Source organism: Ranitomeya imitator, chromosome 6 (genome assembly GCF_032444005.1).
Source record: "Ranitomeya imitator isolate aRanImi1 chromosome 6, aRanImi1.pri, whole genome shotgun sequence".
NCBI lineage: Eukaryota > Metazoa > Chordata > Amphibia > Anura > Dendrobatidae > Ranitomeya > Ranitomeya imitator.
Genome location: NC_091287.1, coordinates 349,293,733 through 349,437,911, shown reverse-complemented (window position 1 = coordinate 349,437,911; position 144,179 = coordinate 349,293,733). Strand labels below are relative to the sequence as shown.

Below are 144,179 nucleotides of genomic sequence, written 5' to 3'. Positions count from 1 at the left end.
CGCCGTAAAGGGCTCCCGCGTAATTTTTTTAACCAACAGAGGGAAAGCTGACGGCTGGAGGCTGATGATTAAAGCCTGGGAAGGGGATAATATCCATGGAGCTTCCCAGGCTATTAATATCAGCTTATAACTGTATATTTAGCCTTTACTGGCTATTAAAGTGGGAATTCAAAAAAAGGTGTAGGGTCCCCCTATCTACTATATAATTGTCTAAGGGTCACTTCCGTCTGTCTGTCCTTCTGTATGTCACGGATATTCATTGGTCGCGGCCTCTGTCTGTCATGAAATCCAAGTCGCTGATTGGTCTCGCCAGCTGCCTGTCATGGCTGCAGAGACCAATCAGCGGCCACAGTCCGAATAGTCTCTCCCTACTCCCCTGCAGTCGGCGCCCACTCCATACTCCCCGCAGTCACCGCTCACACAGGGTTAATGCCAGTGGTAACGGACCACGTTATGCCGTGGGTAACTCACTCCGTTACCACCACTATTAACTGTTATGATCTGGTGGCCTAGGAGCAGCATGAGACGGACTCTGGAGAAGGTGGTCCCTGTACTGACCGCAAACCCTGAACCTAGCAGCGCAACTAGAAGTAGCCGTGGGGGGTACCTAACACTCCCTAGACCCCTTGGAACAGCCTCAGAACTAACTACCCCTAAAGACAGAAACAGGAAACCTATCTTGCCTCAGAGAAAATCCCCAAAGGATAGATAGCCCCCCACAAATATTGACGGTGAGAGGAGAGGGAAATAACATACGCAGACATGAAATCAGAATTTAGCATAGGTACTATGCAGAGTACTATGCGGTCAGTAAAAAACACTAGAAAATATCCACCACAGAAAATACAAATTTCCACATCTGACTAAAGACATGGAGGGTATATCTGCATCTCCAGAGACTCAGCTTGGCTGCAAAAAATCCTTCACAGACAAAGCTGGACAAGACAAACATGAAAATGCACAGAACTATAAGGTCCACAGCAGGTGGACAGCAAAAACAAAGCCAGGACTTATCTTTGTAGAAAAGCACAGCAAACTGGAGAGACCAGCAGGGAAGTGAATCCTCCAAAAACAATGGACAACTGGCAGGGACTAAAGAGTCCTGCAAAGCTATATACCCCAGTCAGTCTTGCAATTAGTAGATACACCTGTCCAATCCTGCAGTTCAGGCACAACTGCATTACCCTCTACAACCACCAGAGGGAGCCCAAAAGCTGAATTCACAACAGTACCCCCCTCTTGAGGAGGGGTCACCGAACCCTCACCAGAGCCCCCAGGCCGATCAGGATGAGCCCGATGAAAGGTACGAACCAAATCAGCGGCATGGACATCAGAGGCAGAAACCCAAGAATTATCCTCCTGGCCATAACCCTTCCATTTGACAAGGTACTGAAGCTTCCACCTCGAAAAACGAGAATTCAAAATCTTCTCAACAACATATTCCAACTCCCCATCGACCAACACAGGGGCCGGAGGATCAAGAGAGGGAACAACGGGCTCCACATATTTCCGCAAAAAATATCTATGGAAGGCATTATGAATAGCAGAAGAGGCCGGAAGCGCCAGGCGAAAGGACACCGGATTAATAATCTCAGAAATCCTATAAGGACCAATAAATCGAGGCTTAAACTTAGGGGAAGAAACCTTCATAGGAACATGATGGGAAGATAACCAAACCAGATCCCCAACCCAAAGCCGGGAACCAACACACCGACGACGATTAGCAAAACGTTGAGCCTCCTCCTGAGACAGCACCAAATTGTCCACCACATGAGCCCAAATCTGCTGCAACCTGTCGACCACAGAATCCACACCAGGAAGGTCAGAACGCTCAACCTGCCCAGAAGAAAAACGAGGATGAAAACCAAAATTACAAAAAAAGGCGAAACCAAAGTAGCCGAACTAGCCCGGTTATTAAGGGCAAACTCGGCCAATGGCAAAAAAGCCACCCAATCATCCTGATCAGCAGACACAAAGCATCTCAAATAGGTCTCCAAGGTCTGATTAGTTCGCTCAGTCTGGCCATTTGTCTGAGGATGAAATACAGAAGAAAAAGACAACTCAATGCCCAGCTTGGCACAAAAGGCCCGCCAAAACCTAGAAACAAACTGGGAACCTCTGTCGGACACCTTATTCTTCGGAATACCATGCAAACATACCACATGCTGAAAAAACAACGGAACCAAATCAGAAGAAGAAGGCAATTTAGGCAAAGGCACCAAATGAACCATCTTAGAAAATCGGTCACAGACAACCCAGATAACCGACATTCTTTGGGAAACAGGAAGATCGGAAATAAAATCCATAGAAATATGTCCAGGGCCTCTCGGGGACCGGTAATGGCAAAAGCAACCCACTAGCGCGGGAACAGCAAGGCTTAGCCCGCACATAAATCCCACAGGACTGCACAACAGAACGCACATACCGTGAAAAAGAAGGCCACCAAAAGGACCTACCAACCAAATCTCTGGTACCAAAAATCCCAGGATGGCCAGCCAACACAGAACAATGAACCTCAGAAATCACTTTACTAGTCCATCTATCAGGAACAAACAGTTTCCCCACAGGACAGCGGTCAGGTTTATTAGCCTGAAATTCCTGAAGAACCCGTCGTAAATCAGGGGAGATGGCAGAAAGAATCACCCCTTCCTTCAGAATGCCGACCGGCTCAAGAACCCCAGGGGAATCAGGAAAAAAACTCCTAGAGAGGGCATCCGCCTTAACATTCTTAGTACCAGGAATGTACGAGACCACAAAATCAAAACGGGAGAAAAACAGGGACCATCGAGCCTGTCTAGGATTCAGCCGTTTGGCAGACTCGAGGTAAGTCAGATTCTTATGATCGGTCAGGACCACAATACGGTGCTTGGCCCCCTCAAGCTAATGTCACCACTCCTCAAATGCCCACTTCATAGCCAACAACTCCCGATTGCCGACATCATAATTGCGTTCCGCAGGCGAAAACTTCCGAGAAAAGAAGGCACACGGTTTCATCAAGGAACCATCAGAATTCCTCTGAGACAAAACGGCCCCTGCCCCAATCTCAGACGCGTCAACCTCAACCTGAAACGGAAGAGAAACATCCGGCTGACGCAACACAGGGGCAGAAGTAAATCGGCGTTTAAGCTCCTGAAAGGCAGAAACAGCTGCGGAGGACCAATTCGTCACATCAGCGTCTTTCTTTGTCAAATCGGTCAGAGGTTTAACCACACTGGAGAAGTTGGCAATGAAACGACGATAAAAATTAGCAAAGCCCAAGAATTTCTGAAGGCTCTTCACAGATGTGGGCTGAATCCAATCATGAATGGCTTCAACCTTAACCGGATCCATTTCTATAGATGAGGGAGAAAAAATGAAACCCAAAAAAGAAACCTTCTGCACTCCAAAGAGGCACTTTGACCCCTTCACAAATAAAGCATTATTACGGAGGATCTGAAATACCATCCTGACCTGTTTCACATGAGACTCCCAATCATTGGAAAAAATCAAAATATCATCCAAATATACAACCATGAATTTATCAAGATAACTCCGAAAGATATCATGAATGAAGGATTGGAACACAGATGGGGCATTAGAGAGTCCGAATGGCATCAAAAGGTATGCAAAATGGCCTTCGGGTGTATTAAATGCAGTTTTCCATTCGTCACCCTGCTTAATACGAATAGGATTATATGCCCCTTGAAGGTCAATCTTAGTAAACCAGCTAGCCCCCTTAATCCTAGCAAACAAATCAGTAAGCAAAGGCAAAGGGTACTGAAATTTGACCGTGAGCTTATTCAAGAGGCGATAATCAATACAGGGTCTCAAGGAGCCAGCCTTCTTGGCAACAAAAAGGAACCCTGCTCCCAACGGTGAAGAAGATGGCCGAATATGCCCCTTCTCCAAAGACTCCTTAATATAGCTCCTCATGGCGACATGTTCTGGCACAGACAGGTTGAAAAGTCGGCCCTTAGGGAACTTACAACCTGGAATCAAGTCAATAGCACAATCACAGTCCCTATGCGGTGGAAGGGAACTGGATTTGGGCTCATCGAATACATCCTGGAAGTCTGACAAAAACTCAGGAATTTCAGAAGAGGGGGAAGAGGAAATTGACATCAAAGGAACATGATCATGAACCCCCTGACAACCCCAACTAGTCACAGACATGGATTTCCAATCTAACACCGGATTATGTAGCTGCAACCATGGAAAACCCAGCACAATATCATCATGCAAATTATGCAACACCAGGAAACGACAATCTTCCTGATGGGCTGGCGCCATGCGCATGGTCAGCTGTGTCCAGAACTAAGGTTTATTTTTAGCCAATGGTGCAGCATCAATGCCCCTCAAAGGAATGGGGTTCTGCAAAGGCTGCAAGGGAAAACCACAACGTCTGGCAAATTCTAAGTCCATTAAGTTCAGAGCGGCGCCTGAATCCACAAACGCCATGACAGAAAATGATGTCAACGAGCAGATCAAGGTCACAGATAACAGAAATTTAGGTTGTATAGTACTGATGGTAACAGAACTAGCGATTCTCTTTGTACGCTTAGGGCAATCAGAAATAACATGAGCAGAATCGCCGCAGTAAAAACACAACCTATTCTGACGCCTGAATCTTTGACATTTAGCTCTAGACAAAATCCTATCACACTGCATAGGCTAAGGGCTCTGCTCAGAGGACAACGCCACTGTGTGCACAACTCTGCGCTCGCGCAAGCGCCGATCAATCTGAATGGCCAGAGACATAGAATCACTCAGACCAGCAGGCGTGGGGGGTACCTAACACTCCCTAGACCCCTCGACACAGCCTCAGAACTAACTACCCCTAAAGACAGAAACAGGAAACCTATCTTGCCTCAGAGAAAATCCCCAAAGGATAGATAGCCCCCCACAAATATTGATGGTGAGAGGAGAGGGAAATAACATACGCAGATATGAAATCAGAATTTAGCATAGGAGGCCATATTAGCTAAAAATAAAGAATAGAACAGAGTACTATACGGTCAGTAAAAAACACTAGAAAATATCCACCACAGAAAATACAAATTACCACATCTGACTAAAGACATGGAGGGTATATCTGCATCACCAGAGACTCAGCTTGGCTGCAAAAAATCCTTCACAGACAAAGCTGGACAAGACAAACATGAAAATGCACATAACTATAAGGTCCACAGCAGGTGGACAGCAAAAACAAAGCCAGGACTTATCTTTGTAGAAAAGCACAGCAAACTGGAGAGACCAGCAGGGAAGTGAATCCTCCAAAAACAATGGACAACTGGCAGGGACTAAAGAGTCCTGCAAAGCTATATACCCCAGTCAGTCTTGCAATTAGTAGATACACCTGTCCAATCCTGCAGTCCAGGCACAACTGCATTACCCTCTACAACCACCGGAGGGAGCCCAAAAGCTGAATTCACAACAATTTACCCTGTGTGACCAAGTTTTTACTATTGATTCTGCCTATGCAGCACCAATAGTAAAAATATGTAATGTTAAAAATAATAAAAAAATAAAAAATCATTATATACTCACCTGCCGAGCCTTTCCCGATCCTGGCTACGCTCCGGTGACCGCTGCATGCAAGCGGCAGGTTCTGGAGGTATGGGAGAAGGACCTGCCATGACATCACGGTCATGTGACCGCGACGTCATCACAGGCCCTGCTCGCCTGCACGAGAAGGACCTGCCCTGATGTCACGGTCATGTGACCGCGACGTCATCACAGGCCCTGCGCGAGAACGACCTGCCATGACGTCAAGGTCATGTGACCATGACGTCATCACAGGTCCTACGCGCCTGCGCTAAAAGGACCTGCCATGACATCACGGTCATGTGATCGAACTACAAGTGGCCCTCGGAAGGTGAGTATATGTTTATTTTTTTTAACCTGTGACATACGTGGATGGGCAATATACTACGTAGCTGGGCAATATACTACGTGGCTCTGTGCTGTATACTACGTCGCTGTGCAATATACTATTTGGCCCTGTGCTGTATACTACATAACTGGGCAATATACTATGTAGCTGGGCAATATACTACGTGACTGGGCAATATACTACGTGGCTGGGCAATATACTACATGGCTGGGCAATATACTACGTGGCTGGGCAATATACTACGTGGCTCTGTGCTGTATACTTCATCACTGAGCAATATACTATGTGACTGGGCAATATACTATGTGGCTGGGCAATATACTACATGGCTGTGCAATATACTATGTGGCTGGGCAGTATACTACATCACTGTGCAATATACAATGTGGCACTGTGCTGTATACTACATCACTGGGCCATATACTACGTCACTGGGCAATATACTACGTAACTGGGCAATATACTACGTGGCTGGGCAATATACTACGTGGCTGGGCAATATACTACGTGGCTGGGCAATATACTACGTCATTGGGCAATATACTACGCGGCTGGGCAATCTACTACGTGACTGGACAATATGCTACGTGGCTGGGCAATATACTACATGACTGGGCAATATATTACGTGGCTGGGCAATATACTATGTGGCTCTGTGCTGTATACTACATCACTGGGCAATATACTATCTGACTGGGCAATATATTACGTGGCTGGGCAATATACTACGTGGCTGGGCAATATACTATGTGGCTGGGCAGTATACTACATCACTGTGCAATATACTACGTGGCACTGTGCTGTAGACTACATCACTGGGCCATATACTATGTCACTGGGCAATATACTACGTAACTGGGCAATACACTACATGGCTGGGCAATATACTATGTGGCTGGGCAATATACTACGTGGCTGGGCAATATACTACACGGGCTGTGCAATATACTACATGAGCTGTGCAATATACTATGTGCCTGGGCAATATTCTACATGGCTGGGCAATATACTACGTCACTGGGCAATATACTACGCAACTGGGCAATATACTACATGGCTGGGCAATATACTACGTGGCTGGGCAATATACTATGTGACTGGGCAATATACTACTTCACTGGGCAATATACTATGTAACTGGGCAATATACTACATGACTGGGCAATATACTACGTGGCTCTGTGCTGTATACTACGTCACTGGGCAATATACTACGTGACTGGGCAATATACTATTTGGCTGGGCAATATACTACGTAGCTGGGCAATACACTATGTGGCTGGGCAGTATACTACATCACTGTGCAATATACTACGTGGCACTGTGCTGTATACTACGTCACTGGGCAATATACTACGTAACTGGGCAATACACTACATGGCTGGGCAATATACTACGTGGCTGGGCAATATACTACGTGGCTGGGCAATATACTACACGGGCTGTGCAATATACTACATGGGCTGTGCAATATACTACGTGCCTGGCCAATATTCTACATGGCTGGGCAAAATACTACGTCACTGGGCAATATACTACGTAACTGGGCAATATACTACGTGGCTGGGCAATATACTACATGGCTGGGCAATATACTATGTGACTGGGCAATATAATACGTCACTGGGCAATATACTACGTGGCTGGGCAATCTACTACATGACTGGGCAATATGCTACGTGGCTGGGCAATATACTACATGACTGGGCAATATACTACGTGGCTGGGCAATATACTACGTGGCTGGGCAATATACTACGTGGCTGGGCAATATACTATGTGGCTGGGCAGTATAATACATCACTGTGCAATATACTACGTGGCACTGTGCTGTATACTGCGTCACTGGGCCATATACTACGTCACTGGTCAATATACTACGTAACTGGGCAATACACTACATGGCTGGGCAATATACTACGTGGCTGGGCAATATACTAAGTGACTGGGCAATATACTACGTAACTGGGCAAGCTACTACGTGGCTGGGCAATATACTACGTGGCTGGGCAATATACTACGTGGGCTGTGCAATATACTACGTGGACATGCATATTCTAGAATATCCAATGCATTAGAATCGGGCCACCATCTAGTAATTAATAAACAGCAAAGGCTAGGCAGACAGCTGTGAGATGATGTTAATAGCCAAGGAAGGGACCACGGATACTGGCCCCTAGGCTAAAAACATCAGCTCTCAGCCATCCCAGAAAAGGCACATCGATACGATGCATCAACTCTGGAACTTAGCCTCGCTCTTCCCACTACGATGCACCAAGTCTGGCACTTAGCCTCGCTCTTCCCACTTGCCATGTAGCAGTGGCAAGTGGGGTGATAGCTGGGAGTGGTTGATGTCAACTTTGTATTCTCAAATGATATCAAGCCATGATCTATAAGATGCCCCCAATTAGCAACCCCATAGTCATGTTGTATAAAAACACACACTCCCAGAAAAAAAGTGCTTTAATTGAAAGAATGACACAGACTCCTTTAATAAATCTTTATTAAACCATAAAAACAACATCGCCCATTCCATTGACGCCATTGTCTTCTGCAAAAGAGTTAAAATAAAAAAATAACAATATTATTCACCTTTCCCATGAGAAGATAATAATCCATTTGTCCTGCAATGGGTCTAACTCTGCAACATCTAGATGGCAGGCTACATGATTGCATGATGTGACTACACAGCCTGCATTCAGCAGAGACACTGAGCAGCATCTGCTACTGATGCCCGGTATCTCGCGGTGAACTAAGGACCTGTCTGACATCACCGCGTAAATGAAAATTCTCATGCTTCCGATGTCTTCAGAAAGGTCCTGGGAGTTTACAGCCAATTAACTCACTTCATCTATCTAATGTTAGTGTGAGCGTCTTTAGAAATTTTCCCACTGCACTCGCGCTAGTGTCATGGTACTGGAGAAGTCAGTGGCACACGTGTGGCAACTGTGTACTGCCCGTATGCCGCATCAGTACCACACGGTGGGCATCAGGGAAGGAGCGGTACAGTAAGCGCTGTTCCACGGTGCCGAGTGCTGAAGATGGCTCTCATCATACTTCCCTGCTCTGCTGGTGATTAGCACGAGAAGGAGAGAATGATTAGAGTTGTGTTCAAGTGAGAACAATGATAACAGGTAGCGGCTTTAGGGACTATTACTCCCATCAGCCTACACCTGCTGCCGCTAAGAACAGTGACACTAGAGGCAGCTGACGAGAGTATTCAATAGCCAGCTCCTAGACTATAAATAACGAAATAAATTTAAAAAATTGCGTGTGTTCCCCTGTATTTTTGATAACCAGCCAGGCAAAACTCACAGCTGGGGGCTGCAACGCTCAGCTGTCAGCTTCAGCAACGCTGGTTATCAAGAATAGAGGCATCCCTATGCCTTATTTTTAGTTATTTAAATAAATAATTTAAAAAACCGGAGTGAAGTCCCCAATTTTTGACAACCAGCCTTGCTAAAGCAGACAGCTGGGGGCCATTATTCTCAGGCTGCTATGGGACCATTGATATAGTCCCTCCAGCCTACAAATAACAGCCTGCAGCTGCCCAGAAAAAGCTCATTTATTAGATACAACAATTCTGGCGCTTTGCCCGAATCTTCCCACTTGCCCTGTAGCTGTGGCAAGTGGGGTTCATATTTGTGGGGTTGATGTCACCTTTGTATTGTCAGATTACATTAATCACATGGATTACTAATGGAGATATGTCTATAAGACATCTATCCATTACTAATCCTATACTTGTATGGTAACTAAAGACATAGTCAGATTAAAGACCTTTATTAGAAATAACACTAAACACCCTTTTCTATTTTTATTTAAAAATAACAACCACAGTTTTATTCATCTAATGTCTAATTCCACTGAATCCCTCATCTTCTGTAATAAAACAAAAATGAAAACAAACATATCCCTCACCTGTCGGTCATTCTGTCCTATGCCATAATCCATGTGTAGGGGATTAATAGTTTTCAACCTGGATGGTGCCAAGATGCAACCATCCAGGCTGAGAACCACTGGAATGAGCTTCTGTGAATGCAGCCTCAGTGACTAGCGGTGATGTCATCGAGGTTATCTCCAGTCACTGAGGCTGCGTTCCCAGCTGGGCTGAACTGTGGTGACCTCAGCATGGCGGGAAAAAGTCACTGAGTTTACCGCAGTTCAAGCTCAATGACTTTACTGCAGATCATGGTGAGAAATTCTCAAGGTGATCTGCTGTGGTCATTGAGCTTGAACTGCAGTGATTTTATCACTGACTTTTTCCCACTGTGCCGAGGTCACAGCAGTTCAGGCCGGCTGGGAACACAACCTCAGTGATTGAAGGTAACCTCGATAACATCACCGCTTGGAAGGTATACAAAAATAGAAGAGGATGAGATTATGCACACAGCTAAAACTCCAAGCAACAGTCACAGAACAACTCTCCTTTAAAGTCCTTTACTGCTTACCAAATCCTCCATCAGAGGGTAGTGACTGATGCTGCACAACAGAGAACTTCCAGGAAGCTACAGAAACTCATGCTTGAGCAGTTTAACTCCTGAAAGAAACCAGCACCATTTAAATACAATGTGCATGCGTAGACATTTAACCAGCATGCACTTGCAAGCCTGGACTAACTACCAAACGTCCAGTACCATTGGTGCACACGCTCAGAATGAAGGTAGTCAGCAAAAGCTACATTGCTTCCCTCACAGTAAGCCCACCGGTTAGGACACCACAAGCAGCAAATGTGGAGGTATCGTCGCAAGGCCAAAGCAGTCAGGGAATCACAAGGTTCTTGGTAGGAAACACTGTAGGTAGGCCAGCATCAAGAATACCATCACCAACCCTTTCTCAATCTGCCATGTCGACCACCACCCTCACTAGTTCCACCATATGCAGCTCTCCAGTCCAGCTCACCCTACAAGAGACTCTTGTTAGGAAAAGAAAGTACTCATCCTGTCATTCACGTACACAGGGTTTGAACGCCCACATTGCAAGACTAATCTCATTTGAGATGATGCCCTACCGTTTGGTTGAAAGCAAAGCTTTCAAAACCCTGATGGCCTACGCAGTACCACGCTATGACCTACCCAGTCGACACTTCTTTGAGAGAAAAGCCATCCCAGCCCTCCACCAGCATGTCAAAGACCGCATTATCCATGCACTGAGTCAATCAGTCAGTAGAAAGGTGCACTTCCCAACAGATGCATGGACCAGTAGGCATGGCCAGGGACGGTACGTGTCCATAACGGTGCACTGGGTTAATGTGGTGGATGCAGGGTCCACAGGGGACAGCCAAAGTGGGACAGTTCTGCCTAGCCCACGGTCTAGGAAACAGTTTGCTGTAGGCATTCGCCACCCCTCCTCCTCCAGAAGTGAAAGCTCGTCCACAGAGCGCAGTCGCACGACTACTCCATCCGCAGCTGCCAGTGTTGCACACGAGGTGTCCCACTATGGAACAGCTAGTGGTAAGTGTCAGCAAGCTGTGCTACAAATAAAGTGTTTGGGTGACAACAGACACACCACAGAAGTACTGGCTGAGTACTTGCAGCAAGAAACTCAGTCATGGCTGGGCAGTGTACATCTTGAGGCAGGCAAGGTAGTCAGAGATAATGTAAGGAATTTTATGGCTGCCATAGCCCTTTCAGAACTGAAATACATTCCTTGCCTGGCTCACACCTTGAACCTGGTGGTGTAGTGCTTCCTGAAAAATTATCCGGAGTTACCAGCCCTGGTCCTGAAGGTGCGAAAACTTTGCTCGCACATCCGCCGGTCGCCCATACACTCCAGCCGTATGCAGAACCATCAGCGATCGCTGAATCTTCCCCAGCACTGCCTAATAATTGACGTTGCAACAAGGTGTAACTCCACACTGCACATGCTTCAGAGGCTGTGTGAACAGAGGCGTGCTGTAATTTATTTGTGGGAGGATACACATACAGGGGCAGGCAGTTGGATAGCAGACATGGAGTTGTCTGGTGTGCAGTGGTCGAAGCTCCAAGACCTCTGTCAAGTGTTTTGAGGAATGCACACGGCTGGTAAGTGCAGATGACGCCATCATAAGCATGAGCATCCCACTAATGCGTCTGCTGATGCAAAGTTTGATGCACATCAAGGAGCAGGTGTCTGCAGCCGTGGAGGAGGGAAGCCTTGATGACAGTCATCCATTGTCTGGTCAGGGAACTCTCCTGGACGAGGTGGCGGACAAATAGGAGGAGGAGGAGGATGGGGATCAATATTTATTGGAGGAGGATGCTTCTCAGGGGGCAATAGAAACTGGTGGCGTTGCAAGGTCAGGAACAGGGTTTTTGCGGGCCACAAGTGATGTTGATTTGCAAGAAAGTGCTCCTCAACCCAGCACAAGCAGTGAATTGACATCTGGAACATTGGCCCACATGGCAGAGTATGTCTTGCGTATCCTAAAAAGGGACCCCCGCATTATCAAAATGATGACCTATGACGATTACTGGTTGGCCTGCATCCTGGATCCACGATATAAAGGAAAATTACAAAATATCATGCCACATGAGAACCTTGAGCAAATATTGGCTACCAAACAAACAACTCTTGTAGACCGTTTGCTTCAGGCATTCCCAGCACACAGAGGCGGTGATGCTTCTCACACGAGCTGTAGGGGGCAACATGGCAGAGGTGTTAGAGGTGCACAAATCTGAAGTGGCATTGGACAGAGGGGTTTTATGACCAGGTTGTGGAGTGATTTCGCAATGACCGCAGACACAACAGGTACTGCTGCATCAATTCAAAGTGACAGGAAACAGCATTTGTCCAGTATGGGTACCAACTATTTTTCCTCCCTTATCGATGTTCTCCCTCACAGGTCATTCCCCTTTGATTACTGGGCATCTAATATAGACACCTGGCCTGAATTGGCAGAATATGCATTATAGGAGCTCGCTTGCCGAGGTGCTAGTGTGCTATCAGAAAGAGTCTTCAGTGCTGCTGGTTCAATACTGACTGAAAAAAAGACATGTCTGGCTACCAGAAATGTTGATGATCTAACCTTCATTAAAATAAACCAATCATGAATTTCAAATTATTTTGCCCCACCTTCCCCTGCTGACACATAGCTTGCCTTAAAAATGTCTTGCTTTTGGCCTCCTCTTACTGACTGCTCCAATTCCTCCATTTGCAGTTGCTGAATGTCCACCATAGGCCATTTTTATACCTCCCTCAATGGGCAGACTCCCCCCACACGGCCGTGGTCACCACTTGGCGCAAGCACCTGTGCGAGTGCCATTTGCCTGGACAGGTGGGTGTGCCCACTCTTGGGCGACGGCACTGGCACAGGGTCCCTCATAGTACAATGAAGTGTCTCTGATGGTGGTGGTGCACAACCAACGTCAGACACACCGTCGTAATATGAGGGGCCCTGTGCCCGTACCGCCGCCCATGAGAGAGTGTTCCCCCCAGCTCGAACAGTGCTCTACCAATTGCAAAACTTAACCTGCTCCACCACTGTGTAGTCTGTGCTGTTAAATCCTTCAATGGCACCACCAATACAAATTTGTTGAAATGATAGATGATAGTAAAAATATACAGGGGCCCTGGCCTCCATTTACACCAGTGAATACTTTGCGCCAACTACCACTGTCTACTACTCAGCAGAGGAGCCCACCCCTGTACCTAGCTATGCCACCAGTTTATTTGTGACTGCATTTAGCCTACTTACTTACTTGGGCCTAGTAACTGTGTGAGCCTCTCATAACAGTTGTCCTCCTCCGCTGAACAAAGCTATGCTGCCGGTGTACTCCTGTCACCAATTTTGAACTGCATTTAGCCACCTTTTTTATTTTAGGCCTACTAAGTCTGTGTGAGCCTCTCATAACAGTTGTCCTCCTCCTCTGAAAAAAGCTATGCCGCCTGTGTATTCCTCTTACCAATTTTAAACTGCATTTAGCCTACTTTTTATTTTAGGCCTACTAAGTCTATGTGAGCCTCTCATTACAGTTGTCCTCCTCCGCTGAGCAAAGCTATGCCGCCTGTGTACTCCTCTTACCAATTTTGAACTGCATTTAGCCTACTTACTTACTTGGGCCTAGTAACTGTGTGAGCCTCCCATAACAGTTGTCCTCCTCCGCTGAAAAAAGCTATGCCGCCTGTGTACTCCTCTTAACAATTTTGAACTGCATTTAGCCTATTTTTTTATTTTAGGCCTAGTAACTGTGTCAGCCACTCCTTACAGTTGTCCTCCGCTGAACAAAGCAATGCCGCCAGTTTAGTCCTGTTAGCAATTTTGAAATGCATTTAGCCAACTTACTTTTTGGGGCCTACTAACTGTGTCAGCCTCTCATTACTGTTGTCCTCCACTGAACAAAGCTATGCCGCCTCTTTAGTCCTGTTATCAATTTTGGACTGCATTTAGCCAACTTACTTTTTGGGGCCTACTAACTGTGTCAGCCTCTCATTACTGTTGTCCTCCACTGAACAAAGCTATGCCGCCTCTTTAGTCCTGTTGTCAATTTTGACCTGCATTTAGCCAACTTTTTTAGTTGGGCCTACTAAATGTGTCTGCACCACTCATTACAGTTGTCCTCCACTGAACAAAGCTATGCCGCCTGTTTAGTCCGGTTACCAATTTTGAACTGCATTTAGCCAATTTTTTTTATTTTGGGCCTACTAACTGTGTCTGCGCCACTCAATACAGTTGTCCTCCACTGAACAAAGCTATGCCGCCTGTTTAGTCCTGTTACCAATTTTGAACTGCATTTAGCCTACTTTATTATTTGGGCCTATATCTGTGTTTCCTCCTCATCCTGCCGATTGCCCAGCCACTGTTCATTTTCTGAGATTGGTAAAAAAAACAGGCATGTCCAATTCTGTTACAGCTGATGGCGGGTTCTCTCTCAGCCTAACTGGAGCCGGAAAAGAAACAGAGGTTCTGTGGTCAGACACCTGTGTGTCAATTCTTTGCACAGTAACAGAGGAGGAAGTAGCTGCAGATGTGGTTGTTGGAGCCACTGATAGTTATTGAGGTCCACATTTTATCTCAGTGGGATTGCCAGTGTAACACATGTTGATAGCGCATGTGAAGGTTCATGCATGTAGTAGTCAAATTATTGCACTTTTTCCTTCTACACGTTTTTTTTTTGCAAAATTGGCAGATAAGGTGAGTTGGCTCATCCTTTGCGGTGTCAAAATGACTGAAAAACCCTTGCTAATCCCTATGTGCTGCAGACCAGCGAATGCTGCCTGCCACAGCCACAGTTGTGGTTAAGGATGCAGTACTCATCGTGGTTGCATAACTCCATGTCTGCTCCATAGGGCACAATGTAACCTCCTCGTCTTCCTCCTCCTCCTCAGATGACCTACTCAGCTGCGTGCATTTGTGTTCAAACCAAGTGTGGACTGTACCGTGTGTGATGTTGAGGTGGAGGAGGAAAAGTAGAGGCCACTTGAAGCTGCACTTGCCATCAACAAGGCATACTGTGCGGCTGCCAAAGAAATGGAGTGGTGAAGTCCATCCAGTAATAGAAGTTGTCAGTTGTGCTTGGATAAGGCTTAACGGTGTTGGCTTACTAGTGCTTTCACTAGCATTACTACCTTCCCCACGTACACCTTGAATATCAAGCCTATTCCCCCTTCCAGTACGACCTTCCTTTTACCCAGTCATGCTGCTCAGATAGTGTGGTAGGAGCACAATATTATCAACAGAAAACTAGATATTTTCTTTTGCACCAGCTCTGAACACAGCTGAATTTCAGCGGCACTAAAGGACAATGTGAAATATGGCGTAGTGATCCATGTTAGCAACTGAAAAAAGTTATTTTTTTTACTCTGCAACAGCTCTGCACACAGCTGAATTTCAGTGACACTAAAGAACAAGGTGAAATATGGTGTTAGGAATCAAGTTAGTAGCAGAAGAAAGTATTTTTTTAGCATGAATGACCCCTAAATAACATATAAGATATGCTCCAAACAATTTCAAAGTGAGATCTCCCATACTGTATCATGTTAGTAGCAGAGAAAAGAATTATTTGAGTGGTTGAGTGGGGATGAAGCCTTTATGACAAAGAAGATAGTCTCCAAACAATTTCAAACTGAGATTTCCCTTACTGTATAACGTTAGTAACTGAAGATAGTATTTTTTTTAGTTTAGATGAGGCCTGTGTAACATACAAGATATGCTACAATTTCAAACTGAGATCTCCCCTACCATATCACATTAGCAACAGAAGAAATTTTTTTTAGTGTAGATGAGGCCTGTATAACATAGAAGATATACTACAAACAATTTCAAACTTATATTTAGCCTGCTGTATTACGTTACTAACAGAATAAAGTATTTTTTTTACTGAGGATGAGGCCTGTATTCAATAGAATATATGCTCCAAACAATTTCAAACTCAGATCTAGCCTGCTGTATCACGCTTATTCACAGAAATTTTTTTTTTTTTTACTCTGCATGAACTTTGCACACAGCTGAGTTTCACCACCACAAAATGAGAAGGTGGAAGATGGCGCACTCTATCACATTTGCAAGAGAAAAAAATAGTTTTTTTTTCACTCTGCAACAGCTCTGCAAACAGTTGAAGTTTACCACCATTAAATGATAAAGTGAGATATGGCATGCTAAATCATAGTAGCGACTGAAAAAAATAGTTTTTTTACTCTGCAACAGTTCTGCACACAGATGAAGTTCATTGGTACTAAATGAGAACGTGAGATATGGTGTGCCATATCTTGTTTGTCACAGAAAAAATAGTTTTTTTTACTCTGCAACAGCTCTGCACACAGGTGAATTTTACCACTACTAAATGACAAAGTGAGGTATGGCATACTGAATCACAGTAGCAACTGAAAAAAATTGTTTATTTTTTTTTTTACTCTCCAATAGCTCTGCACACAGATGAAGTTCAGCGAAACTAAATGACAAGTTGACATATGCCTTGCTGAATCACGTTAGCAACTGAAAAAAATAGATTTTGAAAGGTACACTTGTGCATAGAGAACAATAGAAGCAGTGCACAACACACTTCTATGAAATGTACCCTGCTGTCATTGTCTGTAGACGTCACTAATGGCTCAAGAAAAAAAATCTGCTGTAAGTTTGATTTCACAGCACACAGGTCACTAGTTATCTAAACTATCTGACTAGCTAACTAACTGAAATCTCTCAGCAACAAGGAGCAGCATAAGGAGCAGCCTCTGCATTGTTATACTGACAAAAAGGTGCTAAAACAAGATGTCCGCTCTTTACACATAGAGAGACATGTGATTTCAGCACTGGCACAAGCCCTTCTGTCTGGGCATTGTGGATGGTTACTGTGATCTGATTGACTGCCAAAATTTGCATACATTAAAGTTAGAGAAAAATACAAGCATGTTGCTCCTATGAGTTCTCCCCACCCCCTCCCCACATTGTACACGTGCCCCCTGCTCATCATACACCACCACTATCCTAGCCAAAGTGCTGAAAATACTTTAGCGGTAACGCAATTATTTTCCCACACTTTTTACCGAATGGTCCCTATTTTTTATGATTTTAAGAAAAAATACTCCTGTTTCCGATCACAAATACGGATGTACCATATCCGTGCCCAATTTATGCTTAGTGATCATTTTCTAAACATATTCGCTCATCTCTACTATAGACGTATGCCAATAATCTGCTTTAATTCTGGAAAACCTGGGCACATCAAAAGAAACTGTAAGATACCCTTACAATCGAATGTGCATGCGGACACAGAGGTTCTCCCCCCTCCCCCTCCAACTGTGAATTCTGTGCAGCAACAGCTATAGGAAGCTGTCAATTCAGTATGAATGCATCCCCTAGTGAACCCTGACAATCCAGGACCATGTGTGGTACAAGCCATGATTGCTTTTCGTGACATAGATTCCATACCGTACAATGAAGAGGAACTGATTGAAGTACCAGACAGTCTATGGACTAAAGAAAAGTAGACATTGGCAGGCTTCCAGTGGTATCTGCTAGAGTGGAACTGAAGGATGTAGTTAGACCACCACGCCTCCCTCAGTAACCTCTCCAGATCAGAAGCTTCAGGCTGGAACTCCAATCACTATCATGTCTCTATGTAACACTCCCCTTTATTTTGTTAAGAGAAAGACCTCCCCATGCCATCCTTCCTCTTGTAGGATGGTCCATGATTTGAGAGAAGTGAACAAAGCTATGGAGTCAATCACTCTCATCATACCGAACCCCACATTCTTTTGGCACAAATCCCAGCAGACACTCAAGTGTCATTGACCTTGCAAATGCTTTTTTACCATTGCACCCAGATTGTTAATACCTTTTTTATTTTATCTTTCTAGGAAAACAATATGCTTGAACAGTGTTACCACAAGTTGAAAAATATTTACCCACACAATATTCAACAGCACTGTAGTCTGTCCTTCAAAACTATTTCCTCACACAGTCCTCAGTTGTGCTGCTACAGTATGTAGATGATTTGTTGATCTGTGCACCAGTTGTTGAGAGCTGTAGGACTGCTTTCATTAGTCTCCTGCAGTTTCAAGCAAAAAATGGATGTACAGTAAGGCCTATCCAGATGACTGAGGAAGGTCAGGTATTGACCGAAACATTTCTTAATTTTTTTGAATTTCTTCATTTAATAAATAAGTTCTTGAATACACCTATATGAGTGCCAAGTATTTCTACATCGGGGGTTGATAGGATGGCCGGTGATTGGCAAGGCCCGCTAGTCTGCATTTTTAGCGCAGTGAGATTCCCACGCTAAGGCATGTTGATCGTGCATGTGTCGTTCATACATGTAGTTGTCAAATTATTGCAATTCTTGCGTCTGCTAAGTTTTATTTGCAAATTTGAGAGATAACATGTTGGGTCATCATTACCAGTCTCAAAAAAGGCCCAGGCTTGGCAGCAGTTTCTGCCCATGTAAACTGCACATTCGTGACCAGTGTTGGCCACAGCCAGGGGCTGAGGATGCTATGCTTGTTGTGGTTGCATCACTTTGTGTCTGTTTGGGAAAATGCAACGTAACCTCCGCATCTTCTTCCTTCTCAACCTCCTCTGCTGAGCTGCTCAGCTACATTCCTCTGGGTTTATACCAAGTTGGATCTACAACCTCATCATGATCCTCTCTGTTCTCACACTCCTCACCCTCACTCTCCTCTTCTTCCTGACCTGACACCATAGTACAGACTGCATGCGCCTCTGATACCTGAGTCTCATCAGGATCATGTTAACTCTTGGCGGTTGACATCTGGTGACGAGGGTCTGGATTTTGCTCAGACATCTCTTCATCCAGCAAAGTATCCAATATGAAGATGCTTGTTTCCTCTGAATTCCGTGACTCCTTAGAGCAGACCTCTGATGCCCATGGAATAGAATATGTGAACAGCTCCACAGAATTGCCCTTCTGTGGCTTCCCACAGTCATTTGGGTGTTTTGGAAATTTATGACGAGGGGGAAACAATGGTGATTCAGGTGCCACCTCTGAGAATTGTACTGTGTGTGATGTTAAGGAAGAGAAAGAAAAGCAGAGGCCACTTGATGCAGTCCTTGTCATCCACTGTAGCACATGCTCCTTCTGAGACTCATCTACAAGGCGGACCGATGTGGGGCTGCCAAAGAAAGGGAGTGGAATAGTTTGTCCAGTAACAGATGTTGTCAGTGGATAATAGTAATAATAATAATCTTTATACAGCACTAACATATTCCGCAGCACTTTATAGTTTGCACACATTATCGTCGCTGTCCCCGATGGGGCTCACAATTTAAATTCCCTATTAGTATGTCTTTGGAATGTGGGAGAAAACCAGAGAACCTGGAGGAAACCCACGCAAACACAGGAAGAACATACAAACTCCTTGCAGATGTTGTCCTTGGTGGGATTTGAACCAAGGACTCTAGTGCTGCAAGCATGCAGTGCTAACCACTGAGCCATCGTGCTGCCAGGATGAGTCGGTGTTTGTTCAGTTTAACTTTCACTAACATTAACACCTAACTAACATACACGTTGAACACCAAGCCTATTCCCACTTCCAACACGACTTCACTTTTCCCACTATTGTTTTAAGTACAGTAGCCTTCCACTCTTGTAACCTGCTGTTTAACAAACTTACACCCATAGCCGTCAGTCACCTGCCGTTAAATGAACAATTATTATTTATTTTCTTAGTGTGCCTGAACAACACTGTTATACCTAACTATTTGTAAGTGAAAATCTGGCCTTCTTATTTGCCACTGATACACAGTTTTATCACAAAATATTTGAATTAGCTAATTGGCCCTCCAGGCTCCACCCCAATAATAGGCCTAATGAATTTTAAGTGGAAATCTGGCCTTCTGATTTGCCACTGTAACACAGTTTTCTCACAAATGATTTGTATTAGCTAATTGGCCCCCTAGGCTGCACAACAATATTAGGCCTAACAATTTTTAAGTGGAAATCTCACTTTCTGATTTGACACTGAAACACAATTTTATCACAAATCATTTGGAGTAGCTAATTGGGCCTCAGGCTGCACCCCAATATTAGTCTGAACTTATGTTAAGTGGAAATCTGGCCTTCTGGTTTGTCACTGAAACAAAGTTTTATCACAAACTGTTTGGATTAGGTAATTGGGCCTCTGGGCTGCACACCAAAATTAGACTTAATGATTTTTAAGTTAAATCTGGCCTTCTTTTTTGTCAATGAAACACAGGTTTATCACAAATGATTTGAAGTAGCTAATTGGGCCTCATGGCTGCACCCCAATATTATTACCAACTATTTTTAACTGAAAATCTGGCGTTCTGAATTGTCAATGAAACACTGTTTTATCTCAAACTGCTTGTAGTAGCTAATTGGGCCTCATGGCTGTACCCCAATATTAGGTTTAATGATTTTAAGTGGAAATCTGTCATTCTGGTTTGCTACTGAAACACAGTTTTATCGCAAACGTTTTGGATTAGCTAATTGGGCCTCCTCACTGGTCTCCAATATTAGGGCTAATAATTTTTAAGTGGAAATCTGGCCTTCTGATTTACATAGTAACATAGTAACATAGTTATTAAGGTTGAAGGAAGACTTTAAGTCCATCTATTTCAACCCATAGCCTAACCTAACATGCCCTAACATGTTGATCCAGAGGAAGGCAAAAAAAAAGCATGTGGCAAAGAGTAAGCTCCACATTGGGGAAAAAATTCCTTCCCGACTCCACATACGGCAATCATACTAGTTCCCTGGATCAACACCCTATCAAGGAATGTAGTGTATATAACCTGTAACATTATACTTTTCAAGAAAGGTATCCAGTCCCCTCTTAAATTTAATTAATAAATCACTCATTACAACATAATACGGCAGAGAGTTCCATAGTCTCACTGCTCTTACAGTAAAGAATCTGCATCTGTTATTATGCTTAAACCTTCCTTCCTCCAGACATAGAGGATGCCCCTTGTCCCTGTCTCAGGTCTATAATTAAAAAGATCATCAGAAAGGTCTTTCTACTGTCCCTTCATATATTTATACATTAAAATAAGATCACCCCTTAGCCTTCATTTTTCCAAACTAAATAGCCCCAAGTGTAATAATCCATCTTGGTATTGCAGACCTCCCAGTCCTCTAATAACCTTGGTCGCTCTTCTCTGCACCAGCTCTAATTCAGCCATGTCTTCCTTATACACCGGAGACCAGAACTGTGCAAAGTATTCTAAGAGAGGTCGAACTAGTGACTTGTATAGAGGTTAAATTATGTTCTCCTCATGAGCATCTATGCCTCTTTTAATGCATCCCATTATTTTATTTGCCTTTGTAGAAGCTGCCTGACACTGGCCACTAAATGTGAGTTTGTCATCCACCCATACTCCCAGGTCTTTTTCATTGATGGTTTTGCCCAGAGTTTTAGAATTAAGCACATAGTTATACATCTTATTACTTCTACTCAAGTGCATGACCTTATATTTATCCCCATTAAAGCTCATTTGCCATTTATCAGCCCAAGCTTCTAATTTACATAAATCATCCTGTAATATAAATTTATCCTCCTCTTTATTGATTACCCTGCAGAGTTTAGTGTCATCTGCAAATATTGAAATTCTACTCTGCATGCCCCTACAAGACCATTAATAAATATGTTAAAAAGAAGAGGGCCCAATACTGACCCATGTGGTACCCCACTGCTAATCGCGACCCAGTCCGAGTGTGCTCCATTAATAACCACCCTTTGTTTCCTCCCCCTGAGCCAGCTCTTAACCCACTTACACATATTTTCTCTTATCCCCATTATTCTCATTTTATGTATCAACCTTTTGTGTGGCATCGTATCAAAAGCTTTAAAAAAAGTCCACATACACTACGTCCACTGGGTTCCCTTGGTCTAGTTCGGAACTTACCTCTTCATAGAAATTGATGAGATTAGTCTGACAGGAACGGTCCCTAGTAAACCCATGTTGGTATTGGGTCATGAGGTTATTCCTCTTCAGATACTCCAGCATAGCATCCCTTAGAATGCCCTCCAGGATTTTACCCACAGTAGAGGTTAAGCTTACTGGCCTATTATTTCCGAGTTCAGTTTTTGTCCCCTTTTTAAATATTGGCACCGCATTTGCTATACACCAGTCCTGTGGTACAGACCCTGTTATTATGGAGTCTTTAAAGATTAAAAATAATGGTCTATCAATGACTGTACTTAATTCCTGCAGTACTTAGGGGTGTATCCCATCCAGGCCCGGAGATTTGTCAATTTTAGTGATTTTTAGATGCTGCCGTACTTCCTGCTGGGTATATAGGTGGCCCTTTAGGGGAATTTTTGCTATCATTGATCATTTTGTCTGCCTTGGAATTTTCTTGTGTAAATACTGATGAAAAAAAAGTCATTTAGCATATTGGCTTTTTCCTCATCTTCATCCACCATTTCACCCAGACTATTATTAAGGGGTCAACACTATCATTTTTAGTTTCTTACTATTTATGTAGTTAAAGAATATTTTGGGATTATTTTTACTCTCTCTGGCAATGAGTCTTTCTGTCTATTAAATAAATTCTATAAAAAGCAAATCAAGGCAGCAAAGATTATTTGCTGCCTTGATTTGCTTTTTATAGAATTTATTTAATTTTCTGTATTTATTTAATGCCTCATCACTACCTACTTCCTTTAATTCTCTAAATGCTTTCTTTTTGTCACTTATTGTGCCCCTTACAGCTCTATTTAGCCATATTGGTTTCCTCCTATTTCTAGTATATTAATTCCCATATGGTATATTATGTGCACAAGTCCTATCCAGGATGCTAATAAACGTCTCCCATTTTCTTTGTGTATTTTTATGTCTAAGGATATTGTCCAGGTTAATTGCACCAATATCATCTCTCATCCCTTGGGAATTTACCCTCCTGAAGTTTAGTGTCCTTGTAACCCCTCTACTACACATCCTATTAAAGCATACATGAAAACTTATTATTTTGTGATCATGATCACTATTCCCCAAGTGACCACAACCCTTATGCTATGCAGTTTGGCCTGAAAAACATTTTTATTAACTAATTGGGTTTCTTGTCTGCATCACAATATGTGGTCTAATGATTTTTAAGTGGAAATCTGGCTTTCTGATTTATCAATGAAGCACAATTTTATCACAAATGATTTGGAGTAGCTAATTGGGCCTCGTAGCTGCAGCCCAATATTAGGCCTAACGATATTTAAATGAAAATCTGGCCTTCTGATTTGTCAATGACACACAATTTTATCACAAATAATTTGGAGTAACAAATGGGGCCTCCTGAGGCTTCCGCATAGTTTTTGCACAGTCTAGTTCAATGCTGGAAGATCGATTTCAAGTTCACTTGCAGAACTATAAGGAGCAACTTCTCTGACCTCTCAACACCCTTTCCCCTCATCAAATACAACACCCCATCTCCCTCCCTCATCATACAGCACCACCATCCTAGCCAAAGTAATAACAAAAGCATTTGTGGAAATGTGATGATTTACCAAACCGTGGCTGAATTTTGCCATCTTTAAGTTAAAATACATGGGAAAGCGAAGACAAATCTGAATGTGTTACGTTTGTGCCGAATTTGAGATTGGTGAATGTTTCATAAAAAAATAAAGCAGTTAAAGATTGATTCCAATGTAAAATATCAAATGAAAGGATATTTGTGGATGGTTTCCATGCTGCTACATGAACTGAGATGACATGACATTTCAGTCATGTGTTTGAGTTGACGCCCACATTCAAAAAAATAACCTATTTAAATGGTATCCCTACATTATTTGTATACATGTGGTCAATCCTGAGGGAGAATTAATTTTGTACTTTGAAACGCGTCAAATAAACCCCTACCTTGTCACTCATTATACCAGAATATACATCTCAGTTCATCTTACGTTGCAGAAACCATCCACAAATATTTTTTCATTTGATGTCTAACGGTCACTGACTGACCTGTGGATCTACTGCAGCTGATGGTCACATTCCATGCTTTTCCAACAGATACATCAGGTTAGTTTACTCTGAGTAAAACCTTATTTTGTATATCGGATAAGACCCTATTTGTGCTGATTTCTCCTACAGTCGCGTGATCGCCAATATAAAAAAGACTTATTAATTAATCCTATTCATTGACTATTTTGTGTGAAAGGACTATGACTAAAGCCATACAAATTAAAATCTTGAAAATTGCTATTTTTTTTCTAAAATATTGCCAATTTTTGATATATAATATCATAAAAAGCACAACTTTTCTTGACCTAAATTTACCACTAGCAAATTACAATGTATCACAAAAAATAATTTTAGCTCACTGGAATATTTAGAAGTTATTGCCACATAAGGTGACACATCAGATTTGAAATATTTAGTATAGTTGAGAAGGTGTAAACTGGGAAGAGGTTAAAAGTGGGTGAGGTGCACAAAATCATGTAGCTAACATATTTGTTAAGGTAAAGAAATGTTGTAGTCATGTTAAAAAAAAAAAAAAATTCCGACAGTAGTACATACTTATTATTAGTAGTCTTTTGGTGGCTGTCATTTCTACCTATTTGCTGTTTCAGATTTAATGGTTTGATGTTTAAAATGTTCAAGTTATATATTTTTAATTCCCATGATGTCATTCACAAGCAATTGCATTTAAAAAGTACTGTATAAATCGATTTTACCTATTGTACAATGCACTTGTTATTATGCAAGCGGAAAAAGCTTTTCAATGACTGCCCAATGTAGTTAGAGCTTGCTTGAAGCCATATATAACATACAGCATTCAATTCTAAACAAAGATCTTTTCTTCATGGACTCTGCAAACACCTCTTTAGACCTACTTTTTATGGAAATGTTGCTAGAAATAGTATTTTTGGTATATGCACTAAATGAAAACCATAAATCTTCAAGTGAATTTGTCTAAATTTAGTATATGAGACTATTATAACAACATCAAACATTCTGTGAATAGTCAAAGAAAAAGACTATTGTGCAAGTAAGTTCCCATGTCCTTTCACCACTTTTGGTTCAAGTGAGTTCAGTAGTCCCGTTCTCGAATACCTATTTAGATGTGAGGACAAAAACAACCCTTGGTGGTTTAAGAAGTTCAAGTAGTTCACTGTTTGCAAATTGTGACTAATTTTAGAAAATCAAACAATGGCCTATATACAGCCCAAAATAAGTAACTGTGAGTGAAATGTCCCAAATTTAGGGTGAACTTCTGGATGGAATGATTCCCACCTTAATTACTGGACTCTACAGATAAAGAACAATTCTTGTGCTCCTCTACAGTAGATAAAGCTTTCAATAGTGAGAATAATATTACATTTAAAGACCTAGACATTACTAAAGTGGAATTGTGCCTAAAATGTTTGTGTTTCTTCATATACGTAACTGAATTTTTAAAGATTAGAAGTCTTTTCTAATTTTAGTTCTGTCAAACAAAAAGCTGACTAATTATCTCTCCCTTAGTTATGGGTATTTCTTGGAAAGTAGTGTGAATCGTCATATCCTCCGTTGTAGCTCCTACAGAGATTGTCAGCAACAGATCTAAAATATTGATGCCATATACACAATGACTTTGGAGGCGAATTGCTACTTCAAATCATGGGAAAGCTGGATAATGTATTTGAGAGTTGGAAATATTGTGAGCCAATGTTACCAGAAACATCAAATATCGTCTATTTTGTGGAGTCTGTAACAAAGCTGATAAAATGAACATATTAAAATTGTAATTGTATTTGAATATTATACCGGATTGCAATTTGAATTTGTTTTTATTTGTTGTATAATATTTCTACTTGATGGGATGGATGAAGGTTTAGCACAATAGAGAATAATAGAATTCTTCTGGAATAGCTCTGGATTTACATTTTAGGAAAACTTAGAAATAACTTTGTACGAAACAAGTTTCCAGCTATGAATACTTTTGTTACTTAGGCAAGAAGTGCACTTGAACATAAGTATCTTGAACCGGTTCATCTTCTTAATTTGGAAACAGCAAGTTAATTCTTACTATCCCTGATGCAAGCACTGACTAAATTCAAATCCAGACCATGCCCTTCCCCTTAAGCTCTTAACCAATTATATTTGAGGTTACCGATTTTTTTTTTTAAAAACTGTTAATTAAAAAAGATCTGTCATGCCACCCCTTTCCATTTTCACAAACTTTTTGAGACAACTATATATTATCTTGAGTGAGGAAGAAATAAATCTTGAGCCTCTGCCATGAAGACTCTCTCACTAATTTTGTCACCTTGCATTGCTCAGAATTTAGTGCAAAAAATACATTTCCACACACAGCCTGAAACCATTGCCCTTACAAAAGGTAGACCATTACCTTTCTCCTCTCTCCCAGGTCCTATTGATTTGCCTGGTATTGGAAGCCTCTTAAATGTCATTTGGAATGGAGGACTACAAAATCAACATGAAATTATGGTATGTTTATTGCATGACAACTACATAATTAGTATTATTATTATAATTGTTGTATGATAATGTTATCTTACTTGTTAAGCTTTGGAATCCTTTGTTTTGATCTCTTCCTTTTTGTTTCTTGTTTAGTATAAATATCATCAAAAATTTGGAGGAATTTTTAAGATGAATCTTGGATTTTTTAAGTCAGTACAAATTGGTGACCCAGCTCTCCTGGAATCATTTTTACGACATGAAAGCATTCATCCCAAAAGAATGGAGATTAAACCATGGAAAATGTATAGAGAATATAGAGATGAAGCTTATGGTCTACTTACACTGTGAGTGCAAAATTAAGTTACAGTACATTATTTATGAAAAAATATTTATTCTAATTACATAAATACATATTTTAGTTAGTGAACAGCAAATTGTAGGTGATTAAATGCCCTGGTATCATTAAGGTAAAAAAAATGGAATAAGCAACTTTGAAATCCTTGGTAAAACTGCCAAAGTACACATCTCCTTCGCTACCACTATGTGCGGTTTAGTTTTTTGTGGATTGCTTGGTATAACTATGTATGTGTTAACAGATAAGCTTTTTTATAATTAGTTATATTAGCCATTAGAAAAAGACACATTTTACATTTCTTTTCTATCAAAATATTATAATAATGCTTGTGAGCAAAATTTTCTTCTAGTGTCCAAAAAAAAAAAAGTTTTCAGCAAAATATAACAAGCTGGTCTATGGAAGAGTCTCACTGCCTTACTCCCTTCAACTCACAGATCTTTTATTATGTGTGTGCACAGAGAAAGACCAGACAGTCTATGGATAAATGATGAGGAGAAGCCATCAGGGGCCATCAGGGGTTTTGGACTAGTCATTCAAGTTGCACAGTCCCTGGTGGTGTTTTCAAAGTATGTTTTCTCTGAAATGCACCATCATTTCAGAGTAAAACATACGCAACTGAAATAACGCAGCCGGTGCCCGAGTAATGATTGTGGTTTGGGCAGCATGAGTGTCCTGACAGGTCCCCTTTAAGCGTTGTTCCCCCACTCCAGTCTTCTAGAGCCACAAAGAAGTCATGTTTTCAGGATTTCCTTAGTATTTCACAGGAGATGGAATTATCACGTGGGCAATACTAAGGAAATCCTGAAATCATGATCGGCTGGTGCCTCTTGTGGACTGGAGTTTAAGAACATTGCCTTTAAGCATACGTCATTTCATGTAAAGCACTTCTATACAATGTTGTAAATATCATATGAGGGGTTTATAGCTGCTCAGGAAGGAGATTGAGGAAAGCGTACTGTGAAATCTGTTAAAAACATATATGTTTGCGTAATGAGGACTCCAGTTGGGAAAATAGCATTCTCCCTTACTGCAAGAGTGCCTGAAAAGAGTAGAAACTATTGGATTTGGTTCTTGTGAAGGAGATTTACAAGTGCTGCTAATTATATCCTTCAGAATTCCTAGAGGTGAACAGCTTTGGGAGTCATTAGAATACCAAGAAATTGCTGGCAAAAAACTCAAAATGAAAGTCATAAGATGATATAATTCCAAAAAGAAAGACAACCAACCAAAGCAGAGTGGAGTTACTATGCTTCCAGGGAGGGTGAAATCTTTTTAACCCCTTCCCGACCTGTGATGCAGCGTATGCATCATGAAAGTCGGTGCCAATCCGACCTGTGACGCAGCGTATGTGTCATGGCGGGATCACATTCCTGTGGGTCAGGTGAACGGGGTGAACCTAAACTGCACGAACAGGGGGACTTGTACTTGAGCCTGGGGGGTGGCTTTGCCCCTCTGTTGCCACAATCACTTTCGGTGACCTCTTTGTCACCACCCCCAGATCTGATTGGAGCTAGCATCCATGTGACGCTATCTCTCCATTCAGATGCGGAGAGGCAGAATAAAAGATGGATGCCTTGCTGTCCAGCTTCATGACATCCGTGGAAGTTGAACAGCGAGGTGCCTGCTTGCTGCCCTGTCACCTACTTATCGCGATCGCCGCCAACATCATCGCCACCACCAGGTATTCCCCTCTGCTTCCCTCTGCTCTTCCCGCCGTCCATTCCCTTCCCCCTGCCTTGGTGATCACCCCTGATCACCCCCCCTGCTGCTGCCGCCAGCTCCATCTGCTGCTGCATCTCCTCAGTGCCCCACGCCTGACAGCCCCCTCCTGCCCCCAGTGATCACCTCAATCACCCCCTGCCCCCCTCTTCACCCCCTACCCCTTAATCACCCACTGTCCCCGTGACCACCCCTGTTATGATAAGGTAATTCAGCACCACAATGGACATAGAAGTCAGAGCACACACAGTGACCTGACAATAACCCAAAAACATAGAACGAGCTCTGAGACGTGGGAACTCTGCTGACCGCAATCCCTAATCCTCTCCAACCACACTAGAGGCAGCCGTGGATTGCGCCTAACGCTCCCTATGCAACTCGGCACAGCCTGAGAAACTAGCTAGCCTGAAGATAGAAAATAAGCCTACCTTGCCTCAGAGAAATACCCCAAAGGAAAAGGCAGCCCCCACATATAATGACTGTGAGTTAAGATGAAAAGACAAACGTAGGGAAGAAATAGATTTAGCAAAGTGAGGCCCGACTTTCTGAACAGAGCGAGGATAGGAAAGGTAACTTTGCGGTCAACACAAAACCCTACAAAAAACCACGCAAAGGGTGCAAAAAGACCCTCCGTACCGAACTAACGGCACGGAGGTACACCCTCTGCGTCCCAGAGCTTCCAGCAAGCAAGAAAAAACAAACAAGCAAGCTGGACAGAAAAAACAGCAAACAAAATAGCAAAAGCGGAACTTAGCTATGCAGAGCAGCAGGCCACAGGAACGATCCAGGAGGAAACAGGTCCAATACTAGAACATTGACTGGAGGCCAGGATAAAATCACTAGGTGGAGTTAAATAGAGCAGCACCTAACGACTTCACCACATCACCTGAGGAAGGAAACTCAGAAGCCGCAGTACCACTCTCCTCCACCAACGGAAGCTCACAGAGAGAATCAGCCGAAGTACCACTTGTGACCACAGGAGGGAGCTCTGCCACAGAATTCACAACAGTACCCCCCCTTGAGGAGGGGTCACCGAACCCTCACCAGAGCCCCCAGGACGACCAGGATGAGCCATATGAAAGGCACGAACAAGATCGGGAGCATGGACATCAGAGGCAAAGACCCAGGAATTATCTTCCTGAGCATAACCCTTCCACTTAACCAGATACTGGAGTTTCCGTCTTGAAACACGAGAATCCAAAATCTTCTCCACAATATACTCCAACTCCCTCTTTGAGAATACCCGCCGGCTCAGATAAACCCGGAGAGTCAGGCACAAAACTCCTAGACAGAGCATCCGCCTTCACATTTTTAGAGCCCGGAAGGTACGAAATCACAAAGTCAAAACGGGCAAAAAACAGCGACCAATGAGCCTGTCTAGGATTCAACCGCTTGGCAGACTCGAGATAAGTCAAATTCTTATGATCAGTCAAGACCACCACGCGATGCTTAGCTCCTTCAAGCCAATGACGCCACTCCTCGAATGCCCACTTCATGGCCAGCAACTCTCGATTGCCAACATCATAATTTCGCTCAGCAGGCGAAAACTTCCTGGAAAAGAAGGCGCATGGTTTCATCACCGAGCAATCAGAACTTCTCTGCGACAAAACAGCCCCTGCTCCAATCTCAGAAGCATCAACCTCGACCTGGAATGGAAGCGAAATATCTGGTTGACACAACACAGGGGCAGAAGAAAAACGACGCTTCAACTCTTGAAAAGCTTCCACAGCAGCAGAAGACCAATTGACCACATCAGCACCCTTCTTGGTCAAATCGGTCAATGGTTTAGCAATACTAGAAAAATTGCAGATGAAGCGACGATAAAAATTAGCAAAGCCCAGGAACTTTTGCAGACTTTTCAGAGATGTTGGCTGAGTCCAATCATGGATGGCTTGGACCTTAACAGGGTCCATCTCGATAGTAGAAGGGGAAAAGATGAACCCCAAAAATGAAACCTTCTGAACACCAAAGAGACACTTTGATCCCTTCACAAACAAAGAATTAGCACGCAGGACCTGAAACACCGTTCTGACCTGCTTCACATGAGACTCCCAATCATCCGAGAAGATCAAAATGTCATCCAAGTACACAATCAGGAATTTATCCAGGTACTCTCGGAAGATGCCATGCATAAAGGACTGAAACACTGATGGAGCATTGGCAAGTCCGAATGGCATTACTAGATACTCAAAATGGCCCTCGGGCGTATTAAATGCAGTTTTCCATTCATCGCCTCGCTTAATACGCACAAGATTATACGCACCACGAAGATCTATCTTGGTGAACAAACTAGCCCCCTTAATCCGAGCAAACAAATCAGACAACAACGGCAAGGGGTACTGAAATTTAACCGTGATCTTATTTAGAAGGCGGTAATCTATACAAGGTCTCAGCGAACCATCCTTCTTGGCCACAAAAAAGAACCCTGCTCCTAATGGCGACGATGACGGGCGAATATGCCCCTTCTCCAAGGACTCATTCACATAACTCCGCATAGCGGCATGCTCAGGCACAGATAAATTAAACAGTCGACCTTTTGGGAATTTACTACCAGGAATCAGATCGATAGCACAATCACAATCCCTATGCGGAGGTAGGGTATCGGACTTGGGCTTATCAAATACATCCCGGTAATCAGACAAGAACTCCGGAACCTCAGAAGGGGTGGATGACGAAATAGACAGAAATGGGACATCACCATGTACCCCCTGACAACCCCAGCTGGACACAGACATGGATTTCCAATCTAATACTGGATTATGGACTTGTAGCCATGGCAACCCCAACACGACCACATCATGCAGATTATGCAACACCAGAAAGCGAATAACCTCCTGATGTGCAGAAGCCATGCACATGGTCAGCTGGGTCCAGTACTGAGGCTTATTCTTGGCCAAAGGCATAGCATCAATTCCTCTCAATGGAATAGGACACTGCAAGGGCTCCAAGAAAAACCCACAACGCCTAGCATACTCCAAGTCCATCAAATTCAGGGCAGCGCCTGAATCCACAAATGCCATGACAGAATAAGATGACAAAGAACAGATCAAGGTAACGGACAAAAGAAATTTTGACTATACCGTACCAATGGCGGCAGACCTAGCGAACCGCTTAGTGCGCTTTGGACAATCAGAGATAGCATGAGTGGAATCACCACAGTAGAAACACAGCCCATTCAGACGTCTGTGTTCTTGCCGTTCAACTCTGGTCAAAGTCCTATCGCACTGCATAGGCTCAGGTTTATGCTCAGATAATACCGCCAAATGGTGCACAGATTTACGCTCACTCAAGCGTCGACCGATCTGAATGGCCAAAGACATAGACTCATTCAGACCAGCAGGCATAGGAAATCCCACCATGACATCCATAAGGGCTTCAGAGAGACCCTTTCTGAAAATAGCTGCGAGCGCACCTTCATTCCATTGAGTGAGTACGGACCACTTTCTAAATTTCTGACAATATACCTCTATCTCATCCTGACCCTGACACAGAGCCAGCAAATTTTTCTCTGCCTGATCCACTGAATTAGGTTCATCGTACAGCAATCCGAGCGCCAGGAAAAACGCATCAATATTACTTAATGCAGGATCTCCTGATGCAAGAGAAAATGCCCAGTCCTAAGGATCGCCACGTAAAAAAGAAATAATGATCCTAACTTGTTGAACTGGGTCACCAGAGGAGCGAGGTTTCAAAGCCAGAAATAGTTTACAATCATTTTTGAAACTCAGAAATTTAGTTCTATCTCCAAAAAACAAATCAGGAATAGGAATTCTTGGTTCTAACATAGAATTCTGAACCACAAAGTCTTGAATATTTTGTACTCTTGCCGTGAGCTGATCCACACATGAAGACAGACCTTTAATGTCCATCGCTACACCTGTGTCCTGAACCACCCAAATGTCTAGGGGAAAAAAAAGGCAAAACACAGTGCAGAGAGAAAAAAAAAATGGTCTCAGAACTTCTCTTTTCCCTCTATTGAGAATCATTAGTACTTTGGGCCTCCAGTACTGTTATGATAAGGTAATTCAGCACCACAATGGACATAGAAGTCAGAGCACACACAGTGACCTGACAATAACCCAAAAACATAGAACGAGCTCGGAGACGTGGGAACTCTGCTGACCGCAATCCCTAATCCTCTCCAACCACACTAGAGGCAGCCGTGGATTGCGCCTAACGCTCCCCATGCAACTCGGCACAGCCTGAGAAACTAGCTAGCCTGAAGATAGAAAATAAGCCTACCTTCCTCAGAGAAATACCCCAAAGGAAAAGGCAGCCCCCACATATAATGACTGTGAGTTAAGATGAAAAGACAAACGTAGAGAAGAAATAGATTTAGCAAAGTGAGGCCCGACTTTCTGAACAGAGCGAGGATAGGAAAGGTAACTTTGCGGTCAACACAAAACCCTACAAAAAACCACGCAAATGGTGCAAAAAGACCCTCCGTACCGAACTAACGGCACGGAGGTACACCCTCTGCGTCCCAGAGCTTCCAGCAAGCAAGAAAAAACAAACAAGCAAGCTGGACAGAAAAAACAGCAAACAAAATAGCAAAAGCGGAACTTAGCTATGCAGAGCAGCAGGCCACAGGAACGATCCAGGAGGAAACAGGTCCAATACTAGAACATTGACTGGAGGCCAGGATAAAAGCACTAGGTGGAGTTAAATAGAGCAGCACCTAACGACTTCACCACATCACCTGAGGAAGGAAACTCAGAAGCCGCAGTACCACTCTCCTCCACCAACGGAAGCTCACAGAGAGAATCAGCCGAAGTACCACTTGTGACCACAGGAGGGAGCTCTGCCACAGAATTCACAACACACACCCTGATCACCCCCCTGCCCCACTGATCTTCCCCCTGCACCATGGATCTCCCCCTTGCCCACTTATCTCCCCCTACCCCACTGATGTGCCCCCTGCCCGCTGATCTGCCCCCTGCCCCGCTGATCTGCCCCCTGCCTTGGTGATCTCCCCCTGCCCCGGTGATCACCTCCTGCCAAGCTTATCTGTCCCCTGCCTCTGTGATCTCCCCCAGCCCTGGTGACCACCCCCTGCCCCACGGATCAACCCATCCTGCTGATCTCCCCCCTGCCCCACTGATCTCCCCCTTGCCCCATGGCTCTCCCCACTGCTGCACTGAACTCCCCCCTGCCCTGCTGATCTGCCCCCTGCCTTGCTGATCTGCCCTTGCCCCACTGATCTTCCCCTGCCCCTCAGATCACCCCCTGCCCCCCTGTTCACCCTCTGCCCCTTGATCACCCCCTGCCCCTTTGATCACCCACTGTCCCCCTGACCACCCCCTGATCACCCCCCTGCCCCATGGATCTCCGCCTACCCCACTGATATGCCCCCTGCCCGCTGATCTGCCCCTGCCCCGCTGATCTGCCCCCTGCCTTGGTGATCTCCCCCTGCCCCGGTGATCACCTCCTGCCAAGCTGATATGCCCCCTGCCTCTGTGATCTCCCGCTGCCCTGGTGATCACCCTCTGCCCCACAGATCAACCCATCCTGCTGATCTCCCCCCTGCCCCGCTGATCTCCCCCTGCCCCACGGATCTCCCCACTGCTCCGCTGCTCTGCCCCTGCCCCACTGATCTCCCACTGCCCTGCAGACCTCCCCCTCTGCCCCGGTGATTGCCCCTGCCCCACTGATCTCCCCCTGCCCCTCTGATCACCCCCTTCCCCGATGATCACCCCCCTGCCCAAGTGATCACCCCATCCCGCCCCAGTTTTCCCATTAGGGTTAGAGTTGGGCTAAAGTGAGTTGGGCTAAAGTTAGGGTTAGGGTTGGGGCTAAAGTTAGGGTGAGGATTAGGGCTAAAGTTAGGGTTGGGATTAGGGTTAGGGGTGTGTTGGGGTTAGGGTTGAAGTTAGAATTGGGGGGTTTCCACTGTTTAGGCACAACAGGGGCTCTCCAAACACGACATGACGCCCGCGGACCATTGCATTAAAGTCTGCATTCCAAAACGTCATTACTTCCCTTCCGAGCCCCGACGTATGCACGTCATATGGGGTACCAGCGTACTCAGGACAAACTGGACTACAACTTTTGGGGTCCAAGTTCTCCTGTTACCCTAGTGAAAATAAAAATTTTTGGGCTAAAAATCATTTTTGAGGAAAAAAAATGATTTTTTTTCATGGCTCTGTGTTATAAACTTCTGTGGAGCACTTGGGGGGAAAAAATGCTCATCACTAGTGTTGAGCATTCAGATACCGCAAGTATCGGGTATCGGCCGATATTTGCGGTATCGGAATTCCGATACCGAGTTCCGATATTTTTGTAATATCGGGAATTGGTATCTGGATTAAAATTAATGTGAAAAATAAAGAATAAAAATAAAAAATATTAATATACTTACCATCGGACGCGCCCTGGTTGTCACCGCTGCAACCGCCAAGCTTCCGTTCCTAAGAATAAGCGCGTTAAGGACCTTCGATGATGTCGCGGCTTGTGATTGGTCGCTGAGCGGTCATGTGACCGCTAACGCGACCAATCACAAGCTGCGACATCATCGAAGGTCTTTAACGCGCTCATTCTTAAGAATGAGCGAGTTAAAGACCTTCGATGACATGTCGTCCGAGGGTAAGTATATCAATATTTTTTATTTTTATTCTTTATTTTACACATGAATATGGATCCCAGGGCCTGAAGGAGAGTTTCCTCTCCTTCAGACCCTGGGAACCATAGAGGATACCTTCCGATATTTGTGTCCCATTGACTTGTATTGGTATCGGATATCGGTATCGGCGATATCCGATATTTTCGGATATCGGCTGATACCATCCGATACCGATACTTTCAAATATCGGACGGTATCGCTCAACACTACTCATCACACATCCAGATAAGTTCCTTGGTGAGTCTAGTTTCCAAAATGGGGTCACATTTGGGGGGTTTCTACTGTTTAGGCACATCAGGGGCTCTCCAAACACGACATGATGCCCACAGACCATTCCATCTAAGTCTGCATTTCAAAACGTTACTACTTCCCTTCTGAGCCCCGACATGTGCCTAAACAGTGGTTCCCCTCCACATATTGAGTACCATCATACTCAGGACAAACTGGACAACAACTTTTGGTGTCCAATTTCTCCTGTTACCCTTGTGAAAATAAATAAAAAATTGCAGGCTAAAAAAATAATTTTTGAGAAATAAATATGATTTTTTATTTTCACAGCTCTGCGTAATAAACTTCTGTGAATCACTTGGGGGTTCAAAGTGCTCAACACACATCTAGATAAGTTCATTGGGAGGTCTAGTTTCCAAAATGGTGTCACTTGTGGGGGAACTCCAATGTTTAGGCACACAGAGGCTCTCCAAATGCAACATGCTTACGCTTGCGAATACTTTTTTCCTAATGTGTGTGTGCTTTATTAACCATTTACTAGTATTGGATAAATAATGGATAGGCGTCTTATTGACGCCTCTCCATTATTAACCAGGCTTAATGTCACCTACAATAGAAAGGTGGCATTAACCCTTTATTACCTTATATCCCACCGCTACAGGGGAGTGGGAAGAGAGTGGCCAAGTGCCAGAATAGGCGCATCTTACAGATGTGCCTTTTCTGGGGTGACTGGGGGCAGATGTTTTTAGCCAGGAGGGCTCCTATAACCATGGTCCCTCTCTAGGCTATTAATATCTGCCCTCATTCACTGGCTTTACCACTCTGGCGGAGAAAATTGCGCGGGAGCCAACGCCAATTTTTTCCGTGATTTAACCCTTTATTTTAACACCTAGAGCCACCAAATTTTACACAAATACACTTCTTACATTAATAGTCAGGATTATGTAATAAAATAAGGGATATGAAATGGTTTACTGTATGTAAACCATGTCTCGTATCCTGTTGGGTTTGTGAAAGAGATAGAAAAAGCCGTCAATTGAGTTACAGGCTTTTCTGCTATCTAGCGCTTCATTAAATATAAATATATATATATATATATATATATATATATATATATAGGTGTCTCAGTGGCATATATATATATATATATATATATATATATTTATATACCTATTCTATGTGTATATATCTATTCTATCTTTTCTATTCTAATCTGTCAGTGTGATGTTACTGTACACAGTACTGATTTGCCATCTTTTCAAAGGACACCGGTGCATAAAAATCGGACAGCAATACGGATGTTATACGGATGTTTCGATAAAAAATTGCATGACACTCGCATGACAATCGCATGATTTACCTCCATTTTTTCGGTCCGTAAATCAGACCGTTTTTTTTTTCCTCTCAAGTGGAAATGAGCCCTAAGTATATATTTCATTCGAAGTTGAAAAAGGTTACAAAAACTGTATCAACAGGTATCAACCCTGCCCTTTTTATGAAAGAGAGTACATTCTAAAGCCTAAATATTGTACATATTAGTAGCAAAATTGTACTGTTAGATTACATGAGAGAAGTCCATTTAAAATATTATATATATTGCATATATTTCTGTCCACAGTGAAGGTGAAGAGTGGTTGAACATGAGAAGAATCGCGCAAACAAAATTGATGAAAATTAAAGAAATTGCAAGAATGGATGTACAAATAAATGAGGTGATCTGCATTTTGCATACTTGTACAACAAAATATTTTGGAATGTGTGTGTTCTTGCAAAAAGGGAATTTTTATTTGATTTAGGATTAGAGATGGGTGAACACCTGGATGTTTGGGTTTGGCGGGTTTGGCTGCACAGTTACAAAAAGTTCAGGTTCGGGTACAAGAACAGTACCAGGACCCGAACCAGAACCCAGACCCGATTCACTTGAATGGTGGGGCCAGAACATCCAGTGTTTGCTGTGCTGTAATGTGCAAGACAGCATGGTCAAAACCGCTTATGATCAGCAGTGAAATCATCATCGCCAGTCAGAGAGCCGTGGTTTCTGCGCTTTTAAAAGACAGCATAAGGGCTCAGCTGTGATTGGAGGCATAAATTTTACCTCCGGTCTCTGGTGTCAGCTAAGGAGACAACTGCTCCCATCATCTGACACCTGCTGCCACTAATAACAGCGACAGCAGGAGCGGTGGTTCGAAGTATTCATCAGCTGCTACTGTACTGTAAATAAATAAATTTAAAAAAGCCATTGGCTCCCCTGTATTTTTTTAACCAGCCTGGCAAAACTCACAGCTGGGGGCTGCAACCCTCAGTTGTCAACTTCAGCATAGCTGGTTATCAAGAATAGAGGTTATTCTCAGGCTGGTAAGGGGCCATGGATATTGGCCCCCCAGCCTAAAAATAGCAGCACGCAGCTGCCCAGATACGGCACATCTGTTAGATGTCCCAGTTCTGGTGCTTTGCCTGTAGTGGTGGCAAGTGGGGTTAATATTTGTGGGGTTGATGTCACCTTTGTATTGTCAGGAGACATCAAGCTCACGGGTTAGTAATGTAGAGGCATCTGTAAGACACCTATCCATTACAAATCCTATAGTTACCGTATATGGCAAATAAATACACTGCAAGTATAAAGTCCTTTATTTGAAAGAAATACACAGACTCCTTTAATAAACTTAATTAAACCATACTTACGACCTCACCTTATTCCACCGATGCCCTCCATCTTCTGTAATAAACCAAAAATAAAAAAACAGCAATATACCATACCTGTCCGTCATTCTGTCCCATGCCGTAATCCATGACTGGGGGATAAACAGTTTTAAACCTTGACGGTGCCAAGATGTGACCGTCCAGGCTGAGAACTACTGGCGACTGAACTGCTGCGAGCGCAGCCTCAGTGACTAGTGGTGATGTCATTGAAGTTACATCCGGTCACTGAGACTACGTTCCCAGCCGGACTGAGCTGCCATGACCTCGGTGAGATCCCCGCTAACACCGTGAGAAAAACTCTCACGGTGATAGCGGGGAACTCAACGAGGTCACTGAAGTTCAGCCCGGCTGGGAAAGGAGCCTCAGTGACCGGACATAACCTCAATGACATCACCACCGGTCACTGAGGCTGCGCTCGCAGCAGTTCAGTCACCAGTGGTTCTTACCTGGTGATTAGCGAACGTCCTCAGATAAAGTGTTATCCGAGCATGCTTAGGTGTTATCCAAGTATTTTGGACATGCTCGGATAATATATTCGGGTCCCTGCGGCTGCATGTTTTGCAGCTATAGAAAGTAACAACATAGAGATTGCCTGTTTGTTTGGCAAACCCTTCTTAAAGGGACTCGAACATATTATCCGAGTAGGCCCAAGATACTCTAATAAAATCCGAGCATGCTCGGATAACACTTTATCTGAGCACATTTGCCCATCAGCACCTATTATGTTTGCAATGGAATGTTTATTGCATTAAACAAAAATTCAGTCATGTAAATCTGAGACCTTTTTGCAGGTTTTGAAAGATTTTGTCGCCCATGTCAACCGAGTGTGCGACGAACATGGACAAATTGATGACCTGTATTTTGAACTTAATAAACTTACATATGAAAGTAAGTACAAATAGATATGATTGCAGTGAGTTGATTCATTTTCCTAATGTATATTGTGGTAAATGTTGATGTCATCTCCTTACAGCAATATGCTCAGTGCTGTATAATGAAAGATGTGGTCTTCTCCAAGAGGCGTGTACAGACGATGCATTGCTTTTTATACAGTCAGTGAAAAAGGTGCTGTATTTACTAAGTCAAAATAAGTTTTAATTGTAGCATATGTCTGTTTAATGATAGCTGGTAATAGCAATATGAGCATACAGTACATACAGAGGTATTGCACACACTTTTAGTTATACACGTCACGTCTTCTTCAAAGCTATCACAACCCAGCAGTGAGGAAGGAGGCATGTTTATGGGTAGCTATCATCAGAAACTTACCTAATGTTTAAATCAGGTTTTTGTGTTATATATATTTTGTAAACTTTTTTATATTTCTTTTTAAAACAATCACAATCTGTATTTAAAATATAAAAATATAAATCTTACATTGGGGGAAAAAGAACATTATTTGAATGATTTTTTTTTTTTTTAATTTGGTTTCTTTGGTATTTTTTGCCGAAAACTGTGCACTGAAAGAGCTCTGCTGTGTCAATGCAAAGCCTTATCCAGATGTCTGTGCTTCAGGGATGTCTGAATGAGGCTTTACTTCTGCATTTGCAACTCACATCAGAAGAGATAACTTTGTCACTGGTTATTGCACTATGCACATTGAAGTTGAATGTACAGAGCACTGTAGCCAGTGACAGTCATCTGGCCTGATGAGCTTTGCAAACACAACAATAAACTTTGTACTTAGTACTATACATTGCTATGCAGAGTTAATTTACAATCATGCAAATATTTAGATTATTTTCAATATTAATTTTCATTTATTCAAATTGATATTTCTTGCCCATTTAACTTATCACCATAAGTCACTTTACCAACATCTTATCATTTATATTATAAATTATTTTATTGCATTATAGAGATAAGATGAACACTTCTGCAACTTTTACCACTATGTAAATATTGTTTATTGTTATCTCAGATGATGCACTATTTAGGTCCACTCATTGTGACCTCAGCAGATCTTCATAAACAATTTAATACAAAATCTTGGAAAAGTCATACTGAAGCTTGGGACAATATATTTGCAGCAGGTAATTTACTACACATTACAAAAATGTTTAATATTGAACAAATATGCCTTATGATTATTTGACTTCTTTATAAGAAATAAGGATGTTTATACAGTGGCCTATAAAAGTATTCCCCTCTTGGCTTTTTACCTATTTTGTTTATTTAAACCTGTGCTTAAATATCTTTTAAATCCGATTTGTGTGTGATGCATCAGCACTATATAGTCTAAGCTGGTCAAGTGAAATGAGAAAAAATAGGCATAAATTAAATTTATGGGATCAAATAGCTAAAAATTGGCATGAGCATATATATTCACCTGTGCATGGCTGCCATCCCAGGAAAATGGCATGTCAGTCATCTTAGATAATGAACATTTGGACACAGCTAGTGGCTCCCAGTCTCAGATTGGATAATTGAGCTGTCAATCAACACAGTGACAGCACAGCACACCCCTGTACCAGACTGGATTACTAAACTGTCAAAACATCAACAGCTTCAGTATGCCCATGAACTAGAGTGGATGGCTGAGCTACCAATAACTGCATCCCAGATACATTGAGGGTTGGAACTTTGTCATAAAGCTCCTTAAATTTTAGGTGCAATCAATTACCTTCATAAGTCACATGCTTAGTGAAAGGAAGTCCACCTGTGTACAATCTAAGTGTCACATGGTCTTTCAGTATATACAAACTTTTTCTTAACCCCTTCCCGACCCATGACGCCACGTAGGCATCATGAAAGTCGGTGCCAATCCGACCCATGACGCCTATGTGGCGTCATGGAAAGATCGCGTCCCAGCAGATCGGGTGAAAGGGTTAACTCCAATTTCATCCGATCTGCAGGGACAGGGGGAGTGGTACTTTAGCCCAGGGGGCTTCACCCCCCCCCCCCCCCCCGTCGCTATGATCGCTCTGATTGGCTGTTGAAAGTGAAACTGCCGATCAGAGCGATTTGTAATATTTCACCTAAAAAACTGGTGAAATATTACAATCCAGCACTGGCCGATGCTGCAATATCATCGGCCATGGCTGGAAACACTGATGTGCCCCCCACCCCACCGATCGCCCCCCCAAGCCACCGATCTGTGGTCCGCTCCCCTCCGTCCTGTGCTCCACTCCCCCGTCCTCCTGTTCGCTCCCCCCATGCTCCGATTCCACCCCCCGTGCTCCGACGCTCCCCGTGCCCCGATTTCCCACCCCCCGTATACTTACCGGGCCTCCTGGTGTCCGTACGTCTTCTCCCTGGGCGCCGCCATCTTCCAAAATGGCGGGCGCATGCACAGTGCGCCCGCCGAATCTGCCGGCCGGCAGATTCGTTCCAGGTATATTTTGATCACTGTGATATAACGTATCACAGTGATCAAAATAAAAAAAATAGTAAATGACCCCTTCCTTTGTCACTCCCATAGGTAGGGACAATAATAAAATAAAGAAAAAATATATATATTTTTTTCCACTACAGTTAGGGTTAGGGTCAGGGTTAGGGCTAGAGTTAGGGTTAGGGTTAGGGTTATGTGCACACGTATTCTGGTCCTCTGTGGATTTTTCCGCAGCGGTTTTTATAAATCCGCAGTGCAAAACAGCTGCGGATTTATCGTGGATTTACCGCGTTTTTTCTGTGGATTTTACTGCGGTTTTCTATTGGAGCAGTTGTAAAACCGCTGCGGAATCCGCAGAAAGAAGTGAAATGTGCGGAATGTAAACTGCTGCGTTTCCGCACAGTTTTTTCCGCAGCATGTGCACAGTGTTTTTTGTAAACTCATGGGAAACTGCTGCGGACCCGAAGCGGCGGAAACGCTGTGTATCTGCAGCGTTTTCCGCATCGTGTGCACATACCCTTAGAATTAGGCTATGTGCACACGGTGCGGATTTGGCTGCGGATCCGCAGTGGATTTGGCTGCGGATCCGCAGCGGATTGGCCACTGAGGATTCATAGCAGTTTTCCATCAGCTTTACAGTTCCATGTAAACCTATGGAAAACCAAATCCGCTGTGCCCATGGTGCGGAAAATACAGCGAGGGAATGCTGTGTTGTATTTTCCGCAGCATGTCAATTCTTTGTGTGGATTCCACAGCGTTTTACACCTGTTCCTCAATAGGAATCCGCAGGTGAAATCTGCCCAAAAAACACTGGAAATCCACGGTAAATCCACAGGTAAAATGCAGTGCCTTTTACCCGCGGATTTTTCAAAAATGGTGCGGAAAAATCTCACACGAATCCGCAACGTGGGCACATAGCCTTAGGGTTACGGTTGGAATTAGAGTTAGGGTTGGAATTAGGGCTAGGGTTGGAAATAGGGTTAAGATTAGGCTTGTGGTTAGGGTTATGGTTAGGGGTGTGTTAGGGTTAGGGTTGTGGCTAGGGGTGTGTTGGAGTTAGGGTTTGGATTAGGGTTAGGATTATGTTTAGGGTTGGGATTAGGGTTAGGGGTGTGTTGGGGTTAGGGCTGTGGTTAGGGGTTTGTTGGGGTTAGGGTTGTGATTAGGGTTATGGCTAGAGTTGAGATTGGGGTTAGGGGTGTGTTGGGGTTAGTGTTGGAGTTAGAATTGAGGGGTTTCCACTGTTTAGGCACATCAGGGGTCTCCAAACGCAACATGGCACCACCATTGATTCCAACCAATTTTGCGTTCAAAAAGTCAAATGGTGCTCCCTCCCTTCCGAGCCCCGACGTGCGCCAAAACAGTGGTTTACCCCCACATATGGGGTACCAGCATACTCGGGACAAACTGGGCAACAACTATTGGGGTCCAATTTTTCCTGCTACCCTTGTGAAAATAAAAAAATTGCTTGCTAAAACATCATTTTGAGGAAAGAAAAATATTTTTTTTTATTTTCACGGCTCTGCGTTGTAAACTTCTGTGAAGCACTTGGGGGTTCAAAGTGCTCACCACATATCTAGATAAGTTCCTTTGGGGGTCTAGTTTCCAAAATGGGGTCACTTGTGGGGGGTTTCTACTGTTTAGGCACATCAGTGGCTCTGCAAATGCAACATGATGCCCGCAGACCATTTCATCAAAGTCTGCATTTCAAAGCATTACTACTTCCCTTCCGAGCCCCCACGTGTGCCCAATCAATGGTTTACCCCCACATATGGGGTACCAGCATACTCAGTGCACACTGGGCAACAACTATTGTGGTCCAATTTCTCTTGTTACCATTGTGAAAATAAAAAAATTGCTTGCTAAAACATCATTTTGAGGAAAGAAAAATTATTTTTTCATTTTCAGGGCTCTGCGTTGTAAACTTCTGTGAAGCACTTGCGGGTTCAAAGTGCTCACCACATATCAAGATAAGTTCTTTGGGGGGTCTAGTTTTCAAAATGGGGTCACTTGTGGGGGGTTTCTACTGTTTAGGCACATCAGTGGCTCTGCAAATGTAACATGATGCCCGCAGACCATTCCATCAAAGTCTGCATTCCAAAACGTCACTACTTCCCTTCTGAGCCCCGATGTGTGCCCAAACAGTGGTTCCCCCCCACATATGGGATATCAGTGTACTCAGGACAAACTGGACAACAACTTTTGGGGTTCAATTTCTACTGTTACTCTTGCGAAAATAAAAAATTGCGGGCTAAAAAATATTTTTTGAGGAAAGAAAAATGATATTTTATTTTCACAGCTCTGCGTTATAAACTTCTGTGAAGCACTTGGGGGTTTAAAGTGGTCACCGCACATTTAGGTTAGTTTCATGGGAGGTCTAGTTTCCAAAATGGGGTCACATGTGGGGGAGCTCAAATGTTAGGCACACATGGGCTCTACAAACGCGACATGTGTCAGCTAACGATTGGAGCTAATTTTTCATTCAAAAAGTCAAATGGCGCTCCATCCCTTCCAAGCCCGGACGTGTGCCCAAACAGTAGTTTACCCCCACATGTGAGGTATCACTGTACTCAGGAGAAATTGTCCAATAAATTTTAGGATCCATTTTATCCTGTTGCCCATGTGGAAATGAACAAATTGAGGCCAAAATAAATTCTTTGTGAAAAAATATACTTTTTCATTGTTAAGGATCAATTTATGAAGCACCTGGGGCGTCAATGTGCTCACTATGCATCTAGATAAGTTCCTTGGGGGGTCTACTTTCCAAAATGGCGTCACATGTGGGGAAGCTCCAATGTTTAGGCATACAGGGGCTCTCCAAACGCGACATGGTGTCTGCTAACGATTGGAGCTAATTTTTCATTCAAAAGTCAAATGACGCTCCTTCCCTTCCGAGCCTTGCCGTGTGCACAAACAGTGGCTTGTGACCACATATGAGGTATCGGTGTACTCAGGAGAAATTGCCCAACACATTCTATTATCCTGTTGCCCATGTGGAAATGAACAAATTGAGGCTAAAAGAAATGTTTTGTGAAAAAAAAGTACTTTTTCATTATTACGGATCAATTTCTGAAGCACCTGGGGGTTCAAAGTGCTCACTATGCATCTAGATAAGTTCCTTTGGGGTTCTAGTTTCCAAAATGGGGTCACTTGTGGGGGAGCTCCAACGTTTAGGCACACAGGGGCTCTCCAAACGCGACATGGTATCCGCTAAAGATTGGAGCCAATTTTTCATTGTAAAAGTCAAATGGCGTTCCTTCCCTTCCGAGCCCTGTCGTGCGCCCAAACAGTAGTTCCCCCCCACATTTGGGGTATCGGCGTACTCAGGACAAATTGTACAATTACTTTTGGGGTCCAGTTTCTCTTTTTACCCTTGGGAAAATAAAAAAGTTGTTGCTAAAAGATCATTTTTGTGACTAAAAAGTTAAATGTTCATTTTTTCCTTCCATGTTGCTTCTGCTGCTGTGAAGAACCTGAAGGTTTAATAAACTTCTTGAATGTGGTTTTGAGCACCTTGAGGGGTGCAGTTATTTGAATGTTGTCACTTTGGGGTATTTTGAGCCATATAGACCCCTCAAACTGACTTCAAATGTGAGGTGGTCCCTAAAAAAAATGTTTTTGTAAATTTTTTTGTAAAAATGAGAAATCGCTGGTCAAATTTTAACCCTTATAACTTCCTAGCAAAAAAAATGTTGCTTCCAAAATTGTGCTGATGTAAAGTAGACATGTGGGAAATGTTATTTATTAACTACTAGCTGAAGAGCCCGGCGTTGCCTGGGCATAGTAAAAATCTGTGGTTAGTTATAGCACGTCACTTCTCTTATTTTCCAATCACGCCTCTCATTTTCCCCCTCACATCTCTCATTTTCTCCCTCACACCTCTCATTTTCTCCCTCACTCCTCTCATTCCCCCCTAACACTTGTCATTTCGACCTCACATCTGTCATTTTCCGATCACTACACTATTTTCCCTCACTCCTCTCATTTTGCACTCACACCTTTTCATTTTCACCTCACACCTCTCATTTTCACCTCAGTATATACATGTTTGTCATCTCCCTTATATATAGTATACACCTGTATGTCATCTCCTGTATATAGTATATACCTGTATGTCATCTCTCCTGTATATAGTATATACCTGCTGTGTGTCATCTCCCCTGTATATAGCATATACCTGTATGTCATCTCCTCCTATATATAGTATATACCTGTATGTCATCTCCTCCTATATATAGTATATACCTGTATGTCATCTCCTCCTATATATAGTATATACCTGTATGTCATCTCCTTCTATATATAGTATATACCTGTATGTCATCACCTCCTGTATATAGTATATACCTGTGTGTCATCTCCCCTGTATATAGTATATATCTGTGTGTCATCTCCTCCTGTATATAGTATATACCTGTATGTCATCTTCTATATATAGCATATACCTGTATGTCATCTCCTCCTGTATATAGTATATACCTGTAGGTAATCTGCTCCTGTATATAGTATATACCTGTGTGTCATCTCCTCCTGTATTTAGTATATACCTGTATTTCATCTCCTCCTGTATATAGTATGTACCTGTATGTCATCTCCTCCACTATATAGTATATACCTGTGTGTTATCTCTCCTGTATATAGTATATATCTGTGTGTCATCTCCCCTGTATATAGTATATACCTGTGTGATCTCCTGTATTAGACCTCGTTAACTCAGTATTTTTACCTCAGTATTTGTAAGATAAATTGGCAGCTGATAAATCCCCAGCCAACAGGAAGCCCTCCCCCTGGCAGTATATATTAGCTCACACATACACATAATAGACAGGTCATGTGACTGACAGCTGCCATATTTCCTATATGGTACATTTGTTGCTCTTGTAGTTTGTCTGCTTATTAATCAGATTTTTATTTTGAAGGCTAATACCAGACTTGTGTGTGTTTTAGGGCGAGTTTCGTTTGTCAAGTTGTGTGTGTTGAGTTGTGTGTGGCGATATGCATGTAGCGACTTTTGTGTGATGAGTTTTGTGCGGCAACATGCGTGTAGCAACTTTTTGTGTGTCGAGTTGCATGTAACAGGTTAGTGTAGAAAGTTGTGTGCAGCAAGTTTTGCGCATGGCGAGTTTTGCGCGTGGTGAGTTTTATGTCTGGTGCCTTTTGAATATGTGCAAGTTTTGTGTGAGGCAACTTTTGCATGTGTTGCAAATTTTGTGCATGTGGCAATTTTTCCGCGTGTGCAAGTTTTGCGTGTGGCGAGTTTTCCATGAGGTGAGTTTTGCACTTGTGGCGAGTTTTGCGTGAGCCTAGTTTATGCATGTGGCGAGTTTTGCGCGTGGCGAGTTTTGAGCGGAGACTTTTGTGTTTCGACTTTTATGTGGCGAGGTTGGTGTATGTGTGGTGAAATGTGTGCTGAGGGTGGTATATATGTTCAAGCACGTGGTAGTGTGTGGTGCATTTTGTGTGTGTGTTCATATCCCCATGTGTGGTGAGTATCTCATGTCGGGGCCCCACCTTAGCAACTGATCGGTATATACTCTTTTGCGCCATCGCTCTCATTCTTTAAGTCCCCCTTGTTCACATCTGGCAGCTGTCAATTTGCCTCCAACACTTTTCCTTTCACTTTTCCCCATTATGTAGATATGGGAAAAATAGTTTGGTGAATTGGAAAGTGCAGAGTTAAAATTTCACCTCACAACATAGCCTATGACGCACTCAGGGTCCAGACGTGTGACTGTGCAAAATTTTGTGGCTGTAGCTGCGACGCCTCCAACACTTTTCATTTCACTTTTTCCCCATTATGTAGATAGGGGCAAAATTGTTTGGTGAATTGGAAAGCGCGGGGTTAAAATTTCACCTCACAATGTAGCCTATGACGCTCTCAGGGTCCAGACGTGTGACTGTGCAAAATTTTGTTTCTGTATCTGCGACGCCTCCAACACTTTTCCTTTCACTTTTTTCCCCATTATGTAGATAGGGGCAAAATTGTTTGGTGAATTGGAAAGCGCGGGGTTAAAATTTCACCTCACAACGTAGCCTATGATGCTCTCAGGGTCCAGACGTGTGACTGTGCAAAATTTTGTTGCTGTAGCTGCGACGCTTCCAACACTTTTCCTTTCAACTTTTTTCCCCATTATGTAGATAGGGGCAAAATTATTTGGTGAATTGGAACGCGCGGGGTTAAAATTTCACCTCACAATATAGCCTATGACACTCTTGGGGTCCAGATGTGTGACTGTGCAAAATTTTGTGGCTGTAGCTGCGACGGTGCAGATGCCAATCCCGGACATACACACACACATACACACACACACACACACATACACACATTCAGCTTTATATAGTAGATTTTGTGTCACATAACTCTCTGGTTTAAAAGAATAAAAATTCAAAATGTCAAAATTTTTTTCACAAATAAACGCAAAAATTATTGACCTAAATTTACCACTAACATGAAGCCCAATATGTCACGAAAAAACAATCTCAGAACCGTTAGGATCCGTTGAAGCGTTCCCGAGTTATTACCTCATAAAGGGTCACTAGTCAGAATTGCAAAAAACATCCAGGTCATTAAGGTCAAAATAGGCTGGGTCATGAAGGGGTTAAAAGCCACAGATCCCGCAACACCATTAAGCAAGAGGCACCACTAACCAAACAACTCCATGAGGTCCAATGAGATCTCCAAACACCACCATGAAGACCATGGAGATCTCCAAGCAACTCAAGGACAAGGTTGTTGAGAAGTACAAGTAAGGGTTAGGTTATAAAACAATATACCAATCAGTGATGACCTCGTAGCACTATCAAGTCCATTATCATCAAATCGAAAGAACATGGTGCCACAACAAATGGGCCAAGATAAGGATGCCCAAAAGTCTCAGACCGGACAAGGATGGTATTAATTAGAAAGGCAGTACAAAGACCAAAGGTATCCCTGAAGGAGCTACAGAGTTCCCAAGCAGATGCTGGAATATCTGTCCATACGATCACAATAAGCCATACACTTCATAGAGGTGGCTTTTATGGAAGAATAGGCAGAAAAAAGCCTTTGTTACACACAAAAATTGCTGCAAGGTGTTAACTAAAATACAATGGAGAAAAGGGAATGCTATGTAAGGTCATTTTCAAGGAGCCAAGAAATCGACACTTCCACTCTGTGATTCCAGGATTCTTCAATACAATTTATTAAAATACAATGTTAAAGCACTAGAATGAATTAGTTCTTTAGGGTATTGATGCAACAAAATTAAATTGGAGTGATGCTTTTCTTCCATTTCAAGAAATGTACACTATAGTAGTCAAGGCATCCATTCATATCCAAAAACTTGAAGTGGGTTCTACTTTTGATGGAACGGTCCTCATGATACATTTCCAAATCCAAATGTGTTATACTGTCTCTAGCAATACGTGCTTTAAATGACATAACCCGCAAATTATTTTTCAGCATTCACCTTCCAGACAATGACTCAGAGCATACTGCTAAAGCAACAATGGATTGGTTTTAGGGGAAACATGGAAATGTTTTGGAGCGGCCTAGTCAAAGCCCTGACCTTAAGTCGATAGAGAATCTGTGCTCAGACTTGACAATTGCTGTTCACCAGAGGAAACCATCTAACTTGAAAGAGATGAAGCAGTTTTGCCTTGAGGAATGAGCAAAAATCCCATTTGCAAGATGGATGTGGAAAGCTCATAGAGACTTATTCAAAGCAACTTGCAGCTCTAATTACTGCAAAGGAAGGTTCTGCAAAGTACTGACTTTAGGGGGATGAATAGTTATGCATACTGAAGTTTTCAGTTATTTTATTCTATTTGTTTGATTTACAATGGGAAGCAAACCAAATATTCACAGTTATAGGCATGCCCTTTACATGAACTGATGGAAACTCTCAAAAAAAACTAGTGAGATTTTAGATTGAGAGGAGGCAAAACATGAAAATGGCAATGGGTGAATACTTTTGCAAGCCACTGTATATAACTTTGAATGTGAAAACTACTAATAAAAAAGGTTTGATCTGAGTGTCATGTCAGTGTGATCCGATTCTTTGCTTAAGAGAATTGCAACGCAGGTGCGCAGAATATGGATAATTTAATTTCTCCATTTTATTCATTGTCTCTGTGAGCGTTAGTGTTGAGCGATACCTTTCGATATCCGAAAATATTGGTACTTCTGAGCAGCAACTGGCGGTGTTGGAGCCCAGGGTCAATGCTAGAAGCAGAGTGTAGGCCAAGGCCTAATTGGAGCTAATTTAATATCTGTTGTAGTCACAGTGTGGAGGGAGCATGAGAAATTGCTGCACACACAGCAGGGGAGCAGCTGGCGTTACTGAACCCCAATAACAGAGGAGCAACTGTTGACTGTGCAGACGGCAATTCCGAGCAGCAACTGGCGGTGTTGGAGCCCAGGGTCAAAGCTAGAAGCATAGTGTAGGCCGAGGCCTAATTGGAGCTAGTTTAATATCTGTTATAGTGTGAGTGTGGATGGAGCAGGAGAAATTGCCGGATACACAGCAGGGGATTAGCTGACATTACTGAATCCCAATAACACGGCAGCAAGTGTTGACTGCGCAGACAGCATTTCTGAGCAGCAACTGTCGGTGTTGGAGCCCAGGGTCAAAGCTAGAAGCAGAGTGTAGGCCAAGGCCTAATTGGAGCAAGTTTAATATCTGTTGTAGTGTGAGTGTGGATGGAGCAGGAGAAATTGCCGCACACAGAGCTGGGGATCAGCTGACGTTACTGAACCCCAAAACACTGGCGCATGTGTTGTCTGTGCAGTCGGCACTTCTGAGCAGCCACTGGCGGTGTTGGAGCCCGGGGTCAAAGTTAGAAGCAGAGTGTAGGCCGAGGCCTAATTGGAGCTAGTTTAATATCTGTAGTAGCCTTAGTGTGGAGGGAGCAGGAGAAATTGCCGTAAACACAGCAGGGGAGCAGCTGGCGTTACTGAATCCCAATAACAGAGGAGCAACTGTTGACTGTGCAGACGGCACTTCTGAGTAGCAACTGGCGGTTTGGAGCCCAGGGTCAATGCTAGAAGCAGAGTGTAGGCCGAGGCCTAATTAGAGCTAGTTTAATATCTGTTGTAGTCATACTGTGGAGGGAGCAGGAGAAATTGCTGCACACACAGCAGAGGAGCAGCTGGCGTTACTGAACCCCAATAACAGAGGAGCAACTGTTGACTGTGCAGACGGCAATTCCGAGCAGCAACTGGCGGTGTCAGAGCCTAGGGAATCCAGGAGAAGCAGAGTGTAGGCTGAGGCCTACTTGGAGCAAGTTTAATATCTGTTGTAGTGTGAGTGTGGATGGACCAGGAGAAATTACCGGATACACAGCAGGGGATCAGCTGACGTTACTGAAACCCAATAACAGTGGAGCAACTGTTGACTGTGCAGATGGCACTTCTAAACAGCTACTGGTGGTGTTGGAGCCCAGGGAATCCAGGAGAAGCAGAGTGCAGGCCGAAGCCTAATTGGAGCAAGTTTAATTTCTGTTGTAGTGTGAGTGTGTTGTGAATTCCGCTCTTGGGCTCCCTCCAGTGGTTGTAAGTGGCACTTTTGTGAGTTCTGCTCTTGGGCTCCTTCCGGTGGTTTTAAGTGGAATGACTGCTCCTTGGATTTAGCAGTCAGCAGCTGCTTCCACTAATTGTCTATTCTGCTCAGCTATTTAGCCTGGCTCTCCTCTTCAGCTTGTGCCACTTGTCAATGGTTCCTGGTTGGATTCACATCTCTCTTGGTTTTCCCTGATATCCTGACCAGTTCAGCAAAGATAATTCCTTGCTTGCTCTTTTCTGTCCACATGTTGTGGACTGCATTGTTCGGTACATTCTATGTTTTTGTCCAGCTTGTCAGTATGGATTAATTCAGTTAAGCTGGAAGCTCTGGGAAGCAGATTTACCCTCCACACTTTTAGTCAGGTGTGGAGATTTTTGTAAACTCTGTGTGGATTTTTTGTAGTTTTTATACTGACCACACAGTATCCTGTTCTGTCCTATCTATCTAGCTAGTATGGCCTCCTATGCTAAAATCTGATTTTATTTCTGCGTATGTTATTTCCCTCTCCTCTCACCGTCAATATTTGTGGGGGGCTATCTTTCCTTTGGGGATTTTCTCTGAGGCAAGATAGGTTTCCTGTTTCTGTCTTTAGGGGAAGTTAGATCTTAGGCTTTGCCGAGGGGTCTAGGGAGTGTCAGGTACCCCCCACGGCTATTTCTAGTTGCGCTGCTAGGTTCAGGGTTTGCGGTCAGTACAGATGCCACCTCCTTCAGAGCTCGTCCCATGTTGCTCCTAAACAACCAGATCATAACAGTACAAGTGGCCAAAAATGAATTAAATGCATCTCAAAAGAAGGAAAAAGAAATTCTGAGCAATTTTTTTTTTGCACTCTGTTTTGTCTTTTTTTTCCTCTTGACTTCTGGGTGGTTCAGGATTTTGGTGCTGGCATGGATGTTCAGGGTTTGTTTTCTCGTGTGGATCAACTTGCTGCAAGAGTACAGAGTATCCAAGACTATGTTGTCCAGACTCCGGCTTTGGAGCCTAGAATTCCTACTCCTGATTTGTTTTTTGGGGACAGATCCAAGTTTTTGAACTTTAAAAACAACTGCAAATTGTTTTTTGCTTTGAAACCCCGTTCTTCTGGTGATCCCATTCAGCAAGTTAAAATCATCATATCCTTGCTGCGTGGTGACCCTCAGGACTAGGCATTTTCCCTTGAATCAGGGGCTCCGGCATTGCTGAATGTAGACGCATTTTTTCAAGCGCTCGGATTATTGTATGACGAACCTAATTCTGTGGATCATGCAGAAAAAACCCTGTTGGCCCTGTGTCAAGATCAGGAAGCGGCAGAATTATACTGCCAGAAATTTAGAAAATGGTCTGTGCTCACTAAATGGAATGAGGATGCTCTGACTGCAATTTTCAGAAAAGGTCTTTCTGAAGCCCTTAAAGATGTTATGGTGGGCTTCCCTACGCCCGTTGGTTTGAGCGAATCTATGTCTCTAGCCATTCAGATTGATCGGCGTCTGCGCGAGTGCAAAGCTGTGCACCATATGGCAGTGTCCTCTGAGCAGAATCCTGAGCCTATGCAATGTGATAGGATTTTGACTAGAACAGAACGGCAGGAATTCAGACGTCAGAATAGGCTGTGTTTTTACTGTGGTGATTCTGCTCATGTTATTTCTGATTGCCCTAAGCGTACTAAGAGGGTCGCTAGGTCTGTTACCATCAGTACTGTACAGCCTAAATTTCTCTTATCTGTGACCCTGATTTGCTCATTATCGTCCTTTTCTGTCATGGCATTTGTGGATTCAGGCGCTGCCCTGAACTTAATGGACTTAGAATTCGCCAGGCGCTGTGGTTTTTCCTTGCAGCCTTTGCAGAGCCCTATTCCTTTGAGGGGCATTGATGCTACACCATTGGCCAAGGATAAACCTAGTACTGGACGCAAATGACCATGTACATGGCTCCAGCACATCAGGAAGATTGCCGTTTTCTGGTGTTGCATAACTTGCATGATGTTGTTGTACTGAGTATTCCGTGGTTACAGGAACATAATCCGGTGCTGGATTGGAAAACTATGTCTGTGACTAGTTGGGGTTGTCAAGGGGTGCATAGTGACGTTCCTTTGATGTCAATTTCCTCTTCCCCCTCTTCTGAGGTCCCTGAGTTTTTGTTGGATTTCCAGGATGTATTTGATGAGCCCAAGTCCAGTTCCCTTCCACCGCACAAGGACTGTGATTGTGCTATTGACTTGATTCCTGGCTGCAAGTTCCCTAAGGGCCGACTTTTACATAGTAACATAGTAACATAGTTAGTAAGGCCGAAAAAAGACATTTGTCCATCCAGTTCAGCCTATATTCCATCATAATAAATCCCCAGATCTACGTCCTTCTACAGAACCTAATAATTGTATGATACAATATTGTTCTGCTCCAGGAAGACATCCAGGCCTCTCTTGAACCCCTCGACTGAGTTCGCCATCACCACCTCCTCAGGCAAGCAATTCCAGATTCTCACTGCCCTAACAGTAAAGAATCCTCTTCTATGTTGGTGGAAAAACCTTCTCTCCTCCAGACGCAAAGAATGCCCCCTTGTGCCCGTCACCTTCCTTGGTATAAACAGATCCTCAGCGAGATATTTGTATTGTCCCCTTATATACTTATACATGGTTATTACATCGCCCCTCAGTCGTCTTTTTTCTAGACTAAATAATCCTAATTTCGCTAATCTATCTGGGTATTGTAGTTCTCCCATCCCCTTTATTAATTTTGTTGCCCTCCTTTGTACTCTCTCTAGTTCCATTATATCCTTCCTGAGCACCGGTGCCCAAAACTGGACACAGTACTCCATGTGCGGTCTAACTAGGGATTTGTACAGAGGCAGTATAATGCTCTCATCATGTGTATCCAGACCTCTTTTAATGCACCCCATGATCCTGTTTGCCTTGGCAGCTGCTGCCTGGCACTGGCTGCTCCAGGTAAGTTTATCATTAACTAGGATCCCCAAGTCCTTCTCCCTGTCAGATTTACCCAGTGGTTTCCCATTCAGTGTGTAATGGTGATATTGATTCCTTCTTCCCATGTGTATAACCTTACATTTATCATTGTTAAACCTCATCTGCCACCTTTCAGCCCAAGTTTCCAACTTATCCAGATCCATCTGTAGCAGAATACTATCTTCTCTTGTATTAGCTGCTTTACATAGTTTTGTATCATCTGTTTTCAATCTGTCTGTGCCAGAGCATGCCGCCATGCGGAGTTATGTTAAGGAGTCTTTGGAGAAGGGGCATATTCGGCCATCTTCATCACCATTGGGAGCGGGTTTCTTTTTTGTTGCTAAGAAGGATGGCTCCTTGAGACCGTGTATAGATTATCGTCTTCTTAATAAGATCACGGTCAAATTCCAATACCCCTTGCCTTTGCTTTCTGATTTGTTTGCTCGGATTAAGGGGGCTAGTTGGTTTACTAAGATTGACCTTCGAGGGGCATATAATCTTGTTCGTATTAAACAGGGTGACGAATTGAAAACTGCATTTAATACGCCCGAAGGCCATTTTGAATACCTTGTGATGCCATTCGGGCTCCCTAATACTCCATCTGTGTTCCAATCCTTCATGCATGATATTTTCCGCAATTATCTTGATAAATTCATGGTTGTATATTTGGATGATATTTTGATTTTTTCCGATGATTGGGAGTCTCAAGTGAAGCAGGTCAGGATGGTATTCCAGATCCTTCGTGATAATGATTTGTTTGTAAAGGGGTCTAAGTGCCTATTCGGAGTTCAGAAGGTCTCTTTTTTGGGTTTTATTTTTTCCCCCTCGTCTGTTAAGGTCCAAGCCATTCATGACTGGATTCAACCCACATCTGTGAAGAGCCTTCAGAAATGTTTGGGCTTTGCTAATTTCTATCGCCGTTTCATTGCCAACTTTTCCAGTGTGGTTAAGCCCCTTACTGATTTGATGAAGAAAGGCGCTGATGTGACGAATTGGTCCTCTGCGGCTGTTGAGGCATTTCAGGAGCTTAAGTGCCGAATTACTTCTGCCCCTGTGTTGCGTCAGCCGGATGTTTCTCTTCCTTTTCAGGTTGAGGTTGACGCTTCTGAGCTTGGGGCAGGGGCCGTTTTGTCTCAGAGGAATTCTGATGGTTCTTTGATGAAACCGTGTGCTTTTTTTTCCAGAAAGTTTTCGCCTGCGGAGCGCAATTATGACGTCGGCAATCGTGAGTTGTTGGCTATGAAGTGGGCATTTGAGGAATGGCGACTTTGGCTTGAGGGAGCCAAGCACCGCGTTGTGGTCCTGACCGATCATAAGAATCTGTTTTACCTCGAGTCTGCCAACCGGCTGAATACTAGACAGGCTCGATGGTCCCTGTTTTTCTCCCGTTTTGATTTTGTGGTCTCGTATCTTCCGGGATCTAAGAATGTTAAGGAAGGGGTGATTCTTTCTGCCATCTCCCCTGATTTTGTGGCGGGTGCTTCAGGTATTTCAGGCTGATAAACCTGACCGCTGTCCTGTGGTGAAGCTGTTTGTTCCTGATAGATGGACAAATAAGGTAATTTCTGAGGTTCATTGTTCAGTGTTGACCGGTCATCCTGGGATTTTTGGTACCAGAGATTTGGTTGCTAGGTCCTTTTGGTGGCCTTCCTTGTCGCGGGATGTGCGTACTTTTGTGCAGTCCTGTGGGACTTGCGCCCTGGCCAAGCCTTGCTGTTCCCGCGATAGTGGGTTGCTTTTGCCCTTGCCGGTCCCTGAGAGGCCCTGGACGCATATTTCCATGGATTTTATTTTGGATCTTCCTGTTTCCCAGAAGATGTCTGTTATCTGGGTGGTTTGTGACCGGTTCTCTAAAATGGTCCATCTGGTACCTTTACCAAGTTGCCTTCCTCCTCAGATTTGGTTCCATTGTTTTTTCAGCATGTGGTTCGTTTGCATGGCATTCCAGAGAATATTGTGTCTGACAGAGGTTCTCAGTTTGTTTCTAGGTTTTGGCGGGCCTTTTGTGCTAGGATGGGCATTGATTTGTCTTTTTCTTCGGCGTTTCATCCTCAGACTAATGGCCAAACTGAGCGAACTAATCAGACCTTGGAAACCTATTTGAGATGCTTTGTGTCTGCTGATCAGGATGATTGGGTGGCTTTCTTGCCGTTGGCCGAGTTTGCCCTTAATAATAGGGCTAGTTCGGCTACTTTGGTCTCACCTTTCTTTTGTAATTTTGGTTTTCATCCTTGTTTTTCTTCGGGCAGGTTGAGCCTTCTGATTGTCCTGGTGTGGATTCTGTGGTTGACAGGCTGCAGCAGATTTGGACTCATGTGGTGGACAATTTGACGTTGTCTCAGGAAAAGGCTCAACGTTTTGCTAACCGCCATCGGTATGTTGGTCCCCGGCTTTGTGTGGGGGATTTGGTTTGGTTGTCTTCTCGTCATGTTCCTATGAAGGTTTCTTCCCCTAAGTTTAAGCCTCGGTTTATTGGTCCTTATAAGATTTCTGAAATTATCAATCCGGTGTCTTTTCGTTTGGCTCTTCCAGCCTCTTTTGCCATTTATAATGTTTTCCATAGATCTTTGTTACGGAGATATGTGGTACCCGTTGTTCCCTCGGTTGATCCTCCTGCCCCGGTGTTGGTTGAGGGAGAGTTGGAATATGAGGTTGAGAAAATTTTGGATTCTCGTTTTTCGAGGCGGAGGCTTCAGTATCTTGTCAAGTGGAAGGGTTATGGCCAGGAGGACAATTCTTTGGTGGTTACCTCCGATGTCCATCTAGATGGCCATTCTGGTTTGCCCATCACTAGTGGGGGTGCATTTTGTTTCACAGATATGGTGCTAACCTCCACGACCTGGAAGAGATGATCTTGTTGGGGCTTATGTAGGGTTATAATTACATATATATTATTTGTATTATTTAATTCCTACACTGATATACCAGTTGATGATTAATAAGTCCTATCTGCTGTCACTTTACAGTTATGTAATATCTAGTTTTCTGAAAACATATGATCGACACCATAAATGGCAGGCTTTTTTGTAAGACACTTTTTCCATCTCACTTAGGCCTTATGTCTATCCTTGCTCACTATACATATTAGATGTCCTTATATCTAAGATTCTGTTTATTGGGATTGTTGCCAACAATAACAATGATATAGATATGTTTTTCTAGAGATGTCATTATGGATACCAAGTCCCAAAAAATGATCAGAATAATTTCAAACAATAAATTAGCAATGTGTGCTTTGGTATGAATTCAATGAGTTAATCTCCAATGCAAATATGTAATTGATTCTTTCTTACCATCCTATTGCACTAGTAAAAACCTATATTGACAAGCGACTAAACTCCAGCAGTGGCCAGAATGATGATTTGCTAAGTGCAATTTATTCTGAAAAATCACTTACAAAGAAACAACTATCTGGTCTTTTCACCGAACTTCAGATTGGAGGTGTTGAAACTGTAAGTTATAAATAGTAACATGTTAAAACATTATGAAAATTATAGTGCTAAATAGAGATGAGCAGATTGATCTGTATTCAAATATGTTTGAGTCAAATTTCATTAAAGTTATGATTTCACATGAATTCAAATATTTTAAGTAAGCTTCGTGATTTGAAAAAAATTTGCCCAACATCATTTGCTACACTAAATCATCAGAGAGTGGGCTTTCAATTTGCATTGCTGTGTAGGCTTCCACATAATGCCCTGCAACTATGACATCTTACAGATTACCATACTTTGAACAGTGGTGGACAGTACCTGGGCCAACAAAAACCTGTGGTTCCCAGTGGAGCACCGCTTCTACAACAAAGCGACTTTCCATTTCTAAAGTCTCTGGGTAGATCTCTCTCCTATAGAGTGTAAGCTGTTATGTTTAGCAGGGTTTCTTCTCTTTTCCACCTGTAAAGTGTAAGCGCTTATGGTCAGCAAGGTTCTGTCTCTCTCTGTCATGTTGTATGTAAGATCTTATGATCTGCAGCAACCTTTCTCTTTTATGTAGAATACTAGATGGTGGCCCAATTCTAACGCATCGAGTATTCTAGAATATGCATGTCCACATAGTATATTGCACAGCCCATGTAGTATATTGCACAGCCACATAGTATATTGCCCAGCCACGTAGTATATTGCCCAGCCACGTAGTATATTGCCCAGTGACGTAGTATGTTGCCCAGTCACGTACTATATTGCCCAGCCACGTAGTATATTGCACAGCCACGTAGTATATTGCCCAGCCACGAAGTATATTGCACAGCCACGTAGTATATTGCCCAGCCACATAGTATATTGCACAGCCCATGTAGTATATTGCACAGCCACATAGTATATTGCCCAGCCACGTAGTATATTGCCCAGCCACGTAGTATATTGCCCAGCCATGTAGTATATTGCCCAGTCACGTAGTATATTACCCAGCCACTTAGTATATTGCCCAGTCACGTAGTATATTGCCCAGTCACGTAGTATATTGCCCAGCCACGTAGTATGTTGACCAGCCACGTAGTTTTTTGCCCAGCCACGTAGCATATTGCCCAGTGATGTAGTATATTGCCCAGCCACGTAGTATATTGCCCAGTTATGTAGTATATTGCCCAGTGACGTAGTATACAGCACAGAGCCACGTAGTATATTGCCAAGCCACGTAGTATATTGGCCAGTCACGTAGTATATTGCCCAGCCACATAGATCACAGGTTAAAAAATAAAAAATAAACATATACTCACCTTCCAAGGGAGCCCTTGTAGTCATGTCGCCTGTGTGTGGTGCATTCGGCAGCTTCCGGTCCCAGGGTTGGTAGCGCAGGACCCGTGATGACGTCGCGGTCACATGACCGTGACGTTATGGCAGGTCCTTCTCACGCAGGCGCGCAGGACCTGTGATGAGGTCGCAGTCACATGACTGTGACGTCATGGCAGGTCCTTGTCGCATACCATCCTTGCCACTGGAGCCGGCCGCTTGCATGGAGCGGTTACCAGAGCATCGCGAGGAGCGGGAAAGGCGCCGGAAGGTGAGTATATAATGATTTTTTACTTTTTTATTGTTTTTAACAGTAGATCTTTTTACTATTGAGGCTGCATAGGCCTCAGTAGGCCCAATAGGCCCAATAGGCCGTCGCTGATTGGTCGTGGCAATGGTCGTGGGCGTTTTGCCACGAACAATCAGCGACTTGGATTCCATGACAGACAGAGGCCGCGACCAATGAATATCCGTGACAGAAAGAAGGATAGACAGAAGGACAGACAGAAAGACAGATGTACCCCATAGACAATTATATAGTAGATATGCCAATATGATAAGCAGTGTCTTATCTCTCATGTAGAGTGTAAGCTCTTATTGTCAGCAAGGTTCTCTCTCATGCATTTTGTAAGATCTTATGACCACCAGTGTTCTAATTTTCTTTTCTGTAGAGTGTAACCTGTTATGGTCAGCTATGTCCACTCTCTTTCCTGTAGAACATAAGATCTTATAGTCAGCAGGGTCTTCTCTATTTCTCTTTCTCCTCTCTCCTTGTGCATATTTTGAGTAATTACAAGCTTTCCAGTATTGAGATTCTTGCAAATTTATTTGTTGAGGAGCGGATTTTTAAGGAAAATCTGGCGAAGGCAAATTTCAAAACATCCGCCAATGTCCAGTGATAAGTAATGGCTAATAGGAATCAAATACATGTGTTAATTTTACAAAACTAGAAAGTTGCATTGTACTTTGTTGTCACCTTCTCTGCGTTTATAGGATATTTTAGCATTCAATCAAGGTATTAAACATAAATTAAAGAGCAGCGTGTTAAAAAAAAGTGGACTGCCCTCCTTAGTCCTGAGGACCTTTTTGGAAGGATTATGGGATTATGCTCATGTCAGAAGATTTCCCAGTGTGAGCATCAAACCCAAGACTTGATGCAAACACAACCTTACTAACCACATAAAGAGACTTTAAGAAATATGTACTGTGAATACAGTTTGTATGTTTAATTGAAGTGAAAAGAGATGTGAAACTGCGTATTTTGTTTACAGACAGCAAATGCTTTATTGTGGTTGATATTTAATTTATCAAGACATGATGATGTGCAAAAGAAAATTCTCAAGGACATTCAGACAGTTTTATCACCAGGAACATTCCCATCTGCTGATCATTTTCAAAAGATGCCATACTTGAAGTCATGTATTAAGGAATCCATGAGGTTATTATTATTATTATTATTATTATTATTGTTATTATTATTATTATTATTATTATTATTATTATTAACAATATTTAGGCTTGAGAAATACTATGCAATATACAATACTTAGAACCCTGAAGTTTCAGCTTTACAGAGTATAAAAATGTTACAACGTGGACACTGTAATAAAGGTTGTATTAATTGACTAATTTTGAATTATATATACCATATATACTCGAGTATAAGCCGACCCGAGTATAAGCCGACCCCCCTAATTTTGCCACAAAAAACTGGGAAAACTTATTGACTCGAGTATAAGCCTAGGGTGGAAATGCAGCAATTACCGGTGAATTTCAAAAATAAAAATAGATAATTATTTCCCCATAGCTGTGCCATATAGTGCCCTGCACCGTTCATATTGCCTGTTGTGAATTCTGTGGCAGAGTTCACTCCTGTGGTCACAAGTGGTACTTCGGCTGATTCTCTCTGGGATCTTCCGTTTGTGGAGGAAAGTGGTACTGCAGCTTCTGAGTTTCCTCCCTCAGGTGATCTGGTGAGCTCGTTAGCTTCTTCTCTACTTAACTCCACCTGATGCTTTGATCTATGCTTCCTGTCAATGTTCCAGTGTAGGACTTGCTTTTTTCCTGGATCATTCCTGTGGCCTGCTGCTCTGCAAAGCTAAGTTTTGCTTATGTTATTTTGTTGCTATTTTTCAGTCCAGCTTGCTTTATTGGTTTTTCTCGCCTGCTGGAAGCTCTGAGACGCAGAGGGACCACCTCCGTACCGTTAGTCGGTGCGGAGGGTCTTTTTGTCCCCTCTGCGTGGTTATTTATAGGTTTTTGTGCTGACCGCAAAGTTATCTTCCCTATCCTCGTTCTGTTCAGCTAGTCGGGCCTCACTTTGCTAAATCTGTTTCATCTCTATGTTTGTGTTTTCATCTTACTCACAGTCATTATATGTGGGGGCTGCCTTTTCCTTTGGGGAATTTCTCTGAGGCAAGGTAGGCTTATTTTTCTATCTTCAGGACTAGCTAGTTTCTCAGGCTGTGACGAGGCGCCTAGGTTCTGGTCAGGAGCGCTCCACGGCTACTTTTAGTGTGGTTTGATAGGAGTAGGGATTGCGGTCTGCAGAGTTCCCACGTCTCAGAGCTCGTTCTATTATTTTGGGTTATTGTCAGATCACTGTATGTGCTCTGACCTCCATGTCCATTGTGATTCTGAATTGCCTTTCATAACAGTACAGGAAACCGTAAGTGCTAATGATTCTCAATAGAGGGAAAAAAGAAGTTCTGAGACCATTTTTTTTTCTTTGCACTGTGTTTTTTTTTTTTTTTCCCCTAGACATTTGGGTGGTTCAGGACACAGGTGTAGCAATGGACATTAAAGGTCTATCTTCATGTGTGGATCAGCTCACGGCAAGAGTTCAAAATATTCAGGATTTTGTGGTTCAGAATTCTTTGCTAGAACCGAGAATTCCTATTCCAGATTTGTTTTTTGGAGATAGAACTAAATTTCTGAGTTTCAAAAATAATTGTAAACTATTTCTGGCTTTGAAACCTCGCTCTTCTGGTGACCCAATTCAACAGGTTAGGATCGTCATTTCTTTTTTGCGCGGCGACCCTCAGGACTGGGCGTTTTCTCTTGCGCCAGGAGATCCTGCGTTGAGTAATATCGATGAGTTTTTCCTGGCGCTTGGGTTGCTGTACGATGAGCCTAATTCAGTGGATCAGGCAGAAAAAAAATTTGCTGGCTCTTTGTCAGGCTCAGGATGAGATAGAGGTATATTGTCAGAAATTTAGAAAGTGGTCAGTGCTCACTCAATGGAATGAATCTGCGCTGGCAGCAATATTCAGAAAGGGTCTCTCTGAAGCCCTTAAGGATGTCATGGTGGGATTTCCTATACCTGCTGGTTTGAATGAGTCTATGTCTTTGGCCATTCAGATCGGTCGACGCTTGCGTGAGCGTAAATCTGTGCACCATTTGGCGGTATTACATGAGCTTAAACCTGAGCCTATGCAGTGTGATAGGACCTTGACCAGAGTTGAACGGCAAGAACATAGACGTCTGAATGGTCTGTGTTTCTACTGTGGTGATTCCACTCATGCTATCTCTGATTGTCCTAAGCGCACTAAGCGGTTCGCTAGGTCTGCCACCATTGGTACTGTACAGTCAAAATTTCTTCTGTCCGTTACCTTGATCTGCTCTTTGTCATCGTATTCTGTCATGGCATTTGTGGATTCAGGCGCTGCCCTGAATTTGATGGACTTGGAATATGCTAAGCGTTGTGGGTTTTTCTTGGAGCCCTTGCAGTGTCCTATTCCATTGAGAGGAATTGATGCTACGCCTTTGGCCAAGAATAAGCCTCAATACTGGACCCAGCTGACCATGTGCATGGCTCCTGCACATCAGGAGGTTGTTCGCTTTCTGGTGTTGCATAATCTGCATGATGTAGTCGTGTTGGGGTTACCATGGCTACAAGCCCATAATCCAGTATTAGATTGGAAATCCATGTCGGTGTCCAGCTGGGGTTGTCAGGGGGTACATGGTGATGTTCCATTCCTGTCAATTTCGTCATCCACCCCTTCTGAGGTCCCAGAGTTCTTGTCTGATTACCGGGATGTATTTGATGTGCCCAAGTCCAATACCCTACCTCCGCATAGGGATTGTGATTGTGCTATCAATTTGATTCCTTGTAGTAAATTCCCAAAAGGTCGATTGTTTAATTTGTCCGTGCCTGAGCACACCGCTATGCCCAGTTATGTGAAGGAATCCCTGGAGAAGGGGCATATTCGCCCGTCATCATCGCCATTAGGAGCAGGGTTCTTTTTTGTAGCCAAGAAGGATGGTTCGCTGAGACCTTGTATAGATTACCGCCTTCTTAATAAGATCACAGTTAAATTTCAGTACCCCTTGCCATTGTTATCTGATCTGTTTGCTCGGATTAAGGGGGCTAGTTGGTTCACAAAGATAGATCTTCGTGGTGCGTATAATCTGGTGCGAATTAAGCAAGGCGATGAATGGAAAACTGCATTTAATACGCCCGAGGGTCATTTTGAGTATCTCGTGATGCCGTTCGGACTTGCCAATGCTCCATCAGTGTTTCAGTCCTTTATGCATGACATCTTCCGAGAGTACCTGGATAAATTCCTGATTGTGTACTTGGATGACATTTTGATCTTCTCGGATGATTGGGAGTCTCATGTGAAGCAGGTCAGAACGGTTTTTCAGGTCCTGCGTGCTAATTCTTTGTTTGTGAAGGGATCAAAGTGTCTCTTTGGTGTGCAGAAGGTTTCATTTTTGGGGTTCATCTTTTCCCCTTCTACTATCGAGATGGATCCTGTTAAGGTCCAAGCCATCCATGATTGGACTCAGCCGACATCTCTGAAAAGTCTGCAAAAGTTCCTGGGCTTTGCTAATTTTTATCGTCGCTTCATCTGCAATTTTTCTAGTATTGCTAAACCATTGACCGATTTGACCAAGAAGGGTGCTGATGTGGTCAATTAGTCTTCTGCTGCTGTGGAAGCTTTTCAAGAGTTGAAGCGTCGTTTTTCTTCTGCCCCTGTGTTGTGTCAACCAGATGTTTCTCTTCCGTTCCAGGTCAAGGTTGATGCTTCTGAGATTGGAGCAGGGGCTGTTTTGTCACAGAGAGGTTCTGGTTGCTCAGTGATGAAACCATGCGCTTTCTTTTCCAGGAAGTTTTCGCCTGCTGAGCGAAATTATGATGTGGGCAACCGAGAGTTGCTGGCCATGAAGTGGGCATTCGAGGAGTGGCGTCATTGGCTTGAAGGAGCTAAGCATCGCGTGGTGGTATTGACTGATCATAAGAACTTGACTTATCTCGAGTCTGCCAAGCACTTGAATCCTAGACAAGCTCGTTGGTCGTTGTTTTTTGCCCGTTTTGACTTTGTGATTTCGTACCTTACGGGCTCTAAAAATGTGAAGGCGGATGCTCTGTCTAGGAGTTTTGTACCCGACTCTCCGGGTTTGTCTGAGCCGGCGGGTATTGTTGTGAATTCTGTGGCTGAGTTCACTTCTGTGGTCACAAGTGGTATTGCAGTCTCTGGGCTTCCTCCCTCAGGTGTTTTGGTGAGCTCGTTGGCTGCCTTGCTATTTAGCTCCACCTGAGTCTGTCTTCCTTGCTCCTTGTCAATGTTCCAGTGTTGGATCTGAGCTACTGCATCTTTCCTTGGGCCTGCTGCTCTGCTAGATAAGTGCTTCTAGTTTGTTTTCTGTTTTTTCTGTCCAGCTTGCTATTAACTTTTGCTGGAAGCTCTGAGAAGCAAAGGGGTGCACCGCCGTGCTGTTAGTTCGGCACGGTGGGTCTTTTTGCCCCTTTGCGTGGTTTTCGTTTTAGGGTTTTTTGTAGACTGCATAGTTCTCTTTGCTATCCTCGCTCTGTCTAGAATATCGGGCCTCACTTTGCTGAATCTATTTCATTCCTACGTTTGTCTTTTCATCTTGCTAACAGTCATTATATGTGGGGGCTGCCTATTCCTTTGGGGTATTTCTCTGAGGTAAGTCAGGCTTGTATTTCTATCTTCAGGCTAGTCAGCTCCTCAGGCAGTGCCGAGTTGCATAGGTAGTTGATAGGCGCAATCCACTGCTGCTTACAGTTGTGTGAGGATAGATCAGGTACTGCAGTCTACAGAGATTCCACGTCTCAGAGCTCGTCCTATTGTTTTGGGTTATTGCCAGATCTCTGTATGTGCGCTGATTACTGCACGCTGTGTTGCCTGATTGCCAGCCATAACAGTACAAGGAGCCTTTCAATGATTTCCAATAGAGGGAAAAAAGAAATCCTGACATCATTTTTTTTTCTTAGCTCTGTCTTCAGTCTTTTTTTTCCCCTAGACATTAGAGTGCTTCAGGACACAGCTGTGGACATGGATATTCAGGCTCTGTGCTCCTCAATGGATAATCTCGTTGTAAATGTACAAAAGATTCAAGATACTATTGATCAGAAATCGATGCTAGAACCAAGAATTCCGATTCCTGATTTGTTTTTTGGTGACAGAACTAAGTTCCTGAGCTTCAGAAATAATTGTAAGCTATTTTTGGCCTTGAAACCTCATTCTTCTGGTAATCCTATTCAACAGGTTTTGATTATTATTTCTTTTTTGCGCGGCGACCCACAGGACTGGGCGTTTTCTCTTGCACCAGGAGATTCTGCATTGAGTAATGTTGATGCATTTTTCCAGGCGCTGGGATTGCTTTACGATGAGCCTAATTCAGTGGATCAAGCTGAGAAAAATCTGCTGGCTTTATGCCAGGGTCAGGATGATGTAGAAGTATATTGTCAGAAATTTAGAAAATGGTCAGTACTCACTCTGTGGAATGAATCTGCACTAGCGGCTTTGTTCAGAAAGGGTCTCTCTGAAGCTCTTAAGGATGTAATGGTGGGATTTCCTATGCCTGCTGGTTTGAATGAGTCTATGTCCTTGGCCATTCAGATCGGTCGTCGCTTGCGCGAGCGTAAATCTGTGCACCATCTGGCGGTATTGTCTGAGAGTAAGCCTGAGCCTATGCAGTGCGACAGGACTATGACTAAAGTAGAACGGCACGAACACAGACGTCTGAACAGACTGTGTTTCTATTGTGGTGATTCTACTCATGCTATTTCTAATTGTCCTAAACGCACTAGGCGGTTCGATAGCTCTGCCGTTATTGGTACTGTACAGTCCAAATTCCTTTTGTCCATTACCTTAATGTGCTCTTTGTCATCATATTCTGTCATGGCGTTTGTGGATTCAGGCGCTGCCCTGAATCTGATGGATTTGGATTATGCTAAACGTTGTGGATTTTTCTTGGAGCCTTTGCGGTGTCCTATTCCGTTGAGAGGAATTGATGCTACACCTTTGGCCAAGAATAAGCCTCAGTACTGGGCCCAGCTGACCATGTGCATGGCTCCTGCACATCAGGAAGTTATTCGCTTTTTGGTACTGCATAATTTGCATGATGTGGTCGTGTTGGGGTTGCCATGGCTACAAACCCATAATCCAGTATTGGATTGGAACTTTATGTCGGTAACCAGCTGGGGTTGTCAGGGAGTACATGGTGATGTTCCATTTTTGTCTATTTCGTCATCCATTCCTTCTGACATCCCAGAGTTCTTGTCGGACTTTCAGGATGTATTTGAAGAGTCCAAGTCTGATGCCCTACCTCCGCATAGGAATTGTGATTGTGCTATCGATTTGATTCCTGGTAGTAAATTCCCTAAGGGTCGTTTATTTAATTTGTCCGTACCTGAACACACCGCTATGCGCAGTTATGTGAAGGAGTCCCTGGAGAAGGGACATATTCGCCCATCGTCGTCACCATTGGGAGCAGGGTTCTTTTTTGTAGCCAAGAAGGATGGTTCGCTAAGACCGTGTATTGATTACCGCCTTCTTAATAAGATCACTGTTAAGTTTCAGTATCCCTTGCCATTGATTTCTGACTTGTTTGCTCGGATTAAGGGGGCTAGTTGGTTTACTAAGATTGATCTTCGTGGTGCGTATAATCTGGTGAGAATCAGGCAGGGAGATGAATGGAAAACGGCATTTAATACGCCCGAGGGTCATTTTGAGTATCTGGTGATGCCGTTCGGACTTGCCAATGCTCCATCTGTTTTTCAGTCTTTTATGCATGACATTTTCCGTGAGTATCTGGATAAATTCTTGATTGTTTACTTGGATGACATTTTGATCTTCTCAGATGATTGGGAGTCTCATGTGAAGCAAGTCAGAATGGTTTTCCAGGTACTGCGTGCTAATTCCTTGTTCGTGAAGGGATCAAAGTGTCTCTTCGGTGTGCAGAAAGTTTCATTTTTGGGGTTCATCTTTTCCCCTTCTACTATCGAGATGGATCCGGTTAAGGTTCAGGCCATCCAGGATTGGACTCAGCCGACATCTCTAAAAAGTTTGCAGAAATTCCTGGGCTTTGCTAATTTTTATCGTCGCTTCATCTGTAATTTTTCTAGCATTGCCAGACCATTGACCGATTTGACCAAGAAGGGTGCTGATTTGGTTAATTGGTCTTCTGCTGCCGTGGAAGCTTTTCAGGAGTTGAAGCGTCGTTTTTGCTGTGCCCCTGTGTTGTGTCAACCTGATGTTTCTCTTCCGTTCCAGGTCGAGGTTGATGCTTCTGAGATTGGTGCAGGGGCGGTTTTGTCACAGAGAGGTTCTGGTTGCTCAGTGTTCAAACCATGTGCTTTCTTTTCCAGGAAATTTTCTGCTGCTGAGCGTAATTATGATGTGGGCAACCGAGAGTTGCTGGCCATGAAGTGGGCATTCGAGGAGTGGCGTCATTGGCTTGAGGGTGCTAAGCATCGCGTGGTGGTTTTGACTGATCATAAGAACCTTACTTATCTTGAGTCTGCCAAGCGCTTGAATCCTAGACAGGCCCGTTGGTCGTTATTTTTTGCTCGTTTTGATTTTGTGATTTCATACCTTCCGGGCTCTAAAAATGTGAAGGCGGATGCTCTGTCTAGGAGTTTTGTGCCCGACTCTCCGGGGTTATCTGAGCCGGCGAGTATCCTCAAGGAAGGAGTCATTGTGTCTGCCATCTCCCCTGATTTGCGGAGAGTGTTGCAGAAATTTCAGGCTAATAAACCTGATCGTTGTCCGGCCGAGAAACTGTTCGTCCCTGATAGGTGGACTAGTAAAGTTATCTCTGAACTTCATTGTTCGGTGCTGGCCGGTCATCCAGGAATCTTTGGTACCAGGGAGTTGGTTGCTAGATCCTTCTGGTGGCCATCTCTGTCACGGGATGTGCGTGCTTTTGTGCAGTCCTGTGGAATTTGTGCTAGGGCTAAGCCCTGCTGTTCACGTGCCAGTGGGTTGCTTTTGCCCTTGCCGGTCCCGAAGAGGCCTTGGACACATATTTCGATGGATTTCATTTCTGACCTTCCCGTTTCTCAAAAAATGTCTGTCATTTGGGTGGTCTGTGATCGCTTTTCTAAAATGGTCCATCTGGTGCCCTTGGTTAAATTGCCTTCCTCCTCTGATTTGGTGCCTTTGTTCTTCCAGCATGTGGTTCGTTTACATGGCATTCCTGAGAATATTGTTTCTGACAGAGGTTCCCAGTTTGTCTCGAGGTTCTGGCGAGCCTTTTGTGGTAGGATGGGCATTGACCTGTCTTTTTCCTCGGCCTTCCATCCTCAGACTAATGGCCAGACCGAACGAACCAATCAGACCTTGGAAACATATCTGAGATGTTTTGTTTCCGCTGACCAGGATGATTGGGTGTCATTTTTGCCGTTGGCTGAGTTCGCCCTTAATAATCGGGCCAGCTCGGCTACCTTGGTCTCTCCATTTTTCTGCAATTCTGGGTTCCATCCTCGTTTCTCTTCAGGACAGGTTGAGTCTTCGGACTGTCCTGGTGTGGATTATGTGGTGGACAGGTTGCAGCAGATCTGGACTCAGGTAGTGGACAATTTGACCTTGTCCCAGGAGAAGGCTCAGCTTTTCGCTAATCGCAGACGCCGTGTGGGACCCCGACTTCGTGTTGGGGATCTGGTTTGGTTATCTTCTCGTCATATACCTATGAAGGTTTCCTCTCCTAAATTTAAACCTCGTTTTATTGGTCCGTATAGGATTTCTGAGATTCTCAATCCGGTGTCTTTTCGTCTGACCCTCCCAGACTCCTTTTCCATACATAATGTATTCCATAGGTCGTTGTTGAGGAGATACGTGGCACCTATGGTTCCATCTGTGGAGCCTCCTGCCCCTGTTTTGGTGGAGGGGGAATTGGAGTATATTGTGGAGAAGATTTTGGATTCTCGTGTCTCTAGACGGAAACTCCAGTATCTGGTCAAATGGAAGGGTTATGCTCAGGAAGATAATTCCTGGGTTTTTGCCTCTGATGTCCATGCCCCAGATCTTGTTCGTGCCTTTCATGTGGCTCATCCTGGTCGGCCTGGGGGTTCTGGTGAGGGTTCGGTGACCCCTCCTCAAGGGGGGGGGTACTGTTGTGAATTCTGTGGCTGAGTTCACTTCTGTGGTCACAAGTGGTATTGCAGTCTCTGGGCTTCCTCCCTCAGGTGTTTTGGTGAGCTCGTTGGCTGCCTTGCTATTTAGCTCCACCTGAGTCTGTCTTCCTTGCTCCTTGTCAATGTTCCAGTGTTGGATCTGAGCTACTGCATCTTTCCTTGGGCCTGCTGCTCTGCTAGATAAGTGCTTCTAGTTTGTTTTCTGTTTTTTCTGTCCAGCTTGCTATTAACTTTTGCTGGAAGCTCTGAGAAGCAAAGGGGTGCACCGCCGTGCTGTTAGTTCGGCACGGTGGGTCTTTTTGCCCCTTTGCGTGGTTTTCGTTTTAGGGTTTTTTGTAGACTGCATAGTTCTCTTTGCTATCCTCGCTCTGTCTAGAATATCGGGCCTCACTTTGCTGAATCTATTTCATTCCTACGTTTGTCTTTTCATCTTGCTAACAGTCATTATATGTGGGGGCTGCCTATTCCTTTGGGGTATTTCTCTGAGGTAAGTCAGGCTTGTATTTCTATCTTCAGGCTAGTCAGCTCCTCAGGCAGTGCCGAGTTGCATAGGTAGTTGATAGGCGCAATCCACTGCTGCTTACAGTTGTGTGAGGATAGATCAGGTACTGCAGTCTACAGAGATTCCACGTCTCAGAGCTCGTCCTATTGTTTTGGGTTATTGCCAGATCTCTGTATGTGCGCTGATTACTGCACGCTGTGTTGCCTGATTGCCAGCCATAACAGGGTATCCTCAAGGAGGGAGTAATTGTGTCTGCCATCTCCCCTGATTTGCGGCGGGTGCTGCAAAAATTTCAGGCTAATAAACCTGATCGTTGCCCAGCGGAGAAACGTTTGTCCCTGATAGGTGGACGAATAGAGTTATCTCTGAACTTCATTGTTCGGTGTTGGCTGGTCATCCTGGAATCTTTGGTACCAGAGAGTTAGTGGCTAGATCCTTTTGGTGGCCCTCTCTGTCGCGGGATGTGTGTACTTTTGTGCAGTCCTGTGGGATTTGTGCTCGGGCTAAGCCCTGCTGTTCTCGTGCCAGTGGGTTGCTTTTGCCCTTGCCGGTCCCGAAGAGGCCTTGGACACATATCTCTATGGATTTTATTTCTGACCTTCCCGTTTCTCAAAAGATGTCAGTCATTTGGGTGGTCTGTGATCGCTTTTCTAAGATGGTCCATCTGGTACCCTTGTCTAAATTGCCTTCCTCCTCTGATTTGGTGCCTTTGTTCTTCCAGCATGTGGTTCGTTTGCATGGCATTCCAGAGAATATTGTTTCTGACAGAGGTTCCCAGTTTGTTTCGAGGTTTTGGCGAGCCTTTTGTGGTAGGATGGGCATTGACTTGTCTTTTTCCTCGGCTTTCCATCCTCAGACTAATGGCCAGACCGAGCGAACCAATCAGACCTTGGAAACATATCTGAGGTGCTTTGTTTCTGCTGATCAGGATGACTGGGTGTCCTTTTTGCCTTTGGCTGAGTTCGCCCTTAATAATCGGGCTAGCTCGGCTACCTTGGTTTCACCGTTTTTCTGCAATTCTGGGTTCCATCCTCGTTTCTCTTCTGGACAGATTGAGTCTTCGGACTGTCCTGGTGTGGATACTGTGGTGGACAGGTTGCAGCAGATTTGGACTCAGGTAGTGGACAATTTGACCTTGTCCCAGGAGAAGGCTCAACTTTTCGCTAATCGCAGACGCCGTGTGGGTCCCCGACTTCGTGTTGGGGATCTGGTTTGGTTATCTTCTCGTCATATTCCTATGAAGGTTTCCTCTCCTAAGTTTAAACCTCATTTTATTGGTCCGTATGGGATTTCTGAGGTTCTTAATCCTGTGTCTTTTCGTCTGACCCTTCCAGATTCTTTTTCCATACATAACGTATTCCATAGGTCATTGTTGCGGAGATACGTGGCACCTATGGTTCCATCTGTTGAGCCTCCTGCCCCGGTTTTGGTGGAGGGGGAATTGGAGTATATTGTGGAGAAGATTTTGGATTCTCGTGTTTCAAGATGGAAACTCCAGTATCTGGTTAAATGGAAGGGTTATGCTCAGGAAGATAATTCCTGGGTTTTTGCCTCTGATGTCCATGCTCCCGATCTTGTTCGTGCCTTTCATGTGGCTCATCCTGGTCGGCCTGGGGGCTCTGGTGAGGGTTCGGTGACCCCTCCTCAAGGAGGGGGTACTGTTGTGAATTCTGTGGCAGAGTTCACTCCTGTGGTCACAAGTGGTACTTCGGCTGATTCTCTCTGGGATCTTCCGTTTGTGGAGGAAAGTGGTACTGCAGCTTCTGAGTTTCCTCCCTCAGGTGATCTGGTGAGCTCGTTAGCTTCTTCTCTACTTAACTCCACCTGATGCTTTGATCTATGCTTCCTGTCAATGTTCCAGTGTAGGACTTGCTTTTTCTCTGGATCATTCCTGTGGCCTGCTGCTCTGCAAAGCTAAGTTTTGCTTATGTTATTTTGTTGCTATTTTTCAGTCCAGCTTGCTTTATTGGTTTTTCTCGCCTGCTGGAAGCTCTGAGACGCAGAGGGACCACCTCCGTACCGTTAGTCGGTGCGGAGGGTCTTTTTGTCCCCTCTGCGTGGTTATTTATAGGTTTTTGTGCTGACCGCAAAGTTATCTTCCCTATCCTCATTCTGTTCAGCTCACTTTGCTAAATCTGTTTCATCTCTATGTTTGTGTTTTCATCTTACTCACAGTCATTATATGTGGGGGGCTGCCTTTTCCTTTGGGGAATTTCTCTGAGGCAAGGTAGGCTTATTTTTCTATCTTCAGGACTAGCTAGTTTCTCAGGCTGTGACGAGGCGCCTAGGTTCTGGTCAGGAGCGCTCCACGGCTACCTTTAGTGTGGTTTGATAGGAGTAGGGATTGCGGTCTGCAGAGTTCCCACGTCTCAGAGCTCGTTCTATTATTTTGGGTTATTGTCAGATCACTGTATGTGCTCTGACCTCCATGTCCATTGTGATTCTGAATTGCCTTTCATAACAATTGCCCCATATCTGTGCCATATAGTGCTCTGCACCGTTCATATTGCCCCATATCTGTGCCCCATATATGCTCTGCACCGTTCATATTGCCCCATATCTGTGCCCCATATATGCTCTGCACCGTTCATATTGCCCCATATCTGTGCCATATAGTGCTCTGCACCGTTCATATTTCTCCATAGATGCTCCACATAAATCTGTGCCGCTGCTGCTGCTGCTGCAATAAAAAAAAAAAGCCATACTCACCTCTCTTGCTTGCAGCTCCCAGAGTCCGGTCCCACCGTCTCTCCGCACTGATTGATCAGGCAGAGGGCGGCGCGCACACTATATGTGTCATCGCGCCCTCTGACCTGAACAGTCAGAGCACAGAGACGCTGGGAAGATGGAGCGGCGCCCGGCGGCTGGAACGTGGACAGGTGAATATTACATACTTACCTAGTCCCAGCGATCCTGGCGCTCCCCGTCTGTCCCACGGTCTTCTGTGCTGCAGCCTCTTCCTCTATCAGCGGTCACCGGCACCGCTGATTAGAGAAATGAATAGGCGGCTCCACCCCTATGGGAGGTGGAGCCGCCTATTCATTTCTCTAATGAGTGGTCCCACGTGACCGCTGAAGAGGGGAAGAAGCTGCAGCACAGAAGACCGTGGGACGGAAGGGGGAGCGCCAGGATCGCCGGGACTATGTGAGTATGCCTCAGCGCCCTCTCCCCCTCACCCGCCGACCCCACCGCTACCGTGACTCGAGTATAAGCCGAGAGGGGCACTTTCAGCCCAAAAATTTGGGCTGAAAATCTCGGCTTATACTCGAGTATGTACGGTATATATATATAACACATGTGGAATATTATACAAAATGCTAAATATTATAAACTTTAAATATAATGCAGAGGTTACACAAAAAACATCACCAGTAAAACCGGCATATATAATATCAGTCCACACCAATATGTTCAGCCGAGTAAAGTCATCATTTACCAATTAAAGTGATATGATAATTTTTAAATTGGACATAAAGACAATAGTGCTTTAGAAATATGACTCAATTTGTGAAAAATTGCTTTGCCACTTTTTGCTGAGTAGCAAATAGCGTACTATACATATACACCGTATTTTGGACTATAAGGCTATGTGCACACGTTTTGGATTTTGCTGCGGATCCGCAGTGGATTTAACGCTGCGGATCTGCAGCTGTTTTCCATGCATGGTACAGTACCATGTAAGCGTATGGAAAATAAAATCCGCAGTGCACATGCTGCAGAAAAAAAACAGTGCAGAAACGCAGCCATGTTTTTTTCCGCAGCATGCCAATTCTTTGTGCAGATTCCGCAGCGGTTTACACCTGCTCCATAAAAGGAATCCGCAGGTGGAATCCACACAAAAACTGCACAAAAACCACGGAAAATCCGCCGGTAATCCTCAGTGCGGTTTACCTGCTGATTTTGCAAAAACAGTGCGGAAAAATCCGCACACCAATCCGCAACGTGTGCACATAGCCTAAGATGCATCAAACCATAGCTTTTAGAGGAGGAAAATTTAAAAATTAATTGAAGCCAAAAATGTGGTCATGATGCACTGTTATGGGGGAGCAGATGCTGACACTTTTAAAAGGATAATGTCCCCCAATTCTGTACTAATATCCCCCATCCTGGTATATGCATGTGCCTGGGGGAGCAGTGAATATTCTGGATTATTGACCCATGATGTCAAGGTCAATAATCTCACATGATTGGTCAATAAACCACTAAATGTTTTGAACCATTTGGAGTGCTGCCTTCATCTTTTTTGGATACATTGAGGTTTGATTATGCCTGGTAGGCTTTGCACTAGCTAATAATCTTTTGCCTTTGTTAGTGCTGCTCCTATATTTTATTTATAGATTGGGCGATTCTGAATGCAGCGATGCCAAATATGTTAATGTTTGATTTTATTTTTATTGTTTTATTTTGAATGGTGCGAAAGGAGGGTGATTTGAACTTTTATATTTTTTTATTTTTTTTTACGTTTAAAAATTTTTTTTTTTAACTTTTGGCATGACTAGGAGGTCTCCTGGAAACCTGTATGGTTGTCATTGCCGACTTGCTGTGAGTGCCACCTAGTAAGCGGCGCTCATAGCAAATCAGTATACCTGCCATGTAGAGACGATCTGAACATCTCCTCTATGTAGCAGAGCTGATATGGCTATGGCAGCTTTTAGTCTCCTATGGAGACTATTGAAGCATGCCAAAAGTAAAAAAAATGTTTTTAAAAATATAAAAAAAAGTAAAAAAAAAAAAAAAGTTAAATTCATCCCCCTTTCGCCCCATTCAAAATAAAACAATAAAAATAAAATCAAACATTAACATATTTGGTAACGCCACATTCATAATTGCTCAATCAAAAAAAGGAACAACCTGATAGCTAAACGGCATGGTGAGAAAAAAATTATGTTTTTTTGGTCTTCGCAACATTGCATTAAAATGCAATAAGGAGCAATCAAAAAATTGTATCTGCACCAAAATGGTATCATTAAAAACAGCAGCTCGGCACACAAAAAATAAGCCCTCACCCAACCCGAGATCACGGAAAATGGAGACGCTACAGGTATTTTTTTAGCAAAGTTTGGAATTTTGTTCACCACTTAGATAAAAATGAACCTAGACCTGTTTGGTGTCTATGAACTCGTAATGACCGTGGGAATCATAATTGCAGGTCAGTTTTAGCATTTAGCGAACCTAGTAAAAAAGCCAAGCAAAAAACAGGTGTGGGATTGAACTTTTTTTTGCAATTTCCCTTGCACTTGGAATTTTTTTCCCATTGTCTAGCACAGGACATGGTAAAACCAATGGTGTTCTTCAAAAGTGCAGCTCATCCCACAAAAAACAAGCCCTCACATGGCCATAATGACAGAAAAATAAAAAAGTTATGTCTCTGGGAAGAAGAGGAGCGATAAAAGAAAACGCAAAACCGAACAAAGCTTCGGGGGTTAAGGGGTTAACATAGCTATTTGAGAGCTTGCTTATTGTGAGATGAGTTGTAGTTTTGAATAACAATATTTCTTGTTATCATACATTATACTGGAAAATGAAATGGTGAGAAAAAAACAATACAACTATGGAGTTTTGGGTTGTGCTTTTATAGCACTCATTGTATGGTAAGAATAGTGATCCAGAAACATTATAATATAGGTCAGTACGATGACAGCGATACCAAATTTGCAAAAAAAAATTTTTTACGTTGTAAAAAAATCCATAAGTTTGTTCAAATAAATTGTTGGTTTGTGTCACCATTTACCAAGATTCTTAACAGTTTCATTTTTCCATTGACTGCACTATGAGAGCGCTTGTTTTTCTTACATTACAAACTGATGGTTCTATTAATACCAATTTGGGGCACACATAACATTTTGATCACTTTTTGTGCTGTTTTTAAAGAGGATTGATGAACGGAAAGCGATTTAGGTGTTTTGATTTATTTCTCTTATAAATTTTGCAGCATGGGATACTTTATTTTACATTTTAAGAGACTGGACTTACGGAAATGAAGATAACAAATAGGTTCATTTTTTAGTTACTTTAATTTTAAGAGAAATTCACATTTTTGTGATAAAAGCGTGAGATTTGAATCTTTAGGTTTTTCTTTATATTTTTAAGCACTTTTTTTATTTTTTACTTCTCCTTTTAATCCTGTTATGGAAAATGCAACTGCAATCATCTAATGGAGGATTTTGCAGTATACTGTATAGTGAAAATCACAGACTTCCATGAATTTCACAGCAGTTCCAAAGTGGCAGCAAAGGGAAGCCATCGGTGCTCTGCGATCATCTTTTGTGGGGCCGATGATGATGCTCCTTTTAAATGCCGCTTTCATTTTTTGACATTGGACTTCAAATAGTTAACAGCAGTGACCGGTGCTCTGTTCCAGTTCCCTATGCAAGAAAGAGTTTAGTTTAGTAAGCTATCCTTGACGATACGTCGATAGGCATTTGGTCTATGAGCCTCAGAGGAGGGCTGCTAAGCAGATGTGAATGAATTTGCAAAAATTCTAATTGGTCAAATCATGCAGATTTTAAAAGATTTAAAATTATATGGATAATGATATATTCATCTGGCTAAAATGTCCATATAGGTTTAATCTAGATGACCTCTGCTTACCAGATATTTGTGGAATACTAAATGAATATTCTGTAAATCTATAGATATAAATAAATATACGAGTATAGTGGGTTCAATGCTTTTAAGAAAGTTATAATTGTTTCAAAAGTTAGTTATAAATGGGATTGTAATCATAACCATCCTTGTTTTAGAGTCACACCAACAGTGCCTTTTACAAGTCGTACACTGGATGAGGATACAAACCTTGGAGGCTATTTGATTCCACAAGGGGTATGTATCACTTATCTTTACAGGATATTTAGTAGTCCAATGTTTATTGTGGCTTTAAGAGACATCAATCATTTTTTAATCAATTAAAACATTTTTAGTGAAAAAATTGGAGGGAGAGGTGGGCATTATATGCAGTATTTCTTTAACCCCTTTCTGACATTAGACGTACTATCTCGTCGAGGTGGGGTGGGCCCCTATGACCACCGACGGAATAGTACGTCATATGCGATCGGCAGCGCTCACAGGGGGAGCGCCGCCGATCACGGCCGGGTATCAGCTGCCTATCGCAGCTGACATCCGGCACTATGTGCCAGGAGCGGTCACGGACCGCCCCCGGCACATTAACCCCCGGCACACCACGATCAAAGATGAAGCTCCCTGCGGGCTTCCCAGAGCCCCCCGCAGCAACACGATGTGATCGCGTTGCTGCGAGGGTCTCTTACCTCCCTCCCTGCCTGCTCCAGCCCTGGATCCAAGATGGCCGCGGATCCGGGTCCTGCAGGGAGGGAGGTGGCTTCACAGAGCCTGCTCAGAGCAGGCACTGTGAAGCCTGCGGTGCTCTGAGACAGATCGGTGATCTGACAGAGTGCTGTGCAAACTGTCATATCATCGATCTGTGATGTCCCCCCCGGGACAAAATAAAAAAGTTAAAAAAATTTTTTCCAAATGTGTAAAAAAAAATAAAAAAAATATTCCTAAATAATGAAAAAAAAAATATTATTCCCATAAATACATTTCTTCATCTAAATAAAAACAATAAAAGTACACATATTTAGTATCGCCGCGTCCGTAACGACCCCACCTATAAAACTATATCACTAGTTAACCCCTTCAGTAAACACCGTAAGAAAAAAAAAACGAGGCAAAAAACAACGCTTTATTATCATACCGCCGAACAAAAAGTGGAATAACACGCGATCAAAAAAGACAGATATAAATAACCATGGTACCGCTGAAAACAACATCTTGCCCCGCAAAAAACGAGCTGCCATACAGCATTATCAGCAAAAAAATAAAAAAGTTATAGTCCTGAGAGTAAAACGATGCAAAAATATATTTTTTTTCTGTAAAATAGTTTTTATCGTATAAAAGCGACAAAACATAAAAAAATTATATAAATGAGGTGTCGCTGTAATCGTACTGACCCGAAGAAGAAAACTGCTTTATCAATTTTACCAAACGCGGAACGGTATAAACGTCTCCCACAAAAGAAATTCATGAATAGCTGGTTTTTGGTCATTCTTCCTCACAAAAATCGGAATAAAAAGCGAAGAAAACATGTCACGTGCCCGAAAATGTTACCAATAAAAACGTCAACTCATCCCGCAGAAAACAAGACCTCACATGACTCTGTGGACCAAAATATGGAAAAATTATAGCTCTCAAAATGTGGTAACGCAAAAAATATTTTTTGCAATAAAAAGCGTCTTTCAGTGTGTGACGGCTGCCAATCATAAAATTCCGCTATAAAAGTACATCAAACCCCCCTTCATCACCCCCTTAGTTAGGGAAAAATAAAAAAAAGTATTTATTTCCATTTTCCCATTAGGGCTAGGGTTAGGGCTAGGGTTAGGGTTAGGGCTAGGGTTAGGGCTAGGGTTAGGGCTAGGGTTAGGGCTAGGGTTAGGGTTAGGTTAGGGTTAGGGCTAGGGTTAGGGCTAGGGTTAGGGCTAGGGCTAGGGTTAGGGTTAGGGCTAGGGCTAGGGTTAGGGCTAGGGTTAGGTTTAGGGTTAGGGCTAGGGCTAGGGTTAGGGCTAGGGTTAGGGCTAGGGCTAGGGTTAGGGCTAGGGTTAGGGTTGGGGCTACATTTAGGGTTGGGGCTAAAGTTTGGGTTAGGATTTAGATTACATTTACAGTTGGGAATAGGGTTGGGATTAGGGTTAGGGGTGTGTCAGGGTTAGAGGTGTGGTTAGGGTTACCATTGGAATTAGGGTTAGGGATGTGTTTAGATTAGGGTTTCAGTTATAATTGGGGGGTTTCCACTGTTTAGACACATCAGGGGCTCTCCAAACACGACATGGCGTCCGATCTCAATTCCAGCCAATTCTGCGTTGAAAAAGTAAAACAGTGCTCCTTCCCTTCCGAGCTCTCCCGTGTGCCCAAACAGGGGTTTACCCCAACATATGGGGTATCAGCGTACTCAGGACAAATAGGACAACAACTTTTCGGGTCCAATTTCTCCTGTTACCCTTGGGAAAATACAAAACTGGGGGCTAAAAAATAATTTTTGTGGGAAAAAAAAAGATTTTTTATTTTCACGGCTCTGCGTTATAAACTGTAGTGAAACACTTAGGGGTTCAAGGTTCTCACAACACATCTAGATGAGTTCTCTGGGGGGTCTAATTTCCAATATGGGGGGGTTTCTACTGTTCAGGTACATTAGGGGCTCTGCAAACGCAATGTGACGCCTGCAGACTATTCCATCTAAGTCTGCATTCCAAATGGCACTCCTTCCCTTCCGAGCCCTCCCATGCGCCCAAACGGTGGTTCCCCCCACATATGGGGTATCAGCGTACTCAGGACAAATTGGACAACAACTTTTGGGGTCGAATTTCTCCTCTTACCCTCGGGAAAATACAAAACTGGGGGCTAAAAAATAATTTTGGGGGGAAATTTTTTTTTTTTTAATTTTCACGGCTCTGCGTTACAAACTGTAGTGAAACACTTGGGGGTTCAAAGCTCTAACAACACATCTAGATGAGTTTCTTAGGGTGTCCAGTTTCCGAAATGGTGTCACTTGTGGGGGGTTTCTACTGTTTAGGTACATTAGGGGCTCTGCAAACGCAATGTGACACCTGCAGACCATTCCATCTAAGTCTGCATTCCAAATGGCGCTCCTTCCCTTCCGAGCCCTCCCATGCACCCAAACAGTGGTTCCCCCTACATATTGTGTATAATCGCACTCAGAACAAATTGGGCAACAAATTTTGGGGTCCAATTTTCCTGTTACCCTTGGGAAAATACAAAACTGGGGGCTAAAAAAATAATTTTTGTGGGAAAAAATTTTTGTTTTATTTTCACGGCTCTGCATTATAAACTTCTGTGAAGCCCTTGGTGGGTCAAAGCGCTCAAAACACATCTAGATAAGTTCCTTAGGGGGTCTACTTTCCAAAATGGTGTCACTTGTGGGGGGTTTCAATGTTTAGGCACATCAGTGGCTCTCTAAACGCAACATGGCGTCCCATCTCAATTCCTGTAAATTTTGCATTGAAAAGTCAAACGGCGCTGCTTCCCTTCCGAGCTCTCCCATGCGCCCAAACAGTTGTTTACCCCCCACATATGGGGTATCAGCGTACTCAGGACAAATTGTACAACCACTTTTGGGGTCCAATTTCTTCTCTTACCCTTGGGAAAATAAAACATTGGGGGCGAAAATATAATTTTTGTGAAAAAATATGATTTTTTATTTTTACGATTCTGCATTATAAATTTCTGTGAAGCACTTGGTGGGTCAAAGTGCTCACTGTTATGAACTGGTGATTCAGAACCACAATGGACCTAGTGATTAAGAGCACACAAAGTGACCTGATAGTTACTAATAACATAGGACGAGCTCTGAGACGTGGGAACTCTGCTGACCGCAATCCCTAATCCTATCATACCACACTAGAGGTAGCCGTGGAGCGCTCCTGACCAGACCTAGGCGCCTCGGGCACAGCCTGAGAAACTAGCTAGCCCTGAAGATAGAAAAATAAGCCTACCTTGCCTCAGAGAAATTCCCCAATGGAAATGGCAGCCCCCCACATATAATGACTGTGAGTAAAGATGAAAATACAAACACAGAGATGAAATAGATTTTAGCAAAGTGAGGCCCGACTTTCTGAATAGACCGAGGATAGGAAAGATAGCTTTGCGGTCAGCACAAAAACCTACAAACAACCACGCAGAGGACGCAAAAAGACCCTCTGCACCGACTAACGGTACGGAGGTGCTCCCTCTGCGTCTCAGAGCTTCCAGCAAGCAAGAAAAACCAATATAGCAAGCCGGACAGAAAATATAGCAAACAAAAGTAACACAAACAAAACTTAGCTTATGCAGGGCAGACAGGCCACAAGAACGATCCAGGAGAGAGCAAGACCAATACTGGAACATTGACTGGAGGCCAGGAACAAAGAACTAGGTGGAGTTAAATAGAGCAGCACATAACGACTTAACCTCGTCACCAGAGGAAGGAAACTCAGAAGCCGCAGCCCCACTCACATCCACCAGAGGAAGCTCATAGACAGAACCAGTCGAAGTACCACTCATGACCACAGGAGGGAGCTTGACCACAGAATTCACAACAGTACCCCCCCTTGAGGAGGGGTCACCGAACCCTCACCAGTGCCCCCAGGCCGACCAGGATGAGCCAAATGAAAGGCACGAACCAGATCAGCAGCATGAACATCAGAGGCAAAGACCCAGGAATTATCTTCCTGACCATAACCCTTCCACTTAACCAGGTACTGGAGTTTCCGTCTCGAAATACGAGAATCCAAAATCTTCTCCACTATATACTCCAACTCCCCCTCAACCAAAACCGGGGCAGGAGGATCAACGGATGGAATCACAGGTGCCACGTATCTCCGCAACAATGACCTATGGAATACCTTATGGATGGAAAAAGAAGCTGGAAGGGTTAAACGAAAAGACACAGGATTAAGAACCTCAGAAATCCTATACGGACCAATGAAACGAGGCTTAAACTTAGGAGAGGAAACTTTCATAGGAACATAACGAGATGACAACCAAACCAAATCCCCAACACGAAGTTGGGGATCCACACAGCGCCTGCGGTTAGCGAAACGTTGAGCCTTCTCCTGAGACAATGTCAAATTGTCCACTACATGAGTCCAAATCTGCTGCAACCTATCCACCACAGTGTCCACACCAGGACAGTCAGAAGACTCAACCTGCCTTGAAGAGAAACGAGGATGGAAACCAGAATTGCAGAAAAACGGCGAAACCAAAGTAGCCGAGCTGGCCCGATTATTAAGGGCGAAATCAGCCAAAGGCAAAAAGGACACACAATCATCCTGATCAGCAGAAACAAAACATCTCAGATATGTTTCCAAGGTCTGATTGGTTCGTTCAGTCTGGCCATTTGTCTGAGGATGGAAAGTCGAGGAAAAAGACAAATCAATGCCCATCCTAGCACAAAAGGCTCGCCAAAACCTTGAAACAAACTGGGAACCTCTGTCAGAAACGATATTCTCCGGAATGCCATGTAAACGAACCACATGCTGGAAGAACAATGGCACCAAATCAGAGGAGGAAGGCAATTTAGACAAGGGTACCAAATGGACCATCTTAGAGAAGCGATCACAAACCACCCAAATGACCGACATCTTTTGAGAGACGGGGAGATCCGAAATAAAATCCATAGAGATATGTGTCCAGGGCCTCTTCGGGACTGGCAAGGGCAAAAGCAACCCACTGGCACAAGAACAGCAGGGCTTAGCCCGAGCACAAATCCCACAGGACTGCACAAACGAACGCACATCCCGCGACAGAGACGACCACCAAAAGGATCTAGCCACCAATTCTCTGGTACCAAAGATTCCAGGATGACCAGCCAACACCGAACAATGAACCTCAGAGATAACTCTACTCGTCCATTTATCAGGGACAAACAATTTCTCCGCTGGGCAACGGTTAGGTCTATTAGCCTGAAATTTTTGCAGCACCGCCGCAAATCAGGGGAGATGGCAGACAAAATTACCCCCTCTTTGAGAATACCCGCCGGCTCATGCAAACCCGGAGAGTCGGGCACAAAACTCCTAGACAGGGCATCCGCCTTCACATTTTTAGAGCCCGGAAGGTACGAAACCACAAAGTCAAAACGGGAGAAAAACAGCGACGAACGAGCCTGTCTAGGATTCAACCGTTTGGCTGACTCGAGATAAGTCAAGTTCTTGTGATCAGTCAAGACCACCACGCGATGCTTAGCTCCTTCAAGCCAATGACGCCACTCCTCGAATGCCCACTTCATGGCCAGCAACTCTCGATTGCCAACATCATAATTACGCTCAGCAGGCGAAAACTTCCTGGAAAAGAAGGCGCATGGTTTCATCACCGAGCCATCAGAACTTCTTTGCGACAAAACAGCCCCTGCTCCAATCTCAGAAGCATCAACCTCGACCTGGAACGGGAGCGAAACATCTGGTTGGCACAACACAGGGGCAGAAGAAAAACGACGCTTCAACTCTTGAAAAGCTTCCACAGCAGCAGAAGACCAATTGACCACATCAGCACCCTTCTTGGTTAAATCAGTCAACGGTTTAGCAATACTAGAAAAATTATTGATGAAGCGACGATAAAAATTAGCAAAGCCCAGGAACTACTGCAGACTCTTCAGAGATGTCGGCTGAGTCCAATCATAAATGGCCTGGACCTTAACAGGGTCCATCTCGATAGTAGAAGGGGAAAAAATGAAACCCAAAAATGAAACCTTCTGAACACCAAAGAGACACTTTGACCCCTTCACAAACAAAGAATTCGCACGTAGGACCTGGAACACCATTCTGACCTGCTTCACGTGAGACTCCCAATCATCCGAGAAGACCAAAATATCATCCAAGTATACAATCAGGTATTTATCCAGGTACTCTCGGAAGATGTCATGCATAAAGGACTGAAACACTGATGGAGCATTAGAAAGCCCAAATGGCATAACCAGGTACTCAAAATGGCCCTCGGGCGTATTAAATGCTGTTTTCCATTCATCGCCCTGTTTAATATGCACAAGATTATACGCACCACGAAGATCTATCTTGGTGAACCAACTAGCCCCCTTAATCCGAGCAAACAAATCAGACAGCAGCGGCAAGGGGTCCTGAAATTTGACCGTGATTTTATTTAGAAGGCGGTAATCAACACAAGGTCTCAGCGAACCATCCTTCTTGGCCACAAAAAAGAACCCTGCTCCCAATGGTGACGACGATGGGCGAATATGACCCTTCTCCAAGGATTCCTTTACGTAACTCCGCATAGCGGCGTGCTCAGGCACAGACAAATTAAACAGTCGACCTTTAGGAAACTTACTACCAGGAATCAAATCAATAGCACAACCGCAATCCCTATGCGGAGGTAGGGCACTGGACTTGGGCTCATCAAATACATCCCGGTAATCCGACAAGAACTCTGGGACCTCAGAAGGGGTGGATGATGAAATAGACAGAAATTGAACATCACCATGTACCCCCTGACAACCCCAGCTGGACACAGACATTGATTTCCAATCCAATACTGGGTTATGGACTTGTAGCCATGGCAACCCCAACACGACCACATCATGCAGATTATGCAACACCAAAAAGCGGATATCCTCCTGATGTGCAGGAGCCATGCACATGGTCAGCTGGGTCCAATACTGAGGCTTATTCTTGGCCAAAGGCGTAGCATCAATTCCTCTCAATGGAATAGGATACTGCAAGGGCTCCAAGAAAAACCCACAGCGCCTAGCAAACTCCAAGTCCATCAAATTCAGGGCAGCGCCTGAATCCACAAATGCCATGACAGAATAGGATGACAAAGAGCAAATCAAAGTAACGGACAAAAGAAATTTCAACTGTACCGTACCAATGGTGGCAGACCTAGCGAACCGCTTAGTGCGCTTAGGACAATCGGAGATGGCATGAGTGGAATCACCACAGTAAAAACACAGCCCATACTGACGTCTGTGTTCTTGCCGTTCAGCTCTGGTCAAAGTCCTATTGCACTGCATAGGCTCAGATTTATGCTCAGATAATACCGCCAAATGGTGCACAGATTTACGCTCACGCAAGCGTCGACCGATCTGAATGGCCAAAGACATAGACTCATTCAGACCAGCAGGCATAGGAAATCCCACCATGACATCCTTAAGGGCTTCAGAGAGACCCTTTCTAAAAATTGCTGCCAGCGCACATTCATTCCATTGAGTGAGCACAGACCACTTCCTAAACTTCTGACAATATATCTCGACCTCATTCTGACCCTGACACAGAGCCAGCAAATTTTTCTCTGCCTGATCCACTGAATTAGGTTCATTTTAAAGCAATCCGAGCGCCAGAAAAAACGCATCAATATTACATAATGCAGAATCTTCTGGCGCAAGGGAAAATGCCCAGTCTTGAGGGTCGCCACGTAATAAAGAAATAATGATCTTAACTTGTTGAACTGGGTCACCAGAGGAGCGGGGTTTCAAAGCCAGAAACAGTTTACAATTATTTTTAAAACTCAGAAACTTAGCTCTATCTCCAGAAAACAAATCAGGAATAGGAATTCTTGGTTCTAACATAGAATTCTGAACCACAAAGTCTTGAATATTTTGTACTCTTGCAGTGAGATGATCCACACAAGAAGACAGACCTTTAATGTCCATCACTACACCTGTGTCCTGAACCACCCAAATGTCTAGGGGAAAAGAAAGACAAAACACAGTGCAGAGAAAAAAAAATGGTCTCAGAACTTCTCTTTTCCCTCTATTGAGAAGCATTAGTACTTTGGGCCTCCAGTACTGTTATGAACTGGTGATTCAGAACCACAATGGACCTAGTGATTAAGAGCACACAAAGTGACCTGATAGTTACTAATAACATAGGACGAGCTCTGAGACGTGGGAACTCTGCTGACCGCAATCCCTAATCCTATCATACCACACTAGAGGTAGCCGTGGAGCGCTCCTGACCAGACCTAGGCGCCTCGGGCACAGCCTGAGAAACTGGCTAGCCCTGAAGATAGAAAAATAAGCCTACCTTGCCTCAGAGAAATTCCCCAAAGGAAAAGGCAGCCCCCCACATATAATGACTGTGAGTAAAGATGAAAATACAAACACAGAGATTAAATAGATTTTAGCAAAGTGAGGCCCGACTTACTGAATAGACCGAGGATAGGAAAGATAGCTTTGCGGTCAGCACAAAAACCTACAAACAACCACGCAGAGGACGCAAAAAGACCCTCCGCACCGACTAACGGTACGGAGGTGCTCCCTCTGCGTCTCAGAGCTTCCAGCAAGCAAGAAAAAACAATATAGCAAGCTGGACAGAAAATATAGCAAACAAAAGTAACACAAGCAAAACTTAGCTTATGCAGGGCAGACAGGCCACAAGAACGATCCAGGAGAGAGCAAGACCAATACTGGAACATTGACTGGAGGCCAGGAACAAAGAATTAGGTGGAATTAAATAGAGCAGCACCTAACGACTTAACCTCGTCACCTGAGGAAGGAAACTCAGAAGCCGCAGCCCCACTCACATCCACCAGAGGAAGCTCATAGACAGAACCAGCCGAAGTACCACTCATGACCACAGGAGGGAGATTGACCACAGAATTCACAACAGCTCACCACACCTCTAGATAAGTTCCTTAGGGGGTCTACTTTCCAAAATGGTGTCAGTTGCGGGCGGTTTCAATGTTTAGGCACATCAGGGGCTCTCCAAACGCAACATGGTGTCCCATCTCAATTCCAGTCAATTTTGCATTGAAAAGTCAAACGGCGCTCCTTTGCTTCCGAGCTCTGTCATGCGCCCAAACAGTGGTTTACCCCCACATATGGGGTATCGGTGTACTCAGGACAAATTGTACAACAACTTTTGGGGTCCATTTTCTCCTGTTACTCTTGGTAAAATAAAACAAATTGGAGCTGAAGTAATTTTTTTGTGAAAAAAGTTAAATGTTCATTTTTATTTAAACATTCCAAAAATTCCTGTGAAGCACCAGAAGGGTTAATAAACTTCTTGAGTATGGTTTTCAGCACCATAAGGGGTGCAGTTTAGAATGGTGTCACACTTGGGTATTTTCTATCATATAGACCCCTCAAAATGACTTCAAATGAGATGTGGTCCCTGAAAAAAAATGGTGTTGTAAAAATGAGAAATTGCTGGTCAACTTTTAACCCTTATAACTCCCTAAAATAAAAATGTTGGTTCCAAAATTGTGCTGATGTAAAGTAGACATGTGAGAAATGTTACTTACTAAGTATTTTGTGTGACATATCTCTGTCATTTAATTGCATAAAAATTCAAATTTTGAAAATTGCGAAATTTTCATAATTTTCGCCAAATTTCCAATTTTTTCACAAATAAATGCAGGTACTATCAAAGAATTTTTATGACTATCATTAAGTACAATATGTCACGAGAAAACAATGTCAGAAACCCTGGGATCCGTTGAAGCGTTCCAGAGTTATAACCTCATATATATATATATCTCAAATATGCACTCCTCCCATTGACCTTGCAGGTGGCGGTAATCATCTCTACCTGCCCATAAATTGTAGGTTTAGCCCGAAGTGACATGTTTTGTCCATAGTTGTAGGCTGGTGGCCCAAAAGTGGCATGTATGGTAGTGTAGGACCCATCAGAGGGAGATCACCTTGCCGTGGTTGATGGGCACACATGAATTGGCCAATTTATGCGCTAAGAATCTTCATTTCATCTATAGCTGTAGGTTTTATGAAAAAAAAAATTTAACCTTTTTTTTATGAAAAATATTTTTGAGAAGTATAATTCATATTGAATATTTGTCTGTGTTTTCACATGGCCTAGATTCATGTACGTGTGCTGCTGTGTTTTTCTTTATCTATCTATCTATCTATCTATCTATCTATCTATCTATCTATCTATCTATCTATATATATATATGTATGTATATATCTGGATTAAATTTGGGACAAATTTCCTGACATTCTCTGGTCCATGCAAATTCAAACAATTTGGAATTTGAATCACAATGAACAAAAAGAAAGAGTACCTGATGACAAAGACAGCAGCTACAAGAGCGTGGGCTAATTACATCAGGTGCGGCCATGGGGATTTCCCCATAATGCCTTGCAGCTTTTACAGCACATGGTATACCCCTTTCTGACCTCGGACGGGATAGTACGTCCGAGGTCAAATCCCCTGCTTTGATTCAGGGCTCCGCGGTGAGCCCGCATCAAAGCCGGGACATGTCAGCTGTTTTGAACAGCTGACATGTGCCCGCAATAGGTGCGGGCAAAATCGCGATCTGCCCGCACCTATTAACTAGTTAAATGCCGCTGTCAATCGCAGACAGCGGCATTTAACTACCGCATCCGGCCGGGCGGCCGGAAATGACGTCATCGCCGACCCCCGTCACATGATCGGGGGTCGGCGATGCATCTCCATTGTAACCATAGAGGTCCTTGAGACCTCTATGGTTACTGATGACCGGTGGCTGTGAGCGCCACCCTGTGGTCGGCGCTCACAGCACACCTCCATTTCTGCTACATAGCAGCGATCAGCAGATCGCTGCTATGTAGCAGAGCCGATCGCGTTGTGCCTGCTTCTAGCCTCCCATGGAGGCTATTGAAGCATGGCAAAAGTTAAAAAAAAATGTTAAAAAAAATGTGAAAAAAAAAAAAAAAATACAAGTTTAAATCAAATCTACACATATTTGGTATTGCCGCGCTCAGAATCGCCCGATCTATCAATTAAAAAAAAGCATTAACCTGATCGCTAAACGGCGTAGCGAGAAAAAAATTCGAAACGCCAGAATTACGTTTTTTAGGTCGCCGCGACATTGCATTAAAATGCAATAACGGGCGATCAAAAGAACGTATCTGCACCAAAATGCTATCATTAAAAACATCATCTCGGCACGCAAAAAATAAGCCCTCAACGGACCCCAGATCACGAAAAATGGAGACGCTACGAGAATCGGAAAATGGCGCAATTTTTTTTTTTTTTTTTAGCAAAGTTTGGAATTTTTTTTCACCACTTAGATAAAAAATAACCTAGTCATGTTAGGTGTCTATGAACTCGTAGTGACCTGGAGAATCATAATGTCAGGTCAGTTTTAGCATTTAGTGAACCTAGCAAAAAAGCCAAACAAAAAACAAGTGTGGGATTGCACTTTTTTTGCAATTTCACCGCACTTGGAATTTTTTTCCCGTTTTCTAGTACACGACATGCTAAAACCAATGATGTCGTTCAAAAGTACAACTCGTCCCGCAAAAAATAAGCCCTCACATGGCCAAATTCACGGAAAAATAAAAAAGTTATGGCTCTGGGAAGGAGGGGAGTGAAAAACGAACACGGAAAAATGAAAAATCCCATGGTCATGAAGGGGTTAATATTAAGGGAGATATGAGGTGCGTTCTCAGCCCGGGTCCACCATGCAGAGATGGAACCTGCTGCTAAGTAATGGCGGAACAAGATGGCGGATGAACGCTCGTGCACACATGGGTCAGACTTCACCCAGTGTGAATGGAAACGAACTCTGTTGTGTCACAGAGTCACTAAAGGTATGGTGTGCCCTGTTAGCAGTCACAGGGTGCAGCCAGTAGACGCTGGTGGGATCCCTATGATTCACCCCCACTATACTGGTGATTGGACTCACTCTGACCCTCTGTGGCTTTTGAGCCCATGCCTGAGGTCACCTCGAGTTAGATACTGAGTCCAAGCGGGAATTCCCTACCTACACTGACTGGTGGAAAAACGCGGCTGTGCCGCCTAGATATGGTGCTGACAGTTTGCTCCACTCACCCTAATACCCAAACAGCAAACAAAGGGAGGGGGATCATTGAGGAGCTTTCACCAGTGTCATACACACAGCACTCACACACCTAGTCAGGTTTATACTAGAGCATGGCCGAGCTGCCATGCGAGCCTTTGATAGATGTAACCTTCCAAGGACCCTCCTAGTGTCCAATCAGAGCCGCTACAGGACCTGAGCATGTGTCCACTGACCTCCAATGAGAGGTCGTCCCATAGGCATGCTCAGCAGATGAAAAATGGGACTTAGTCCCTGGAACGTCTGCTCGCCGCTGATCAATGCTAGTTACAAAGGCTGAACCTGGGACGACAGCGGTAACCAGACGCACAGTATCAGCTTGAGCCAGACGCTGGGACCGACGTCTCTGCTGAGTAGACTCCACTGCGGCTGGGGAAGAATGGGAGGCTGCAAAGGACATGGTTCGAGATTACTCCTGTGCAGCGGTGGGAACTCGACACCTAACACACAGTCCATAAAGATAATCACAGTCACCATGAATGATGATGCCTGTGCAAGTATCACCAATTTAGGATTTTACAGGCTAGGCATAGGAAGTCAAAGCATATAGCTTGTTACATATAGGAATAGAAAAATGTCTGATCTGACTGTGGCATACTTCTGCAGTGCTGAAGCACATTGAAAATGGGACTGGTGGCCTCAGTTTCCTGAAATAATCCAAATATTCAAGTGGCAGGGTGGTGCTGTCCCATTATAGTCAGTATGGCAGGGAACTGATTGATCTTTGATACACAACACCTTAACAACATAATTTTTTCATATACTGCAATTTGGTATGTGCAATAAACTGTATAGGAATGGTTTTTCCATCTGTGAACCCACATCTAAAGTTTCAAAAGGAAAGGAATAGTGGGCACTAAGGAGAAGGAAGTGAAATCGAAGAGATAGATAGATAGATAGATAGATAGATAGATAGATAGATAGATAGATAGATAGATAGATAGATATTGAAACAGGATTGTGACACAGCACTATGTAATAACTACTCACAATGGGTGCTAGGGCTTCAGGCAAATGTCCAATTTGTTCCATAATATAAGTCATACAGAAGGAAGCACTTTCTGTTCATAGAATCTTTCTCATGCCTTGAGAAAGGTTCTATCAACTAAAACGTTGCCATTTGGGCTTAATAAAGTCATAGACAGACAGACAGACAGACAGACAGATAGATAGATAGATAGATAGATAGATATAGGTTCCCTGTATATTGAGTAAACTTTTCAGTTGATGTTGCTCTATTATACCTAGACTATTGCAATGATTAACTTTCATTCAATGGCGTGGAATGAGGACTACTTTCCTGATGCTCAACTGTACAAACCTGAAAGATGGATGAAACCAAGATCCACAGTAAATCCATTTGCAAGTACACCTTTTGGTATTGGAAAAAGAATGTGCATAGGACGACGGCTGGCAGAATTACAACTTCAGCTGACTCTTTGTTGGGTAACATGATTTTTTATTCTTTTCTTTTTAGTACTACATTATTGTTTTCAAATACAGGACAATTAAAATATAGGAAATATTCAAATATTTTTCTAAGGAAATTATGGTTTTGAAGCAATTACTAATATGTAAATATTACAGTTTGTGAAGACCACTCTTTACAGACTGCTCAGCATTTCTGTTCTCAAAATGGTAGATGATGGAAAGTAATGTGACCAGATCTGTCAATCAGTATTTGAAAGAAAGCTTTCCCAAACGCAGTGGTTTTCAACTGAAGGAGACTGATGGATAGATCTGGTCATTTGAATCTCCATCAGCAGTCATTATGGGAATATCAGAGGAAATTGGTCCCACTGTACACCTGTATTACTTACAGTACATTGGTTTGGAGAAGATGCTTAAAACCTACAAAGAGACGTAAATGTGAAAGCTGAAAAGATGCCCAGAAAAAGCCGGCGCATTTTTTTTGAATGATTGTCAGTGTTTTTGCATGAAAAAATGCTAGTGTATTATGCATTGAAGTTAACAAAATGTCTGGAAAATCTATATATGTAAAAATGAGTGTATGTGTATGTATGTGTGTGTGTGTGTGTGTGTGTGTGTGTATATCGACGATGATGTTATAATGGTTGCCATGGTGATGATTATATCATAAAGGTTGCCATGGCAAAGATAATCTCATAATGGTTGCCATGGCAATGATAATGTGATGTCATAATGGTTGCCATGGCAACAATGATGTCATAAAAGAGTGTAATGGTGATGGCTATGTCATAAGTCATAATGGTTGCCATGGTGACGATGTCATAATGGTTGCCATGGCAAAGATGATGTCATAATGGGTATATGGGCACAGAACTATGGGATGGAGGATGTGTGATGGGTATATGTGCAAGGGACTATGGGATGGAGGATGTGTATGACAGGAATATGGGCATGGGACTATGGGATGGAGGCTATGCATGATGGGAATATGGGCACAGGACTATGGGATGGATGATATGTATGATGGGTGTGTGATGGCTATATGGGCACAGGACTATGGGATGGAGGATATGTGATGGGTATATGGGCACGGGACAATGCTATGGAGGATGTGTATGATGGTATATGAGCAGGAGACTATGGGATGGAGGATATGTATGATGGGTATATGGGCACGGGACTATGGGATGGAGGATAATCATTATAATTTTCTATACCTAACCACATTTAGTTACTATGACCGGGCAACGCTAGGCTCTTCAGCTAGTGATAGTATAAAGATGAAAAATGCTGAAAAAAATGCAAAGTTGTCTTATGATTAAAAATGGACATTTTTAACTACTGGAAAAAGATACAATGTGAGCAAACCCTATGAATACACTGTCATGGTCTTTGTCAAATGCAATTGTTGCTCAACTATTTGAAAATAATGGAAAAAACTAATAAAACTACTAGATTATACAGGGATCTATAAATGTTCTACAATGTGAACAGCAGGTGAAGATTTGTTTTTCCTGGGATTTGGATGTTTTGCCCTGAGCAGTTTGCCCCCAGCAGTTTGCCCCCAGCAGTTTGCCCCTGGGAGCATTTCGCCCCCGAACATTTCGTCCCCAGCATTGTCCCCCAGGATGTTTCACCCCCACACATTTCACCCCCAGCAGTTTGCCCCCAGCAGTTCTCCCCTGGGTACATTTTGCCCCCGCACATTTCGTCCCCAGCAGTTCACCCCCAGCAGTTCGCCCCTGGGTACATTTCACCCCCCGCACATTTCGCCCCCAGCAGTTCGCCCCTGGGTACATTTCGCCCCCGCACATTTCGTCCCCAGCATTTGGCCCCCGGATGTTTCGCCCCCAGCAGTTCACCCCCGGATGTTTGTACCCTTGTGGTTCATAAATTCCTGTTCATCATCAATGTTTCGCCCCCAGGAGTTCACCCCGGGCAGTTCACCCCCAAATGTTTGTACCCTTGTGGTTCTTTAATTCCTGTCTGTCAGCAATGTTTCGCCCCCAAATGATTGTACCCTTGTGGTTCATGAATTCCTGTCCATCAATTTTTTCGCCCCAGTCAGTTTGCCCCCGGATGCTTGTACCCTTGTGATTCATGAATTCCCGTCCAACATCAATGTTTCGTCCCCAGCAGAACGCCCCCGGCAGTTCACCCCCGAATGTTCGTCCCCTTGTGGTTCTTGAATTCCTGTCTGTCATCAATGTTTTGTCCCCGGCAGTTCGCCCCCCAGATGTTTGTACCCTTGTGGTTCATGAATTCCTGTCCATCATCAATTGTTCGCCCCCATCAGTTTGCCCCCGGATGTTTGTACCTGTCACAGATCACACCATGACTGTCACCAATATGTCACGATCGGGGTGACCTTTGGGCAGCTCATGGCTATGACACGTGCAGGGGGGCTTATCTTAGTTATCCCTCCACTGCTCAAATGTGACGAAAACACACACAAGTCTATTGACCTCTTCGTTTACCGCAGGGGCTTATTTTAGTTATCCCACTGCTCCTACAATATAACACGAACTGCAGAGATTTATGTATATCCCACTTTACAGTTCCGTGTGAGAACTTGCAGCTCTCTGGTGCCCCCTTGCCCTCAGGTCAGGTTAGGTACTGCACCTGGGGTAACTAGTCGCCAGAAAGCCTGCCTGCTAGGTACTGGCTATTGGGCACGCTGCAGTAAGGTGATATAACTATTTCCACTCAGGCAGGAACAATAATTATCAACGCCGCCATCGCTACAATGACTCCCAAAAGCACAGTACACGGTATGCTGCCACCAGCTTCGATTAACGGGTCCAAAGCTAACCCAAGACAGTAGCGTAATTCCCTTCCAGAGACTGAGGGTACATTTTAGAGCAGGAGAACAAAACTAGTAATTTAAATATTTTACTCCGAAAGATTAGGCAGTGTTTATAAAAAGGTTACAAGGATGTTACAATAAGAGACAAATGAAAGTATGTACAAAGAAATTAAAAAATAACATGGATTAAAGAAGAAAGATAAAGCTCACATGTATTCAGATCATTTCAGGCAAAACCATGCTGGTAGGCGGAGCCCCAACTGTCCCAGTGCATCAGGAGGTCTGGATAGGAACAGCTCCTCAGGCATAACTGAAGGCTGGGTTAAGTGGAGTCCCTTACACCTGCAGCCTGGTGACATCACTAAAGGGGCTGGTTTCCTGGGACCCTCCCCTCTCCTCAGACATACAGATTTCAACAGCAATTCTTATAATTGTCATATCTTCGCTGGAGAATCTGGCAGAGTCATAACACACACCTCATCCATCTTGTATTAAAATTGGCTTTCCATTGTTACCAAATTCGGGCTAGTTGGGACACATGGTTCCGGAGAAATCCGTACTTTGTACCTGTTGGGATTAGAAGCTAATGCTTACAGTGTTTGGCAGATCTACTGATGGACGTTAGCAATATGTACTTATTATTTTCCTAGCCCAAATCGTTGGCCCAATATCTTACTATATTAGAACAAAGAACCTCCTGTCTTAAGAGAGATATCAGACCAGTTTTAGCTGGTACAATTGTCTATTGCAGCTACAGAGGTCGTAAAAATTCTTTTGGTGGGAGGGAATGAGGGATTTGGGATCCATACACACACACATTTCAGCAAGCAGAAACACAGACAGAAGGGGGGGTCAGAGTCCACGGTGTGCTAACAGGGAAAACTAATAATCATATTACATTTTATACATTATCGTGACTCTCCACACAGGTCGGGACCTCAGCAAAAGGGAGAGAAGTAATTTTTATTTTCTGATGAGCAAACTCTGAACAACATTGCCTGTTTGGGGTTGGTGTGGTTGAACCCGAGCAGGCAATGTTTGATACAAACCCTGAACTTTCCAGATCGGGTTTGCTCATCACTAGATACAGTATGATATGTAATGGATGACAAAAAGAAGCCATTAAGTGTAACACCACTAGTACATGACAGTAAAATGATGGTCACTTGTCTTAGATCAGGGATGTCAAACTCATATTCACCAAGGGCCACACCAATTTAATGGTTGTCCCCAAAGGGCCATTTGTTGCTGAAAGACCAAATGCACACAACTGAGTCCCATCCAGAACATGCATTTCTCTGCACAGAGCAGTGCATGCCCTTGTATAAGGCATGCCACGGTGGATCAGCTATTTGCCAGGCACATCTTCCCTGGATCTCACTGAAATCATAGAGAGCTATGGCTGCAGCTTACACTTGTTATTGTTGTTGGTGCTGAAAGTTGCCGATAAATCTGAGGAATGGATACCTATAGAAAAACGGATCCTGAAGTGAGAATACCACTTTTATCTGCTGCTCCATTCTTTTGTATACTGGCAGAGTGTTCTGTGAGGGCTAATCCAAAAACCCCCATCTGAAGACCTGATAAAGAGGTTCTGTAGAAGCTGGTTAACCACCACTTTAGTTCAGCAAAGCCAATATCTCAGTTCTGCAGAGATGGTTGGTGGGATTAACCCTGTAGTCAGTCAACAATCCCCCTGCTTCCATACACAGCCTGCATTAAAGGGGTATTCTCATGCCGAACAGCAAAATCAAAATAAGGCTGCATGCTTCAGCAATCATGTTGCAGTAAGCATGCTGCCGATCTTCCCCTCCTGGTACTTACCTAGAGGTCTTCTGTTCATCTTTGCCTAATCTTCTCCTGGCTGTGTGGGCTGGCAATGGCCATGCTGGATCCGGAGGCCGCCATGAGTCTTGGTGACAGGAGATGGAAGAAAAAGCTGGTCCTAGGAGCGCAGAAAAAAGGACTCTGAGACCAGGTTGAGTTGAGCCACAATGCGTTTCAACGGCATACACCGTCTTCTTCAGGTGGGTCACCTGAGGAAGACGGTGTATGCCATTGAAACGCGTTGTGGCTCAACTCAACCTGGTGTCAGAGTCCTTTTTTCTGCGCTCCTAGGACCGGCTTTTTCTTCTATAACCAGTTATTATATCCTCAATTGGGGGTGCCCGGCTGGAGCTGCGGGGACTCGGCTGTCTAGCTTCCCCTTTCTGGGACTACTGCCAGCGCTCTACTTACAAACCGCCAACTATTGATCTATATATGCAATTCCCTGGTGACAGGAGAGGCATCATGCCCCCTGGATTGACTGATGAATAGGGCAGCAGTGACGTCATGTCAGTGAGCGGACTGGAGACATTCAGCCTCACTGCTGCGGCATTCATCATGCTTCTTGGATCAGTGATCCAGGGAAGATGAAAAGACAGCCAGAAGCAGGAGAAGACATCACGGGGAACTGCTAGACTGCACTCCATGACCCAAGGAGCTGCAGCTGCGACTGATAAGTATGTCCATTTTTTTTTGTTCTAGGGAGATACTACTCCTTTAAGGCCAGCCAGAAGAGACACTGGGTGAGCTGCAGAAAAGGCAGCCACAGGAATCCCCAGCAATTGGGGTCCTGTATATTTTACCCCCAGGTATGTTCATCCCTTGATGTTTTGATCCCTGCATGTTGACCCCAAAATTTGAGGGTGAAACATCTGGGGTCAAAATGTTAGGTGCAAAACATAAGATGGCGACACATCCAGGGACAAAATGCTGTAGGAGAAACATTCGGGGGTGAACTGCTGGGGGCAAACTGCTGGGGGCGAAACATTGATGACGGATGGGAATTCTTGAACCACAAGGGTACAAACATTTGGTAGTGAACTGCCCGGGGTGAACTGCTGGGGGCGAAACATTGATGACGGACGGGAATTCATGAACCACAAGGGTACAAATATCCAGGGGTGAACTGCCGGGGGCAAACTTCTTGGGGCAAAACATTGATGATAGAAAGGAATTCATGAACCACAAGGGTACAAACGTCTGGGGGCGAACTGCTGGGGGCAAAACATCCAGGGGTCCAGGGGCCAAATGCTGGGGACGAAATGTGCGGGGGTGAAATGTACCCAGTTGCGAACTGCTGGGGTCAAACTGCTGGGGGTGAAATGTGCGGGGGTGAAATGTGCGGGGGCAAAACATCCCGGGGCCAAATGCCTGGGACGAAATGTGCGGGGGCAAAATATACCCAGGGACAAACTGCTGGGGGCGAACTGCTGGGGGCAAACTGCTGGGGGTGAACTGCTGGGGGCGAACTGCTGGGGGTGAAATGTGCAGGGGTGAAACATCCTGGAAGCCAAAGCTGGGGACGAAATGTGCGGGGGCGAAATGTACCCAGGGGCGAACTGCTGGGGGCGAACTGCTGGGGGCGAAACATCCTAGAACCGTTTTTCCTAACCCCTGTGGCCCTGTACCTCCTTTATTCTAAAATTGAAATCAATGTTCTTCACTTGATTTCCAAAAGGCATTCAGTTCTTATTCCTATCTTTTTTGCAAACATTTTTTACACTGACTGGGTGGAAAAAAGAGAGTTACATACTGTATTCTGCATTGTTTCTGTCTATAAGGCAGTAAAAATTGCATTACCTTTCCAAATAGTAGGATCCAAGTGAGGTTTCCCCTTGTGGAGAGTGACATGCCTGGTCTAGCAGACCAGAGGAAGGCTTATAAGCCATGCAATGTTCCACTAAGAAATTAAATATGGAAATTACCTCTTCAAAGAGGAAGAGGTCTAGAACTCTACTGCCACCTATTGGAAGTAGCAAATCTAAAAGTCAATATCGACCCTTTAATGAGCCTCGCTACATGACTTAGAATAAAAGTCAAACAGTAATTGTTACCATGAAAGCTAACTAAAAAAAGCCATGTTCTTTGAACAACATCAAGATAAAACATTTGTTAAATAGTAAGCTTCAATATTTACTGTGTTGTGAAACAAGAAATGACTACAAAGTCTCTAGTTATCTATAGATACCTAAAAAAAATGTATTTCCTTCATTTAAAAGGTTTATTTTTTATCTCAGATTTTACAGAACTTTCATATAAGCACCACTGATATGGAACCAGTGAAGGCCATTGCCTCAGGAACGATGATTCCTACGCGGAAACTGCCTGTGGTTTTTAAGAAACGATATTGACCTGAGGATAACGTGCATTTGTACTTGCTGATTGCTGCTGTTTAAAACATACTAATTCAGCCCTGTGATCAGTGTAAGGCCGGGTGCCCACGATCTGGAACTAACAGCGCTTTGGATGCAGTGCGTGTTCGTTGCGTCCAAAGCACTGTCTTGTCTTCTATTGAACGCAGGTAAATCTACATGTGTTCACTGAACTGTGCGGATTTACTGCATCCAATACAATACATTCTATGTATGGAAAGAAGCATCACATGTCAGTCTCTGCGGATGTTCCGCAGGCGTCCCTGGATGCATAGTAGACATCTGATTTCATGAAATACCATCCACTATGCTGTCACAGCTGGCTGCATAAATAGGCAGAGTCAAACCCGCAGCAGTTCCTGATCGTGGGCACCTACCCTCAATGCTTTGCCTGTCACAGACTGTGTCCGTTTCTTTTACGATGAAAAGATGTCTAGTTTTTTTGATTACTTCTGAATGTTTTATCTTGCTTTTTTCATTGTACTGTATTATAATAATTATTATTAGAGGCTTTTAGCTTGGGAAAAAAGTAAAGTATGATAGAGATGAAAGCAATTATCCTACTGGCTGTGTTAATGCTTTAAAATATACAGAAACAATTTTTCCGGTCTCTAGACAAATTTCTGCAGCAACTTTATATGACTGCAAATTAGCAAATTATGACAGCGTGCAATGCACACACTGTCAAGACTATCCAGTATTGAGAGAAGAATTGGGCAGTCACATGACATAAGGGGTGTTTGCAATTCATGTAATCTTCAATTTTACACCTCTTTGCTCCTACTTTCCACCTCATTCCTTTCATAATAAAACACACAATAATCACACCACACTTAAATTGGATTAATTAGCCACAACAGCCTTTTATTAACATTTATTATAAAACCAATTAAAACAACTTTCCAGAAGGGGTGGTCCTCGAAGCCCCAAATCTATAAAGTGCAGGTTTAATAAGCCAACCTTAGCCCAAGGTCGTGTCTTACCTCTAGCCGCTATGCTCCAGCTCAGAGGCACCTATTAACCAACTTGGCCAATATCTAAAACTGTTCACCACAGGTCCCCTTTAATGCCTTCCAAGGGATTATTTAAACACCTGTACACTTGAAGCCACCCAGGGGGGTCCAGAACCTCTTGGAATCCCCCAGAACAATCCGCCATTAACCAACTCCACCAAGTTCGAGGACCTCCCGCCCATACCAAACTGCCATGACATACATTTTATTTATATTAATAAAAACCCAAGTAACCTAAATTACATTGTTCCCATCTCTATGAAGAACCCAAAGAAATAAAACCGCTTCCATGAAATCTAATAACAAAATAAGGATGGTGGGAGCTTCTTAAAACTGGTAAGGGGTACCTAAAATGGCTACCCCAAGTAAGATGGCTGACCCTTTTATATTACTCCTCCTTTACACCACCTCTGACCCCTCCTCCCCTAAGTCCTGACCCCAGCACCACCTCTGCACATCTTGTTAACCCTGAGCTTCCCAATGCCCATCCAGCTCACTATATTCCCACCTTAACCCCATCATGTCAGCCTCCCTTCATGACCCAGTACGGCCTCTCTTGACCACAACTTGGAGATTTGCATAGTTACAGTCACGTACCAATTAGATTGTCATTCATTTTCTCAAATGAGAAATTGCAACAATGCAAAACAGGTTCTTGTGGTCATGTGACCATTCACTTGTGCTCAAAATACCGGGGGATCATATTGGTTGCACAATGCACACTGTAATGAATCAGAAATATGCAGTCACAAAGAATTACTGCAGAATTATATCTAGAGCATACTTTATGTTATATGATACTGACAAAAAAAGCATAATATTTTGTAGGTGTAAATTATGCTAACATCAATGAGTGTGCCATAGTATGTATATTATGAAAAATAAATAAAAAACAAAATCTGATTTTATGAAATATAAATATTGAGTAATGAATTGCAAATCAATTGGAAAGCTGAACTTGTATTGTTCATGAAATTATAACATTTGTTAGTGGAAGGAGGAGGAGGGGAATGCATATTAGATGTCATGCCGCTGCCACTCCCCGCGCCCTGTCATACTCAGGTGTCCTCGGCATCCTGGCGCATCTCCTCAGCTGCAGCGTCCTCTCCTCAACGCTCACTCCCGGCTTCTGCTGCTCGTCGGGTGCACATGCACGCCAGGATCAGTACTGCGCGTGTGCTTTTCTAACCTTCTTCTGGCACTATCTTCCTGTCCTCTCTATCAACTTGGAGGACTCTCACACAGAAGTTCTGCGCAGCGCTGCTTTATTAGGCCATGTTCACACGTTCCTGATTTCCCTGATGTTTTTTCTGCACTAAAAACCGCAGCTCTTGGCAGAAAACACAGGTGCATTTTTTGGTGCGTTTTTGGTGCGTTTTTTGATGCGGTTTTTAGTGCGGTTTTTTATGCAGTTTTCTCTGCAGAGTCTGTGTGTTTTCTAGGAAGTTTTTTTAGGGTTAAAATGGCTGAAAATACCCTAATCCTACCCCTAACCCTAACCCTACCCCTACCCCTAAAGCTTACCCCTACCCCAACCCCTAACCCTAACCCTAGTTCTAACTGTAGTGGGGGAAAAAAAAAATTCTTTATTTTATTATTGTTACTACCTATGGGGGTGATAAAGGGGGGGGGTCATTTACTTTTTTTATTTTGATCACTGTGAGGTTATCACAGTGATCAAAATGTGCCTGGAACGAATCTGCCGGCCGGCAGATTCGGCGGGCGCACTGCGCATGCGCCCGCCATTTTGGAAGATGGCAGCGCCCAGGGAGAAGACGGACGGACACCGGGAGGCCTGGTATGTATAAGGGGGGGAGATGAGGGCACGGGGGGGCGTCAGAGCACGGGGGGTGGCATCGAAGCATGGGGGGGTGGGATTGGGGCACGGGGGGACAGCCACACTCTGCCCACGCACTTCCTGCTGCAGCGGTTCTGCACCACAAACCGCAGAAAACCCGCAGATATTTTTTTCATCTGCGGGTTTTACTGCGGGTTTGACCCTCACAATAGAGGTCAATGGGTGCAGAACCGCTGCAGTTCCGCACAAAGAAGTGACGTGGTCCTTTTTTACCGCAGCTATTCAGCGCGGCTTTTTTAGTGAATTTCCGCAATGTGGGCACATCGGTTCCTGTTTTCCATAGGGTACATTGTACTGTACCCTGCATGGAAAACAGCTGCGGACCCGCAGCGGCAAGATCGCGGCGGTTCCGCAGTAAAAAACGCATTGTGTGAACATGGCCTTAATCGCCTCCTTCCTCTCCCCTGTGCCTGATAGAACACTTGAAATCACAAATGATTAAGCCCCACGTTCACCTTGTTGTTTTCCTTCTCTCTTTAGATCCAGTCCTGTGTCTCTGCATACCTGCCTGTCTTGTGTCTCAGCATACCCACCAGTCCTGTGTCTCTGCATACCCGCCAGTCATGTGTCTCTGCATACCTGCCAGTCCTGTGTCTCTGCATATCCGCCAGTCCTGTGTCTCTGCATACCCGCCAGTCCCGTGTTTCTGCATACCCGCCTGTCCTGTGTCTCTGCATATCTGCCAGTCCCATGTCCTCTCCGCTCTCGCTAGTTCGGTGTTCCTGCCTAATCCGCCCATCCAGTGTCTCTTGTACTCCCGCTAGTCCGGTTTCTCCGTGGATTGCTTTCTTGTTCATCTTGGTCTCCCAGCTGCTGTGGCGATAGTCGCCCATGGGCCTGCCCCTAACTCTCCCTGTGTAGGGGGCAGTCTATCTTGTCAGCTCGTCCATGGGTGGGTCATCGTCAAGGTCCAGTGGGTCTACTTTCCTTTTTTTCTATAGTATCCTCACATTAGACAATGAGGCATGACCTAATAACATTATCCGTGTCATGTGTTATTGTCAATGTCATTGTGGCATTGGTCAATCCTCGAGTGGTGTTAAAACATCAGATTTTCACTCAAGTCCTAAAAGTTAAAGCCAAAATACTTGATTGTCATTTTTTATTGCGAAAGTGATTCAATATCACATTGTGGCACAATATTTGAGCCTTTGCTTTGAATATCTGCTGTGACCCTCATGTGCAGCAATAACTGCTTCTAAACACGTACAGATTAACCCCTTAGTGACAGAGCCAATTTGGTTCCTAAAGACCAACCCAATTTTTAAAATTCTGACCACTGTCACTTTATGAGGTTAAAGCTCTGGAATGCTTCAATATATCCCACTGATTCTGAGGCTGTTTTTTCATTACATATTGTACTTCATGTTAGTGGTAGTTTAGCAATTTCCTAAATTTTCATTTTTGCACACTTAAATCAGAGAGTGATGCCACACAAAATAGTTAATAAACAACAATTCCCACATGAATACTTTAAATCACCACAATTTTTGAAACATAATTTTTTTCTATTAGGATGTTATAAGGGTTAAAATTTGACCAGCATTTTCTCAATTTTTCCAGGAAAACATACAAAACAATTTTTTTAGGGACCACCTCACATTTGAAGTGAGCTTGGGGGGTCATTATAACAGAAAATACCCAAAAGTGACACCATTTTAAAAATTGCACCCATCAAGGTGCGCAAAACCACATTAACATAGTAACATAGTAACATAGTTAGTAAGGCCGAAAAAAGACATTTGTCCATCCAGTTCAGCCTATATTCCATCATAATAAATCCCCAGATCTACGTCCTTCTACAGAACCTAATAATTGTATGATACAATATTGTTCTGCTCCAGGAAAACATCCAGGCCTCTCTTGAACCCCTCGACTGAGTTCGCCATCACCACCTCCTCAGGCAAGCAATTCCAGATTCTCACTGCCCTAACAGTAAAGAATCCTCTTCTATGTTGGTGGAAAAACCTTCTCTCCTCCAGACGCAAAGAATGCCCCCTTGTGCCTGTCACCTTCATTGGTATAAACAGATCCTCAGCGAGATATTTGTATTGTCCCCTTATATACTTATACATGGTTATTAGATCGCCCCTCAGTCGTCTTTTTTCTAGACTAAATAATCCTAATTTCGCTAATCTATCTGGGTATTGTAGTTCTCCCATCCCCTTTATTAATTTTGTTGCCCTCCTTTGTACTCTCTCTAGTTCCATTATATCCTTCCTGAGCACCGGTGGCCAAAACTGGACACAGTACTCCATGTGCGGTCTAACAAGGGATTTGTACAGAGGCAGTATAATGCTCTCATCATGTGTATCCAGACCTCTTTTAATGCACCCCATGATCCTGTTTGCCTTGGCAGCTGCTGCCTGGCACTGGCTGCTCCAGGTAAGTTTATCATTAACTAGGATCCCCAAGTCCTTCTCCCTGTCAGAGTTACCCAGTGGTTTCCCATTCAGTGTGTAATGGTGATATTGATTCCTTCTTCCCATGTGTATAACCTTACATTTATCATTGTTAAACCTCATCTGCCACCTTTCAGCCCAAGTTTCCAACTTATCCAGATCCATCTGTAGCAGAATACTATCTTCTCTTGTATTAACTGCTTTACATAGTTTTGTATCATCTGCAAATATCGATATTTTACTGTGTAAACCTTCTACCAGATCATTAATGAATATGTTGAAGAGAACAGGTCCCAATACTGACCCCTGCGGTACCCCACTGGTCACAGCGACCCAGTTAGAGACTATACCATTTATAACCACCCTCTGCTTTCTATCACTAAGCCAGTTACTAACCCATTTACACACATTTTTCCCCAGACCAAGCATTCTCATTTTGTGTACCAACCTCTTGTGCGGCACGGTATCAAACGCTTTGGAAAAATCGAGATATACCACGTCCAATGACTCACCGTGGTCCAGCCTATAGCTTACCTCTTCATAAAAACTGATTAGATTGGTTTGACAGGAGCGATTTCTCATAAAGCCATGCTGATATGGAGTTAAACAGTTATTCTCATTGAGATGATCCAGAATAACATCCCTCAGAAACCCTTCAAATATTTTACCAACAATAGAGGTTAGACTTACTGGCCTATAATTTCCAGGTTCACTTTTAGAGCCCTTTTTGAATATTGGCACCACATTTGCTATGCGCCAGTCCTGCGGAACAGACCCCGTCGCTATAGAGTCCCTAAAAACAAGAAATAATGGTTTATCTATTACATTACTTAGTTCTCTTAGTACTGAGATTTATCTATTTTAATCTTATTTAGCCGGTTTCGCACCTCTTCTTGGGTTAGATTGGTGACCCTTAATATAGGGTTTTCATTGCTTCTTGGGATTTCACCTAGCATTTCATTTTCCACCGTGAATACCGTGGAGAAGAAGGTGTTTAATATGTTAGCTTTTTCCTCGTCATCTACAACCATTCTTTCCTCACTATTTTTTAAGGGGCCTACATTTTCAGTTTTTAATCTTTTACTATTGATATAGTTGAAGAACAGTTTGGGATTAGTTTTACTCTCCTTAGCAATGTGCTTCTCTGTTTCCTTTTTGGCAGCTTTAATTAGTTTTTTAGGTAAAGTATTTTTCTCCCTATAGTTTTTTAGAGCTTCAATGGTGCCATCCTGCTTTAGTAGTGCAAATGCTTTCTTTTTACTGTTAATTGCCTGTCTTACTTCTTTGTTTAGCCACATTGTGTTTTTCCTATTTCTAGTCCTTTTATTCCCACAAGGTATAAACCGCTTACACTGCCTATTTAGGATGTTCTTAAACATTTCCCATTTATTATCTGTATTCTTATTTCTGAGGATATTGTCCCAGTCTACCAGATTAAGGGCATCTCTAAGCTGGTCAAACTTTGCCTTCCTAAAGTTCAGTGTTTTTGTGACTCCCTGACAAGTCCCCCTAGTGAAAGACAGGTGAAACTGCACAATATTGTGGTCGCTATTTCCTAGATGCCCAACCACCTGCAGATTTGTTATTCTGTCAGGTCTATTAGATAGTATTAGGTCTAAAAGTGCTGCTCCTCTGGTTGCATTCTGCACCAATTGTGAAAGATAATTTTTCTTGGTTATTAGCAGAAACCTGTTGCCTTTATGGGTTTCACAGGTTTCTGTTTCCCAGTTAATATCCGGGTAGTTAAAGTCCCCCATAACCAGGACCTCATTATGGGTTGCAGCTTCATCTATCTGCTTTAGAAGTAGACTTTCCATGGTTTCTGTTATATTTGGGGGTTTGTAACAGACCCCAATGAGAATTTTGTTACCATTTTTCCCTCCATGAATTTCGACCCATATGAACTCGACATCCTCATTTCCTTCGCTAATATCCTCCCTTAAAGTGGACTTTAGACAAGACTTTACATAGAGACAAACCCCTCCTCCTCTCCGATTTTTACGATCCTTTCTAAACAGACTGTAACCCTGTAAGTTAACTGCCCAGTCATAGCTTTCATCTAACCATGTCTCGGTTATTCCCACTATGTCAAATGTCAAACATTCAAGAAGTTTATTAACCCTTCAGGTGCTTCACGAGAAAAAAGCAATGTGGAAGGAAAAAATGAACATTTTACTTTTTTCACAAAAAATTTACTTTGGAACCATTTTTTTTTCACAAGAACAGCAGGAGAAAATGCACCACAACATTTGTTGTGCAACTTCTCCTGAGTGCGCCGATACCCCATATGTGGGGAAAAGCCACTGTTATGGTGTGTAGGAAGGAGAGCCAGGCTAATGGTCCCTCTTGCATGTCTGGGCCAGAACTGTCGGGGCTGTCACCATTATTTCGGGGGGAAGAGATTTCTGACCGGAGCAGTTCAGGAGATCTGACTGATGGGGGCGGGTCTTATTTAAATAGTGGTGTGCGTGGGAAGACCAGGCTTTTGGCGGCTATCCCTGCCTCCTCACCCGGTTATCAGTGCCATCCCGACTGATAACTCAGGGCCCAGAGAGATTCCCGCACAGTACAGTGTCCAGTATGGACTTCAGAGAATCATTTCGCTCCCCACTGCAGAGGCACCGCTCAGTCCTATCTTGGCGGTGTCTACTGAGTGCCGACCTGTTCCTGTGGCCATGACCGCTGGACTGCATACTATTTCTGCGGCCTTGTCTGCTGAACTGTTAGCTACATTTGCCGTGCCTCGGACCAACACCTCTACAACATCTCGTGCCTGGCCAGTGCATCGCCTTTCTGTGGGACCGGATTGGAGACTTCTCACGCCACCTGTGGTGCCACGGAGGGATCTTCCAGCCTCCTCCTACCAAGGCCCAGAGACTGATAAGTTGAACTGTTGTTACCTTTACAATAATACCTCCTGCTTGGTTTATTATTGTGTTCTATAAAATCCTTGCGAACTCTTGCTCTGCCTCTTGTGTGTTACTGCATCTTATGCACCTGCTGGAATACTACAGTTGCATGGCAGGGCTCAGATGGGAGTTAGCACTATTTGACTTTTGAAATGCAAAATTGACTGGAATCAATGGTGGTGCTATGTCATGTTTAGAGACCACCTGACGTACCAAAACAGTGGAACCCCCAAATTCTAACTCTAACTATAACACCAACACAGCCTAATCCCAACCCTAACCATAACTCTAGCCACAAACTAGATTGTAAGCAGTCAAAGAGAGAGCAGGAGGATAGATTTGAGGACAGTTCAAAATGGACTTGTTGTTCCACTAGTTTTGAGGCATAGGGGAGAAGTGATATGGGGCGATAGCTATACACAAAGGATGGGTCAAGCGAGTACTTTTTGAGGATGTGTGTGATCGAGTTATGTCAGAAGCATGAGGGGAAGACAACAGTTGTTAGTGACAGGTTAAAGTGGTAGGTAAGTTTGGAGATGAAGACTGTTGTAAGGTTTGGAATGAGGTGGGACAGGATTGGGTAAAGTTCACAGATGGTGAGATGTGATTTGGAGAGTAAAGATGAAAGTTCATCTTCCGTGATGGCGAAGTTGTTTTTGGAGGAGGAGAGTTGAGTAGTTATGAGAGGGTTTGTGCGGACTTTACACAAAAGCTTTGCCTTATGTTGTCAATCTTCTTCTTAATGAATGAGGCAAAGTCTTCAGCTGAGATGAGTGGATAGTGAAGAAGAGCTGGGAACGAGAAGAGAATTGAAAGTACTGAATAGCTGTTTAATGTTGTAAGACAGGGAAGATATGAGAGACAAGAAGAAGCTTTGTTTTGCTGCAGTGAAAAATTGCGCTGCTTTTTGACAACTTCTGTTACTAGACAGTCTACTTGACTCCCTTTTTTTGGCAGCCACACAGGGGTATGCCTTATTGATGAGGTCCAGAATGTGCTCCAGTGGATGACAAGCCCTGCATCAAGTGACCTCTCCTCCATCTTAGCATCACACAGCACAGTCCTCATAATTGGTACTCCAATTACTCTTGTTTCCATCCACATCACAACTTTCCAACCGCCAAACTGACTGTGGGGAACCACAGATGAGCAAGTCTTCAGAGTTTTTTGCACATTCCATTCCATTTTCACAACTGTTCTGCTCCAAAGATTCACTGAATCAAGAGGAGCACCGATTAGCAATATTTTTGGCAGATGGATCTGGGGATGGATGAATTTGGGTCCTAGCAGAATCGAGACCCTCATCATTAGATGTTAACCCTTGGGAATGGAGATGATCCTAATGAGATTTGTGAGGCACATGTGGATTGTACTGTGCTAATAGGGCAGGAAGAGGAGAATGGTGATTCTCAGATTGAGGAATGGGAGAACAGAGAGGATGATGATTAAGTTATAGATCCCACTTAATTTGAACCTAGAGGCATGCAGCTGAGTAGCTCATCAGAGGAGGTGGAGGAGGAAGAACTCAAGTAGGTTTCGTTGCAGCTTCCACAAAGACAGCGAGTGATGCAACCATAACAAGCACTGCATCATCAGTCATAACTCTGGCTGTGGCAAGCAGTGGTTGCCGGTTTGAAATTCACAGGGGCGGCAAGGGTTGGCAAGCCTGGCCCTTTTTGGAGACCACAAAGGATGACTCATCTCATGTTATCTGCCAATTAAAAAAAAAGACTAAGTAGAGGCACAAAATCTAGTATTTTGCCTATTGCATGCATGAATCGGAATATGCACGATCAACATGATTCAGTCTAGGAATCTCTTTGCCCTAAAATGCAGATTAGCGGGCCTTCCCAACTACTGGCTGCACCATTATCCACATCTGCTGCTTTCTACTCCAGCAATGTGGCAAGTGTTCTTGCACAGGTCTCCATCCGCAGAACCTTCACCTTTTTACCCACTACAGTTGTGGTAACTGAGAGCCTGTCAGCTGGTTAGGAAGTAGACATGCCTGCTGTTTTTAACGGATCTCAGATGCCCAGCATATCACATCTTTCTCAATACATCATAACATCTGCACCTGCACCTCATAAACAGTACAGCAGTTTGCTGTGTTCACCCTACTTCTGCCTCTGTCAGCACAACTGCCAGCCCTCGCTTTACAAGTCCGCAATTCATATAAAACAGTCATAAGTTACAAAGTTAACAATAATCCTACAACTAAAGCAAAAATAATGACAACCCTGCTCGTAAGAGCTTACAATCTACAATGCGATGGGGGTGACACAAAGTGCAGGTACTTATTTACAACGATGGTCTAGTTATCATGAGGAAATGAGGGTAGATAAAGGCTGCATGAGTTAATCACCAGCCAATAGGTGTGAGATGGACAAGAATACAAAAATAAAAAATAAATAAAAAAGAAGAAATGAAATGAAAAAAGGAAGAAAAAGAAGAGACAAATATATTAAAATAAATAAAAACACCAGCGATCCTACATCCAGAGATGACACAAACTACTACAAGAAAGATGCAAAACTAAGCTGCTCATTAAGTCCATGAGGGACCATAGTATCGAGATTAACTATCCAACGGCACTCCTTTTGCATAAGCACCCTCAAAGCATCACCCCCTCTAATTCCCATATGTACACAATCAATCCCCCAGACTCTCAACTCTTTAGAATTACACTTATGTTTGAGTTTGAAGTGTCTGGGGATTGTCTTTAAAGTCTCCACGTCGTCCACATCACGAGCGGCCTCAATGTCACGCACGTGTTAACGGGTTCTAACCCGTAACTCGCGTGACGTGAGCCCGATGTATATCAAATTACAACTATACGTGGCATAATATACGACAGGTGTAGATGTACATGTGATGTTAGCTCTAATGTCAAAAGTCTTGAGGCCACTCGATGATGTGAAGGACGTGGATCTAATATGGTTTTTACAGGCTAAGCACTTTCCACAAGGGAAGAAACCTTTTCTAACACCACCACCACCAAATAGTGTGGTGGGTTTGGAGACATAGTGGCTTGACACCAAGACATCCCGACTACTGCGGGCCCCCCGACGAAGCTGTGGGCGAAACGCGCGTAGGGGCGCGTGTTGTGAACTATGACTACTGCGGGCCCCCTGACGAAGCTGTGGGCGAAACGCGCGTAGGGGCGCATGTTGTGAACTATGGAAAAGGAAAAGGGTAAGATGGGGATATGGGACTAGTTCACTCCTTGTTTATTGTGGATGTGTTGAACTATAGGATAGTTTCCTTTTACTTGATGTAACGTTCACAATCCATATAGCTGTGAGGGTATTGATTGAGCACTGAGCACTTTACTGTAGCCCTGTGGCAGCATCCTTTTTGTGTTACTAGGTCTTATGACCCCCAATATATCAATTCCCCCCATCCAGTTTTCCTATATCCGTGGTGCAACACTGTTTTTACTGCACCCATTCTCTATACTCAAATGTTTCTGTTTCTAATCTGTTAATATATCTGGATATTTTGTTTGTTGTATATTTTAGTGTTGCTTACGATTGCACCAATAAACATATAATTTTATATGGAACTATATATATTTTTTGAGTCTATATACTTCATGTCCTTTGGTTAACCAGCCAATAGGTGTAGTGCTTATGGGTGTGATTGAGTTTGATGGCGAAATATGTTCAGAGAAGTAGAGAATAGGCTATATATAAAGGACTTTGATTAGGGAACTTGATAGGCCTCACTAAATAGATGTGTTTTTTAGGGTTTTATATAAGAATGTGTAAGTTGTGGTTAGACCTAATTTTATGGGGTAGAAAAGAGAAGAGGTGAGTTATCTTGGTGAGAGATTGAACAGAGCCGGACATAGACCAGATCAGAGGTGTTACCGTCTTTGTGTTTCTCAGAGGTTGAAAATTGTGAGAGACCACGAGAAGTGGGTAGAGCTAGAAACTGGGATGCAGATTGGGAGGTGGGTCTGTTGAAGTCTCCCAGGTTAAGAGTTGTCAATTCTGAGGACATGAAGTGCGTCGGCAAGGCAGAGAAGTGGTCAAGGAAGTGGGTGGGTGAGTCTGGGGGATGGTAAATGACTGCTCCTTTGAGGGAGAGGGGATGGAAGACCTGTATTTATTAAAAAAAAAACAGGATTTGTGGTGGCAGCGAGTTAAGTGGGGTTATCGTGCGGTTGGTAGTGATCGTACAGTGGTATACACACATATTGAAAAGTTCAAAGAGACGAACGGCACCAGGACTCAACATTGCAGTATTGGGAGTGCTGAATTAAATACACCTCTTTAGACCCACAGCGTGCAGTATCCATGCAGTACTGGAGCGTGGTGCTCAGCATCAATAGCCATAACAGCACAGTAAAACTTTGCACAAGAAAGTAGAAAATTGCGGCACTCACCCAGGTTGCGAAGTGAATATCTATAATCTGTCTTTAATCCATGTACAGACTTTGCATAAAAGACAAGCGGAGATGACGAGGGTGCGGGGAGAGTGAGCTGGACAACGTCCGTTTCGCACAATTAGTGCTTCCACAGGTCCATGTGAGCTAAAACCTAAGTCACTTCCTTATGAAGGGAGCAGACTTAACCTGGTGCGATAACAGTGCAAACCTGGTGGCGGACCTAAGCCGGGCAACCTTTCATACTTGCCTTGCATGGCTCACGTCATGGTGGTAAAGCAATTTCTCTGCCAATATCCCAGCCTGGATGCACTGCTGAAAAAAGTACAGCCGCTGTGTGCTCATTTCTGGCATCCATACCACTAGTGGTCATCGACTTACATTGCTACTGAGGTCTTTCAGGCTAACGATTAACCGGTTGATATGCATTGTGCAGACACCATCGAATTACACTCTTCACATGTTGCAGCATCTGTGGCTGCAGCAATGACCCCTGGTAAAGTATGACATTTTGCATAGTCTGGCCCAGCGCAGTATGAACATGTAACAAATCACGCTTGCAGAGTGGGCACAGATGAAGGACCTCTAAACCCTTTGTCACATTTTCGAAATGGCTACTAAGGTGGTTAGCGCTGATGCTGCCATCATCAGTATCAATATTCTAGTCATATACATGCTGCAGCATACTTTGAAAAGTCTGCAGGAGGAGGTGGTGGCCTTAGAAGAAGAGGAAGAAGCAGAGGAGGATGTGGAAGTGATAACAATATCTCTAACGTTTGGACTGTCATGGTGGATGGATTACAGCAATCGAGGGGGCTCTGTTATGATACGGTGGTCTAGGAGCAACATGAAACGAGCTCTGAAGGAAGTGGTAACTGTACTGACCGCAGTCCCTAAGCTCAACACAGCACTAGAAGTAGCCGTGGAATGCTCCTAACTCTCCCTAGGCATCTCGTCACAGCCTAAGAGCTATCTACCCCTAAAGACAGAAGCAGGAAAGCTATCTTGCCTCAGAGAAAATCCCCAAAGGATAGATTAGCCCCCCACAAATAATGACTGTGAGTGGAGAGGGAAAAGACATACACAGAATGAAACCAGGATGAGCACAGGAGGCCAGTCTAGCTTGATAGATAGGACAGGATGGAATACTGTGCGGTCAGTATAAAAGACTACAAAAATCCACGCAGAGTTTACAAAAAATCTCCACACCTGACTAAAGGTGTGGAGGGCAAATCTGCCTCCCAGAGCTTCCAGCAAGACAGAATTAATTCACACTGATAAGCTGGACAAACATAGAATGCACAGAATGGATAAGTCCACAATCTATGGACAGAAAAGGGCAAGCAAAAACTTAGCTTAGCTGTACTGGTCAGGATAACAGGGAACTCCAAAGAGATGTGAATCCAACCAGGAACCATTTACAAGTGGCCCTGGCTGAAGATAGAACCAGACTTAAATAGCCGAGCAGAAGAGACGATAAGTGGAGGCAGCTGATGACAGCTAACTCCAAGGAGCAGCCATACCACTAGAAACCACAAGAGGGAGCCCAAGAGCAGAACTCAAAAAAGTGCCACTTACAACCACCGGAGGGAGCCCAAGAGCGGAATTCACAACAGTACCCCCCCTTGAGGAGGGGTCTCCGAACCCTCACCAGAGCCCCCAGGCCGATCAGGACGAGCCAAGTGAAAAGCACAAACCAAATCGGTGGCATGGACATCAAAGGCAACAACCCAAGAATTATCCTCTTGGCCATAACCCTTCCACTTGACAAGATACTGAAGCCTCCACCTCGAAAAATGAGAATCCAAAATCTTCTCAACCTCATATTCCAACTCTCCCTCAACCAACACCGGGGCAGGAGGGTCAACCGAGGGAACAACGGGCACCACATATCTCCGCAACAAAGATCTATGGAAAACATTATGAATGGCAAAAGAGGCAGGAAGAGCCAAACGAAAAGACACCGGATTAATAATTTCAGAAATTTTATAAGGACCAATAAACCGAGGCTTAAACTTAAGAGAAGAAACCTTCATAGCAACATGACGAGAAGACAACCAAACCAAATCCCCCACACGAAGCCGGGGACCAACACACCGACGGCGGTTGGCAAAGCGTTGAGCCCTTTCCTGAGACAACGTCAAATTGTCCACCACATTAGTCCAAATCTGCTGCAGCCTGTCCACCACAGAATCAACACCAGGACAATCAGAAGGCTCAACCTGCCCAGAAGAAAGACGAGGATGAAAACCAAAATTACAAAAGAAAGGTGAAACCAAAGTAGCCGAACTAGCCCGATTATTAAGGGCAAACTCGGCCAACGGCAAGAAAGACACCCAATCATCCTGATCAGCAGACAAAAAGCATCTCAAATAGGTCTCCAAGGTCTGATTAGTTCGCTCTGTTTGGCCATTAGTCTGAGGATGAAACGCCGAAGAAAAAGGCAAATCAATGCCCATCCAAGCACAAAAGGCCCGCCAAAATCTAGAGACAAACTGAGAACCTCTGTCAGACACAATATTCTCCGGAATGCCATGCAAACGAACTACATGCTGAAAAAATAATGGAACCAGATCTGAGGAGGAAGGCAACTTAGGCAAAGGTACCAGATGGACCATTTTAGAGAACCGGTCACAAACAACCCAGATAACAGACATCTTCTGGGAAACAGGAAGATCCAAAATAAAATCCATGGAAACATACGTCCAGGGCCTCTCAGGGACCGGCAAAGGCAAAAGCAACCCACTAGTGCAGGAACAGCAAGGCTTAGCCCGGGCGCAAGTCCCACAGGACTGCACAAAAGCACGCAAATCCCGCGACAGGGAAGGCCACCAAAAGGACCTAGCAACCAAATCTCTGGTACCAAAAATCCCAGGATGCCCAGCCAGCACTGAACAATGAACCTCAGAAATTACCTTACTTGTCCATCTATCAGGAATAAACAGCTTCCCCACTGGACAGCGGTCAGGCCTATCAGCCTGAAATTCCCGAAGCACACGCCACAAATCAGGGGAGATAGCAGAAAGAATCACCCCCTCCTTACGAATGCAAACCGGCTCAAGGACTCCAGGAGAATCAGGCGAAAAACTCCTAGAGAGGGCATCAGCCTTAACATTCTTAGATCCCGGAAGATACGAGACCACAAAATCAAAATGGGAGAAAAACAGGGACCATCGAGCCTGTCTAGGATTCAGCCGCTTGGCCGACTCGAGGTAAATCAGATTCTTATGATCGGTCAGGACCACAACACGGTGTTTAGCTCCCTCAAGCCAATGTCGCCACTCCTCAAACGCCCACTTCATAGCCAACAACTCCCGATTGCCGACATCATAATTGCGTTCCGCAGGCGAAAACTTTCTGGAAAAAAAGCACACGGTTTCATCAAAGAACCATCAGACTCCCTCTGAGACAAAACGGCCCCTGCCCCAATCTCAGAAGCGTCGACCTCAACCTGAAAAGGAAGAGAAACATCCGGTTGACGCAACACAGGGGCAGAAGTAAATCAGCGTTTAAGCTCCTGAAAGGCCTTAACAGCCTCAGAGGACCAATTCGTCACATCAGCGCCTTTCTTCGTCAAATCAGTAAGGGGCTTAACCACACTGGAAAAGTTGGCAATGAAACGGCGATAGAAATTAGCAAAATCCAAACATTTTTGAAGACCCTTCACAGATGTGGGTTGGATCCAGTCATGAATAGCTTGGACCTTAACAGGATCCATTTCTATAGACGAGGGAGAAAAAATAAAACCCAAAAAAGAGACCTTCTGAACTCCGAATAGGCACTTAGACCCCTTCACAAATAAAGCATTATCACGAAGGATCTGGAACACCATCCTGACCTGCTTCACATGAGACTCCCATTCATCGGAAAAAATCAAAATATCATCCAAATATACGACCATGAATTTATCAAGATAATTGCAGAAAATATCATGCATGAAAGACTGGAACACAGATGGAGCATTAGAGAGCCCAAATGGCATCACAAGGTATTCAAAATGGCCTTCGGGCATATTAAATGCAGTTTTCCATTCGTCACCCTGTTTAATGCGAACAAGATTATATGTACCTCGGAGGTCAATCTTAGTAAACCAACTAGCCCCCTTAATCTGAGCAAACAAATCAGTAAGCAAAGGCAAGGGGTATTGGAATTTGACCGTGATCTTATTAAGAAGACGATAATCTATACAGGGTCTCAAGGAGCAATCCTTCTTAGCAACAAAAAAGAAACCCGCTCCCAATGGTGACGAAGAGGGCCGAATATGCCCCTTCTCCAAAGATTCCTTAACATAGCTCCGCATGGCGGCATGCTCTGGCACAGACAGATTGAAAAGTCGGCCCTTAGGGAACTTACAACCAGGAATCAAGTTAATAGCACAATCACAGTCTCTGTGCGGAGGAAGGGAACTGGACTTGGGCTCATCAAATACATCCTGGAAATCCGACAAAAACTCAGGGACCTCAGAAGAGGGGGAAGAGGAAATTGACATCAAAAGAATGTCACTATGTACTCCTAGACAACCCCAACTAGTCACCGACATAGTTTTCCAATCCAGCACCGGATTATGTTCCTGTAACCATGGAAATCCCAGTACAACAACATCATGCAGGTTATGCAACACCAGAAAACGGCAATCTTCCTGATGTGCAGGAGCCATGTACATAGTCATCTGTGTCCAGTACTGAGGTTTATCCGTGGCCAAGGGTGTAGCATCAATGCCCCTCAAAGGAATAGGGCTCTGCAAAGGCTGCAAGGAAAAATCACAGCGCCTGGCGAATTCTAAGTCCATTAAGTTCAGGGCAGCGCCTGAATCCACAAATGCCATGACAGAAAAGGACGACAATGAGCAAATCAGGGTCACAGATAAGAGAAATTTAGGCTGTATAGTACTAATGGTAACAGACCTAGCGACTCTCTTAGTACGCTTAGGGCAATCAGAGATAACATGAGCCGAATCACCAAGGTAAAAACACAGCCTATTCTGACGTCTGAATTCCTGCCGTTCTATTCTAGTCAAAATCCTATCACATTGCATAGGTTCAGGACTTTGCTCAGAGGATACTGCCATATGGTGCACAGCTTTGCGCTTGCGCAGATGCTGATCAATCTGAATGGCTAGAGACATAGATTCGCTCAAAACGGCAGGCGTAGGAAAGCCCACCATAACATCTTTAAGGGTTTCAGAAAGACCTTTTCTGAAAATAGCAGCCAGAGCCTCTTCATTCCATTTAGTGAGCACAGACCATTTTCTAAATTTCTGGCAGTATAACTCTGCCGCTTCCTGACCTTGACACAAGGCCAACAGGTTTTTTTCCGCATGATCCACAGAATTAGGTTTGTTATACAATAATCCGAGCGCTTGAAAAAATGCATCTACATTCAATAATGCCGGATCCCCTGTTTCAAGAGAAAAAGCCCAGTCTTGAGGGTCACCACGCAGCAAGGATATGATGATTTTTACTTGCTGAATGGGATCACCAGAAGAGCGGGGTTTCAAAGCAAAAAACAATTTGCAGTTATTTTTAAAGCTCAAAAACTTGGATCTGTCCCCAAAAAACAAATCAGGAGTAGGAATTCTGGGCTCTAAAGCCAGAGTCTGGACAACATAATCCTGGATACTCTGTACTCTTGCAGCAAGTTGATCCACACGAGAAAACAAACCCTGAACATCCATGCCAAAGCATATATCCTGAACCACCCAGATATCAAGAGGAAAAGAAAAAAAGACAAACTAGAGCACAGAAAAAAAAATGGTTCAGAACTTTCTTTTCCTTCTTTTGAGATGCATTTAATTCATTTTTGGCCACTTGTACTGTTATGATACGGTGGTCTAGGAGCAACATGAAACGAGCTCTGAAGGAAGTGGTAACTGTACTGACCACAGTCCCTAAGCTCAACACAACACTAGAAGTAGCCGTGGAATGCTCCTAACTCTCCCTAGGCATCTCGTCACAGCCTAAGAGCTATCTACCCCTAAAGACAGAAGCAGGAAAGCTATCTTGCCTCAGAGAAAATCCCCAAAGGATAGATTAGCCCCCCACAAATAATGACTGTGAGTGGAGAGGGAAAAGACATACACAGAATGAAACCAGGATGAGCACAGGAGGCCAGTCTAGCTTGATAGATAGGACAGGATGGAATACTGTGCAGTCAGTATAAAACACTACAAAAATCCACGCAGAGTTTACAAAAAATCTCCACACCTGACTAAAGGTGTGGAGGGCAAATCTGCCTCCCAGAGCTTCCAGCAAGACAGAATTAATTCACACTAATAAGCTGGACAAACATAGAAAGCACAGAATGGATAAGTCCACAATCTATGGACAGAAAAGGGCAAGCAAAAACTTAGCTTAGCTGAACTGGTCAGGATAACAGGGAACTCCAAAGAGATGTGAATCCAACCAGGAACCATTTACAAGTGGCCCTGGCTGAAGATAGAGCCAGACTTAAATAGCCGAGCAGAAGAGACGATAAGTGGAGGCAGCTGATGACAGCTAACTCCAAGGAGCAGCCATACCACTAGAAACCACAAGAGGGAGCCCAAGAGAAGAACTCACAAAAGTGCCACTTACAACCACCGGAGGGAGCCCAAGAGCGGAATTCACAACAGGGCTCAACGTAGCAGACAAATTGTTAGTAAAAGTACAGGAGCAAAGGAACATATGGAGGAGGATGAGGAGAAAGAGTTGATAGCAGTCAGGAGATGAAGAGGATAATGATCCATTCTCTGTTGTCCATGGCTGGTGGGAGAGGACAGAGGAAACAAGCTTAAGTCTTTCCCCACTGCCAACACAACTATGTACATGGACCTCATGTAAGCGGCCGACACATGTTCACCTTCTTGCTGCACTATGTGTCAACATGATTGTTTGCTGTATTGTTAGGATTAGAAATAGTACTGATTACTTGATTACCACTCTGTTAGATCCGCGATACAAGAGTAAATTTTGCTAGATGCTTCACCCCTTCAAAAGGGATGCTCGCACTCTGGAGTATTGAAACACACTTGTAGACAATCTTAAGAGTGATTTTTCACAAGACAGCAGTGAGTCACACAGTGTGCATTGCAGTTATAGAATTCCAGCAATGGTAACATCGAGTTGTAAATGCAAAAACTTTAGAAGCAGCAGTGTTTTTCAAATATCTTTAATAACAATTTTTAAAACATTAATAATGCATTTGTAATATACTAAAATGCAACTTCTGTACGAAAGAAAGACTGGAGAAGAGAGGGGAGTGGAAAGGGAAAACTGGGAGAAAGGAGGGTAAAGGGGAGTACCGTAATAACAAAAAAAAAACAAATCACACAGATAAGCAATAATCTTGCTTTTTGGGCTACTGACCTGGGTAGGCCAGAAAATTGCCCTAAAAAACCATACAACTTTTTTAATTTAAATACTCGTCTTAATTGCTTCGTCAACAGCACCCACATATATTGAATAGATTATTAATTTTGGAATCTGATGTTCCACTTATAGCAGCAGTGTTAGAGGCAGAGGCAGCACAGTGGTTTAGTGGTTAGCATTGAAGCCTTGCAGCACTGGGATCCTGTGTTAAAACCCCACCAAGGAAAACATCTGCAAGGAGTTTTTATGTTCTCGCCATGTTTGTGTGGGTTTCCTTTGGTTACTCTGGATTTCTCCCACACTCCAAAGATAAGCTGATAGGAGATTTACATAGCAACAGTGCCGAAAATGTCTATAAAGCGCTTGATAATTAATGGTGTTATATAAGTGAGTAAAATAATTAAAAAATCCCATTTACTTACCATAAAAGTAATAACTTTAAAAGTACACACATTTCACAACTCCCGCCAAATAGCCCCCAGTTTACATGCATAACTATTATTAAAAAGTAAATACAGGAGAAAAAGTTTAAGATACCGAAAATGTTAGTAGACACATATTCATTCAGAATTAGATGGTAAAGGTTCACCAGAAAAATCTCATTTGCAGAGCAAAGAGCAAGAATTGCAAATCATTTTTGCATGTGTCAGGCACATTGCATTATGACATTTGTGACCTTCATAATTAGAAAGACTTCTGTGTCCACTTTCCATAGTACACATGGTGCATCTCCTTCTATTGGGAGGTGGTAGATTTTTACTATCATCTTCTGGGCGGAATCTTTTGAGCTGAACTTGAAGGCTAAAGCGGATACCGACAGTTTTCATACTTCTCCTGCGTAGCTGTCCAAGCACTGGTTCATTGGCCAATTTTTTGAGATAGGCTCTTCTACAGAGTGGTTCAAGCTGGTTTTCAAGGTAAATCACTTGTGATTTTCTATCACCCAAATTCAACATAGTGAAAAATATGACCATTGGCCAGGGCCTGGAGTTTCTGCTGACGCTGAAAGTTGAGCACATCTGATCAGCTGTATCAACAGCCCCTTTAGTTGCATTATAAAAGATAATTATTTCTGTTTTTTTGTGCTTCAGACCCAGAATCGATCAACATGAAGCGTTGAGACAAGGATGACATTTTTCTTTTCACGCGGTACATAGGAAACCAAAACCTTTCCATTATTGAATGCAAACATACTGCGGTACAGTTTTCTCCCTTTCACATTTACTAACTATGGTGGCAATTCTTTTTTATTTTTTACTACAGTGCCTACATATGAAAGATTCTGCATTTCCAGATTATTAATCAGATCACAATTTGAAAATCAATTGTCAGCTGTTAGACACTATCCTAATAAGGGCTCAGTCATTCTTTTCACAACATCATTGGGTTTGTTACTGACACAGTATGGTCCTTCTGGCTGCTGTCATGCATAAATTTCAAGGTAGTATGTGTAGGTAGGGTTGAGCGACTTTTACTTTTATAGGATCGGGTCAGGTTTCACGAAAACCCGACTTTTTCAAAAGTCGGGTCGAGTGAAATTGGCCGATCCTATAAAAAAGTCGGGGTCGGGGTCGGCCGAAACACGAAACCCAATGCAGTGCATTGGATTTCCAATGGTTCCCATGGTCTGAAGGAGAGGAAACTCTCCTTCAGGCCCTGGGATCCATATTTAAGTGTAAAATAAAGAATTAAAATAAAAAAATATTGCTATACTTACCCTCTGACGCGCCCTGGTACTAACCGGCAGCCTTCCTTCCTTAGAATCAGCGCGTGAATGACCTTAGATGACGTCGCGGCTTGTGATTGGTCGCGCGACCGCCCATGTGACCAATCACAAGCTGCGACGTCACCGAAGGTCCTTCAAGCGCTGATTCTTAGGAAGGAAGGCTGCCAGAAAGAAGCAGGGCGCGTCCGAGGGTGAGTATATTCCTATTACGTATATACTCACCCTCGGACGCGCCCTGCTTCTTTCCGGCAGCCTTCCTTCCTAAGAATCAGCGCTTGAAGGACCTTCGGTGACGTCACGGCTTGTGATTGGTCGCGTGAGCGGTCACATGGGCGGTCGCGCGACCAATCACAAGCCGCGACGTCATCTAAGGTCATTCACGCGCTAATTCTAAGGAAGGAAGGCTGCCGGTTAGTACCAGGGTGCGTCAGGGAGTAAGTATAGCAATATTTTTTATTTTAATTCTTTATTTTACACTTAAATATGGATTCCGATACCGATTTCCGATATTGCAAACATATCGGAACTCGGTATCGGAATTCCGATACCAGATTCAGAAGATCGCCGACCTCATGGCCGACCCCACACAGGGGTCGGGTCGGGTTTCATGAAACCCGACTTTGCCAAAAGTCGGCGACTTCTGAAAATGGCCGACCCGTTTCGCTCAACCCTATGTATAGGTCTTCCTGGCATCAACAAGGGCATACATTTTAATTCCATCTTTACTAGGCTTTGATGGAATGTATTGACAAAATACACATCTGCCACAAAAACCAGGGAGTATTTCATCAATACGCTCTACCCTGGGCAATTTTTGGAAGAGATCCCAAATTGTTTTATGTTGGGTTCGGGTAGTTCTGTCATCAAACCAAATGCAACAAATTAGAATCTTGAATCTTTTTAAACACATAGCAAGGTAAATTTTTTCTATTCCATCACCATTTATACCCCCAAATTCCTCGAAACTTGGGCAATTTGCCCTCTAAGCTCCTGCAAGGTAGAACAATCCAAAAAAGCCTTCAGTTCTATTTCATCTGTGGGCTTGATGATTCTGTTGCAGATGAACTTTATAATGTCTATATATTGATTTGTGCATGTGACAATAGAGTCCAGAATGTCATCTGTGAATAAACTATTCCAGCATTCAGCTGCAGTTTTAGCTTTCCTTGCTGTTCCTTTAACTGCAGGAAGGTGAGTGAGAATGTTTTGAGGTTCCCTAGATTTAGTCTGCATGGGGTGACTTATTGCAACTTTTTTTAATCTCTTCGCATATAATATGTTTCTATATTTTCTTCCTCCTCATGATTCTCACCATCTTGCTCTGTTTTAGAATCAATTTCACATACTTCCACCTCATCATGAGAATCAGTCTCACTTTCTTCTCCTAAATCCTCATGCAGTATGGGGGTCTGCATCATCATCACCATCATCATCATCTAACAGCATCTTCGCTTCATCAACATGAAGGGGTTCTGACAAATCACACATTTTCCTCCCCATTTCAGCAGATAATCTGAAGCAAGAGAATATGTGTTAGGGAACAATGTGCCTGAAAATCACACTTTCATTTGTAAGCGACACCTTACTTATTTCTATGAAATATCCACAAACTTTGCACTATCCATTCATAAAAAAAGCTAAATTAACAATTGTGATGACTAAAACATAAAATACCTACCTTATATAATGTGACGTGTGCAGGAACAATGTGTATGAGAAGCCAGCACAGTTATATCTGCTCTCCTGACTCTCTGCAGTGCAACTGCGATATTAGGTTGCACAAAGCATCAAGAGTCAGGAAGGTATTGGGGGGTTGGTGATTTCATAACAATCTGGTGAGCAGATAAAAACAAAATTAAAAGAGCAGCGCTTGTCAGATCAGTTGCTCCTGATGGAGAGTTAATGACGCTATAAAAGTGAGTTACATAAATAAATAAATAAAATAAATTTGTGCCACTTTTCCTGGTGCCTATTGGATTCCAAGTTGGGTCTGCTTGATGTGTCTTGCCTGAATTTGGCAGGACTCTCAGACCACCAGGCCTATAAATGACACTAATACACCTATTCCTGATCAATGTTTAACCCCTTTACCCCCAAGGGTGGTTTGCACGTTATGGACCGGGCCAATTTTTACAATTCTGACCACTGTCCTTTATGAGGTTATAACTCTGGAACGCTTCAACGGATCCCGGTGATTCTGACATTGTTTTCTCGTGACATATTGTACTTCATGATAATGGTAAAATTTCTTTGATATTACCTGCGTTTATTTGTGAAAAAACGGAAATATGGCGAAAATTTTTAAAATTTCGCAATTTTCCAACTTTGAATTTTTATGCAATTAAATCACAGAGATATGTCACACAAAATACTTAATAAGTAACATTTCCCACATGTCTACTTTACATCAGCACAATTTTGGAACCAAAATTTTTTTCTGTTAGGGAGTTATATGGGTTAAAAGTTGACCAGCAATTTCTCATTTTTACAACAAAATTTAGAAAACCATTTTTTTAGGGACCACCTCACATTTGAAGTCATTTTGAGGGGTCTATATGGCAGAAAATACCCAAAAGTGACACCATTCTAAAAACTGCACCCCTCAAGGTGCGCAAAACCATATTAAAGAAGTTGATTAACCCTTCAGGTGTTTCACAGCAGCAGAAGCAACATGGAAGGAAAAAATTAACATTTTACTTTTTAGTCACAAAAATGATCTTTCAGCAATAATTCTTTTAATTTCCCAAGGGTAAAAAGATTAAATGGACCTCAGAAGTTGTTGTCCAATTTGTCCTGAGTACGCTGATACCCCACATGTGAGGGGGAACCACTTTTTGGGCGCACGGCAGGGCTCAGAAGGAAAGGAGCGCCGTTTGACATTTTCAATCTAAAATCGGCTGGAATTGAGATCGGACGCCATGTCGCGTTTGGCGAGCCCCTGATGTGCCTAAACAGTGGAAAACCACCACAAATGACCCCATTTTGGAAACTGGACCCCCTAAGGAACTTATCTAGATGTGTCGTGAGCACTTTTATCCCCCAAGTGCTTCACGAAAGTTTATAATGCCCGGGCGTGAAAATAAAAAATCCTATTTTTTCCACAAACATGATCGTTTAGTCCCCAATTTTTTATTTTCTCAAGGGTAAAAGGAGAAATTGGACCCCAAAAGTTGTTGTCCACTTTGTCCTGAGTACGCTGATACCCCATATGTAGGGGGGAACCACTGTTTGGGCGCATGGCAGGGCTCAGAAGGAAAGGAGAGCCGTTTGACATTTTCAAGCTAAAATTGGCTGGAATTGAGATCGGACGCCATGTCGCGTTTGGCAAGCCCCTGATGTGCCTAAACAGTGGAAAACCCCCACAAGTGACCCCATTTTGGAAACTAGACCCTTTAAGGAACTTATCTAGATGTGTCGTGAGCACTTTTATCCCCCAAGTGCTTCACGAAAGTCTATAATGCCCGGGCGTGAAAATAAAAAATCCTATTTTTTCCACAAACATGATCGTTCAGTCCCCAATTTTTTATTTTCTCAAGGGTAAAAGGAGAAATTGGACCACAAAAGTTGTTGTCCACTTTGTCCTGAGTACGCTTATACCCCATATGTAGGGGGGAACCACTGTTTGGGCGCATGGCAGGGCTCAGAAGGAAAGGAGCGCCGTTTGGCATTTTCAAGCTAAAATTGGCTGGAATTGAGATCAGACGCCATGTTGCGTTTGGCAAGCCCCTGATGTGCCTAAACAGTGGAAAACCCCCACAAGTGACCCCATTTTGGAAACTAGACCCCCTAAGGAACTTATCTAGTTGTGTCGTGAGCACTTTTATCCCCCAAGTGCTTCACGGAAGTTTATAATGCCCGGGCGTGAAAATAAAAAATCCTATTTTTTCCACAAACATGATCGTTTAGTCCCCAATTTTTTATTTTCTCAAGGGTAAAAGGAGAAATTGGACCCCAAAAGTTGTTGTCCAATTTGTCCTGAGTACGCTGATACTCCATATGTAGGGGGGAACCACTGTTTGGGCGCATGGCAGGGCTCAGAAGGAAAGGAGCGCCGTTTGACATTTTCAAGCTAAAATTGGCTGGAATTGAGATCGGACACCATGTCGCGTTTGGCAAGCCCCTTATGTGCCTAAACAGTGGAAAACCCCCACAAGTGACCCCATTTTGGAAACTAGACCCTTTAAGGAACTTATCTAGATGTGTCGTGAGCACTTTTATCCCCCAAGTGCTTCACGAAAGTTTATAATGCCCAGGCGTGAAAATAAAAAATCCTATTTTTTCCACAAACATGATCGTTTAGTCCCCAATTTTTTATTTTCTCAAGGGTAAAAGAAGAAATTGGACCCCAAAAGTTGTTGTCCAATTTGTCCTGAGTACGCTGATACCCCATATGTAGGGGGGAACCACTGTTTGGGCGCATGGCAGGGCTCAGAAGGAAAGGAGAGCCGTTTGACATTTTCAAGCTAAAATTGGCTGGAATTGAGATCGGACGCCATGTCGCGTTTGGCAAGCCCCTGATGTGCCTAAACAGTGGAAAACCCCCACAAGTGGCCCCATTTTGGAAACTAGACCCTTTAAGGAACTTATCTAGATGTGTTGTGAGCACTTTTGTCCCCCAAGTGCTTCACGAAAGTTTATAATGCCCGGGCGTGAAAAAAAAAAACCCTATTTTTTCCCACAAAAATGATCATTTAGTCCCCAATTTTTAATTTTCCCAAGTGTAACAGGAGAAATTGGACCCCAAAAGTTGTTGTCCAATTTGTCCTGAGTACGCTGATACCCCACATGTGGGAGAAAACTACTGTTTGGGTACACTTCGGGGCTCGGAAGGGAAGTAGTGACGTTTTGAAAAGCAGACTTTGATGGAATGGTACGCGGACATCATGTTCTGTTTGCAGAGCCCCTGATGTGCCTGAACAGTAGAAATCCCCTACAAGTGACCCCATTTTGGAAACTAGACCTAATTTGGAACTTATCTAGGTGTGTGGTGACAATTTTGAACCACCAAGTGTTTCACTTAAATTTATAATGCCCGGGCGTGAAAATGAAATATCCTATTTTTTCCTACAAAAATGATCATTTAGTCCCCAATTTTTAATTTTCCCAAGTGTAACAGGAGAAATTGGACGCCAAAAGTTGTTGTCCAATTTGTCCTGAATACGGTGATACCCCACATGTGGGAAAAAATACTGTTTGGGCACACGTCGGGGCTCGGAAGGGATGTGGTGACGTTTTGGAAAGCAGACTTTGATGGAATGGTCTGCAGGCGTCATGTTCCGTTTGCAGAGCCCCTGATGTGCCCAAACAGTAAAAAAAACCCACAAGTGACATTTTGTAAACTAGACCCCCAATGAACTTACATAGATGTGCCCCCTTTTTGGAACTAATCTACTGTAAAGTAAATTAGTAGTGCATGGAGGTGTGGTACACTCTGAAGCAATCCTTCATACACAGGCCAGGTTTTTCGGGGCAGGTGTCGCATTGATAAATGGTGTCCTTGCGTATTCCCCTTTTGTAACACACTCGGCACCTTTTTTGCGACTTACCTCTTTTTGCAGTTTGCGGGACCTCCCCCGGGAAATGCTGACCTGGTACGACACGAGCACCTTCAGTTCCGAAAGTACTGGGGCCAGCTCCTTCCCTCGTGCCAAATAACAGGGCCTTAACCACTACCTCCTGGAACTGAAGGTACGACGTATCGCTGTGGCGTGCACATCGTGACAGCAGGAAAGCGTTGAGCATTGCCATTTGTACGATGTGCACGGACAGCTTTTTGTACCACACCTTGGCCTTCCTCAAAGCACTGTATGGTTGGAGGAGTTGATCGGAGAGATCAACGCCCCCCATGTTTTTGTTGTACCCCAGTACACAGTCCGGTTTGCAGACCTGTGTAGAGGTACCCCGTACAGTGCTGAGGGCACTGCCATCACCGTGTATGGTGGTCAAGAGAAGGACATCCCTCTTGTCCTTGTACTTGACCATCAGCAGGTGGTCGCTACATTGGGCTCTGCTCTCACCTTTTCTGAGCATCTGCCCAAGTAGCGTCTTTGGGAGGCCTCTCTGATTTTTGCGGACAGTACCGCAGGCTGCGGTACCTCGCGCAGAGAGGGATTTGTAGAGTGGGATGCTGGAATAAAAGTTATCAGTGTAGAGGTGATAACCTTTATCCAGCAGTGGGTGCACCAAATCCCACACTATTTTCCCACTCACTCCCAGGACAGGGGGACACTCAGGCGGTTCAATCCTGCTGTCCTTCCCCTCGTAGACTCTAAAGCTGTGGGTGTACCCTGAGGTACTCTCACACAGCTTGTAGAGTTTGATTCCGTACCTGGCCCTCTTGCTGGGCAGGTATTGACGGAATCCGAGCCGCCCCTTAAAATGAACCAAGGACTCATCCACGCAGATGTCCCTTTTGGGCACGTACACTTCACCGAACTTTTTGTTGAAGTGTTCGATGACAGGCCGAACTTTGAACAGACGGTCAAAGTTGGGGTCATCTCGTGCGGGACACTGTGCATTATCGGAATAATGCAGGAACTTGTGGATGGCCTCAAAACGCGTTCGGACCATGACCATTCGGAACACTGGAGTGTTGAATAAAATATCAACACTCCAATATTGCCGAACTTCTGGCTTCTTCAGGAGCCCCATATGGAGCATCAGGCCCCAAAACTGCATCATCTCAACTGCGTCTACAGGAGACCAGTTGGAATATGATGAACCAGTGTTTTGCTCCAAAAATTGACGAGCGTACAAATTGGTTTGCTCCACCATGAGGTTAACAAAATCCTCAGAGAAAAAGACTTTGAAAAAGTCTATTTCTGTGAGGCTGGTGGTGTCAAACCTGATTCCTGATTCTGCCACAAAATCAGGAATCAGTGGCTCGTAATTTTCGGGGGGCGAGGTCCATACGGGGTCCGAAGAGGGGCGCGCTGGTTCATCTTCAGGAGTGGGCCCTGCCTCATCTTCATCTTCATGAATGATGGGCACTTCTTCTGTCCTGCGGCGTCTGCGTGGCGGTTCCGCAGGGCCGGAGGAGGAAGATGAGGAGGGGGAAGAGGATGAGGAAGAGGATGAGGAAGAATCAGAAAAATAAAGAAAAGTGGGATCCTCTCCCTCGCTATCAGTGTCGGAGGCAAGGAAAGCATATGCCTCCTCCGCTGAATAGCGCTGTTGGGACGAACGGGACATTTTTTTGTCAGTATGGTGCTTTTGTGTACTTTATTGGTAACTGTGTACGTGTGGGGGGATAGTGTTTGGTGCAAACTATTCTAAAAAGAAAAAGCTAAAGGAAAAAAAAAGCAAAGGGGAGAAAAAAATACCTGTGAAAGGAAAAGTCTAAAACAGCAGGCCCTAGCTCTGATAAGTGAACCGCGTCACTTATCAAATTTCGGCGCCTGCTGGGTGTACGAACGGGGATGTGGAAAAAACGCCAGGCACGAGAGCTCTGATAAGTGACACGGTTCACTTATCAGAGTTCGGCGGCTGCTGGGTGTGCGAACGGGGATGTGAAAAGGGAAGGCACAGATTAGACGCGGCGGCAGGGGGAGCGCAAGGGGATGGGGGAAAAAAAAAAGAAAAGGCACGGATTAGACGCAGCGGCTGGGGGAGCGCACGGAGATGGGAAAAAAAAGAAAAGAAAAGGGAAGGCACAAATTAAACGCGGCGGCTGGGGGAGCGCAAGGGGATGGGGGAAGAAAAAAAAAGGAAAGGCACGGATTAGACGCAGCGGCTGGGGGAGCGCACAGAGATGGGGGAAAAAAAAAAAAAAAGAAAAGGGAAGGCACAGATTACACGCGGCGGCTGGGGGAGCGCATGGGGATGGGGGAAAAAAAAAAAGAAAAGGCACGGATTAGACGCAGCGGCTGGGGGAGCGCACGGAGATGGGAAAAAAAAAAGAAAAGAAAAGGGAAGGCACAAATTAAACGCGGCGGCTGGGGGAGCGCAAGGGGATGGGGGAAAAAAAAAAAAAAGGAAAGACACGGATTAGACGCAGCGGCTGGGGGAGCGCACGGAGATGGGAAAAAAAAAAGAAAAGAAAAGGGAAGGCACAAATTAAACGCGGCGGCTGGGGGAGCGCAAGGGGATGGGGAAAAAAAAAAAAAGGAAAGGCACGGATTAGACGCAGCGGCTGGGGGAGCGCACAGAGATGGGGAAAAAAAAAAAAAGAAAAGGGAGGGCACAGATTACACGCGGCGGCTGGGGGAGCGCAAGGGGATGGGGGAAAAAAAAAAAGAAGAGGCACGGATTAGACGCAGCGGCTGGGGGAGCGCACGGAGATGGGAAAAAAAAAGAAAAGAAAAGGGAAGGCAGAAATTAAACGCGGCGGCTGGGGGAGCGCAAGGGGATGGGGAAAAAAAAAAAAGGGAAGACACGGATTAGACGCAGCGGCTGGGGGAGCGCACGGAGATGGGAAAAAAAAAGAAAAGGGAAGGCACAAATTAAACGCGGCGGCTGGGGGAGCGCAAGGGGATGGGGAAAAAAAAAAAAGGAAAGGCACGGATTAGACGCAGCGGCTGGGGGAGCGCACAGAGATGGGGAAAAAAAAAAAAAAAGAAAAGGGAAGGCACAGATTACACGCGGCGGCTGGGGGAGCGCAAGGAGATGGGGGAAAAAAAAAAGAAAAGGCACGGATTAGACGCAGCGGCTGGGGGAGCGCACGGAGATGGGAAAAAAAAAAGAAACGAAAAGGGAAGGCACAAATTAAACGCGGCGGCTGGGGGAGCGCAAGGGGATGGGGGAAAAAAAAAAAAAAGGAAAGACACGGATTAGACGCAGCGGCTGGGGGAGCGCACGGAGATGGGAAAAAAAAAAGAAAAGAAAAGGGAAGGCACAAATTAAACGCGGCGGCTGGGGGAGCGCAAGGGGATGGGGAAAAAAAAAAAAAGGAAAGGCACGGATTAGAAGCAGCGGCTGGGGGAGCGCACAGAGATGGGGAAAAAAAAAAAAAAGAAAAGGGAGGTCACAGATTACACGCGGCGGCTGGGGGAGCGCAAGGGGATGGGGGAAAAAAAAAAAGAAGAGGCACGGATTAGACGCAGCGGCTGGGGGAGCGCACGGAGATGGGAAAAAAAAAGAAAAGAAAAGGGAAGGCAGAAATTAAACGCGGCGGCTGGGGGAGCGCAAGGGGATGGGGAAAAAAAAAAAAGGGAAGACACGGATTAGACGCAGCGGCTGGGGGAGCGCACGGAGATGGGAAAAAAAAAGAAAAGGGAAGGCACAAATTAAACGCGGCGGCTGGGGGAGCGCAAGGGGATGGGGAAAAAAAAAAAAGGAAAGGCACGGATTAGACGCAGCGGCTGGGGGAGCGCACAGAGATGGGGAAAAAAAAAAAAAAGAAAAGGGAAGGCACAGATTACACGCGGCGGCTGGGGGAGCGCAAGGAGATGGGGGAAAAAAAAAAAGAAAAGGCACGGATTAGACGCAGCGGCTGGGGGAGCGCACGGAGATGGGAAGAAAAAAAGAAAAGAAAAGGGAAGGCACAAATTAAACGCGGCGGCTGGGGGAGTGCAAGGGGATGGGGAAAAAAAAAAAAAAGGAAAGACACGGATTAGACGCAGCGGCTGGGGGAGCGCACGGAGATGGGAAAAAAAAAAGAAAAGAAAAGGGAAGGCACAAATTAAACGCGGCGGCTGGGGGAGCGCAAGGGGATGGGGAAAAAAAAAAAAAGGAAAGGCACGGATTAGACGCAGCGGCTGGGGGAGCGCACAGAGATGGGGAAAAAAAAAAAAAAGAAAAGGGAGGGCACAGATTACACGCGGCGGCTGGGGGAGCGCAAGGGGATGGGGGAAAAAAAAAAAGAAGAGGCACGGATTAGACGCAGCGGCTGGGGGAGCGCGCGGAGATGGAAAAAAAAAAGAAAAGAAAAGGGAAGGCAGAAATTAAACGCGGCGGCTGGGGGAGCGCACGGAGATGGGAAAAAAAAAGAAAAGGGAAGGCACAAATTAAACGCGGCGGCTGGGGGAGCGCAAGGGGATGGGGAAAAAAAAAAAGGAAAGGCACGGATTAGACGCAGCGGCTGGGGGAGCGCACAGAGATGGGGAAAAAAAAAAAAAAAGAAAAGGGAAGGCACAGATTACACGCGGCGGCTGGGGGAGCGCAAGGGGATGGGGGAAAAAAAAAAAGAAAAGGCACGGATTAGACGCAGCGGCTGGGGGAGCGCACGGAGATGGGAAAAAAAAAAGAAAAGAAAAGGGAAGGCACAAATTAAACGCGGCGGCTGGGGGAGCGCAAGGGGATGGGGGAAAAAAAAAAAAGGAAAGACACGGATTAGACACAGCGGCTGGGGGAGCGCACGGGGCTGGGGAAAAAAAAAAGAAAAGGCACGGATTAGACGCAGCGGCTGGGGGAGCGCACGGGGATGGTGAAAAAAAAAAGAAAAGGCACGGATTAGACGCGGCGGCTGGGGGAGCGCACGGGGATGGGGAAAAAAAAGTGAGCACGAGTGTTGATAGGTGAACTGCGTCACCAATCAACGCTCGGCGGCGCTAAGGGGGTGAAAAAAAAGCGAGCACGAGTGTTGATAGGTGAACTGCGTCACCAATCAACGCTCGGCGGCTGCTAAATTTGGGCACGGACACGGCGCAAGGAGGGGGATGGGAGAAGGGGGGATGGGAGAAGGGGGGATGGGAGAAGGGGGGGATGGGAGAATGAATAGAGATCGGGCCGAGATCGGGGTATCAACACTTACGGTTTGTAGTCTCTCTTCTTTCTTCTCTCTTCTTTCTTCTCTCTTCTTTCTTTAGCAAGAATTGTGGTGTCACAGGCTACTGTGGCACCACAAGTCTCAGCACAGGAGGGGATCTCGCAGCGTGACCGCTCTGAAGGAATCCTCACCAAGTGTGAGGATTCCTTCAGAGCAGTTACACAGGTCAGGGGCAGGTGAGACAGGTCACAGAGCGGTCACACCGCTGCTGTGACCTGTGATTGGTGGGATCGATGATCACATCGATCCCACCAATCAAAGAAGGCCCTGGTGACGCTGGTGTTGCTATGCACCAGCCTATGATCGGAGCTCACAGCTCCGATCATAGGCAGGTCACCAGCAGGTCACCAGCAGGTGACAGGCAGGTGACAGGCAGGTGACCGGCAGGTGACCGGCAGGTCACCGGCAGGTCACCATCAGGGCACAGCGCGGTCACACCGCTGCTGTGCCCTGTGATTGGCGCGATCGACGATCACATCGATCGCACCAATCAGACTAGAAGGATGCCGGTCCAGAGGCAGGGAACAGGGGGCTGCAGAGCGCGCAGGTAGGCAGGACACAGCGGTGGTAACAGCGGCGGTAACACCGCCGCTGTGTCCTGCAATTGGCGCGATCGATGTGATCGTCGATCGCACCAATCAGCGTTGAATGCTCCGGAGCCATGGCAGGGGATCCGGAGCCATGGCCCGGGGCTGCAGAGCGCGCAGGGACAGGCAGGGCACAGAGCGGTAACACCGCCGCTGTGCCCTGCGATTGGCGCGATCGATCGATCTCGATCGCGCCAATCCTGGGGGGGTGTGGGCCCATGCCTGGCACTGCCAGGCACTGGCCTAGGATCGAGTACATCGGTACTCGATCCTAGGCTGGGACCTCACTGTTTCAGCCAAATTGATTGGCTGAAACAATGAGAAAGGCTGCGATTGGCTGCTCAGAATTGAGCAGCCAATCACAGCGATCGGGATGCCGGGGGGGCGGCGACAGGCCCTAGGATGCCGACACCATCTTCCTGCAGGTAAGATGGCGTCGGAATTTTAATGCGATCACTGCGACTTAAGTCGCAGTGTCGCATTAAAGGGCATGACGTACTATTCCGTCCTTGGGAAGTAAAGCCCACCCCACATGGACGGAATAGTACGTCTGATGGCAGAAAGGGGTTAAGCTAGAAATGCTGCTCCAAGCTTTGTCCCCAGCCCTGCTCCATGCTGAAACGTGAAATGTGTCGACACAATTAACACTAAGGATTTATATACTGAAATGTAGCCTGTTTTCTGTAGCACGCTATTAGTCAAAACAATGTAGATTCACAAATGTTGATTCCTAGCTGGAGAAAAACTAGTAGCACTAAATATTTATATACTTAAATGTGGCCTTGTTTCAGGAACATGCTATTAGCACAAGCAATTTTTATTTTCAAGTATGGACTCCAGAATGGCAAAAAATATTACCAGCCCAAAATATTGTTCCGCCAAAATGTGTCATTGTTTCAGGGCAATGTATTAGAATAAAGAATTTATGTTTTAAAATGTAGACTTCTGATTTGGCACTGAAACTGAGTTGTCTCACAAACGATTTGAAGTAGCTAATTGGGCCATGTGGCTGCACCCCAATATTAGATCTACCAATTTTTAAGTGGAAATCGGGTCTTCTGATTTGCCACTGAAACACAGTTTTAGCACAAATGATTTGGAGTAGGAAATACGGCCTTCTGGAGACTGCCACACAGTTTTTGCACAATCTACTTCAGTGCTGGAAGATCGATTTCACAGAGGAAAGGATCCTAGCTATTTCACTGACAAGTTCACTTTCAGCACCAGCACTGTCAGGAGAGACTTCTCTGCACTGTGACACTGAGATAATGGCACCAGAAAAATAAGATGTCCGCTTTGTATATGGCTAGGTACAGTTGTGCTCAAAAGTTTACATACTCCAGCAGAATTTTTGCTTTCTTGGCCTTTTTCAGAGAATATGAATGATGATTGTGAGCCCTCGCAGACAGGGTCCTCTCTCCTCCTGTACCAGTTGTTCAAGATCATTGTACCTGTTTTTATTATGTATACCCCTCCTCACATGTAAAGCACCATGGAATAAATGGCGCTATAATAATAAATAATAATAATAGCACCAACATTTTTTCTCCATTCATGGTTAGTGGTTGGGTGAAGCCATTTATTGCCAAACTACTGTGTTTTGTCCTTTTAAATCATAATGACAACCAAAACATCCAAATGGCCCTGATCAAAAGTTTACAAACCCTGGTGATTTTGGCCTGATAGCATGCACAGAAATTGATGCAAAAGGGTTTGAATGGCTACTAAAGGTAACATCCTCACCTGTGACCTCTTTACTTGTAATCATTGTGTGCATAAAAGCTGAGTGAGTTTCTGGGATCTAGACAGACTCTTGCATCTTTCATCCAGCCACTGATGTTTCTGGATTGTGAGTCATGGGGAAAGCAAAAGAATTGTCAATGGATCTAAGGGAAAAGGTAGTTGAATTGTATAAAATAGGAAAGGGATACAAAAAGAATATCCAAGGAATTGATAATGCCAGTCAGCAGTGTTCAAACTGTGATTAACAAATGGAAAATCAGGGGCTCTGTTAAAACGAAACCACGGTCAGGTAGACCAACTAAAATTTCATCCACAAATGTTATGAAAATTGTTCGTGATTCAAAGAAAAACCCTCAAGTAACATCAGCTGAAACACCAGACTATCTGAAAACTAGCAGTGTGGCTGTTTCAAGATGCACAATAATGAAGCACTTGAAGAAAAATGGGCTGCATGGTAGAATAATAATAATCTTTATTTTTATATAGCGCTAACATATTCCGCAGCGCTTTACATTTTGCACACATTATCATCACTGTCCCTGATGAGGCTCACAATCTAAATTCCCTATCAGTATGTCTTTGGAATGTGGAAGGAAACCCACGCAAACACGGAGAGAACATACAAACTCCTTGCAGATGTTGTCCTTGGTGGGGTTTGAACCCAGGACTCCAGCGCTGCAAGGCTGCTGTGCTAACCACTGCGCCACCATGCCGCCCTGGTAGAATCGCCAGAAGAAAGCCATTACTGAGCAAATGTCACAAATAACATCAGCTGAAATATAGGACTCTCTGAAAACTAGTGATGTGGCTGTTTCAAGATGCACAATAAGGAGGCACTTGAAGAGAAATGGGCTGCATGGTTGAGTCGCCAGAAGAAAGCCACAAAGTATTTTGCCTACAATATGCAAAACAGCACAGAGACAAGCCTGAAACTTTTGGAACAAGGTAATTTGGAGTAATCACACTAAAATTGAACTTTTTGGCCACATTCATAAATGTTACATTTGGAGAGGGATCAACAAGGCCTATGATGAAAGGATCACCATTCCTACTGTAAAGCATGGAGGTGGATCACTAATGTTTTGAGGATGTGTGAGCTACAAAGGCACAGGAAACTTTGTCAAAGAAAAGATGAATGCAGCACATTATCAGCAAATACTGGAGGCAAATTTGCAATCATCAGTCTGGAAGCTGCGCATGGGACGTACTTGGACGTCCCAACATGACAACAATCCAAAACACAAGACCAAGTCGACCTGTCATTGGCTACAGCAGAACAAAGTGAAGGTTCTGGAGTGGCTATCTCAGTCTCCTGACCTCAATGTCATTGTGCCACTCTGGGGAGATCTCAAGTGCGCAGTTCATGCTGGACAGCCCAGGAATTTACAGGAACTGGATTTTTTTTTGCCAAGAGGAGAGGGGAGCTTTACCATCTGAGAAAATAAAGAACCTCACCCACAACTACCACAAAAGACATCAAGCTGTCATTGATGTTATAGGGGGCAATACACGGTATTAAGAAATTGGGTATGTGAACTTTTGATCAGGGTCATTTGGATATTTTGGGTGGTCGTTATGCTTTAAAAAGAAAAAACACAGTAGTTTGACAATAAATGGCTTCACCCAACCACTAACCATGAGTGGAGAAAAAGTTTTGGTGTTATCATTCATGTTGTCTGAAAAAAGGCCAAGAAAGCAAACATTCTGCCAGGGTATGTCAACTTTTGGGCACAACCGTACATGTGACTTTGGCAGCCAATCACAGAACACCTTGCGTCATGACGTTGTGGATGGTTTCTGCGCCCTGATAGACTGCCGGAATCAAAACACATGAAATTAAGGAAAAAAAAAAAGAGCGCTCCACTAACTTCTCCACATACTCTTCTATCACCTCCACACCCACTCCCCTCATTAAACACATATCCATCTCCCCCCTGCCCATCATACAGCACCACTATCCTAGATAAAGTAATAACAATAGCATTAGTGAAAACGTGATGATGTACCTAACTGTGACTGAATTTTGCTGACTGATGATGATGATGATGATGAGTAAAAATGCTCCTGAAAGCAGACACGGATCCGAATGTGCTATGTTCGTGCCAAATTTGAAATTGGCAAACGTTTTCCGAACTTGTTCGCTCCTCTCTATTAGTCATCCTACTTATTAAAGACACCAAAATCAAATTTCACATTCAAATTATGTGCTAATCGAAAAGGTTTATATATAACGTAGCCATTCACAAACATGATTTTGGATTCTTTTCCTTGATAACATTTTTTACAAAGTGTAATATTTTTTAAACATTTGATTATTTAGTCTCATTTATCTAGTTTTAGAACTTGAAAAAAGTCTGATATCATTTTTGCTCATATATTAGCACAAACATGGAAAATTAATTAGATTTTCAATACAATACTCCATTGCTGGAAGCCAATAGTGAGCTTCCTTGCTTTCATTGAAGCAATTACCCACCTATGGACACATTTTTCAATGCATGTATTTAGGGCTAAAAATTGTTTTTGCCATTCAGTTTATTTGACTTTTACATGCATGCTCATCTGTTGCCCAAAATTTTCACATTTTTCATAGTCTGTTGTCATAAATCACGTGGGAGGAGCTCAGAAAACCATAAAAATGTTAAACTCTCTCTAGCTAGCTGACAGCATCTCAATTAAATAATTCAGCAATAAACAGCACAAGACAGAGACTATAGAAAGCAAACTGTGTAATGAAATCATTTTTAACTGCAAATACAAACTTGTAGAAAATGTTTTCAAAAGTAAATAAGCGATTTAAAGAAAATGAAAAAAAAAGAAAATATTCTAAAACGGTTAGAGGAAAGCTCCATTTTTAGTTCATCATTTTATATTTGCAACAGTGAATATGTTTAACTCAAGTGGGGTTAATGTTCTGCCACACAATATATCTTGAATTTCGCATCCTCCCTCCCTCAAAATGAATCAAGAATTACCAAGTATTTTACTTTAAAAATGCACCTTTTATCTGTTGATCTGTATAAAAAGATATAAAATATTGGAAACTGATTGGGAACTGGCCTGAATGGATATTGAACACAGAAAATAAGAAAAACTTGCAGAATAGAATGCAAATCAAACATTGTAGATAACGCAGTTGTAAGTTTCCAGCATACCACTAGATGGCAATATTTTACAAATATTGGGGGAAATAAGGTTCAAATGTTACATTACCAATTAAACAAACCATGTACACGGTTATGTAACTAAGATGTACATGTTCCATTTTTGTATTAGTGTTTTTGTTCTTGAAATCATGACATTTTGACAGTATGTATCAGTTTGAGAGAATACTTACATTGTAGATCCCAAGGGTAAGAGGTACCAATGTAATTGAATCTATTCTCTACACAGCACACAGATGTATTGATGTGGAGACACCCCCACAGGACACGGGCAGTTTGTATTCTGTCAATACAATGCGCGCACAAAGAGTTTTACTGCCTGTCAGTACATTACGGCAATTAAAAGAAGTTAGGTGCTTCTGTAGGTGTCCCATACACTCATGAAGTCTTGTCCTGAACAGAAGTGCCTGTAGGTCAGTGCACACAGATGTACTGCAGAAAACAGATATCCATACATGCCAATATTCCAGATTTTCAGATGGAGAATCATGTAAATAAGGCTGCAAAGCGGGGTGCGTTATGCATATTACATTATTTTACCGACAAGTAAGCTATATTGCGACATGTATGGTCCCATGGAGCGGTCTCCATGGAGAAGGCCAAGATCTGCTTGTTTCCTGACATTTCTAGTCGCACCTTATAAATGAGAACACAACTTGAGCCTCTTCTACTTAAAATCAAAGACAGTGGGGCCTCATACCGCGGGGGACATCCCTTTCACTTTATTGTAAGGAAAAATGGTTCCCACTACGTTTTAAAAAAAAATGGAGGACTTAGGGTACGTCTCCACGGGCCGTATTGTCGGTGCTTTGGACAGAGCAGAAACCCCGCGCCGCCCAAAGTGCCGCCCCCTTCTGTACGCACGGTCATTCCAGATGTGTTCATTGAAGACATCCGGAATCGCCGCAGCCTATACATAGGACTGTGTTATTTACTTTGCGGAGACAGAGTGTCGCCACAAGGTAAATAGAGATGCTGTGGTCTAAAAAGATGCGTCACATGTCCGAAAATGCAGGGCCGCCGAATGCGTGTTCGTACGCATAGTGGAGATGAGATTTCATAAAATCCCCTGGACTAGGCTGCAACATCTGGAAGCTGCGGATTGGGCGCCGCAGCTGTATGCAGCGTTTAATGCACAGCGAATCTGGATGTAATCCGGCCGTGGAAACAAAGCCTAAAATGGATTTTTTAAATTCCTTCTGTTGAAATATCTCCTTGTCCAATCTCTACTTGGCTCATTATAGACTGACCCCCTAAAGTACCCCAAGAAGGAAGAGAAACAGCCTTCAAATTATGCAGTCCATCTCAAACAGCCAAGGAGCAGAAGAGGATACATCGAGGGATGTAATCCCTTGCAAGGAGATTTTTTATAAGTTGTGACTGCTGATGACTTGCTTGTTTGTATATTTTCATAAAAGACCACTTTGCTTTTTTGTAGACATACTCCTTGAAAATGGGTTCTTCCCTACATGATAACTTAGTATGTATCTGGGTTGGGGTGATATGTTTAGATCATTTTAAATAAGCTGACTTGAGTTACACTTTCCCTATATAAAAAGTAGGGAGAACCTATCCATGGTCTTACCTAATACTAGCCATTTCATGTCTCCAAATTTTGTAAAGAATTATATCTTTGAGAAGGGTGATTTCCATATTCATGTTACCTATGTCATCTTTATACGTGTACTAGAAATAGACTCCATGCTATCGCATCGGGAGTGGGGTGAAACTAACATCTCTGCTATTCCCCACGCAGGCGCAGCATATGCTGGAATAGCGAAGACATGTATGTCACTTGCGCAGGCGCAAGTGACACTGCCGCAGTACCTTAAGGGATTTGGGGACAGCAGCCAGAAGTCCCAAATGGTGATTATATAGATGTAAGCTGGGGGAGGCAGCCTCCGTGGGTGTAAGCTGGGGGAGGCAGCCTCCACAGGTTTAAGCTGGGGGAGACAGCCTCCAAAGGTGTAAGCTGGGGGAGGCAGCCTCCCCTGGTGTAAGCTGAGGTGAAGCCTCTGTGGGTGTAAGCTGGGGGGCAGCCTCTGTGAGTGTAAGCTGGGAGAGGCAGCCTCTGCCGCTGTAAGCTGGGGGGCATCCTCTGTGGGTGTAGTAAGGTCAGCTATTAGTTGCCACTCTACTCCACTGTAACCAGACAACACCTGTCCACTGGGGGGGCGCACGGGAGTTATTGGAGGAAGTCTTGTATATAAGGCAGAGCATTGTATGCTGTGTATACAGAGAATCAGTGTAGTGGTAGATAATGCCACCAGCGGTCTGCGCTGTGTACTGTGCGGTATATATGATATCAGTGAGGACAGGACACACTCTCCTCCTACCTCCCTTCCTATTGCCGTGCTCCGCCGCAGGACACGTAATGTCAGCGCTCCCGCCTCTCACTACAGGCGGCAGAGGCCTCTGCCATCTCCTAGCAACCAGCAGCCTTGTCTGTACAGTAGGGGAGGGGCCATGCTCCTGGCTGCACTGATTTCTGTGGGTGCGGTGCCTTATGGGATTTGGGGACAGCGGCCGGAGGTCCCAACTGGCAATTATATATGTAGATTAATAGCATCATTAATAAGGATATTGTCACGCATTGCCTTGCGACTGTGGGCGCTAACCAGGTCCAAAGAACTAGGGACACCCTAGTTTATCCCTGTCTCCCAGATTACTCCTGAAGATGGTCATGCCGAGATCATATGCGTTGCTATGCTCCTAAATCAGCCCTTATCGGTCCCTTTCCCCACCCAGGGAGGTGGGAAGCCGAACTGTATAGGATGACATTAACCAGATAAAAAAGGGAAGACAGACAGGAACAGTGACAGTGGAACATAGGGGAATACATGGAAGGAGAAACCAAATTGGAGAGGATGAGTATGTGCACACAAACAAAACTCCCAGCAAAACTCTCCTGAACAAATCTCCAAACATCATCTCGAACCACAAACTACACCTCCAACTAAAAACCAGACAGTCAGAACTAACACTGGCAATTTTTAAATGCCAGAGGTGAGCATATATAGAAGAGGGGAGCGGCCAACACTAAACAGCTGAAACAATTCAGATAGGAAATCTCCAGGTGTTTCAACTGAGCATATTAACCCTTGCGCTGCCAGGAAGGAAAAAATCTGCATTCTTTAATGATATGGTGAAGTGCTTCTAACCAGTGCAAGAGTTCATGAAACCAGACGCCACTATATTCTTGCCCCTCCCATGACAGTAACCCCCCTTCTAAGAGGGACCTCTGCAGTCTCAGGACAGGGTTTATCTGAGTGTGAAAATACAAGATCAACCTGATCGCATGTATGTCAGATGCTGGTACTCACATTCTCTCTTCAGCACTGTAACTCTTCCAGCAGTGTATCAGATACTGAAGAGATCAAGGAACCAAGCAAGAAATGATCAACAATAACTGTTCACCCATTTCTGACATCAGATGTACTATTCCGTCCATGTGACCCGGCCCAATTTGACCATGGATGGAATAGTACGTCAGAGCAATTGGCTGCGATTACGGGGGTATCGCGGCTGATCGGCCCTGGGAGTCAGCTGATTATGACAGCTGGCAACTGGCACTATTTGCCAGGTGTGGTCACAGACTGATCCTGGCACTTTAACCCCAGAAATACTGCGATCGAACACAATTGCAGCATTCCGGAAATCGGCAAAGGGGCTGACAGCCTCTCTGCCTTTGGACCGGGTCACCATGGCGTGACGCGGAATCCCGATCATTGCTATGGTGACACGTTGTTGTCATGATAATATGCGGGTCACCAGAGCTAGGAAAGTTGGTGATCACGTCCAGTGCATGATCACCAAGCCTCCCTGTCCGTGCAACCTTATTTGGCGTGCAGATGCTGTTTCATCTGCATGCCTTAGAAGCGATCAGCCTGAAAAAAATGATTGTCCCATAGTGACAAAGTAAAAAGAAAATGAAATAATTGTAAAAATATTTTAAAAAAAAACAAAAATAATAAAAAAAATCAATATTTATTCTATCTCTAAATAATTATTTTAATTAAAAAAAAATCTAGACAATAAAAGTGCACATATTTGGTATTGCCGCATCCGCAATGATCCGACCTATGAAACCATACCACTAGTTAACTCCTTTAGTGAACACCTTAAAAAAAATACAAGGTAAAAAACAATGTTTTATTATCATATCCCCGAACAAACAGTGGAATAACACGCTATCAAAAAGATGGATATAAATAAACATGGTACCATTGAAAACTTAATCTTGTCCCACAAAAAACAAGCCCCCATACAGTTCCATCAGTGAAAAAATAAAAAAAGTTAAAGCTCTTAGAATAAAGGGATGCAAAAATAAATTTTTTTTATATAAAATAGTTTTTATTATATAAAAGCACCCAAACATAAAAAAGATATAAATAAGGTATTGCTGTAATCATACTAACCCGAAGAATAAAATTGCCTTATCAATTTTACCACACACGGAATGGTATAAACTCTCCCCCAAAAGACATTTATGAATTGGTTTTTGTTAATTCTGCCTCCCAAAAATCGGAATAGAAAGCAATCAAAAAATGTCATGTGCCCGAACATGGTACCCATAAAAACTTCAACTCGTTCTGCAAAAAACGAGTCCTCACATGAATCTTTCAGCTAAAATATGAAAAAATTACAGCTCTCAAAATATGGTAATGGAAAAAATATTTTTTTGCAATAAAAAATGTCTTTTAGTGTGTGACAGCAGCCAAACATAAAAACCCACTTTAAGGTCTCTTTCACATGTCCTGATATTTCTTGTACCAGAGATGTCAGTGTCCATGGCCGCCGTCACACATGCGAGTTTTACGGACGTAAGAGCGCAGAATCTACGTCCGTAAAACTCGCAAAAAATACGGCACAATTATTCTCTATGCCCCTGCTCCTATTTGCCGTATTTTACTGATCAGTATTATACGGCTTTCTACGGCCGTACAAAATCGCAGCATGCTGCGTTTGTCACCGTACTGCGCAAGAAATACGCCAATGAAAGTCTATGGAAGCGTGAAAAATATGGATTACACACGGACAAGCAGTGTGACTTGCGAGAAATACGCAGCGCTGTTAGAGAGAAAAGCCGGTAATTCAGTGCGGTGTACAGTAAAATCACACTGACAGCTTACAGTAGAATAGGTAGAATAAATGTGTACACATAGAATAGGTATATGTATATATATATATGTCAGTGAGACACATATATGTATATATATTAATATTTATTCCAGCGCTATACAGCTTGAAAGCCGGTAATTCAATTACCGGCTTTTTCTTTCTCCTTCCTAAAACCCGACATGATTTGAGACATGGTTTACATACAGTAAACCATGTCTTCTCTCCATTTTTTTTGCAGATTCCACACTACTAATGTCAGTAGTGTGTATCTGCAAAATTTGACCGTTCTAGCTCTTAAAATAAAGGGTTAAATGGCGGAAAAAATTGGCGTGGGCTCCCGCGCAATTTTCTCCGCCAGAGTAGTAAAGCCAGTGACTGAGGGCAGATATTAATAGCCTGGAGAGGGTCCACGGTTATTGGCCCCCCCCTGGCTAAAAATATCTGCCCCCAGCCACCCCAGAAAAGGCACATCTGGAAGATGCGCCTATTCTGGCACTTGGCCACTCTCTTCCCATTCCCGTGTAGCGGTGGGATATGGGGTAATGAAGGGTTAATGCCACCTTGCTATTGTAAGGTGACATTAAGCCTAATTAATAATGGAGAGGCGTCAATTATGACTAGTGTTGAGCATTCCGATACCGCAAGTATCGGGTATCGGCCGATACTTGCGGTATCGGAATTCCGATACCGAGATCCGATATTTTTGTGATATCGGGTATCGGTATCGGAAGTGTAAAATAAAGAATTAAAATAAAAAATATTGTTATATTCACCTCTCCGGCGGCCCCTGGACATCAGCGGGAGGATCCGGCGTCCGGCACGGCTTCTATCTTCAAAATGCGCGCCTTCAGGACCTGTGGTATGACGTCCCGGCTTCTGATTGGTCGCGTGCCGCCCATGTGACCGCCACGCGACCAATCAGAAGCCGCGACGTCATTCCTCAGCTAAAGTCCTAGAATAAGCGCCTTTTAGGACCTGAGGAATGACGTCGCGGCTTCTGATTGGTCGCGTGGCGGTCACATGGGCGGCACGCGACCAATCAGAAGCCGGGACGTCATTCCACAGGTCCTGAAGGCGCGCATTTTGAAGAAAGAAGCTGTGCCGGACGCCGGATCCTCCCGCTGATGTCCAGGGGCCGCCGGAGAGGTGAATATAACAATATTTTTTATTTTAATTCTTTATTTTACACTTTAATATGGATCCCAGGGCCTGAAGGAGAGTTTCCTCTCCTTCAGACCCTGGGATCCATGAGGATACATTCCGATACTTGATGTCCCATTGACTTGTATTGGTATCGGATATCGGTATCGGCGATATCCGATATTTTTCGGGTATCGGCCGATACTATCCGATACCGATACTTTCAAGTATCGGACGGTATCGCTCAACACTAATTATGACACCTATCCATTATTAATCCAATTGTAGTGAAGGGTTAAATAAAACACAAACACATTATTTAAAATTATTTTAATGAAATAAAAACAATGGTTGTTGCAGTATTTTATTCAACGCCCAATTCAGTCACTGAAGACCCTCGTTCTGTGAGTAAAAAAACATAATAAACCAACAATATACTTACCCTCCGCAGATCTGTAACGTCCAACGATGTAAATCCTTCTGAAGGGGTTAAAACATTTTGCAGCAAGGAGCTGTGCTAATGCAGGCTGCTCCTCGCTGCAAAACCCCAGGGAATGAGGCTAAAAATAGATCAATGATCTATATTTAGCTTCATTTGCGGTGAGGCGCCCTCTGCTGGCTGTTCATAGATCGTGGGAAATTACTTAGAAAGCTCCCAACAACCATTGTTTTTATTTCATTAAAATAATTTTAAATAATGTGTTTGTGTTTTATTTAACCCTTCACTACAATTGGATTAATAATGGATAGGTGTCATAATTGACGCCTCTCCATTATTAATTAGGCTTAATGTCACCTTACAATAGCAAGGTGGCATTAACCCTTCATTACCCCATATCCCACCGCTACACGGGAATGGGAAGAGAGTGGCCAAGTGCCAGAATAGGCGCATCTTCCAGATGTGCCTTTTCTGGGGTGGCTGGGGGCAGATATTTTTAGCCAGGGGGGGGCCAATAACCGTGGACCCTCCCCAGGCTATTAATATCTGCCCTCAGTCACTGGCTTTACTACTCTGGCGGAGAAAATTGCGCGGGAGCCCACGCCAATTTTTTCCGCCATTTAACCCTTTATTTTAAGAGCTAGAACGGTCAAATTTTGCAGATACACACTACTGACATTAGTAGTGTGGAATCTGCAAAAAAAATGGAAAGAAGACATGGTTTACTGTATGTAAACCATGTCTCAAATCATGTCGGGTTTTAGGAAGGAGAAAGAAAAAGCCGGTAATTGAATTACCGGCTTTCAAGCTGTATAGCGCTGGAATAAATATTAATATATATACATATATGTGTCTCACTGGCATATATATATATATATATATATACCTATTCTATGTGTACACATTTATTCTACCTATTCTACTGTAAGCTGTCAGTGTGATTTTACTGTACACCGCACTGAATTACCGGCTTTTCTCTCTAATATATGTGTCTACTGACATATATATATATATATATATATATATATATATATAGACAGTATATATATATTTTCTTTTCTTTTTGGGACACATGGATCACTTCTATAGCGGTATGTTGGTTTTGCTAGCCTGCGAGAAAACCACGCAGTACGGATGCCATACGGATTACATACGGAGGATGCCATGCGCAAAAAACGCTGACACACCCTGCCTACGGAGGAGCTACGGACCACTTTTTTCGGGACTTTTCAGCGTATTACGGCCGTAATATACGGACCGTATTGTTTTACGTTGTGTGTGATGCCGGCCTAATACTTGCGGCACACGTGTGGCATGCGTGTGCCGCATCAGTATCACAAGGAAGGGCACCAGGGAAGAAGGGTTACAGTAAGCGCAGCTCCCCAGCAGCGGGTGCTGGACCCGGCTCTCATCATTCTACTGTGCTCTGCCGCTGATCGGTGCTATCATGGGAGAATGATGAGAGTTACATTTACGTAATAAAAGAGACTGCAAGCGGCGGCTGATGGAACTATGAGGCTGCTGTCACACTAGCAGTAGTTGGTCAGTATTTTCCATCAGTATCTGTAAGCCAAAACTAGAAGTGGAACAAACAGAGGAAAAGTATAATAGAATCTTATGCACCACTTCTGCATTTATCACCCACTCCTGGTTTTGGCTTGCAGATACTGATGGAAAATACTGACCAAATACTGCTAGTGTTACGGCAGCCTCACTTCCATCAGCCTACCCCTGCTGCTGCTAATAACAGTGACAGCAGGAGCCACGAATGGGAGTATTCATCTGCCTCTCCTGTGCTGTAAATAAAGTATCTCTGCATGGCTAACTAGCGCTGTACAGCCACATATGGGGTATTGCCATGTTAAGTAGAAATTGTGGGACAAATTTAGTTGCCATTTTTATCCCTTCTTGTGTGAAAATGTAAAATCTTTGGCTAAAACAAAATTTTATTGGTAAAAATGTAGTTATTTTGTCCCCACTGCCCAATGGTATAAAATTCTGTGACACACCAATGGTGTCAATATCATCGCTGCACCACTAGATGAATTCATTGAGAGGTGTAGTTCATAAAATGGGGTCATGTTGTGAATTCTGTGGTCAAGCTCCCTCCTGTGGTCATGAGTGGTACTTCGGCTGGTTCTGTCCATGAGCTTCATCTGGTGAATG

The 144,179-nt window shown here is 43.8% G+C and overlaps 1 protein-coding gene across 1 annotated transcript; it reads left to right on the top strand.

Annotated features, from left to right (window-relative positions):
* Positions 1-25,862: 25,862 nt before the first annotated feature.
* On the top strand, positions 25,863-97,449 carry LOC138643385 (1,25-dihydroxyvitamin D(3) 24-hydroxylase, mitochondrial-like). Its single transcript, XM_069732303.1, has 12 exons — positions 25,863-25,952; positions 26,526-26,693; positions 26,820-27,010; positions 37,206-37,299; positions 39,079-39,175; positions 39,261-39,352; positions 40,209-40,320; positions 57,408-57,550; positions 60,100-60,266; positions 76,461-76,539; positions 90,283-90,480; positions 97,336-97,449. The coding sequence occupies exons 1-12, from the start codon at positions 25,863-25,865 to the stop codon at positions 97,447-97,449; spliced, it is 1,545 nt and encodes a 514-aa protein (XP_069588404.1).
* Positions 97,450-144,179: the final 46,730 nt, after the last annotated feature.

Coding starts and splice junctions, on each gene's coding strand:
- LOC138643385 (XM_069732303.1), top strand. CDS start 25,863: ATGGGAAAGCTGGATAATGTATTTGAGAGTTGGAAATATTGTGAGCCA. Junction 37,300..39,078: donor TGGATGTACAAATAAATGAG/GTGATCTGCATT, acceptor ACCTTTTTGCAG/GTTTTGAAAGATTTTGTCGC. Junction 39,353..40,208: donor TTATACAGTCAGTGAAAAAG/GTGCTGTATTTA, acceptor TTGTTATCTCAG/ATGATGCACTATTTAGGTCC.